The sequence below is a fragment of the Pantherophis guttatus genome, chromosome 6 (assembly GCF_059756535.1).
Source record: "Pantherophis guttatus breed Tessera chromosome 6, ASM5975653v1, whole genome shotgun sequence".
In the NCBI taxonomy this organism is placed as follows: domain Eukaryota; kingdom Metazoa; phylum Chordata; class Lepidosauria; order Squamata; family Colubridae; genus Pantherophis; species Pantherophis guttatus.
Window position 1 is genome coordinate 80,618,330 of NC_142068.1, and position 103,604 is coordinate 80,721,933.

At 40.7% G+C, this 103,604-nt stretch overlaps 1 protein-coding gene across 2 annotated transcripts; it reads right to left on the bottom strand.

Annotated features, from left to right (window-relative positions):
* Positions 1–218: 218 nt before the first annotated feature.
* Positions 219–100,267, bottom strand: TET1 (tet methylcytosine dioxygenase 1). Of its 2 annotated transcripts, XM_060682236.2 has the most exons (12): positions 99,763–100,267; positions 83,993–85,994; positions 67,066–67,116; positions 44,624–47,147; positions 43,196–43,286; positions 32,571–32,664; positions 15,438–15,646; positions 12,844–12,994; positions 7,318–7,407; positions 6,324–6,461; positions 2,265–2,586; positions 219–1,398 (listed from the first exon to the last, which is right to left on the bottom strand). In XM_060682236.2, exons 2-12 carry the CDS (start codon positions 85,877–85,879, stop codon positions 293–295), a joined length of 6,663 nt encoding a protein of 2,220 aa, XP_060538219.2. In that variant the 5' UTR covers positions 85,880–85,994; positions 99,763–100,267; the 3' UTR covers positions 219–292. The 2 variants fall into 2 exon arrangements, with proteins under 2 accessions (XP_060538219.2, XP_060538220.2); XM_060682237.2 differs by lacking the exon at positions 67,066–67,116 and having other exon boundaries at positions 99,763–100,264.
* Between the last annotated feature and the right edge of the window lie 3,337 nt (positions 100,268–103,604).

The window sequence follows — 103,604 nt, forward strand, 5'->3', positions numbered from 1 at the left end:
CCAAGTAATTCAATCAGTTAATAACCTAGCCAAATTTTCTTAAAAGATGTGTGTGCGTTCGTGTGCATGCGTGTGAATACACATGCACATATATATATACACACACACTTGAGAATCACCAGATGTTAAAATATATAAAGTCACAGTTTAAAAACAAAATAATTTTTACCTCAGCCTTCAAAATGGTTGAGATGAACAAAGAGTAAACCATACGAGACTTTGTTCTTTAACAGCACCTTTAGGATTGTGTAACACTGCTCCAAGGCAAAAGTTGTGTCGTTGCTATAAGAGCTTATGCCCAATGGTTGTAGGGCCCTGCAACTCGTGTGAGGGCATAAGTAGACACCGTTAGAATATTATCATGAGTTACTGTTAATGCTCTGCGAGATGGAATTTGGTTGAATTCATTTTCTTTGTAGAAAATTTCTTGGGTTGCATTGGTCTGATTTGCATTCTTGTCAGTGGCTGGCAAGCCGGTGGTTTCAGTTCCTGATTTTCTAGCTTCTTTCTCTTTTGCTCTCTCTGCCATTTTGGCCTCCCACAGGGCTATCCCATGTTTTGGCTCATTTAAGTTTTTGTGTTGGTAAAAGACTAGAGAGATCCGCGTGGGATGATTCCTGTTGGGCTTTTTAAGAGGCGTGGTGGCATGAAGTTCGCGCCGTGCACATTCAATTAAGATGGAACCATGGGATGGTGCTACAGCTACCCCACCAATGTCATTGTCTAAAAAGTTATGCTCGCTGTCAGACCACATTTCTTCTGCTTTTTCTTCAGAATCTGCGTGTTTTAAGAGCTGGCCACTGGACCCGTTTTCTACACAACTTGGGCTTTGCCGTAATCCACTCATTTGCATTGGGTGCTCTTGGGAAGAACCATTGGTAGAGACATCTTCTGGGGTGCCCAGTTGCAACATTGACTCACAAGAGCTAGCTACCTGGGACACAGAAGAGGACTTCAAGTTAACTTCACAATTTTGCTTGTTAACTAGTTTGTGTTCAGTGGTCAGGGGCAGATTCTCTCTGTTGACTGCTGACCTAGACGTAGTCAAGTCTTGAAGAAGCAGAGGCACACCATTTCTCTTCTCATCCATCACAATTCCAGTATAATCACGAGTGGACATGTCAAAGTTATTGTTACCTTGGGATGTCACGTGAGGTTTATTACTACTGCATTGTAAATACCCGTAGGGAGTAGAAACATCTTGGCTATTAGTTACTGGCATTAGACCACCACTTAATGGAGAGCAAGAGGATAAACTATCCAGTTTTAAAGGAGAGGATGGAGCATGTTGCTTCAACGGAGAACAATCGGTAGTAATGCCTAAATTAGGTTTTATGCTAGGAAAGTATTCAGCTGTCTCCATTTTTGTCTCAGGTTGCACTATATTCATTTTGGCCCCTAAGGAGAAAAAAAAAAGTAAGCTGATTTTAAATATAAAGTTCTGGTTTCCCCCCCCCCTCACAGATGTTTGATAAATACATACATGTTTCACCCATCCATTTTAATTCCTCCACAGTGCAGACATGTTGCAGTTTGGCGACACATTTGCCATCATATTTTCAAGTATATCTTTATCCAAGTTAGAAATTCTTTTCGAGAAAATGAAGATGCTTAAAACTTTGCCTGCCATCACATATTTAAACCAAATGGTATTTTTATGCTAGGTATAATACAGATAGTCCTCAACTAGGTACAGGTAATCCTTGACTTATAACAGTTCAGTTAGCGAATGTTCAAAATTATAACAGTACTCTTGCACTCTTTAATGACACAATACACTTAACAACTGTAGTGATTTGCTTCATAACTGTGGCAAAAAATATCATAAAATGGGGCCAAGCTCACTTAACAACTGCCTTGTTAAGCAACAGAAATTTTTGTGGTCATACGTCCAGGACTACCTGTATATATGTTTACGTTGTTCCATTTTTGATACTTTGCATTTTAGACACACAAATGCGTAAAATTCAAGGCCCGGGGGCATTAGACCCGGCACACGGGGTCTTAGATCTGGCCCACAGGGCCGCCCTGGAAACAGCGAAGGAACGGTCCATGATGACTCTGCCAGTGAAACCAGAGCCCTCCGAGCTCTGTTTTCGCTGGCAGAGGGTTGTAGGAGGCTATCGCAGCTGAAAATGGAGCCCAGGAGCCCAGCCCAGCCATGCCCACCCAAGGTCAAACAAAACCCTGATGCGGTCCTCAATGAAATCGAGTTTGACACCCCTGTTCTATAACATGCCCATATCTAGCTCTCTTGTACCTACCTGAACTTTGTGATGCTCTCTTGGTATTTTCTGGCAGTCCATTTTTCCCCCTTACAGCCGCAGAATGCTTTTTTTCAGCTAAACTTTGCTTTTTTGCATCTGGTTTTTTCTTGGTTGCCCTACGTGGTTCAGCTAACATCCTCACTTCTCGGGGGAAAGCAGTTAGCACCTGGATTGCCCCAGTTTTAATCTTGGCTTCCAGCCCCTCTTCTGTGCCAAATTCATCTGTTTGTGATATTTTATAAAGAGGCAACACATGAAGCTGCTCATCATTTGGTATCACACCTACTGTACGGTTGTCTTCTTTTGTTAAAGTACAAACCTAGTCAGAAAGGGAAAAAAGCAACTATTAATACATATATATTATACACACAGAAAAACACACTTAATCAACTTCAGTAAAAACTATAATAAGTGAATGTTTAAGTTAAAAGGTTGCAAAGACAATCTATTTCAACTTTCTTATCATGGTTTTATTTATGTTACACGTAAAACACAACTAAACTAGCACAGAGAAGGTTCTCGTCTTACAGTCATTCGTTTAGTGACCAAAGCTGCAACAGCACTGAAAAAAGTGACTTATGACCATTTTCAAATTTATAACTGCTGCAGCGTCCCATTGGTCAAGTGATCAAAATTTGGACGCTTGGCAACTGGCATGGATTTATGATGACTGCAGTTTCCTGGGCTCATTTTGCAATCTTCTGAGAAGCAAAGTCAACGGGGAAGCCAGATTCACTTAACAACCATGTTACTAACTTAACAACTGCAGTGATTCACTTAACAAGTGTGGCAAGAAAAGTCGTAAAATGGGGCAAAACAAAAACTGTCTTGATTGGCAACAGAAATTTTGGGCTCAATTGTGGTTGTGAACTATTTATATATAGTTAGTTTCTTATACATGAACAATAGGTATATAATTTATGCAGCATAACATTAAGAGTACAATCCAATAAAGATCTCATGAAAAATATATTTGCTAACTTTAGCAGAACATTTCTTCAACCTAAATTGAAGAGATGAGAAACAGAGTTCTGTTTTTTTAGGAAACAATACAAAGAGAGATTGGTTTGATCATAAAGAAGGAATATGCCTCAACAGGATCACCAAAAGCCAGCCATCCTTTACCTGGCACTCTTCAGATGCTGGGCTACAATTCCCCAAATCCTGTGCTGGGTGACAGTCCTGGTACACTACCTAACACAATTGAAGAGCTGGGGAAAGTTGCATTGTCTTAAACTAGCCCTATGATGGTGAACCTGTGGCATGCGTGCCGAGGCGGCACACAGAGCCATCTCTCTGAGCACGCCAGCCATCTCCCATTGCTCTTCCAGCTGGTCTTCGGATGTGCGTGAGTGCCGGAAACTAGAAGACCAGCTCCCTGAGCTTCCGGTTTCCGGCAAACGCACAGGCGGCGACCAGCTGGTCTTCGCACACACATGCATGCCAGATACCGGAAGCTCCTCTTCTGGTATCTGGCACTCCCGTGTGCATACCAGGGAGCTGCTCTTCCAGTTTTTCCGGCAGGCCTGGGGCCGTTGATCTCGCTCTTGTGATCTGGCGAGATCCGGCCATGAATGGCGTGAATGAGTTTTTAATGTTTTTAATTTTTAAATGCTTTTTATAATGATTTTTTAAAATGTATTGTGAGCCACCCTGAGTCTTCGGAGAGGGGCGGCATATAAATTGAATTAATTAAAATTAAATTAAATTAAATTAAATTTTGGTGCTCCCCTGCGCGCGTGCGCACTCCCATTTTGGCACTTGGTGCCGAAAAGGTTCACCAACACTGAACTAGCCTATACTGTGAAAGAGAAATTCCTTACCTACAGAAGCTCAGATAACAAAGGCCATTTAATGCAAGATTTCCTGCTGAATGGTGTGACTAAAAACACACATTTGTGAGAAAAATGGTGAGAGTTAACTGGTCCAACAGGCCTTGTCTTGACTGGGCTCCCTTATGCCGCTGAACTCAAAAGCAAATAATTGTGATGGCAATTCTGAAAAGGCAAAGGATTACAGTTCTACTTCTTAAAACTAAAGAATAATGCATCAAGCTGGTTTGGTAGCCCAATGGAAACCAAACTGACCAAACCTGGAGTCCCTGTATGGAATACAAGAATTTGGTGCATCCCAAGCTCCTCCTAGGCTGACAAGTCCTGAGTTCTGCCCCATAAACGGCAATTAAGGAGGCATTGGTGCTGCCTGGAGTAGCATAATTTTTATGGCCTGCCAGCAGAGCTGGCAGCAGACTCGGACAGTGAGGAGGTTGGGGAGAAACATGGGCCGGTCCTGGAGTCTGGGGAAGGCTCTGATGAGTGCTCTGTGTCAGAGGCAGAGATGGGCCCAGGGCCGTCCAACAGTTATCAGCTACCTTCTGAGTCAGAGATAAGTGGGGCAGAACAGCTGGAGCCTGTTCCCGATGTGTGCACGCGCAGAGCTGTCAGGAGAAGGGAACAATTAAGGAACAGGGGTCGACTCAGGAGTAAAGGCACAAGGGGATGCTGAATGGCCCCTCCCATAAGGAATAAAATAGGAGCAAAAGGGGAGTGGTGTTTGCAGGAGACAATTAGTTTAGTTTATTAGTGTGAATAATGAATAATAGTGACAATTAGTGAATTAGTGTGTATTTGCTTATCTGAGTTCGTGCCTCACAGAGACTCCTTGCCAAGTATTTCATTGTACAGCGTTGTGCCTGGAAGCTATTGGCCTGGCAACTATCCAAGGACTGATAAGGTCTGTGGTTGCAATTCACCCTTGAAAGACTGTTTGCCGGGACTTTGCTGGATGTGAATGCTAGGAATTCACATTAGCCGAATAAAAAGGGGTTTTTTCGGGAGAAAGAGTCTGTTTCGTGATTTGGTGAAGCCTAGATCAGAACAGTAATCCTTAAAGAGGAAATGATTCTAAGGGGAAAATGCAAAGGCAGCTTAGGGGAGGGATGAGGAAGTAGGCAAGACATCTGGGACTTGATCCCAGGCCAAATCTGTCCTTTACTATAATGGTAGACAAAAGGCTGGATGTGTCATTTCTTCCTCCCCAACATTCCTCCATTCTTCAAATCACAAGCCTGCTAAGTAGCTTATCTCACGAAGATCAGTCCAGGCTGCACAAAAGCTCAGGGAAGGACAAGAGATTCAAACATTCGAAGAGATTTCTTTTTAATGCACTCATTTATAACAGAGGGCTGGAGGGTCCTATCACAGTCCTCAAGACTCAGTATCCTGCCCCTAATTCCTGCATTAACGTTTTTCACTGAAGGCTGTTTGACTCTTGCTTCTATGACTGTGGCCTGCATTTCAGGTCTTGACCATAATGAGAGGAGAGACCCCTAAGAAATAGATTGATCAGCAAATGCTAACCATCCAGTTGGAGAAGGTAGGCAACATTCCTGTAGCTCAGGGCTGGGAGCTGAATGTCAAGGCTCACTGCTAAGACCTTGAGGAATTTCCTGGATACTTGACTTGGCACAGCTTGACTAAGCTCTAAGCTCTATCCAACCTAAGGACCTAAGAATTCATACAATAAATTAGGTAAGAAGGTTTATTGCCTGCTAGGAAGAAGCCGTAAAATAGTTGATTGCCTTCTGTCAACATGAAAGTGAAATTCCCTTTTTATTCCCATTAAATTCTGATCCAGGTGCTTCTTCTTTCTCCCACCCACCCATTTCCCTTGTTTAAATGATATTTCTGCCCTGTGCTTTTTGGCCTTGAAGCTCAGGAGACTGACATCTCTGCCCTGATAAATTATTTCCAACAACTTAAGGCAGTGTATCTAAAGATTTAGAAGTGAATTTTGTATGAGACTGCAAAAACTAACTCTCAAGAAATATTTAACCTCAGTAACCAAGAAAGTTATAATTTATTGTACATCCATTGCGCTTTATATCATTTATGGCAGGGGTCATGAAACTGTATTGGCTGAGGAATTCCACAAGTCTTAAAATTGCCAAGTTTGGGGACCCAAACTGAAAAAGAAAGGAAATCAAGTAAAAAGAAGGCATGCAACTATGATACAGCTACATGGCAAAGAGGAAACCTCATCCCAAATTTTACTTACCACAGTACTTCCATTGTGCATGTTGTGAGTATCCTTGTGTGCGTGGGCACAGAAATCAATGCAAGCTGTCACACCAGAGAAAGGCCGGCCTTTCTTGCTCCCAAGGCGACAGTCAGGACCCAGATGCTCATTCTCCACCTTAGAAAACAAGGCAACAGGGTCTTATTTCAGGAAAAGAGTAAAGCATGTTGTCAACTTCATTACAATTGATGAATTTATACATAATATTACACTAAGCTTGAAGCTGATACAACATTTGCAGAGAGGCATTACAAGCATGTGGGCAAGGCAAGGGAGGTTTGGGGCTGCTTTTTGTGTTTTAACTACAATATTTCATTTTGGGATTATCTGTTTTCCACCTCAATACCATGTTTCCCTGAAAATAAGACATCCCCTGATAATAAGCCCAATCGGGCTTTTGAGCGCATGCGCTAAAATAAGCTCTCTCCCCCCCCCTCCGAAAATATTTAAATGCATGCGCAGCGGGTCCCTGCCATTTCCTCTGGTTAGGGTTAGGGAGATAGAGCTGGAAATCAGGTAAAATGGCAAGAGGAGCCCCGTCTTGCAACATGTACCCCAAAATAATAAGACCTCCCCAAAAATAAGGCTTATTGTGGACCCTATTATAAGACCCTGTCTTATTTTTGGGAAAACACAGTAGGTACTGTTGGTTTTCAAGAAACATGGAAAGATAGAAATATGAGAGGGCGTATAAGAACAGCAAAAAAGAAATACGAGAGGACTTATAAGAGCAAAAAAGAAACAAAGATTTGGGACCATAACTTGTCCATTCCTACAAGAAGCCATAAATCATTTTTTATAAATCATAAAACAAGAATTCACAAAATGTAGTTGCTTAAAATCCAAGAAACAATACTGGGGCTTAGTGCGATCTGTGGACTCAGCTAGTAAGGAAATGCCTCTTGGGGACATGTCACTGATCTATCACATTAAAAGGACGTGATGAGACAACGTGAAATATTCATCAACCTACCTGGTTGTGGAAAGCATCAGGGGCAAGTTTTTGATATAATGGAGCTACATCAGTAGCTAAAGTCTGCAAATTGTTTTCCAGATTTTCTTCCTGGAAATAGAGAAAGCAATTACCCCATAATTGTATTGTTTATGAATAAAGCAATTAGTAAAAGCAACGTTAATTGCATCTTATATTTGATACTTAAGTTTCCTACTGTAATAGTAAAACTATCCATATATTTAAAAGTTGGTCAGACAAAGGGGAAAATATGTATTTCTCCTTTGTAAGGAAACCATTTCTTAGCCCAACAGCTATTAACAATGTTAGAAAGCCTATCAGGCTGGCAATGAAAGAGAAACTTTTCTTCTTTCAATATACTGAATGCAGGTAGTTCTTGGCTTGTGACAACAATTGAGACTGGATTTTCCATTGCTAAGTGATGTGGTCATAAAAGCATGACCATGTCACTTAGCAACAATTATCCCTGAAGTCCCAATTACCATTGTAAACTGAATCCCATGGTTGTTCTGTGAGACACCTTCCTACTGGGATCCTACAAATACAATTGATGAAGAAACTGGCAGGAAGTTGCAAATCCTGGGCCAGCAGGCATTTGAGTGATGACTTCTTGCTGGGTGGGGGAAGAGGGGTGCAGGGCAGGCTCGGTGATGTTTAGGGAGAGAGTGTGATGATACAAGAGGGTATGTGAAAGGCAGGCAGAGCAGGAAGGGTGCATGGAGGTATAGCATGGATCTGGGAATGTGCTTGAGACTATGGCATGGATCAGGAAAATGTGTAAGGGTGCAAATGTATGTGTGTGACATGTGGTATAGGAAGGTACAGAATGGATGCGGGAGAATGTATGAGGTTGTGAGGGGAGGTGCTAGAGGTGCAATGTGGCTTGGGAAGGCCGTGCAAGTGTGAAGGACAGGTGGGGGGAAGAAGTGCAAGGGGATATCTGAAAGCCACAGTATGGCTCGGGGCAAGTACACGAAGGCCAGGGACGGTGCACAAGGATTAGGCATGCGTCACGCAGAGTATGCAGGGGTGTGACACAATCTTCTGACGATGAGAGCAGTCAACCAATGGAACAGAAGTTGCCTTCAGAAGTTGTGGGAGTTTCATCGCTGGAAGCTTTCAAGAAGAGACTGGACTGGCATCTGTCAGAAATGGTATAGGGTCTCTTGCTTGGATGGTGGGGTTGGACTAGATGACCTACAAGGTCCCTTCCAACTCTGTTAATCTGTTAATTTCATGAAGGATGTGAGTATGTGTGTGAGAGGCACAGTAAGGCTTGGGAAGTGTGTGTAGGTGCAATGTGAATTCTGTGTATAGGCAGTATATGTGGGGCTAGTGCACGGGTATGAGGCATGGTGAAGATTAAGGTGAGTGTGTGATGGCTTGAGTGTTGTGTGAGAGGAACAGGTGAGGGAGGGTGTATGGGAGTGTAACATGGGTCAGGGAAGGTATTCAGGGTTGTGGTGCGACTCAAGGGTGTGCAAGGATGGCTGTGAGGTTTGGATAGGGTGCAGAAAGGCTGCAGGAGGCTGTGCAGATGAGGGAGATTTACCTCAGCGATGTGTGTGTCATCATGGGGTGCAGCAGCAAGTCAGAAATGCTCTGAGGATCAGTCACAACTATCATTCGTTCAGCACCATCATAACTTTGAATGGTCACTGAATGAATGGACACAGGTGAAGGACTATGTGTATCAAATTTTAAAATGTATTACATAACTGACAAACAGCTATTAAACTTACTCTCTTTTGTTCATTTTCATATGTTAAAAGTAATTATAACTACTCTGTCCTAAGATGATTATTTTATTATCCTCAGAGGAGAGGAGACATAAGATAAGCAACAGTTTCTTCAAAAATACCCTTTGAGTCTAAAAAAATGGGGACTCAGTAGATCAAACATCAAGCTCTTTCAAGAAAGAGGCAAAAAGAAAAAAAAAACACAAAACAAACAATAATTCAGGGGTGCCCAACCATGGCAACTTTAAGACTTGTGGACTTCAACTCCCAGCATAGCCAGCTGGGAAATTCTGGGAATTGAAATTCACAGGTCTTAAAATTGCCAAGGTTGGACACTGCAATAAATGCTTTAAATGTATTACTAAGTTAGGCTTCTGGTTAACAACAGAACAACATATAGGTGGCCCATTTTGTACTTGTTAAAGCTAATATATCAGTTTAGCAGACCAATATAATAGCCTTAGAAAGTATGAGATTCAGGCAATGCATACAGGTGCCCAGGTATAGCATGCTAATCTCACTAAGTAGAAATGGACTTGGCTAGTATTTGGACGGGAGAATATCAGGAAATCTTACCAGGGCTGTAAGATTGATTGGGAAATTGAAAACACATTATTAAAAGAAGGATAAACTGTTCCTCTACTATTCCCAAAAGAACTCTTGAAATGCACCCATAAATTCAACCGTGGAAGTGAATGACTCAACAAGAGTTTTACATCATAAATGTTTAGGTTTGGAAAATATCCCATTATTTAAAAACAGAGTAATATCCATTAATACTGCAATAAATAGACTCAAAACCCAAACTCCAATAAACTCCAAAACCCATTCAGACAACAAACGGCTACTATATTAAAAAAATAATAATGAGGTAATTTAAAAAAATGGCAGAACAATATCACAGGTTGATTTAGTCCTTAACCTATGCACAATGTTCAAAGGAGTCCTATTTCTCAAGCTGATATAACTTACTATTAGTTTTGGATGTAACCCTTGAACAATATGTTTTATTAGATGGTTATACTTTTACTATAAAAAAACAAATGAACAAAAACCTGAGAGCTTAGTTTGTTTCATCCAGATCCTGTACTGTGAATAATCGTAAATGTGGGTTGTTGAATCATACCAACCATAATCTGTAGTTTATAGGCTGATTTGATTCATTCATTCCATGAAATATCTCACCATAATCCTACAAAATGCTTTGAACCTGGCATGCTATAAGCAAGTCACAGTCAAGGTTAACTCACTTGTTATGCTAGAAAAGCAGAACAACTCATAATTAAGCAGAACAGAAATGAAAGAGCAGCTTTAAATTCTTCTTTGTACAGCAGGAAGAGGGCAAAGGCAAGAGGGCTAATTCTTATATCTCATTCTTGAGCACTATTGAGCAGAATAAGTAAATCACAATAGCACAAATCCATATGTGTGTTACCTGTCCAAAAATTCTTCTGGACTACTTTCTAGACAACATATTTTTCTAGTTTTATCTCTATACTACAAGCTATTCTTACCTAAAGAGCATAATTTTATACTTCTTTACATTTAACCTCATCTCACTCCGTCCAGCGGTTCAAATGATCCATATCTGTCTTTACTTTCAATCTATCTTCTTCTGCATTTGCATTCTATACCTCCTAGCTTTATGTCATCTGTAAAATGGATCAATATTTAATATTTAGCTAAAATAGAAGGTTCTAATAAAAACAATGACAAAAAGCACTTTCATTTGTTTGCTCTATGAACTTTTTGACCATCCGAAATAATTATACAACCAAGTGCCTGCTTCAGGAGTATGTAGTATGCTAGAAGTTAGCAAACCTGTGTACATGATGAGAACGGACACTTGTGAAACATTCCATATTTTTAAAATCTGGGAACATTTTATAAAATGGATTGCATGTATACATTACTGTGAATGTGTGCATTCAGTCTTAAAAAGAAAATAAAAACATACTCTAAATCAGGGGTGTCAAACTCAAGACCCGGGGGCCGGATTCGGCCCACGAGGTGCTTAGATCTAGCCTGTGGGGCTGCCCTGGAAACAGCGGACCGGCCTGCAGTGCCTCTGCCAGTGAAAACAGAGTTCAGGAAGGCTGTGGGTAGAGGGTTGTAGGAAACCCACACAACCTAAAACGGAGCCTGAGAGGGCTGTGGGTGGCCCTCCCAAGCTCCGTTTTCGCTGGCAGAGGGTTGCAGGAGGCTGTCGCAGCCGAAAACAGAGCTCGGGAGTTTGTTTTCTCTGGCAGAGCCATTGGGCCACCATAGGTGCCCCCGACACAAGTGACGTCGAGCTGGCCACACCCACCCTGGCCATGCCCACTCCGGCCCAAGATCAAACACAAATCTGATGCGGCCCTCAATGAAATTGAGTTTGACACTCCTGCTCTAAATTGATCCAGCTTACTGTACCTGCTCATACTTGTCAGTTTTTTTGACAGATAGGAAGCAACAGGTGAGGCTAAGGAAAATGACATGTAGTACCCAGGCAATGAGCACAGGCACGCCCTGAGGGCTAAGAGCTCTTTTCCTTGCTCTTTTCTCTCCATACCAATGACTGCACCTCAAGGGAACCCTCTGTTAAGTTCTGAAGTTTGCAGATGACACAACGGTCACTGGCCTCATTCGAGTTGGTTATGAGTCTGCAGTCTGCATATAGACAAGAAGTTGAATAACTGGCCCTGTGGTGCCGCTGTATCAATCTGGAGCTGAACATGCTTAAGGCTGTAGAGATGAGAGTGGATATTAGGAGGAGCCCTTCTATTCTACCACCTCTTACCATATTCAACAGCACCTTATCAGCAGTAGAGTCCTTCAAATTTTGGAGTTCTATAATCTCCTAGAACTTGAAATGGACCCTTAACATTAGAACCATCATTAAAAGGCACAACAAGGAATATTCTTCCTGTGTCAACTCAGGGAGTTCTGGAGCTGTTGATATAGTTTTAAAGAGGAATTATTGAGTCTGTCATTTCTAGTTTTCTGCTTTGGTGCAGCAACTAAACAGACAGGTACAGATTACAATGGATAATTAAGATTGCAGAAAGAACAACTGCAACCAGCCTGCCTTCCATAAAAGCCCTTTATATGTGTGGGTCAGGAGGAGGGCTGACAAGATATCTGCAGACCCCTCACATACTGGACATAAACTATTTCAACTTCTCTCCTCAGGCTTTGCAGGCCAAAACAACTAGACACAAGGACAGTTTTTTCCCTTGGGCCATCACTCTGCTGAATAACTAATTCTCACACTGCTGCCCAATGTCAGTATGTATTTACCCAAGTAGTATGGTTGCAGCATTATTATTATTATTTATACTTCTTATTATCCTTCATACTTCCCCCTCTTATTGGTATTCTTACTGATAATTTTATTATTATGATTATTATTAATCTGTTGCTTTGCATGTACACTGAGAGCTTCTGCACTGGAGACAAATTCCTTGTGTGTCTAATCACACTTGGCCAAATAAAGTATTCAATTCAATGCATATGAATTGGTAAATTATGGTGGATGGCTATGAGTTATCAGAGAAATGAAAGCATGGCATTTTGGAGGTGACAGGAAGTGAGATTTTATGTGCTCATTTATATGTAAGAGAAGTCAGTAAAAGTGATTTACTGTGTATGAATAGAACTTGCTCGTAGTAATGCTTAGCTTGCTCATCTAAGCCACATAGAAAGGATGTAATCTAATGTGATTCCACTAATTCTGAACAGCTTTAAACATTTATAATACCTGTGCACTTAAAACGGGCATTATGGAAGAAGGAAAGAAAATACTTACTTGGGCGTGATCATCTGTGAGAAGTCTAAATTTTCTGGGGATTTTGCTTCTGGCAAACTTACAGCCATTGTAATACATGCTCCAAGAACAGCCAAATGAAAAGGATGCCCCACATGTCTCTGGATCGAGACCTTGACAGGCACAAGTACGGCTAGAAAAATTAACCGAAAGGTAGGTAATCAGCTAGTTGGGCAAGATTCGCCTTCAGCAAATTGATGCCCCAAATCTCTGTCAATCTAACACATACATTGAAAGCTAACATCTGGGGAATTCTTAGCTTTAGATGATGCAGATATAATTTGTGTTATTCTGAATGGAATAGACTAGAGCAAGAAAAGCATGTAGACCATAGGCTGCTTCTGATTATGACCAGTGTAAGAATCAATCAGATCTGATGAATTTCATGCTGCAGGCTCAAAAGTGTTTATTTTTTTTCTTTCCATCACAGGGTAGGCAGTCACTAAACATGTAAGGCTCTAGGGCTTTGCCAAATACCATGTTGCTGTCACATCAGATTCCTCAGCCATAGCTCCCTAATCAATCATGGGTGGAAGCAACAACTTGTCTATAATCAATACATTTTTCTGTAGCTTGAATGTAATATTATAACCATTACACAAATAAAGGTAGTCCTTGATTTACAACTGCAATTGAGTCTCAAATTTCTGTTGCTAAGTGAGACAGTTGTTAAGGGACAGTTGTTTGCCCTATTTTATGACATTTCTTGCCATAGTTGTTAAGCGAATCTGGCTTCCCCGTTGACTTTCCTCATCAGGTCGCAAAAAGGATCACATGACCCTGGAACACTGCAATTGTCATCAATTTGAATCAGTTGCCAAGTGTTTGAATTTTGATCATGTGACTACAGGGCTGCTGCAACAGTTGTAAGTGTGAAAAATGGTCATAAGTCACTTTTTTCAGTGCCGATGTAACTTTGAAAGGTCACTAAATGAACTGTTGTAAGTGAAGGAGTACCTTCAGGCAGAGGCCTAAAGGTAAAGCTATCAGATTGCTTAGATACTGTTAACTGTCTTTATTAGAAATAAATAGTGCACTTCTTTGAGGCTGTGTATTTTTTTCATTTTGGATCATGTAAAAAAAAAATTGACTGTGTCAACACTGGGGCAGCTTCAAATTGCCTTCCATACTTAGCTGATAGTATTACTAAAGTATTACTAGTATTATAAACCTGGCTAGGTGGCTCAGTGGCTAAGACGCTGAGCTTGCCGATCAGAAAGGTCGGCAGTTCGGTGGTTCAAATCCCTAGTATAGGTCTCCTGCGTGAGCAGAGGGTTGGACTAGATGACCTCCAAGGTCCCTTCTAACTCTGTTCTTGTTATTATTATGGCAGACTCAAAAATGTCTAGGACAAAGCAAGTTTGTTTCTGTTGTAGAAGATTCAATTCCTGCAATCATCAAATTGGGGCATTCTAAGGGAACATCAAAAGGTTTCCTGACTAGAATGCAAAAATTTTGCACCAACCTTTCCAGGATTTAAGTCAGCACATGAATATATGCATTTATGTGAGTTATTTAGAATAACATCCACATCAGATAATTAGGTTTCTTCAGCTTGGTTTCCAACTCAAATCAGATTTGAGTGCCAAGAACAAAGTACTGAAGTTTTGTTAGGATAGGAATAAGATGCAAGCCTGATTTCGGGCATCATATTAAACAAGCCTGAAGGGGAATTTGTAAAGTTTAACTGCAGCAGCTATCAGTAAAAGGCAATTTGGAAACGATGAAGCAGTAGTACACCAGCACACTGTTTCTTCACATTAAGAAAGAGTTTCAACTATACTGAGTTTGTATTTTGCCATCTACAAAAATGTAGGGAAAAAAAATGTGCTTTATTCTATTACCTCCAGAAGATATCAAAAGCAAGATAGAAAGCTGTGGGTAATGAGGACATTCTTTAAAAATGGAAGAAAAAAAATCTATTTTCATATCATCTGTTTTTGCCAGCATGAAAAATGAGAAAATTCATTTTGGTCCTCTTAACACATCATATACTCAGAATGCTATCTTACACTCTACTAAAAAAAATTAGAAATTATTGTATGTAACTTTTTCAAGTGTAATGATCATAGTGCAGAAGAATGTCAATCAAGTAAGATTACTAGCAGGGTGGATAAAAATCAATGATTTTTTTTAAAAAATCAAAAAAATCGGATTTTTTTTATTTAAATCAGATTTTTTTTATTTTTATTGAATTTATTTTAATAAAAAACTTTTGGGGTAAAAATCTATCGTAAGATAGTTTTCTATTTAAGATACATAAATAATTTCGTTTATTCAGCATGAAATGGAGCTTAGTTATGTAGCACAAGGCTGTATATTCTGCAACACTGGGACTATCAGTGAGTCAACAGCGGGTCAAAGGAGTAGCAGAGATGACAGTTGCTCTTTAAAAATTATGATTTAAATCAAGTTGATTTAAATCAAGCCTTTTTACTAGTGATTTAAATCATGATTTAAATCATGATTTAAATCGACTCGATTTAAATCAAATCCACCCTGATTACTAGCCTCTCATACATCCTTTATATTTTGAAATACTCTCATACTTATAAAATATTTTAAAGCGTACTTACTCTTCATTTAATGCACATCTACGACTAGTTGGACAGCCATATTTTCTGAGACTCTGGGTCAGTTCCTTGTACAATGTGTCAGCAAGAAGGTGAGGAATCCCTTCCCAAGCCAAAATAAGTATCACAATCACAGCAGTTTGGCAGTGATGTCCTGCACGCTGACGAACTAAGCACAGCAATTTTTCTTCATCACTACTTCTCCGTATCACCTGGAAGACAAAAGAATGGTTTGCAGGTTAATCATGGAGCATCCCTGAATGGAAATCTAGCTATTATCTCTATAGTGCAGGGGTCAGCAACCTGCGGCTCTGGAGCCGCATGTGGCTCTTTCATCCCTCTACTGCGGCTCCCTGTCGCTCAAAACATGCGTCACAATCACCAATGTGCAACACCCGCTGGCAGGTGATTTATTGAGCTTTTCGACTCCTGGTAGGCCAACCATGGATAAATCCAAGAATAGAAAAGTTTCAGAAGAAAACAGAATGCTTAACTCAACTACATATGCTAGTTTTGTGGCCGCTCAGGAAATCGTCAGGCATAGGAAGGGTTTTGTGGCTCCCGGTGTTTTCTTTTGTTTGGGAGACGCGTCCAAATGGTTCTTTGAGTGTTTAAGGTTGCCGACCCCTGCTCTAAAGCTATTGGCTCTCTAGAAAGAGCTATGAGGATCAGCAAGTTCAAAATAGAGGATGAGAACACGAAGTGAGCACCAAGCCCCACAGTGCACATTGAAAGACAGGACTTTAATCATCTTGTCACACTTGCTACTTTCATGTTTCTGACACCCGCCTCCTCCACCCCAAGGACGGTCCAGATAAATTACTAGATTTATTATGCAGATAATATTATTGCTGTAATTGTCTATCACAAGTTTTTTTCCCCTCTTATGGATTTCACCACCCTTCCACGGGTTAATTAATAAGAAGACATCATAGCTTGAATCCCTTGAAGACAGTTCTTATTTCTGAAATTCCAATTACATAGTTTTTCCTAAACTAAAGTCAAAACACCCCAAGAAACAGAAAACTGCAATGTAACCTACACACTTAGCAAACCTCTTTTCTCTGTAGACAAAATTTATGTATCCGCTAATTTTTTTTTATCCTCAAGTATATTCAACCCCATCTGCATACTGCTGTATCTACTTGTTTATCAGAGAATAAACATTAAAACTTAAAAAGAGACATATTTTTAAAAAGATGTGAACCTGGAGAAAGGCTGCTTCAACTACACACATTTCATTTGTCTTTCAGAAAATCTTCTTACCATTCAACCGTTTGCAAAATGCTATCCATTAAACCAAGTCAGTAACAAAAGATCTGCAATTAAACCAGACAGGCCTGGGAGGATAAATCACATTTAAGACAAAGGTCACAGAGTATTCAGTGCTGCTGGATCACAATGAAAAGGGCTGGAATCCTTAGAAGTGCAACGAATCAAAGTGAGACTTGCCTAAAGTGATTGCAATTTCTTCAGACAGTTTTTCACCTTGACAGTATTTAGCAAGCATGTGGGAAGCTTTTCTCATTTTATATCTCTTTGGCAGGGTGGGACTTCTCAATAACAGGGGAGAGAGGCACCCCTGGATTCAATACCTCTCCTTCTAATACAATTTTTCCTTCTTAAAATACCTTACATTTCCCTTAACATCTAAAAGGAAGCACAGTTTTCCACTTTTTTTGCCATCCCTTTTGGAGAGAGACAGGTTATATAATCTTATTATTTCACCCATGCTTCATTTTTTTTTAAAAAAAAATCTATCATTGAAGATAAATATAGTATAAACAAAATTTAAAATTACATGATATATACAGGTAGCCCTGGACTTACAACAGTTCATTTAGTGATAATTCAAAGTTACAACAGCACTGAAAAAAGTCACTGTTTTTCGCACTTTTGACCATTGCAGCATTTCCATGGTCAGGTGATCAAAATTCACACACTTGACTCACCAAGAACCTTGGTGGTGCAGCAGGCTAAAGTGCTGTTAAGTAGCACCAGCTGCCTGCAATTACTGCAAGTTCAAATCTCATCAGGCTCAAGATTGACTCAGCCTTCCATCCTTTCGAGGTAGGTAAAATGAGGACCCGGTTTGTGGGGGCAATAAGCTGACTTCGTATAAAAAAGAACACTGCTTAAGGGGGGCCAAAAGCCCTACTAAGCAGGTATATACAAAAGTATGAAGGCTATTGCTTAACGCATTGTAAACTGCCCTGAGTCTCCGGAGAAGGGCAGCATATAAATCAAACCAATAAATAAATAAACAATAAATATTTTTGACGGTTACAGCATCCTGGGGTCATGTGATCATCTTTTGCCATTTTCTGATAAGCAAAAGTTAATGAGGAAGCCAGATTCACTTAACAACCGCGTGACTAATTTAACAACCGCAGTGATTCACTTAACAATTGTGGTAAGAAAGGTCATAAAATGGGGCAAAATTCACTTAACTGTCTTAGCAACAGAAATTTTAGGCTCAATTGTGGTCTTTTAAGTCAAGGACTACCTGTATTTCCCCATAATTTTATTTCAGAAGTGTCTAACTACATTTTCCATGCCTGTGCGTTACTATAATTTTAAAATAGATGTGTAGAATGATTATTATTACAGGTGTCCTCGATTTATGACAACTGAGCCCAAAATTTCTGTTGTTAAATGAAACATTTGTTAAGTTTGCCTCATTTTACGATCTTTCTCAACATAGTTATTAAATGAATTACCGCAGTCACTAAGTTAGTAACTCGGCTGTTAAGTGAATCTGGCTTCCCCATTGAGTTTGCTAGTCAGAAGGTCGCAAAAGGTGATCACATAACCCTTGGACACTGCAACGGTCATAAATATGAATCAGTTGCCTAGCATCTAAATTTGGATCACATGATCATGGGGATGCTGCAATGGTTGTAACTGTTAAAAACGGTCATGTCACTTTTTTCAGTGCCATTCACTAAATGAACTGTTTTTAAGTCCAGGACTACTTGTATTAGTAAATGATAGAAAACATTAAACTATCATTTTTCTCAACATTGCGAATGAACTTTTTTATGAACCATCAGTTTTCCTAGTAACCTAATATAGAAAGAAATTATGCAAACTGGGGGATCAATTCTGGGCTGCTCTCCTCATCTCTAACTTTGTATTTCTAACAGTACAGTACAGTTTTCCCGGTAATATAGCACCTGTTAATTTTCCAATAGGTGCAATTCAAAAGACCGTATTTTTCGGAGTATAAGACGCACCTTTTTCCCCGCTTAAAGAGGCTGAAAATTTGGGTGCGTCTTATACTCCGAATGTAGCTTTCTCCAAGCTTTTTTCCAGCCCTAACGAAGCGCTAATGAGGCACTAGCAAGTGATCTTCCACTTCCTGCTTTGCTCAGACTCTCAGCTGCTGTCCGCTGTTCTTTAGCTTTTCAGCTGTAACTAGGCGCTAGCCAAGTGAAGTGATCTCCCCTTGCTTTGCCTGCTTTTCTCATTGCTGCTTCCTCTCAGCTATGCCTTAGAAGCTGTTTTTTATCCCCAAACAGGGGATAAAAAACCAGCAAACTAATGTGCTGAAGCTGACCAGACTAAGGACGCTAGCCAGATGAATACCTAGTAGGCAGATTTCCCCCCTCCTATTTTCCTCCCCAAAAACTAAGCTGCATCTTATACTCCGAAAAAATATGGTATATCTACTTCAGATAACAATTATGCAGAGCAAAGAACGTTACAAGGAAGGCATATGAAATAATATATATCTCAGTGGATCCCTATACAGCACCACTAATCCACGCCTTAGATCTAAGAGTGCAGCGCTCAACGGGCACACTTCTACCCCAAAGCTGAATACAACATATTCCTTTTGGAACAAAAAGCAATTGCTGCCTTATCATCATTAACTTCTTGCAAACTTCTTGTATAAAAAAAATGTGTAGGCAGGGTAGCTGTAGGATGTTTATTCCTAACTCGCTCTTTGGGGAGGAAGGCTAATTACTTAATATTATCATTTGAAAAGTAGAAATACGGATTAGGTTACGGTACTGTGGGATTTTTTTTTTTCCTAAACTATAATTCTCACACATTCTTGCCACTGTAGCTGATGAAAATTAAAGTCCAAAATGACTAGAGGGCATCAGATAGTCAAACTCTGGGTCAGGTTACTTAAGAAAAAACCATTCTCAGCTCAGCTTTTCTTTCATAGCACTCAAGAGGCCCCAATGAAATTCACAGAAAGTCTCCCTTGTAATCAACAACCAATCCTGTTCTGCTTTTCTTCACTTTCCCTAGACATTTCACTCCCATATCGCACAAGGAGCTACAAGGCATGAATGGAATACATTTAATGCCCAAACATAAGCTTAGATAACCACGATATTTGAATGCATACTATCCTTGTTGTAAAAATTACTCAATTACTGGCCTTGTTGTAAAAATGTTTTTAATATACAAACGGAAATAAAAGACTAGACCAGTGTTTCCCAAAGTGTGGTACGCGTACCCCCAGGGGTACAGGAAGAGTTTGGTGGGGGTACGCGTTGCACCAGAGTTTGGTGGGGATCACGTGGGAATATCCACTGCACCGTGCTTAGCTGCGCCCACAGAACAAGGAAAGAAATAGGCGCGTATTGCAGTTTTTACACGGGAACTGGGGCCATTGTACATCGTATTGCAACTCATTATGGCGGGAACTTCTGCGCATCCTTCGCGCAGCTCGGGTTCGGCCATTTTTAAACTGCGGGAACATTAACAGTTGATGTTGAGCCGCGGAGCTGTTTAAACGCCGGAGAATTGCAATGTTAAATGTTCTTTATAATATAACTTTCGTTTATTTTGTGTATGTACCAAAAAAAGAAAAAATAAATATATTTTGATTTTTATTAAAGCGTATGTTTTTTATGAGGGGTACTCAGCGTTACGAAAATTATAGAAGGGGTACACATATGTCAAAAGTTTGGGAAACACTGGACTAGACTAACCTCTACCACCTATTTATACCTTCCAGTATTATGGTGTATTTGTACCTCTCTTTTCTGTTCAGCTAGATTAATATTTCATAATCATACTCATTCAACGTATTGCATAGTTAACACACAACCCCTTTTACCACAGGCTGGTATACTCACAGGCTGATTCAGATGTGTGTGTGGCATAGACTTTACTACAATCTGCCTGAGGGTGAGTAGAGACAAGGAGGAAAAAGAAATTACATATTTGTATGCGTCAGAAATTCATGAGGAAAGGCCTACTGAAGTATTTGCTGGCTTACAAAATGTTTCACGGACTACAGACTTACTTTGTTTCTAAGAGATCATGGGATCCCACAGGTACATCTGGAGCCTGAACCGACAGAGTCCACAAATAAAGGAATAATGTACTATTTATGTGTACCTCACTTGACCTTCTTTGGGTTACCACATTCCTGCTCCTGTGCTCTGATATACAGTATAGGGCAGTGACGGCAAACCTTTTCGGCACCGAGTGCCCAAACTGGAGCGCACTTACATGCACATGCGCATGCCAGCCAGTCGGTCTTCAGGTTTCCGGCCCACACATGCACACCGCCCAGCTGGTCTTTGCATGCACCGGAGCACTGGAAACCTGAAGACCAGCATGCCTGTTTTTTGGTTGGTTTTGGCCGTTTTTCCGGCAGTTTCAGGCCGTTTTCTGGCGCTCCTGTGCCCGTGAAGACCATGTGTGCCGGAAACCAGAAGAGCAGCTGGCGATGATCCGTGTGCCCACAGAGAGGGTTGTGCGGGCCACCTCTGGCACGCGTGCCATAGGTTCGCCATCACGGGTATAGGATAAGCCATTGGCCCAAATTTATCTTGAGGATAATGGCATTTGCATCATTCCTCTACCTTAAATTTCTTCCATTTGAAATGAGCAGGGAGAAGATTGTATTTAAAAAAAAAAAAAATCTTCCCAAGTTCAAATACCTTTGCACTGATTCAATTATGGCATTTGAATAAAAGAGAATATTCCAGAATATTTTTATGTTGTATAATCATGTAAGATGTACATATCCAATTCCTTTATATAGATAAAATCCTATGAAAATAATATTTTCCAATTATGCAAAAGAATGTAATCTAATCTCTAAAATGTTTTTTTTTTAAAGTTAGTGTCGTGGGCAACCATATTTCCTAGAGCAACTTAATTGCTTGGATTCTACTTACTTGAAATATTTCTCTTAGATTGGTGAAGCAACTGTCTCAACCCTTGGCAGGATCTCTGGAATAAGGAACAAGTTCTCTGTGAATAAAGATTACTTGAGGTAGATTGTCCCTTCAAAATTAACCAAACTAACTAGTATGCATGTTTTTGGATTAATATACTTAAAAATGCAGAAATGACCTCACACACTATAGTAGTAATTACGCTCAGGAATTAAATGAAAAATGAATTTCTCTTTAAATTTGTTTAAATTACAGCAAAACAGCAGAATGGAGACTTTAGATGACCACAATTGTCAGCCCAGATACAAGGCCAACTTGAGTTAATATTGCAGAAATTTACAACACAATGCAATGTGGAAGGAACCAGAAATTAAACCGGTAAAGAAAGCCTGCTCTGCAAAGCATCAAAAATAAATCAATGATGCAAATCAAACACCATATGCTATAAACTTGTTCCAACTGAAGTATATAATTGGAGTGATATATTTAGATGCTGAAATGCTGCTGGAAATTACAACTAACCTGCTTTTTTTTTTTTTTCAATTAACAAAGAAAAATACAATAACAAATATAATTTTACTCTATTTCTGGCTCAGCCACCACTGCACTCAACACCAGATGCTGATACAAATAATGTGAAGAGAATTCTCGTCTGCATTGTGCAAATCTGTATTGTTCTGTGTGTAGGTGTCATGGCCTATCCCCGTGATGGTGAACCTATGGCACGGGTGCCACAGGTGGCACGCGGAGCCATATTGGTGGGCACGCGAGTGTTGCCCTAGCTCAGCTCCAGCGCGCATGCGCGCACCAGCCAATTGATTTTCAGGCCTTCCAGTCCCACCGGAAGTCGGAAAACTGACTGTTTCTGGCCTCTGGAAGGCCTCCGGGGGGGATGGGGAAGGCTGTTTTTGCCCTCCCCAGGCTCCTAGAAAGCCTCTGGAGCCTGGGGAGGGGGAAAAACGGGCCTACCGGGCCCACCAGGCCATCGTGTGCCAAAAGCAGGGAGAAGTATGGAGGGGTCACGTGCACATGCGCGGGAGGGTGGGGCGCATTGAATTATGTATGTGGGCACACACGCACATGACCTCCCTGCGACCCCCGCTTTTGGCACGCAACGACAAAAAGGTTAGCCATCACTGGCCTATCCTAACCTTCCCTCCAGTAAACAATAGTAAACACTCTCTGGATTATTCCATTCAATTCAAATGACCAGTAATTGATAGAATATTTATAGCTCAGGGTTGAAATTTAGGGGGTCCTTGAGATTGGTGGTCTGAGCTTGGTCGTTTTCTTGCCAACCTTTCATTATCATACTACGTAATAACATCAGCTCAGATGATAATCAGAAATTTATTTATTTATTTATTTTATTAGATTTTTATACCGTCCTTCTTCTACTGGACAGAAATTGCCAAGCAATAAGTCTTAAATATGTAAGATCCTTTTTTTTTTTCTCATTCCTTTTGCTTGTTATACTGAAATGTGTATGAATGTAGAGGTGCCTCCTGGTGGTCACTGTAACTCAAAGCACCACAGAGGATATATGCACTGTGTAAAAATAAATCCCCCCTCTTTTAAGAAGAGATCATGTCAATCCCCAAACATGAGAGCATGGCACAATCTAAATCTGTACTGTGATCTCCCTGTGCTCTGGGAGCTTAAAAGAGGGTCTGCTGTTCTGCCAATCCTTTCTGATTGTTCTTTTAGAAGTGCACCCAAAAACCCATGATTTTCCCTTGTGAATGCACTTAATCATAAGGCTGAAAGATATTAAGGTATTTGCAGAGAAGTCAAGTAGTGGTTAGCATCATCCAGTTCAAGTCTTACAGTCAGACATTGAAGGACACAATTCTGATAGGATACACTTATTCTAGAAAACCTCCTGATAATGAAGAATCCAGCTATGATAAACTCAAAACAGTGTCTAAACAATTTATACCAGGGGTCACCAACCTTTCGCACCTGAGGGACCACTAAATTCATAATTTTAAATCCCGCGGACCACTAATATGATCTGCCTAATGACCAGCTGGGTGGGCGTGGCTAGGTGGTCATGTGGCTGGGTGGGTGTGGCCAACTCGATGTCACTCACATCGAGGGGCGCCTCGACGGCCTCTACTTGCCCCTCCCCTCCCAGCCACTCCTCGCCTGCCCACCCAGGCTACTTAGGGCCCCAACAGGAAGCAGTTGTTGGAGCTAAGCAGCCACCGTTGGCAAAACAGCTGGCTCAGTTCAAATTGGATCTGACCGAGGAGGCTCAGCAGAAGCACCTCACTGAGGACTACGAGCATAGGCTTTCCAAGCAGAGGGAAGACCTGCGGGAATGCAAGGCCAGGTACTGGCGCTTGGAGGCTCAGTGGGCTGAAATGATCAGCCAGTTCCAGGCCATGATGCAGTCCCACTGGAATGAGGCCCTCCGGCTCTTCGCCACCAGCGGCGCTTCCCTCCAGCCTTCGCGAAAGCCCCGCACCAGGAGGCCGAAGCAGACCCTAAGTCGGAATTTCTGGCCCCCTCCAACCCACACACAAAGATCCTGAAGGGGGAGACTCTCTGCAGCAACACAAACGTTCACTGCATGTATCCGGCCCAGAGGCTGAAGTTTGAGGACCCCTGATTTAGTGCAATATAAAAAATGCAAATAATTTTTCTGTGGACCACCAACATTTTTTCATGGGCCACCAGTTGGTGACCGCTGCTTTGTACAGCAATACCAATATCCAAATTCTATCACTTTTCCTTCAGCCCTTATATTATCACAGACTGAGAAGCACTTGTGACTTCCTTGCTCTACAAGCTAAAACATATGTCTGGCCTCCGGCTAGTTTCCTGGGGATCTCAAATATCTACCTTTTGGAGGAATAATCTGGTATCTATAATAATTCCTAATATACTAAACCTCATCCTTCAATTTCAGATGAAGGTTTTTTGGAATGATGCCTTTCCCCCCTGCAGGTTTCAAATGAATCATATAATCCAAATGAAGCAGCTCCAAATAATGCCCCTCAGTAGATTTAAGAATTGCAGCTTTGTCATTGCTCAGTGATCCTCTGATTTCAACACCTAGCTCTTTATTTCCATTCCCACGAACACATACATAGAGGACATCCTTGTCTTGAAATCCCCAAAACGTAGAACTCTCAATTTTCTATGCTAAATTTTCACGGAATTGCTGGCTGGGGAATTCTGAACTGAAATCTTAAATTTGGCAAGATTAAGAAAAGCTGCTTTAACTGTATCTTGTAGCAATTCAGCGCATTTTAATTCTTACAACCGAATACCTCTTTAAGGTCAGCTCTAGACTGCAGAAAGGAAAACATTTAACAAGGTTGGAATTACATAAGCAACAGACCCTTGCATTTTAAAAAGTTTATTAAATAAAGGTAAAGGTTCCCCTTGCACATATGTGCTAGTCGTTCCTGACTCTAGGGGGTGGTGCTCATCTCTGTTTCAAAGCTGAAGAGCCAGCGCTCTTCTTAAACGTCTCTATGGTCATGTGGCTGACACGACTAAATGCCAAAGGCACACGGAACGTGTTACCTTCCCACCAAAGGTGGTCCCTATTTTTCTACTTGCATTTTCTAAGTGCTTTCGAACTGCAAGGTTGGCAGAAGCTGGGACAAGTAACAGGAACTCACCCCGTTACATGGCACTAGGGATTTGAACCGCTGAACTGCCAATATTTCAATCGACAAACTCAGTGTCTTAGCCACTGAGTCACTGTGTCCCGGTGTATATGTAACCGTGACCCAATGTGTATGTAAAAAAATTAATCTTTTTAAAAGGTTAATAAATTATATTAAATTATACTATGCAGGGGTGAAATGCTCCCGGTTCGGACCGGCTCGGGCGAGTAGGTAGCGATGGCGGCGGGCAGTTTGGAGAATCGGTAGCAAAAATCCCTGCCCCCGCCCCCCATGCCCAGCTGAGCCGCGTGATCATCAGAGCTTTTTTTTTCTTTTAAATGGCTCTGACGATCCCAGCTCTGATGATCCCAGCTGAGTTGCCTGCCTTTTGAAAGCATTTTTACATGGTTTTACATGTAAAAAATGGTTTTAAAAGTAAAAAAAAAAGGCCATGCCCACCCAGACACATTACACCCCACCAAGCCACGCCCACAGAACCGGTAGTAACAAATTTTAGATTTCACCCCTGATACTATGTAACTCTACTGTGATACATAAAAGTGTTGCGTGTTATATCTCATGTTCATTTTCACAAGACAAAGAAAATGGGATTTTACAATGTCAAATATAGAATTCTGCAGTTTAACTTTCTGCTTTACCAGACAGCTGCTAGTTTCCAACGCAATAAGCTTTGCATAATATCTTTATTTTCAGAGTAACAACGTAACTACTGACATCCCAAGTACCTACCCTCCACCAATCTTGTTCCAGATTCCCCAACACAAATTATATGTTACAAATTACTCATCGCCATTTATTCTTGGAATTATCTCTTGGGCCCTGTTTTAACAGGGTTCCTCAGGATTTAGTATTTTTTCCACTCCTCATGTAACATCCACATGAAGCTGCCGATGAGATAATCCATTGCAAGGGTGAGGTATTAGCAGTCTTCCGATGATACCTAGCTTTCCATCTAGTGAACTAAGCAATGCTGTCAATATCCTGTCTCAGTCTGGAGACTGTGGGGCTTTGAAGGGGGAATCATAGGCTTCGGCTCAACCCTGGCAAGACTGAATGGCTTCTTGGCATCTGGTTCCATGGATTTACCATTGTTCTGTATGGGCTGGCATCAAATGGACCCTGCACAGAGGGGTCTTCCTGGACTCACAACTCTTGCTCAAAGGACATCTGCTGGTTGTGGGCAGGGAGGCCTTTGCACAGCTTCTTCTTTTGATTTGATTTTGATTTATATTTATATGCCGCCCTTCTCCGGAGACTCAGGGCGGCTTACAGTGCGTTAAGCAATAGCCTTCATACTTTTGTATATTTATACAAAGTCAGCTTATTGCCCCCACAAACTGGGTCCTCAATTTACCTACCTTAGAAAGGATGGAAGGCTGAGTCAACCTTGAGCCTGGCAAGATTCGAACTTACTTTAATTGCAGACAGCTTGTGCATCAATTGCACCCTTTCCTGGATTGGGACACTATGTTCTCAATTACTCATGCCCAGGTTAACAGTTGAATGGATTACTGTTAATAAGCTCTGCACAGGGCTGCCCTTGAAGAGCATCCAGAAGCCACAGCTGATGCAAAAGATAACGGTATAACATGTAGTATGATTCCAACGCAATATTGCAGGCTAACTCTGTCTACAACCAAGAGCTCGATCCTGACTGGCTCAAGGTTGACTCAGCCTTCCATCTTTCCGAGGTCGGTAAAATGAGGACCCAGATTGTTGGGGGCAAATATGATGACTCTGTAAACTGCTCTGAGTGTGCTGCAAAACGTTATGAGTGGTATATAAGTCTACGTGCTATTGCTATATAGTGGGAGTGCAGTGTAGTTATTTGCACTCCTTGAATAGCACACATTACACCGCTACTCTCTGAGCTGTATTGGCTTCCAGGTGCAATTCAAGGTGGTGATAATAACCTATAAAGTACTGAGATGTGACTGGGGTATTGAAGGAACACTTTCTCCAAGGTTATTCTACCCATCGTATCAGATATGGCAATACAGGCATGCTAAGGGTCCCATCTACTAAGGAATGTCATCTTGACAGGACCTAGAAAGACTGACTTTTCTGCTGTGGCACCTGCCATTGGGAACATTAGTACACCACCCCCAAAACTCAGACTGGCCCCTAACTTTTTGGCCTTTAGAAAGTGCCTGAAGATATGGTTGTGCCACTATGATGGGGGGGGGGAGTCCAGTGGTGGTGGAGAGCTTTTTCAGTGGTTATACTGACTAGGATGTATGGTTGCTGCTCAAGTTGTGTTTTGTATTTTAATAGTGGTTTTAATACCACTAAGAGCCTTGGTGGCGCAGCAGACTAAAGTGCTGTTAAGTAGCACCAGCTGCCTGAAATTACTGCAAGTTCAAATCTCACCAGGCTCAAGATTGACTCAACCTTCCATCCTTTCGAGGTAGGTAAAATGAGGACCCGGACTGTGGGGGCAATAAGCTGACTTTGTATAAAAAAGAAACACCGCTTGGGGGGGGGCGAAAGCCTTACTAAGCAGTATATACAAAAGTATAAAGGCTATTGCTTAACGCATTGTAAGCTGCTCTGAGTCTCCGGAGAAAGAGCGGCATATAAATCGAACCAATAAATACAGTTGTATATTTATTGATTTTATTCATATTTTTATTGTTTTATTGCTATTGTTTTTAATTAATTACAATTGTTTGTGAGGTGTTCAGAGTCACAAATGCAAGTTGGACCACTATACAAAATGAATGAATGAATGAATGAATGAATGAATGAATGAATGAATGAATGAGTGAGTGAGTGAGTGAGTGAGTGAGTGAGTGAGTGAATGAATGAATGAATGAATGAACAAACAAACAAACAAACAATCACTCTTGGGCATAAAAGTCATAGCCAAGCTCATACAGGAAACTCAGGATGACTTAACATCTCCTCCTTCATTTCCTTAATAGCTGTACTAAGCAGAATTTCTCCATCAACCATTATCCCAGCCTGGGATAGAAACCAATGTTGTATAAAATTCCCCATACATGTTAATGAACTTATTGGGAACACTAAACAGAATGAAGTTTCCCAGAGTATGTTCTGTTGCACAAACACACATAATAAAATCCCTATGCTACTCTATCACAGATGATTATGATTTCAGAAGCAATGAAACCACATGTTGGTATTCGTTCAAGACTAACCATGGCGCTCTGAGTCTGAGAGATGAGGAGGAAGAGTACCTGAAGGGCCAACCTCTCAATATAGTAAAAACTGGCTGCCTTCCTGTCTGAGGATGAAGTTCTTTCCTACCACATCTCTGTTTCGTTCAAGATTCTGTTGGATAAGGGCTAAAGCTAAGTCCAATGATCCCAAACCCAACCAAGAAAAGTCTCTACGTATCTGTGGCAGACCTCTTAATTTAAGAATAAACAGTTCTACGCTGGCACAGCAAGCACCAGTTATCTAGGCAAACCCAATGGAAACTGTACAACTCATGGAACAAGCCAACATTAACACACACTAAATCACACTCTGCAGAGCTGGCAATAAGAAACTCATAGGTAACTCTAAAAACAACACAGAAGCTGTGCCTGTTTTATTGAATATATTTAAAAACAAGTCAAATGTATTTAAAACTAAACTTTTCTTGAAGAATTGCCTTACACTTTTACTGAGAACAATGAGCATTGTTTATTTCAAGGACAAATCGGGCACCGCTACTTTTTCCAATATTAAATTAAATTTCCAGCACAATGACAGGATTCCATCCTTTTGCTCCAGCTTTGCTTCGCTAGATGCCAGTCTGCCATGAACTATGGGGGAAGGGAGCTGGAGTAAAGCAAAATTAAGCACTATGCCATCCCAAGGCATCGGCTCACCACTCCAAGACCACAGGTTGGGAAATGGAAAGTAACAGCTCACGATCCAGCCCATCTTTGCAGAGATAGTTACCAACACTTTCTTCAAATGTAACTGAACAATTGGGAGATAATAAGGGGGGAGGAATGAAAAGGGAAAAGTTAACTGGAAGATTTTCACATGCAAAACCTCAATTCTGGCTTTGCTTTACTGTAACCACTTGGCTTTTTAGTAAAATAATTCTTTTTGCTACACATGGAGTCGAAAGTATTTCTTTCCTACAAGACCAAACTGTAACAGGCCTGACACACAATTTTGAATTCCAGCATAAATCAGGAAACTGTAACCTTGGCATGAACTGCAGGAAATATTTCCTAAGAAATGAAACAGTATTGAGAATCCACCAGCCTATAGACATTGAGTTCTAATCCATCATTTTGCTGTCCTATTATAATTCTCCCCAAAAGAGGGAACAGCTAGCAAGAGATTGTTACTTCTATTACTGGTCCCCAGACAGTTCATAACAACATGAGTTACAATCAGCTGATCAATATATTTATGAAACAAGCTTAATTGCATCATAATCTTCCTTTCCAAAAAAAGAAACAGGGAAAGAACAACTAAGAAATTTATGAATATTTAGTATTACCCAATTTGGTATTCATCTATAATCAATTCAATACAGATAGTCCTTATTTAACAAGTGTCTTATACAGTGACCATTCACAGTTACAACAGTGGAAAAAAAGTAACTTTGTGCCCTTCACAGTTCTGTGGAGCAAAGGAAAGAGTGCAGTACACTCTGAAGTAAGAGTATAAGCACAGCATGGTTTCAGTTAGTGATCACTTCATTTAATGGCCAAGTTGCCAGTCCCAACTTGGTTGTTAAATGAGGACTAACTATATATGAATAAAATAAATATTCTACTGTACTCAATAGCCAGTTAAATGCTTTTAAAGGTCAAAAAGAAAAGCATGAAAACCACAACGTAATAGCTGACTCATATACATGTGTTTGCCATCATTGCCCAATTACATTATTGTTAAAAATAAACTGTCTGAACCAGATTTTAAAGTACACACAGATACAAAGTGTATTTTGCAGGTACAGCATTGTCAAGATTTGAAGATACAATCTACAAGTCAAGCAGGTCAGTTCCAAAATATTTCGGAAATAATTGTATTCTAAGACTTATCATACCATCCAAAGTACTTTTAATTTGTCAGGGTTCATTTCACCAAAATCCTTTGTGTAGATGTTTAGAGGGGAGAATAAGCAGTTGCCATGGAAATTAAGAAATGTGGTTTACTACCAAAATTCAACCACAATCTGCACCAATATTTTGGGATCAATAATATGGACGGTTCCAGTATAGGTAATTGGGTTATAACAAAAATTGGGACTGGAAATTACTATTGCCAAGGGATTATGTAGCTTCATGAAAGCAGTTCTGGCAGTCTTGGTTGCCACTGTTAAGTGAAGCTCATGTGGGTCATTAAACGAAGACCTCACCTGACCTGACTTCCTGCCAGTTTCTGCAATGACTTTGTTTGTGGGGATGCTGCGTTGGCTGAAACTCCAAGGACCCCTTGTAAGTCCCCTTCATACATCGCCATTACAAGTTGGAACTATTACTGAACGAGTGATTGTAACGTAAGCAGTGGTGGGCTGCTGCCGGTTTGGGCGAACCAGTAGTTCCGACCAGCGGCTGGACCCGCCCACCCCGCCTGGTGCTATCACGTCCTATATAATTGCCTGTTTTTCGATGCTGTGAGCATGCGCGGAAAGCACACGCTCACATTTTCAGTTCCGAGCGAACTGGTTGTTACAGTATGTGACGCCCACCTCTGAACGTAAGGACTAGTTGCATCAAACCCACAGAAAAGAGCTTCATGTGGCCTGCACCCACTTCTTTCTCTAGGAGTATCTATATTTCAAACAGCCTCCTCGGTGTCCATGCTGTTAAGCCCCCTTGACATAGGAGGGCCCTCCTTTGGCAGGGAGGTTTTCAAAATAATGTACCAGACTCCTTGCAGTCTAGACTGGAAATTGTTAAAAGATTTATGCAACTGCCTAGATCAATGGCATTGATTAGAAAGAAAGTTAAGGTTACAATCAGGAATTCGAGCGATAGCTTCTTTCAAATGAGATCCCCATTTAGCCAATTTAGAACAGCAAAAGCCGTGCCCACTTCCTTGCACTTTTTCATCCAGGGCTGGAAGCAAGCAGTCCTCATCTGTTTCCTGCTCTGATTATTGACAGCCTTCCTAATGATTTGACAAATAACTCTTGCTCACTGAGAGAAAGGTTGCGGAGTTCATTCTGATCTCTCTCCTGATACTGATGCCATTGTTGTTCTCTTTCTGAGAACTTTTCAGGTTTTGTTAGGTTGTAATGGATTTCTGTCTCTTGGTGTTCCATCAACACACTCTTGAATTCTCTTCCTGGTTTTCATTTTGTTGCCTATTCAATACTATGTATGTTAGTCCTCATTTAGCAATCACAAGTGGAACTGGCAATTCCATCACTATAAACGAAGGGATCACAAAGTGGAAAATCATGTGATCCAGGCTATGCTTCCTAGTTCAAAATTGACAAAACTAATCAGTTTCATACCTTCAGCTTTTGTTGGCCTCCTAACTATTCCCCCATCCTTTGGAATGCTCACTTGGGACAATTAAAAAAAAAAAGTTTGTATTCACATTTGTTGAGAGAGGAAGGGATTACAAGAAAGTAAGTAGGAACACAGTGAGGAATACACATCAAAATAATGTAGTGGCATTGGCGGCCGCGAATGTGCTATGCAAACAGCCCCATTGTGTGCCTGCTTACTCTTTTATTATCCCTTCATCTCCAAACTCTCCAGTCTCAAAAGTGTGGGGGGGAGGAATAAAAAATAAGCAATTTCTATGGCAATCTCTTCTGTGCTTAACTTGTTCTCCCTCTCTCACAGAGTAAGATTGGAGAGAAAGGGATTAAAAGAAAGTAAGAAGTCACACAATGGGGAATACACTGGGCTGTGTGCATAGTGCGCTTGCAGCTATTGGCACATTGCTTTCAATGTACAATATATTCCCCACTGTATGTCTGCTTACTCTCTTGTAATCCTTCCTTTAATCTCTCTCGTCTGCAAGGGGGGAAACAAGGACAAAGAGCAGGTTAACACATACTGACAGTATGGTAATCACAAGGCTGAAAGACACTGCTAAGGTCATAAATGCAGGTATTGCTTACAAAATTATTTTTTCAGCACTGTTGTAAGCTTGAACAGTCACTGAATGATGCCGTTGGTAAGTGAGGACTATCTGGACAGTAATTGTATTAATTTTAATACATATTGATCTTCCTGTTCATATACAACAGTGTTTTTTAGTTTAGCGTGGGATACATTAGTAAGATAAATGTCTTTGAGCAGCATGGAAAAATATTTTTATGAACATGAAGCATCATCAATATTATAGGAAAATACAGTAGAAGTAAACACAAATGTGTCTTACATTACTAAAAAATAAAAACTCACCCACTTGGCAATTGGACACCCCTGGGAACTTTTTCCTTCTCTGCCTGTATACACCACTACCTCTATTCTTACAGCACTTCCTTTTGCTCCATACCTGCACAAAGGGAAACAGAAAAATAATTCATTAATAGATGATCAAAGGACAGCAACAGTTACTGTGAGATCCATTCTGAATTTCTGAAGGCAATACTCAATACTCATCTAATCCCTACCAAAAGAGCATAACATAACAAAACAGATAGATTTTTTTAAACAACAAAGCATTAAACTTGAGGCATCACGTTACCACAAAGAGAAAGGCCTGACGTTGCTTCTAAAAATGAGATTCTCTGTTTCTGAAGATCCTCAAAAACCTTAAGATTTAAGGGCAGTCACCAACATGTCTTCCAGGGGTGGCATTCACTTCCTTTCTCTACCGGTTCGCAAATGTGAGCACGTGCACACACTCGCTTCGCTCGCTCGCACGCACCCAGTCCACGCATGCACCCGGCCTTCCATGTATGTGCTTTGCTTGCGTGTGCACCTTCTGCACAGGCGCCCGGCCTCAAAAATTTGGCTAAATAGAATGGCAAAGAGCCGGGGTGGGTGGGAGGTCCACCCGTGATTTCCGCTACCGGTTCGGGCAAAGTGGTCCGAACCGGCTGAATACCACCTTTGATATCTTCCCAGGGATACACAGTGCTCTAAGACAGCATGCTAGTGCACTTACAAACAGAAGGCTAAAATGAAAGGATAGAAATTTCAAGGAATTAAATTTCATCTATACATTTGAAGAAATTTCTTCAACCTCTTACCTTATCAGCTCTACTAGGTGAACTGTCGATCAGGAAAAGCAACTCCACAGGAAATATTTTATAGAGATTGGCTAGATTAACAAAATCTTGCAAGTCTGATTATTCTTTCCCCCTTTTTATACTGCAATGAAATAGGGAGGCGTCTGCCTGAGCCACTTCCAAATTCTATCTCATTGTGACTTAGTAAAGCTTCAACCCTTTTTTCCTAGGCAACAGATCGTGCATATCACCTTAATTACTCCTTAGGTGTAGCTCTCCAGCCTTGAAAATACTACCCAAGAGGCTGTAATTACTTTTTTTAATAGTATGAACAGGGTTATGGAACAGCTTTCCCCAACTTGGCTGGAAAATTATGATGAAGTCCACGCCATCTGGAAGGATGCCTAAATTGGACTAGGCCAAACTAGAGGATTTTCAAGATCCATTCCAACATATAGAAATGTCCTATGTTTTCCCTGTCTTGTTAGAAATCTTACTTTTACTGCAAGTAAGAGACAGTTTTGTCTACTGGTTAAGGCACCAGGCTAGAAAGCAGGAGACCCAGAGTTCAAGTTCCATTGCCTAGAGCAGGGGTATCAAACTAGATTTCTTCAAGGGAAGGATCAGCATTGTACTTCTCCACGAGCCCCGGGGGGGGGGGGGGCAAGACGGGACGGACACCTCCTGCAGCACCGTCAGTCAAAATGGGATGTGGGGGCTTCAAGCGGCCCCTCTGTGCCCCGTTTTGGCCAGCAGAGTGCTGCAGGAGACCATCCAGGCCAAAATTGGCATATGGGGGGCCTCACCCAGGCACCCTGCACTCCATTTTGGCTGCCAGAGGCAGCGTGGGCCAGTCCTTTGCTATTTCCTGGCCGGCCCTGCAGGCCAGATTTAAGCACCCCATGGGCCAGATCTGGCCTGCGGGCCTAGAGTTATTTGTAAAAAATAATAAGAGTGGGATACATATAAATCAAATACCATATTTTTCGGAGTATAAGACGCACCTTTTTCCCCCCAAAAAGAGAATGAAAATCTGGGTGCATCTTATACACCGAATGTAGCCCCGCCCACCCACTGGCCCTTACCCTTTGGCCTCTGCCTCCCAGCAATTTACCTCCTTGCAGCAAGAAGAAACAGCCCATTTCAGCTTCAGCACAGCCTAATTAGCACAAGTTGATTGTCCCTTGGATTGGCCTCCCGACTCTCAGCTGTTTCAGGCTGCAGGGATTTGCCATTGCCTATTGCTGTGCGGGCCTCTGCTGTTTGCTGCAAGGTGGTAAATTGCTGGGAGAAGATTTTTTTCTTTTCTTGTGCTAATCAAGCTATGCTGAAAACGAAAATGAAAGTAAAGCTGGGAGGCAGAGGCAGATTTCTTTTCCTTGTTTTCCTCACCAAAAAAGGTAGGAGTGTCTTATACTCCGAAAAATATGGTAAATAAGTATCCTGCAGTACTCAGATTGCTACTGTGGCATCTGAGGTTTGCAACAATACTCAAGAGGGTTTTTTGTTGTTGGTTTAAGAGATGGGGGGAGAACTAAACCCGTTCCACCCTGGACATCACTCTCTTTCACCCTTAAGAAGCTGACAATGGCAAACCATTTCTGCAATCTTGACAAGAAAGCTGCAGGAACTTCTCTAGACAGAACCAGGAGTCAGTACTGACTCAAAAGCGCTTCGCTCTCAAAAGTACACTGTGCCATGCAAATGCAATAATTTTCAAGTAAAAGTTGTCACCAAAGGTGTTGGTTACCACCTTTAAAGCGCTCTATGGCTTAGGACCTGGGTATGTACGAGATCGCCTTCTGCCTCCCACTGGCCAATACACTCCCACAGAGAGGGACTCCTCAGGGTGCCGTTGGCCAAACAATGCCGACTGGCGACACCCAGGGGGAGAGCCTTCTCTGTGGGGGCACCTGCCCTCTGGAATGACCTGCCCCTGGAGGTTCGTATGATCCCCGACCTTCGCACCTTTCGCCGTGCCCTTAAGACCCTGTTGTTCCAACAGGCCGGGCTGGCTTAGAATATGAATTTTAAATGAATTTTAATTAGGGTTGTTTGTTAATTTTTAACTTTGTGGGCCAAATTTAATATAGTCGTTTTAAATTGTTTTAAAATTTTGTGAGTTTATGTGTGTTTTAACATGGCTGTACACCGCGCTGAGTCCTTCGGGAGAAGGGCGGTATAGAAATTTAATAAACTAATTAACTAACTAACCATGAGGAGGCATTCCTGCTTTAAGAAAAGGACAGGACAACTTTTTTTAAGAGTTTGCCATTTACAATTCGTGCAAATACCTGTAACAATGTGTGTAAGAACTGCTGTCCAACTAACAATGTCCACTTTTAAGTCAATTAATAAAACTAATTGGTTAAAGCAATTAATTTATCAAAACAGTAGAGTTCCAATCAAAATGTTTCACGGACCCAGGCAATCTTCAGTTTTCAGATTTATTCTCTGTAATTAGGACTACAAGCACAGTCCTAATGGAGGGACATGGAGGGAACCGGACTTTAGCTGAAAATTAAAGAGAAACTGCCTTCCTTTAATCACCTCCTTTAAAAATATATATATATACAATATCTATGCTACTCAACTCTCTAATGGGCAGTATAGATAGATAGATAGATTTTATTAATTCAGATTCTTAATTAATTTATAGGGGGCTGACATTAAAAAGAAATGGGAAATGGGAAAACAAAGAAAAATACAAAACACAAAGAAATCACAAGCAGACCCAAAGATAAACCCAAAAACAAACCAGAAAAAGTGTCACAGAGCAAAGAACATAGACAAGATTACATCCAGGAACATTTTAAGTCTTTGATTATAACCAATTTAAGAAAAGAGAAAACTTCTTAACTGAATGATTCCAGCAGGGTGGATTTGATTTAAATCAAGCTGATTTAAATCACAATTTAAATCATGATTTAAATCACTAGTAAAAAGGCTTGATTTAAATCAACTCGATTTAAATCATAATTTTTAAAGAGCAACTGTCATCTCTGCTACTCCTTTGATCCACTGTTGACTCACCGATAGTCCTAATGTTGCAGAATATACAACCCCATGCTACGTAACTAAGCTCCATTTCATGCTGAATAAACGAAATTATTTATGTATCTTAAATAGAAAACTATTTTACCATTCGTTTAGCAAGCATTCAAAGTTACGATGGCACTGAGAAAAGTGACTTGTGAGCAGTCCTCACACTTACAACCATTGTAACATTCCTGGGGTCATCTGATCATCACTTGTGACCTTCTGAGCTGACTTACAATAAGCAACAGGGAAAGCTGGGTCCAATAGCCACCATGTGAGTCACTTAATGATGGGGTGATTTACCAAACAACCATGGCAAAATAATAATAATAATAATAATAATAATAATAATAATAATAATAATAATAATAATAATAATAATAATAATAATAATAATAATGGTAAAATCAGACATGACTTGCTTAACAATGGAAGTTCTGGTCCCAGTTGTGGTCTAGAGCTAACCACAGTGTTTGTAGTTACCTATGTTCTATGGCTTCTTTACACATTCATTCCTCATACCATAAATCAGTGTTTCTCAATCTTGGTAGCTTGAAGATGGGTGGACTTCAACTCCCAGAATCCCCCAGCCAGCAGTGCTGGCTGGGGGATTCTGGGAGTTGAAGTCCACCCATCTTCAAGCTACCAAGATTGAGAAACACTGCCATAAATTATGCTGAATCCTCTTTCTTCTTTCTCTGTATATTTAGTTTGATGCTACTATCAGAATTCCTGATGGTACCACTCGAAAATATGGGCAGCTGCTTTCAAACTAGGCTTCTGACTTAATGTTGCTGTTAGACCAGGGGTGTCAAACTCACGTCATCACGGCGCTATCATATGACGTACTGGAACTTTTTTCCCTTTCGCTAAACCAGGCGTGGCCAGCGAATTATTTATTTTATTATTATTATTATTATTATTATTATTATTATTATTATTATTATTATTATTATTATTATTATTATTATTATTATTATTATTTCAATTTGTATGCCGTCCCTCTCCGAAGACTCAGGGCGGCTCACAATGCATTTAAAATCATTATAAAAAACATTTAAGAATTAAAAACATTAAAAACATTAAAACTCATTCACACCATTCATGGCCGGATCGCAAAAGCGAGATCAATGGCCCCAGGCCTGCAGGAAAAGCCAGGTCTTCACCGCTTTTTGGAAGGCCAATAGGGTGGGGATGGTCTGGACCTCAGGAGGTAACTGGTTCGAGAGAGCTGGGGCAGCCACAGAGAAGCCCTCCCCCGCGGGCCTGCCAGCCGGCATTGTTTAGCTGACGGGACCTGGAGGAGACCAACTCTGTGGGATCTTCGGCCTGCATTCAGCCTGCAGGCCGGGAGTTTGATAGCCCCGTCTTAGACAAATCTTTTTTTACAAAAAAACAATACAAAGAATTGCATAACTTCCTCCATTTTAACCTTGGAACCCAAAGAAAAAGGTCTCTACCATCTTTGCAAGTAGTTACTAAAGCTGAAGAAATGAGAAAAAACAGTAAAAATCCTGCTAAGTAGGAACAGGGCAATGCCAAGTAAGAGGAAATATGCAATATGGATTTGAAAATGCAGGCATATATTTGCAAGGGTTGCAATTCTTTTCTCTTTTCAAGTTCACACAGAGTTATCATCTACTCCAGGGATGGTTACTCTTTTTGGTGTCGAGTGCCCAAAGCGCACACGTGCGTGCACGAACCCCCAAAATACAATGTGAGTGCCCCCATGCATGTGCCCTGCCCCACCCCGTGCATGTGCCCCGCCCCCCGATGCCCCATTTTGGCTTCTAGGTTGGTGTGGGCGGCAGAAATGGAGTAGAAAGGTAGGGAGCGCTGGGGGAACCTGTGGAGATCGAGGAAGGCCTCACCCCCCGCATATGCGTGGCAGAAACCCAAAGACCAGCTGGCCGGTGGAGGCGCACGCGCATGCACTATGGAGCTGGGCTAGGGCAATGGCTGGCATGCCCGCAGAGAGGGCTCTGCGTGCCACCTGTGACATGCGTGCTATAGGTTTGCCATCACGGATCTAGTCACTTGCTGCACTTAAATGTCCTGCTTCCCTTTTTCTTGCTCTCCTTTTGCACCCTGCTGTGTCCAATTTCTCCATCATTTCCCAGCTCCAGGTAAGCAACATGGTACTAAAGCAATCCTAAATGATGAGGAACATGCCATAACAGGTGTGCTGGACCCAGGCAAGGTGGCAAAAAAGAAGGGCATTGGTTCTACTATGCTGAAATAAATAAACACTGGAATTTTTTAACACAAGTTGCAAAGAAGCAAACAGAAGTTTTTTTGCGAGTAAAGTTTCATCACAGTCAAACTCCCCAAAATTACAGACGCTAAGCAATTGGAGGGAAGAAAAACAAATTGCAGGGAAAAACAAATCAGCAAGAAAATGAATGGGAAAATTGCAATGCAAATTGCCTTATGTGAAACAGATCTTTATGCAAGTCAAATGCATCTGATGTTAAGTATTGCTAAATATAGTTCATGATGTTGACAGCTTAAGTTACAGTTTTCATATCACTTGCTCTGTTCATATTAAGCGTATTAATTTGAGCACGTCCCACAAGAAAGTGTCTTGTAATAGTGCAATGTCAGTCAAATTATCTAACATTTCATCTTGCTTTGAGATTTCACCAGCTTCCAGAGGCCTCAGATTGGCTAATATGGTAACAAAATGCTGAACTAATCCAAGATGACTTTATCTATACTCTACTTACAAACTTTTGAGTTACAAACTTCGACCAATACCAACAAGCTTGTCAACAACTCCCAACTTAGAAGGTCCCAGAATCTAGGAAAAGGTTATTTTATCTGCACAAAATATGAACTTGCGAACAAAATAGACTTACAAACAGATGCTCAGCACATAACCTATTTGTAAGCAGAGCATTGTCTGTACACTACTAAATCCCTTTTGTCTGTTTGATTGTTTGTAACTTTCAATTGGATGAAACGGTGCATGCTAGGGCAACAATATTTGAATTAACCTACCTCAAAAGCCTCATTTACAGCAGGGGTCCCCAATCCCTGGGCTGTGGCCCACTACCAGGCCTTGAGCCTTTTGGAACCAGGCCGTGAAAGTGATGGGCAAGCGCAGATGTGTGTTTGCCAACCGCTCGTGTGGAACCATCCCCTACCCCTACCCCTGTCTGCAAAGTCAAAAAAGTTGGGGACTGAAATCTAGGAAAGTTGTGGCCACTTCAGTGTTGCCACGGTCACCCAGTCAAGTAATAAACATTTCCAATGCTTTCTGCCAGCTTTCTACAAGGAAAGTAAGTCTGTGGGAAAGCTGGTAGGAAGATAGAGATTGCTCCCACTCTCTCATGCTTTTCTGTCTGCTCCTGGTCATTCTGTTTTTCTGCTTGGGTATTAGGTATTCAAATATCTCTGAAATGGTGACCCAACGGTTCAATCAACTTTAAATCGATCTTTAAAGCAACTTTAAAGGTTAAATCAATCTCCCTCAATTGGTGCTCTTTGAATGTATTGGAATTATAGCAATTAACTCCTCTGTAAGGAACCAAATTGTTGAAGACAAGCTGAAGGTTTTTGGAATTTAGATAAAGGTCTATCTTTACAAAATATATCTAAAGCACAAAGGAAATATGGGATTGGTGAATGTCTCCCACCCAGTACACATTCCCAAAATTCATCAATTTGTGCTTGTTCATCACTTAATTGATTTAAAGTCATTTATCTCCAGAACAATTCTGAGTGGTATACACCTGCACGGATACAAATTTAAACAGTTTGTCATACAGAGGATTGATGTTACTGAATAATAATGGGTACAAGCATACAGTGCTTTACAGTCCTCTCGAAGTGTTTACAGAGTCAGCATATTGCCCCTAACAATAAGGGTCCTCATTTTACTGACCTTAAAAGGATGGAAGGCTGAGTCGACACTGAGCAGGTCAGGATCGAACTCCTGGCTATGGGCAGAGTCAGCCTGCAATACTGCATTCTAACATTGCGTCACCATGGCTTAACATATTTCAATATATTAAAGGATGGCAATGTGAATTTGGGGAAGGGGGCCGAGTGAGAGCTCTAGGCCAGTGATAGCGAACCTTTTCGGCACCGGAAAGGGAGAGCTTCGCATGCGCGCACTCATCAGCACCACAACCAGGAAGAGGAGCTGCCCAGTTTCTCTTCCAGTTTCCTGCGTGTGCATGCACGCTGGCCAGCAAGTCTTCCGATTACTGTTGCGCATGCTCACGCACCAATCAGCTGGTGGCCCACATGCTTCCAGCCCCAGAGGAGGAATCCGCAGTTCTGCATTGGGGAAAGGAAGTGTTTATCTTGAACTTTTGAGATGGGAGAGGCCAGAATGAGGGGCAGCATCAATGAGAATTCTCCCTGCTTGAGCGTCATCGGTCTCCGGGCAGAGTCCTTTGGGACTTCACCTGAAGGAGGAGAGACAGTTCTGCAGAGAGAGAGAAGCGGAGAAAGTGGCAGGGCGGAATCTTGGCCTGAATAACCAACTTGGGCTTCTTCTCTGCGCGGAACTCTCTCCTCCAGTGGGTGAAGTCAAGGGAGACTCTGCCCGGAGACCAATGACGCTGCAGTAGGGAGAATTCCAATTGGTCCTCCTTCTTTCTGGACACACCCAATTCTGAAGTTTGAGAAAGCCCCATTCCCAGGTCACAGAACAGCTCTTCCGATTTCCAGCACTGCTGCACACACAAAGGCCAGCTGATCGGTGTATGTGTGCCAAAAACCCAGAAGAGGAACGGGCAACACCGCGCGTGCCAGGCGACATGGCTCCATGTACCACTTTGGGCATGCGTGCCATAGGTTCGCCATCACGGCTATAGGCATTCCATACCTTCTCTCATGAGTGCAAAAGCAGAGAACTGAGTAGACAAAAAAATCAAAGGCTTATGATAGGAAACCGGGGGGGGGGGGGAGATTTTGGTAGCTAACATCTTGTAGGAATGTAAGCCTGTAGTTACATACCAGGCCTAGGTGCTCTGCTACAATTATAGCACTATGTGCAAAACGAAGGCTGAGTACCTAAATCCATGATGGTGAACCTATGGCACTCATGTTGGAAGTGGCACGCAGAGCCATCTCTCCGGGCACGCGGAGCCATCAGCCATTATTCTTCTGGCATGCCAGCCAGCTAGTCTTCACGCACGCGGGAGTGCCAGAAATCGAAAGAGCAGTCGGCTGGTGCACATGCTGTGAAGATGATCTTCCTGTTTCTGGTGTGTGCATGTGCGCTGGCCACCTGGTCTGGTTTCTGGCATGCATGCACGCACGAAGAACAGCTCACGTGCCCAAAGGCGCAGAGATGGGATCCTGGCGGTTGCTTCTTGGGGACGCAGAGCTGTCAGCCAGGACTGGCAGGCCGGGGCTTCCCTCCGTCCCTGCCCAAGCGGGCTTCTTGCATGGCCCTAGCCTTCCAGCTCATGATGGCGTGCGTCCGTGGTCCGGAGCGCCTGGCCGGCTCAGGACCCCAGAAGAACAGCAGCAGCAGCGCTGCTTGTTCTCGTTGGCAGGCAAAAGGCGGTGTGGTTCTCCTCCAGAATCCTGGCTGCAAGCGGCAGGGTAAGAACTGCTGCACAACCCCCAGCCCCAGAAGAGTAGCAGGGGCAGGGCTGCTTGTTCTTGGTGGCTGGTGAGGGGTTAGCGGCGGTTCTCCCCCAGAATCCTGGCCACAAGAGCCAGGGTGGGAACTGCTGTGCAGTCCCACAGCCCCAGAAGAGCTGCTTGTTGTCGATGGCGGGCGAGGGTGGGGGGTGGCGGTTCTCCTCCAGAATCCTGGCCTCAAGAGACAAGATGAGAACTGCTACACAGCCCCTGCTGCTCTTCTAGGCCCAAAACAAGCCACGTGGGAGGGCGGCGTGCATGCACAGGGCGCTGTGCATTCACAGAGGAGCATGGGCGTGTCACACACACGCGCAAGGGTCACGCATGCTTGCGTAGGGGGTGGGGGAGCATGGGGGGGTCATATGCTCAGGCACGCACAGGGGCAATTGCATTATGGGTGTGGGCAGGGGCCGCAACCCCCCCCCCGTGCTCCCCCCTCTTTTGGCACGTGACGGCAAAAAGTTTAGCCATTACTGACCTAGATTATAATTTGAACAGCTTGTTGCAGGAATCATATCTGAATTTCCCCCATGAAATTCTCCCATAGTTCAGTCTTCAATTACCCTTAGCAACTTGATTACACCGCTCAGAAATTAACATGAAAGAGATGGATTTCTCCACATCTCCATAAAGTGTGACTTTCTACCCAATGCTAACAACCACTTAAAGGCAAATGAGAATATTCAAACTCATTTTCTAAAACCGACTCATACTTGCTATGAGTAAATGTTCTAGTACCGTGATAACGAACCTACGGCACGCAAGACATCACCCCAATTCAGCTCCACTGCACCTGCGTACACCTCCTGCCAGCTAGCTGGTCTTTGGGTCTCTGCCGTCCATGCGTGGGGGGGCATGCACACGTGACTGGGGTGCATGCATGCACAGGGCAGGGCGCATGCAGGGAGCACGCACATGTGTGTGGGTGTGGCACATGCGCTGGACCGCGTGCTCCTTGCATCTTGGGGGTTTGGGTGTGCGCGCGCACACACACATGCGCAGATTTTGGGCACTCTGTCCAGAAAAAGTTATCCATCACTGTTCTAGTATATAGTATAGTTCATATGCAAGGATTATTTTTCAGATCCAACAAAACACAGCAAGCCCACCAAAACATAACAAGAACACACCAGATTTACTACAACTACTATCACCACCCATGCGTCAAACTGATTTTTATTTATTAGCATTAAACATTTATTTCCTCACCTGTCCTCCATTATTTCTCTGACTGCAGCAATATTTGGGCCCGTTCCAAGGTGTGTATAATATGGACCCTCATCCTTCTCTATAATTTGTTCTGCAAAAAAAAAAAAGTTTTAAATATCTGTTAAAAATATTGCATGGACATTCAGAAACACTACTTAAAATTCCTTAAATTAAACTGAGTCTCATTTGACTCAGCTTAACTATTCTATTAGCAATAAGCAAGTAGTCCTCGACTTATGACCATTTGTTTGGAATTACAATGATGCTGAAAAAAAGTGACTTATGATGGTCCTCAGATTTATGACTGCTGCAACGTCCCTACAGTCATGTAGTCAAAATTTAGGCACTTGGCAATATGCATGTATTTATGGCAGTTGCAGCATCCTGTGTTGTGACCTTGTGAGAGGGCTCCTGACAAGCCCAGTCAATGGGGGGAACCAAATTCACTTGATGCTGTGCAATTCGCTTAACAACTGTGTCAATTTCCTTAATAATGGCAGCAAAAAGGTCAAAAAATTGGATGTGACTCACTTAATGACCGCATCACTTAGCAACAGAAGTTCTATAGCCCAATTGTGGCCGTAAGTCAAGGACTACCTGTAAAACACTTCTATTACATAAAAACTCATCATTATATAATTTTGGCATTGAAATGCCGGAATGGGATTAGCAACTGAGTCACACTTCAACATGAACAAAGAGAGATTGTACTAACACTATCAACATTGGTTATTAATTTAAAATTGGTAATACTGCCATGTAAGTAAATGCTGCAGGTGGTTGAATTTGTTATTTATCAAAAATACAGTTTTGATTCTTCCTTTCACATTTAAAAAATAAAATAAAATTAGACATTACAGAGTATTATGTTGCCACTGGAATTCAATGTGTTGGCCAATAACATATAGTAAGAGACCCATGGATTAAGGTTTATCTTCAGCATTCATAAATGCTGTTAGTCACAATTTCTGCATAATTCTGAACAAAATAAAAACAATTCCTTTCCTTGTAAGCTGTGGGGGGAAAAAAAGAAAGATAGTTGGGAATTTTATCAGCTCTGATTTCACAAATTGATAAAAGCTCAACATTAACAGGCTTTAAATTTGAAGAAAATTCAAGAAATCCAGATAGTCAAGAAGGTATCTGCGCAGAATCTGGATAAATGTAGAGGATCTTCTTGTTATGGAATAAAACTCATGAATTTCAGCAAGTATAAATCTTTGCAAGTTTCTGGGGAATTCTGACCTGAGGAAAAGAAAGATTTTTAATAGAAGAGAATATCTGTAGCTCAAGGTTGAACTGTGGAATTCTTGGTGCTCTCTGAGCTTTTTTTCCTTACAGATGTTTTATTACCTGACATGATCCGTACAGAAAGACAGAAAAGATTTCAAAATTCAACCATGCAAAAATAAACCACAGGACACTTACCCACACAGTCACAGGTTGGAAAATTACTCTGTCCTTTCTTTGAAGGTGTATCAATTAAATTCTTTGTAGGGGTATCTAAGAATGTCATGGGAGATTCAAGAAAACTACTGAGTGTATTCTTTGTTGGAGAACATCTTAAGTTCCCAGTACCCTGTTGCTTTTCAGTCTCTAAAGTTCTTAATGTTGGAAATGTAGCTTCACTTACATGCTCCACATTTCTAAGAGTGTGCATGGTATCCCCTGGCAAGCCATCATCACCGTTACGGGGGATCAGTTGGAGATTTTGATCCTTTTGTTCCACAGCGTCCTGTGGTTTAGCTTGGCTTTCCTCGCAGATGTCGCCAGCTCTCTGACTGAAGATCTGAGGAAAAGGACGCAGCTGAGGGATATTCATGGTTTGTTGTACCTGAGAATTCTTGCCTTCTTCTGTAAACATCTGCCCGTTTTCACTTCCTTGTTTTATGCAAAAGTCTGTTTTTAACTGAGGAACAGTCAGCAGATTACTAGAAAGCGGGGCTCCACGTTGAAGAGCCCCTGTGACCCCACTCTGGCTGCTGGCGCCTTGTGCATCGCTAAAGCCGGTTGTTTTGAGGGGCTCTGGCACCATTTCACAGCCTAATGGCTTGTTTCTTATTTTGCCTTGTACTGAAGCCGGTAAAGGCCGATGGAATATTATCTGAGTTTTGGGAAGAAATAATACAGCTGGTTTTTGCTGGGATGACAAAGCACTCCGATTCCGCGCCTTCTGTCCTTTGGTTTTGGAAGATTTTTTCCCCAAGGCTGACAGCTTTGCATCTTGTGATGCGATGCGCCCAAGTCTGCGCAGTTTGGAAGGTTTTTTCTGTATGTCCTGCAATTCACTATACTGGCATTCTTGCTGTAGCTGACTTGGTTGGTCTGGTACTACTTGAGGTTTCTTCTTCAATCTTTTGGCCCTCGGTACCGATTTCTCATTCTTCCGAGGTGGCTGCCTTTGCTTGACTAACGAGGAGCTGTAATTGTTCCTCCCAAATACCGATTGTTTCTTCTGCAATAGGCACTGATCCTGCTTATTTTTTGATTGCATATCAGGTGGTAATCGACCGAGAAGGGTTGTTGTTGTCTTCGGATTGGGACTTGTTCTGCTTGATTCAATTATTGCTGCGAGTTGAGTTAACTGGGTGGCTACCTCTTCTTCATCTTGGCTGTGAACCACACCCTTAAATACAGAACCACTTTTAAAATTCAGGTTGTGAACAGCCTTTCCTTCCCATTTGCCAAGCGCCTCTCCTCTGTTCCACCACTGCCTGACGGTACTTGAGTTTTTGGAACATGGCCCGAGAGCAGTTTTATGATGAAGAGGACATTTCTTGGTAGCAATACCTGAATTTCCACCAGACGCTAAAGCAGAGAAAGGTCTGGTGTCTTTTGAGGTGCAATGCAATCTACGCAGTAAGTTAGATGGACCTGGAGATTTACTGGGGAACTCAGAAATAGCACCTTGAGCCTTGTAGAACAAACTCTTAGGGTGGATTCTCCTCTGTGAGGCAGGATGAGAAAAAAGCTGCTGATCTTTTTGCGGGCAAGTCCCTTTTATTACTTTCAGTGCAGATGATTTTAAGGGACAAGGGTTATCCTTTTTGTAACTGTTCAGCAAATGCGACGTCTGCTGCTCTAAACCTTCTGGTTTAGCTGGTGAAGAATGGCCTAAAGGGACCTCTGACAAGCGTGTTAATGCCTCGATAGCTACCACCTGTTCCACAGTTAAATTTCTATTTTTAATCAGAGATAAAAAAGTTGACTGAAGTTGCAAATCTTCAGGTTGGGAATCCTTACTAGGAATATTTGAAGCACCATCATCAAGACAAGCACCCCTTTCAAGCACAGGAGTACAGGGTGGCTTGTCCTGCAAATGTAAAAGTGAAATGGTTTGCAATAGTGAGTTTTCGGCTTCCTGAATGGTGTTTGGGTTTTCTGTCTGGTGGCCTACAACATAGTCCTTCTTTTCTGGAATAGCACCATATGTTCCAGTTGCCAAAGGGTAGATGCTGTTCAGCTGAGCCGCTTCACTCCAGGAGGCACTGGAGTTACTGTGATTGCAGCTGTTGGCCAGCTTTGCAGTAGTATTCACATCTGCTTTTTTCAATGTGCTCACATCTGATTTCAATGATGTGTCACATTCTGCTGGTGAATGCGGTAAGATTTTAATGCCATTTCTAGCTGTATGTGCAAATAACTTGGGGGCCTCATCTATTATGCTGGAAGAATAAACCAGTTTTGCATCCTTTTCAAAATGTGTTAAGTTCTCATCCCCGGTTCCAGCGTTACAGAGATCTCCATTCAAATGGATGTTAAGTGAAGGATTTTCATTGAGCACCCACTTCTCTGTTTCTAAGCCGGCCATACTTCCTTTTTCATTTGTCTGCACATCTTCCCAGGGCAGTGAGTAGTTTGCTTTCAACTTGTATTTTTCACCATGGGCATATGCAACATATTCCACAAGCTCTGCTCTGCAGCCATTTACTAGTTTGCTTTTTAGATCTCCCTGCAAAACAGTACAAATACATTTTAGCAAATGCTGTTCACCACAGGATTTCATAAACATTAGTAGTTCTCATGCACAATAAGTGCAGAAAAAGTGGCAATATCATATGGAAGTTTGCAATGACTACCTGACTAGACTGATCTCAAAGTTAAGTGCTACCCAAGATCAGACTCTAGAACAAGGTACCAACAGTTTCCTCATAAGTAATTTATACTAAAATCAATAGGCCATACAAAAGCAACCACAATATTGACTACCAAAGATTTGTTTGTTTTGTATTTAAAAAGAGACAATACAATAACAACAATTTCAAATAAAAGAAAGAGATGTTTGGTCTAGTAGTTAAATCACCAGGCTAGAAACTGGGAGACCGTGAATTCTAATCACTTTATTTATTTTAAAAATGTAAAAGTAGGATATGAATGAATGAATGAACGAACAAATGAATGAATATACGCTTATCCTTACTTTCTTTTCTCATGGAAAATGCTTAGCTAAATGTGTATCTTTAGGTTAGCCTGGTAGTCCACAATCTGAGGAAAACAATTATTCTGAGACACCAAGTCAGTACTCAGAAAATGCAAAAGAGACAGCATACTTGTACTCTGTACAAATAGAAAACATTGCAGAAATGTTTTCAGCAGCAAGAATAAATCTTTTGAATTGAACCAATGAGTTAGTAATTGGCAGTTTGAAGCTATGGGCTTTTATTTTTGTTTGCTACTTTTGCCAGTTATGGAAAGAAAAACCCTGAATGACGCTTCAAACAAACACAGAGTAATATTTGGCACACTGTATATTATCATGCTTCTATCTAAGTAAGGTGGCCACAGAACAAAACTATTTCTAAACAAACAATTGAGGCATTTACCCTGAATACATAACAAAATTATAGAATTACAGCTCCCCCAAATGAGCTGTTTGTGAGAATGAACTGCATGTATTATTCCCACGTTAAGTTGCAACTATAAGGAATACACACATGACTTGGAAAGAATGCCATTTCATAAACTGGCAATGACCTGGCAACATTAAAATATTGGTTTACAAAATGTTTCTTTTGGTTTTCTATTTTATGTGCCCTCAAAACCACAACAGGGAAAGGAAAGCCCAGCTTGACACTTTCTCCCTCCCTCCCTCCCTCCCCCCCCCCCCTCTCTCTCTCTCTCTCTCTCTCACACACACACACACACACACACGACCTAGGCTTCCTTTATCTTCTTTGACATGCTGCCAAAGACCTAACTGGCAATTATCTTGGCAAAGCCACATGGAAACAGAGTCAAAAACGGAGCTTCAAAGTACAAACCGACATCATCCACAACGTTGCTTCCTGCAAAGGCCCACATGACTTTGCTCTTCCTTTATGTCTTATGGGAGGGGCCAATCATCTCCAAGCCTTACTCCCAAGTCATCCCTTTTGTTTTAACTGTTCGTGCCTTCTGGCAGCTCTGTGCATGAGCACACTAGGAACAGGCTCCCCCTCTGTTCCTCTGCCTCTCTGATGTCCAACTCTGGAGACTCCAGAGTCCGCAAATAACTCCCAGATGGCCCTGGCCCCATCTCTGCCTCCGACGCAGAGCCCTCGTCCAAGCCTTCCCCAGACTCCAAACTGGCCCATGTTCCTCCCCAGCCTCCTCACTGTCCAACTGCTGCCAGCTCCGCAGGCTGCTGGCGGACCACAACAATATAGAAGGAAAACAGCACAAAGTTTCTGTATATTAAAATTTACTGTTTCCGCCCGAAAATAAGACCATCTTATATCTTTTTGAACCCCAAAATAAGTGCTTGGCATTATTTTCTTGGGGGGCTTCGGTCTTATTATTTTGGGGGGTGCTGAGGAAGATGGGGCTCCTCTTGCCATCTTCCCTGATTTCCAGCTCTGTGTTTAAATATTTTCGGGGAGGGTTTATTTTCAGGGGGAGGCTTATTTTAGCACATGCGCTCAAAAGCCCAATTAGGCTTATTATCAGGGGATGTCTTATTTTCAGGGAAACAGGATAATTCATAGGACTGTCTCACAGCAATTCAAGGTTTGTTTCTTATCATGGTCTTCTAGGAAAAAGAGGGTGTTGCGAGTGTATAATTTCTGCAGATTATTAAGAGTAGGTTACTTTGCAAGCACTCTGGGTTTGAGCGCCATCAACATAAATGTAACTGAAACTTCTGAGGCTAATTTGGGTCACAGCATGCCAACTCTATGAATGAAAGCCAACAAGATGACCAACAATTCAAACATGTGTATGTAAGCAGGAGAATCAACAGTCAAAACTATTGTGCAGATGGCCTTAGATTCAGCTCTAATTCCTAATGCAACTTAGGTTAATAATCATTGAAACCATACCGGTTCTTTCAAATAAGACTACGTATTTGGCCCCATCAAAGTACCCTTTCAGTCTTTAGTCTAGTCAGTGGTTGACTTCAATTTCTAGTAGACTTCTATCTGAGCATAACAACAATACTGTTAAGTGAGTCATTCAGTTCGAAAGTTGATATTCTCTCAGGTCTAACCTGAATAGCTTCTGCAAGTGAAACAGGATTTGCAAGAAAGAAGACCAAAAAAACAACAACATAATTCTACACAATCCTGGTTTCCTATTCTGTGAAAATTGGCCCAATGCAAACAGAGAAGGCTATAAGACAGAAGTCAGGTAAAAATTATAAGTATTCATTTTATATGCAACAGCTGCCTGCTCTGTATTACAAAAAGCATTGAGGGCTGTATTAGTGTCCTCTACGTGTGATGGATTTAATAATTCTCAAACAGCTTGGTCAATATATTTAGACAGATGGATTTAGAATAGCTAGCTAGAAAGCTTCATGTACAAATGTACAATTCAATCTCACTTTGATGATTAACAACTTTCAATATACAAATATTTGTATGCTTAGCAGCTTTTAGTTGCGTCTACTTTCTTCAGCAGATAAGTATCTTCTGAATTTCCAAATGAATACATATTGTCCATTCAGAGAAGGCAACAGAAAAGGTAGAGGTTTAACACAGATTTAGTTTTTAAAAAACTCTCCAAATACCTTCCAAATTATTTCTTATGCCCACCAGTGATATTAATGGTAATTAAAAGAGAGATGAGAACATTTCATCAGAACCTGTATCCAAACTCTGTAACAGCTATTGAGAGGTGAAGTCCAAACTAGAAAGCTAACTTTCTCAATCCAGGTAAATACCAGTAGAACTAGATAAAAGTGAATGCAAAATTATGTATGCCTGGAATTTTGCAGGAAACATCTGCAGTGGAATTTTATTTTTACTGGAATGGGATATGACAATTTCCCATTTTTTTCCAGCAAAATCGTTGCAAAAAGTGATCATGTGACTGCAGGATGCTACAAACGGCTGTAAATGCAGCCTCGCTGCTGAGTGCCCAAAGTACAGTCACATGACCATGAAGATGGGGACCATCGGAACTTTGAATCCATTTCGGGAGGTCCCGTTGTAACTTTGAAAGGTCGCTAAGCAACCAGCTGTAAATCGATGACTAACCATACGTAGAAAAACCAAACCTACTTCCCCTTTTAAAAGATTGTTGAAATTCTTCCTCCGAGTCCCGCAGTTAAAGCTCTGGCCCACAAGCATATCATTTCTAACACAGACTACTGTAAACTTCTCTCTTCTTCAGTTGTCATCTTGGTCCCCTTCTTATCAAACATCCCTTAAAAACCCTAAGCTAGCTTTCTGTCCACTCCTGGATTCAATACCTACCTCTGGTCTTACCATCAACCCTTCTCATGGTCTTGGAGAATGTTTATGTTTATGCCTTTGTCTTGCCAATATCTGTGTCCTTCTCTCTACCAACACCAAGTCCCTGCCCAGATCAGCTTTCTTCTCTCTTTTTACTGCTCTATATGTTTGGAATTCTCTCCCAGAATATCTGAAAAAAATTACCTCCTTATTTCTTACATTTTTAAAAAAATCCTGTTATGTGAGTCTTCCGCCACTTGTTCCCATATTCTATTGAAAGCAAGCTTTAGCATATACTCAATTTAAAGAAAGCATTCTTATTTTCACCCTTGAGAAACAGTTTGGTGTAATGGTTAAGGCACCAGAATAGAAACCAGGAGACTGAGTTCTAGTCCCACTTTCAGTATGACAACCAGCTGGGTGTCTTTGGGCCAGTCACTCTCTTTCAACCCATGATATAGGCTTGGGCAACAACCCTGTTGTTACAATCAATGCAACAATACTCAACTGATCTGAAAAAAGTGGACTCTGCACTTGTTGGAAAATGTAAGGAAGGGGAAAAAAATCTTAATTTTTATTTTATTTTTGCCCCTGCCAAGTACTCTCTTTCCCATAGATTAACTTTCACAAAAAGTATGTCCTGAATACAATTAGTATATTATTTGAATGTTCTCTTTCAGTTTATATATATGCATATCCCATACTTTAAAATACCATTAATAAAGAAGAAAATTAGAGTCAGAATATCCCAGCATTTATTTAAACAGTTCTGGGTGTTGCTTGTATATTGCTTGTATTTAAATATCTCAAAATAGGGCGTGCAAGGTTTTGCCCCCCAAATTTGTTTGGCAAGGAAAGAAACGGAGAATTAAATATAAATTATTGCAAAATGCTAAATAAAGAGGAAGGCAAGGATTACCATATTTGAAATTGTACTTTGCAGATTGTTGTTTAGTGTAGATGAAAGAATGAGTGACTTTGAAAAATAGGGGGTTATTAGAATTGGAAGGACACGCTTAAAATTTAGATGGCAATGTTATTTGTGGTATGAAAAAGTTAAGAATGTTAAAAATCATTTTATTACATGTGACATACTTAAAGAGTTTGAAATAGATATAAAACAAGATTTTTTTTCCCTAACATATTTTTATTGTTATCACCCCAGAAAGCATTTTTAGAAGAGAAATGATAGTTAAACATTATGTGGATGAATTGTCTTTCTCTGGAGACTTTTTAAGTTAAAAACAAGAGAACATCTGGAATCGGAAGGTTATATATGTCATCGGTTCTCCTACACCCAGCTAATAGAAAGATTAAAACTTGACAAGAACTATGATTTTCAAATTGGTAAGAATTTGATGTGAAACTGTGTACAAATGATGCTCATATTATTGCTAAGATCTATACATTTTTACTGAAAGTGGAAACAGGATGAATAAGTTAAAGTGTATAAGAAGATAAGAATCTTATTTTGGATATAACATCTTGTTGGATCAATGGGAAAATATATGGAAGGATTGAAATTTACTTTGAACTTTAATCTTAAAGATTGCTTGTATAAAATTATGTATTGCTGATATCTGACATCAGGTATTGTCAAAAATGTGTAATGGAATTTCAAATATTTATTGGAAATGTAACTAATCTGAAGATACATTATTTCACTTTTGGTGGACATGTAATAAAGCTAGAAAATGTTAGGACCAAATATGTATTTTGATTCAGAAAAAAATTAAAGATAAATCTACAATTGAAAACTAGAGGTGTTTCTTTTGGGGTTAATGAACAAGCAAACTGAGAAATCTTATGGAACTTAATAACAGCAGCAAGACTTTTATATGTGTAAAGGTGGTAGAATTTACAAATAAAGGTAATTCTTGATGTACAAGAGTTTGTTTAGTAACCATTTGAAATTACAACGGCACTGAAAAAGTGACATGTCTGTTTTTCACAATTACAACTGTTGCAGCATCCCTATGGCCATATGATTAAAATTCAGATGCATGGCAAATGACTCATATTTATGACAGTTGCAGTATCCTGGGGCCATGTAATCATCTTTTGCGATCTTCTCAGAAGCACAATCAATGGGGAAGTCAGATTCACCTAACAACCGTGTTACTAACAACTGTGGTGATTCACTTAACAACCTGTGGCCAGAAAGCTTGTAAAATGAGGCAAAACCCACTTGACAACTGTCCCATTTAGCAACAGAAATTTGGGGTTCAATTGTGGTCGTAAGTCGAGGACTACCTGTGGGAGAATGGGAGAATGGATAATTAAACTGATGGGAATGCTGGAGATGGCAAAATGGACAGTTTTGATTAAAAATAAAAATTTGACTAATTTTAATTCTACTTGGAAACTTGTTGTGGCCCATCAGCGGCCTGTGCAGCTAGTAGCTGATTCTGACAGCGAGCAGGCTGGTGTGGTGCTGCGCCAGCAGCCTGTGTAGCTGGCACTCGAGTCGGACAATGAGGAGGCTGGAGAAGATGTGGTGCCAGAGGCGGGGATTCAGCCAGGGCCTTCAGAACCTCCAGAAGCTCCCATAAGTGAAGAGGAAGAAGAGGAGGAGCCTCTTCTCGACGCACGGGCGCGCAGAGCTGCCAAAAGGCAGGAGTGGCTCCTCAGGAGGAGGTCTCCTCGAGAGTAAGGCTTGGGGCTAATTGGCCACTCCCTTAGCCTATTTAAGGAAGGACGACGACTGAGGCAATTTGCAGGGAACAACTTCGTTCACTCTCCTTCGTGTCTTGTTCTTAGTTCTCTGCAAATTGCTTCTGGGCTTTCTGCCAAACATAGTAAGATTACGATTATTTATTCTTTGGATTCTTGTAGGCTGTTAGAAAGTTAATTAATAGCCTTTGTTTGAAAAAGACTGATTTAATTTAGTAAATTAAAGACTGATTAAATTAAAAAAGACTGATTAAATTAAAAAAGACTGATTTAATTTAGTTTGTACAGACTTTGTGTGTGCTGTGTTCTTTGGAGTCCGTAGCTGGGGCAGAACAGACACTATTCTTTGATTTTTGTGAGAAATCTAGAGAAATGAAACGCTGCTTTGGGAACTTGATGATTAGAAATACATGGGTTGTAAAGTAACATTGTTACTTTATTGTTAATTTTAAAGTATTTTTATCTATATCTGTGTTAAAGAATGCTGAAAGCCATGCTTTCTTTCTTTCCTTTTTTCTGCATCTTTATCTTGCTTTTTGTCTGACCTTTTTTCCCATTTTCTTTTTCTCTGTAAGCTGCAAGATCAATTTAACACTATACTATGAAAGATAAACTATATATTTCCTTTATGGTCTTCTTTATCTCTACAGTTAAGCTTTGCAGCCCATTTTTTAAAATAACAACAGCAATTGAAAGATTGAGGGCAATATTAATTCATTCATTTTTATCATATTCTCAACCACTTGCTTTCCAGTTTGTTCCAAGAAATACATACTTTCAAGAACGAGTCCTCTCTATGTAGTCCTGTAATTTGATTTCTGCATTTCATTAGCTGTTTTATACAAGTCTGAAGAATTCCTTGAATGTGGGGAAACTCTCTTTCTCAAGCACACAAAACAGTCACATTATGCAAGAGAAAAGCAATTCAAACAATTATATTTAAGGTGGTGGTCATTAACTATCAAGTTTATTACCAATTTACACCACCTACTGATGATCTTCATAGTGGTGGATGATGCGACATCTAACTGCAGAAGCTGTATAATGCTCCATATATTTTATAATACAGGCCTATTAATTAATTCTGCAGGATTTAAAGATGCATAGTTGGTCATTTAGATACCTTTCCCAAAATCTTCACCAGGCCAGTATTTTCGTTTTATTGCAATTATTGTCCCATTTTATATTGTCCTATAATTAAATAGTTGTCAAGTAGTTGTTCTGCTTTGTGCACTGGTTGTCTAGTGAGGAAGAGCCTTGATAGTACAGTGGTTTAAAGCACCCTGTTATTAACACAGCTGCCTGCATTTACTGCTGGTTCGAATCTCTCCAAGGCTCAAGGTTGACTCAGCCTTCCATCCTTTCTAAGGTAGGTGAAATGAGGACCCAGTTTGTGGGGGCAATAAGCTGACTTTGTATAAATATACAAAAGTATGAAGGCTATTGCTTAACGCATTGTAAGCCGCCCTGAGTCTCCGGAGAAGGGCGGCATATAAATCAAATTAAAAAAAAAAAAAAAGATAACCACTGCAGAAATGGATAGATTTTGAAAAGTAAACAGAAAGAAGATGTGGAATATTACCGTGTTTCCCCGAAAATAAGACCCTGTCTTATATTTTTTGAACCCCAAAATAAGCGCTTGCCCTTATTTTCAGGGAGGTCTTATTATTTTGGGGCACATGGAGCAAGATGGGGCTCCTTTTGCCGTCTTACCTGATTTCCAGCTCTGTCTCCCTAACCCTAACCAGAGGAAATGGCGGGGACCGACTGTGCATGCGTTTAAATATTTTTGGGGAGGGTTTATTTTCGGGGGTGGGGCTTATTTTTAGCACATGCACTCAAAAGCCCAATTGGGCTTATTATCAGGGAATGTCTTATTTTCGGGGAAACATGGAATCTTATGTTACCAATGGTTGGAAAAGAATGTAAATTTGTATTGTTAAGCAAAATACCAGACAACACGATGTTTGTTAAGCACTAAGAAATGTATTTAACAGAAAATCAATTAAAAGAAAAAAAAATTAAGATACATCAACTTTTCAGAAATGCATTTAGTCACACTCAATCCTTTTCTCTTGTTTATTATTTAATAACTTACTAACTGCTCTGTTTTGGGGAACAAAAGAGAAAAGTATTGTGAAAAGAAAAAAATTCTCTTTGTATTTTTAAAAATCTTCACCCCTATATTGCCTACAAATAAATGATAATGGAACACTTTTTTTTTAAAAAAAAAAAGTGCGATTTTAAAATGTCTGAAGGATAGAGATGCAAACCAATGCCTCTTCACATTTTAAATTCATCTGAACAACTACTTTTCATTATAAAGGTGGCAGAAGAAATTGGGTAAAATAAGAGCTCATTTTATATTCATTCATTCAATCAATCAATCAATCAATCAATCATATTTATTTGGTCAAAGACCAGCAAAATTAAAAAAAAAAAAAAAAAAAGAAGCCAGGTTGAAGTAAATAAATATGATAATATACTAAGCTAGCCAAAAAAAAAATCATATTGATTGATCATCTTACATTCTGACCCTAATGTCAGGATAAACGCCATTTCATTTCAAATTTTTAATCCATTCAAACTTTTTAGAAAAACTTAACCATCATTTGAGATATTCAAGGGCATAACTGCAACTCTTGGGCAGTGGTGAAATCTAAAATTTGTTACTACCGGTTCTGTGGGCGTGGCTTGGTGGAGGGGGTTAATGTGACTGGGTGGGCGTGGCCTTTTTTCTTTTTTACTTTTAAGACCATTTTTTCTAACACCTCTTTGGCGAAGAGGCTGTAAAAAATGCTTTCAAAAGGCTCTGATGATCCCAGCTGAGTTGCCTGATCGGCAGAGGCTTTTTTAAAAAACCTCCGCCGATCAGGCAACTCAGTTTGGATCAGCAGAGGCATTTAAAAGAAAAAAGGATTTATTTCTTTTAAAAGCCTTTGACGATTCCAGCTAAGCTGCGCGATCATCAGAGGCTTTTTTGTTTTTTACTTTTAAAAGCATTTTTTTGGCCGAAGAGGTTGTAGAAAAAATGCTTTTAAAAGTAAAAAACAAAAAAGCCTCTGATGATTGTGCGGCTCATGGAGGGCGTGGGGGGGCAGGGATTTTTGCTACCAGTTCTCTGAACCACCCACCTCCATTGCTACCGGATTGGGTGATCTGGTCCGAACCGGGAGCATTTCACCCCTGCTCTTGGGAAACCTTTCTATATAAATACAAATAAGAATTTATTAGACTCATAGTTCTACTCAAGAGAATCTCGATTTATATCATATAAATTCTACTACTAGTCATAGGTAACGGTTCCCCTCGCGCATATGTGCTAGTCGTTCCCGACTCTAGGGGGTGCTGCTAATCTCCATTTCAAAGCTGATGAGCCAGCGCTGTCCAAAGACATCTCCGTGGTCATGTGGCCGGCATGACTAAATGCCAAAGGCGCACAGAACGCTGTTACCTTCCCACCAAAGGTGGTCCCTATTTTTCTACTTGCATTTTTTACGTGCTTTCAAACTGCTCAGTTGGCAGGAGCTGGGACAAGTAACGGGAGCTCACCCCGTTACGTGGCACTAGGGATTCGAACCGCTGAACTGCTGACCTTTCGATCCACAAGCTCTGCGTCTTAGCCACTGAGCCAACGTGTCCCTTTTACTTTTTTTTAAATCTTACTGCTATATTAATCCACATTTCTTTTTCTGTGTCCATTATATCTACGCAGATTTTTAAAATTATGCCTTTTATACATTAAAAAACCTTAAAATGATATCTATATCTTCAGAGAACATACCAATTTAATCTATACTTGCACTGAGATGTCAATGCCTGGGGAGCGAGAATAAAACACTCACAGGGGAAAAAAACATTCCAGGTCTTTCAATGCTGCATGATTTAAGAAAAAAACCCAGTTATTCCTATTTATATTTACTAAGTTATATATATATAACTTATATTTACTATTTATATAATAAGCTGTGTTTTTATCCTCCTGAGAAGTTCTGAGAATTTGGTGTTCTAGCCAAAAATGCATCCTGACATATACACAGGATGTTGCTATGCCTCTCCTTCTCCCCCCACTCTCTTCCTCTCCCTCCCGTGTACAAATTCAAGACTGTGTGCACCAAGCAATCAAAGCACAAGTCTTTTTTAATGTACATCACTACATTATCCTGATTGAAAATTCTCCAATGTAAACAAAAGGCTTTATAAACATAAACCGAATGTTTCTTTTGAATGCTATTGGCTAAGAAACTGAGATAAATAAAACACTGCCTTTCAGGTGTGTTTAAATTACTTCTACAGTCTTCACTGGATGCCTGTAATATCTTCATGTCAAAAATAAATTTGCTAGAAATACACCATTAATAGACGACAACATCATAGAGTAAGTATATTCAAAATAATCTATGATTTTAATGTTTTTGGGGAAATATAATCTGAAATATAGAAGATATTTCTGGCAAGTTAAATAACTAATCAGAATCTTTTTAAAAGAAATGAAAATTGGGTACGGTAGATATTGGGTTGAAGAAGTCCTGAAAAACCTAAGGCAAATCAGTCATAATGAGAAGCATTTTTAAAATAATAAAAATTAGGATAAATCTTAAAAATGCATTGAGAATTGAGTTCTTGCATTTCTAAAGCTGTATATCCAATCATAAGATCTGGACTCAAAGCATTATGCTCATCGTAACAAATTTCAGTGAAGGCTAATTTATTTATTTTTTTCATTTAAGAAAATTTATATGGCTGTCCCAACTTACTCTCAGTGACTCCAGGTGGCTTTACAAAGATAAAAACCCAGTAGAAAAACAATAAAAAACAATAACCCTCCACTCCTATTCCCTGGTGACAATCAAATGAGCCATTTGATGGGTTCCATCCCACTCTGGGTTCTCCAAGTCTGTTGGCAAAATTATGTCTTCAGTATCAAAGTGAGGACCAATTTTATCTCCATGGGGATGATGTTCCACAGGGAGGGAGTCACCATAGAGAAGGCACTTCTTGGTCCTGCTAGATGGGCCTCTTTAAGAGGGGGGACATGTAACATTCCCTGCCTGCCTCTAAGCTTAAGTCCTTCAAATAACCTGGTCCCAAGTCATGTAAGGGCTTTGAAGGTGACAAGGAACACCTTGAATTGGACCCGGAAGCAAATTGGCAGCCAATGAATACATTTAAAATAGTTCTCTTGTTAGGCTTAAAATTTGTAGGAATTTTTATTACTCTTTCCTAACCGGCTCAGAGACTTTTGATCAAAGAAATCTGGCACACATATGTTGACATTTCTCTATGTACAATTTTAAACAGTCTCTCTTGGAAAGGCAAACCAAAGAAATTACATTTCATTTGTCCACCAGGGGGCAAAGCCTTATTGACAGTATCTTGTGGTCAAACTGTTTCATTTTAAACATTTTTGAGATTATTCTTGCAATTTTATGAAGGAAACGACACATTCAAGTCAAGGTCAGTTTGGGGTGACTAATTCACACAGTTCTCTTGGCAGGTGAAGAAAATAGTTTGCCATTTATTTATTTTCTGGGATGCCTTTTCAACTTCCTAATTTAATTTACATTCCTGGGATTTCCTTGTGTATTATCCAAGGATTGACAAAATGCAAGTTTACTTAGCTTTTTAGATCAGCTAAGAGTGGCTAGGTATTGCCATCTAGCAAGGCTGGTAATTTATAATGGTGGCCAGGGATTGTAGGCTTCTGAGTGTATCACGCCTGGATCACTGAAGGGGACATCTGTACGCCATAAACTACTTGTATCTGGATTATTCTTCCAACAAATCCAATATTCCAATCTGTTCCTCCTGCATTCGAAATTCAAATTATATTCCTCCATAAATTGTCCAGAGACATGGTGGTTCAGTGGCTAAGATGCTGGGCTTGTCAATCGAAAGGTCAGCAGCGGTTCAAATCCCTAGTGCCATGTAACGAGGTGAGCTCCCATTACTTGACCCAGCTCCTGCCAACCTAGCAGTTTGAAAGCACGTAAAAGATGCAAGTAGAAAAATAGGGACCATCTTTGGTGAGAAGGTAACAGCATTCCATGTGCCTTTGGCATTTAGTCATGCCAGCCACATGACCACGGAGATGTCTTCAGACAGCGCTGGCTCTTCGGCTTTGAAACAGAGATGAGCACTGCCCCCTAGAGTTGGGAACAACTAGCACATATGTGCGAGGGGAACCTTTACCTTTACATTATAAATTGTCCTAACCTCTCACTAAGATGGGGTAGAACAAGGGCAACGGTATTCAAAGAACATGTTATAGAAAACTGAATGTACACTTCTGCATCCATTTAATACATTGGGGGTGGGGCATGAAATCATTTTAGAAAGAAAACTAACTATCGCCAGCACATCATCTAGGCTTTATTCTTAACACATAACAAAATCCAATGAAATTGTCCCAAATTGTGGGGATGAAACACACCAGCCAGCTTCACACTGAGAAGCCTGGCACAGTGACAAGTCTAGCAAAGGGAAGAAACATGGGCCTTGACATCAACTTTGTACTTCTCTGGTGTGTAAGGCCACACCAGAGAAGGTAATTTGTCATTTTAGATCCTCCAAAACTCAGCTGGCTGGCTGGCAGCTGTGGTCACTGAGCAGTTTTTTTCTCTCACAGAAGGAGGAACATAGATAGAGCCAGTGGTTGTGAGGCTGGGCAAAGAGAAGATAAGGGAATCCCTGTCAAATGACTCTGTCCCATGTTTCACTTAACAGTTAAATTAAGCTCCTTCCACAGCCTGTGTTAGCATTGGAAGACAAAAGGATGTTTTTGCACAGAGCACTTCATGTAGGGGTTCATCCAGATCACTACTCCAGCTTCAAGGCAGAAAGTGAAGGACATGTTTTTATTTTATGCTAGTTTTATCAAACAGCTGAAAGACTGTCATTCAAGTGGAAAATGAAGAACTATCAGAGAGAGGGAGGGAGGGAAAGAGAGAGAATAACAGCCACATAATTCTAATTTTACATTGTTTTCCCACCTGTGTACTTTATTGTACAGAAGCCAGCCATTTTGCAACAGGAGGGGATGGTTGGCACCTTACATTGCTACTGAAGCTGTCTGCTCTGATCTCCCTGCTGAGCTTAGTCCCTCCACCTTCCTAGCTCTCCCTATCAGACAGATGAAGGGATTATTAAAGCTGGATGGAGTGGTTGAGGTTAGCTCTCAAAAATACTAAAAATGGATGTAGGTGTCAAATTCTGGGCCATCCTAAACGAGGAGGGTTCTTCCTATTGCAGCTCCCTCTGTCATTAGACTAATAAATCTTATTCAATGGGAAATTTCTTTGGTCTTAGGAGACACCTAACTCACACTGCGCAACGAAGGTGGAACATTCACAGATTCCCAGCCTACTTATCCAGCAGAGAGGCCAGTGCTTGGTATAGTACAGGGATGGCAAACCTTTTAGACACAGAGTGCCCAAAATGTGTGCGCATGCCCAAACTGAACGGTGTGTGCGCATGCACAGACATGCATGAACATGCGAAGAAATGCACGAATGTGCACATGCGCAGCAGAGACCCGATGATCAGCTGGCCAGCAGGAGGCAGGGCATCCCAACACTGGCAGCGCGGCAAGCGGTAAGATTTTTTTCTTTCGTGAGCTTCTGTTTCGTCGTTTGCAGGGAAACAGAAGCTCACAAAAGAAACGCCATGGAGATCTGACGTGGGGCAACGGCGCACGTGCCAGCAGAGAGGGCTCTGCGTGCCACCTCTGGCACGCATGCTATAGGTTCGCCATCACAGGTATAGAACAACTGCTGATGTAGTGGCAACCACTGCTGAATCTTGGATCATGATAATTCAAGAGCTAGTGCTTGTAGCAGTTTCTGTCCCAACTGCTGGACAATCAAGTTTATTATTTTTGTTAACTGACCCAACTGGCTCACTGCTGACTTCTACTACTGAAACAAGGCACTGGTGACTCAATGCACTGACAAAGCAGTTGCAAGGGGATCTGTGGTCATTTACTCTTTGAGTCAGATACAGCTTACTTTATATAAGGTAAGTATCAGTAGATTACACAGTCACTGTAATGAAGTCCTCAGTCCAGAAACTGAATCAAACACTTAGATAGCTGACTAGAGATTTCAAGAACACATCATAGCTGGCTTTTATTGCAGACATGAAAGAAGTCACACAAATAACATCAGTTGGCAGGAATCAAGACATGTGTGCATGTATCTCGGTGTGGGGGTATGTGTGTCTTTGTGGGTGTATGTGTGTATGAAAGGGGAAGAGAGAGAGACCTACTGACTAACCTAGGGTTGAAATCCTAAATATTTTTCTCACCATTTTTCAAAACAATGAATTTTAGCCATACTGTTCAATGCCCTGAAAGTTCATATCTGCCGAGTCATTTGTTTAACTTTAACGTCTGTTCTGACAACTTTGGTTCTTCTTATTATAATATAAACTTTTGTAGATTGCAGCTGAAATTAGATATATCTTGTTTTTCCTGCACCAGAATACATAGCTACTTTCTTGGAAATTAAACTAAAATCACTAAGTTAAGAGTCTTACATAGTGGGGAAATAGTCTTAGAACACAACATCACAAACAACTTGCTTATTAATATGGAGGCAAGAGAGATTAACTGAAGGAGTAACTGAGCTCACATTAGGATTATTGAACAGAGAATTTGAGGTGGTAACATTATCTAAGCAAAAATGGATATAAACGCAGGAGGAATAAAAAGTCAATCAAAAGTAAAGAATATGGCCCTGAGGCTTTGAAGATATTGCTGATCTAAAAAGCAGACTCCATAAAACACACCCCATTTGGAAGTATTTTAATGATACTACTATGCTCATCAGTAAGATAACGAAACACCTGCTATGATCATGGTTCAATATTAAATGAAAATTAACCTGAAATAAACTTATTAAATAAGTATTATATATGGTATCAACTTCTTATTATAAAAGCTTTATCTTAGTACATAGGAATAGCTACATTGGTTACATAAGGCAGCAAGACACCATTTATTAGGAATTATGATATATTAAGTTTTCTTAGTTACTAATTTACATCACAATGCAAATAGGAATGTAGGTTATTTAAATAAAACCCACCCTGCTTACAAATTCAAAATTACTGTATCCTATAAAAGTACTTTACATCATGTAAACTTAAGTATTACTTCAATAACCTTTAACAAATTATTGCTTTTTTAAAATTTTATTTGCTGCTATTGCCATTAGTGGCTTTAGATAGTTAACATATACATATATTGTATAATTCATATACAATAGTAATTACCAAAACCTAAGTAACAAAACTATTTTTTAAAAAAAAAAACTTCATAAGAATTTTTTAAAACATAAAGTTTTAAGCCAATTGAGTGCTAGCTTCAAACTCCAGCACCAAACTCCACCCATGGGGGAAAAATAATTTTTAGCTGCTGCTGTTAAGCAGATGTGTAGTGCCCACTGAACATCTAAATGTTAGGACAGATCACACAGATGTAGACATTCTTGCAAAATAAGGCCCAAATTACAGAAGTCTTCCCACATCATAAGAAGTGAAAACTTGAACTGTGGCTGGAAACTATCAGTAACCAGTGCAACCAATCCAGGGATGTGACATCTTACAGAAGCACTATTCACCATTTAAACTATTACATTTTAATAGTACATTGGGTACTATCAGAATACTAATGGCACTTAACATGAAATCCATGCATGATTCTTCACATTTCCTAAATAATAATGCCCCTCACAGAATAATTCTCAAAGGGCCAAGCAAAACTTTCCATTATCCAAATCAACACTAAAAGCAGTGCCATGTCTATTTTCCTCAAGCAACTAGAAAAAATACTATAATAAATAGAATAAAAAACCATTTAAGAAATCTAAGATGACAACCAAGTCATACTTCCCTTAGATCTTTCTTAGTACGGATCATCCACCACACAATCAAGCTATTTAGAACAGAGTCTAAATCTAGACTGAATTTCTGGAGTTCCTGGAGAACAGAATTAGTGCTTTTTTCCACCAGCTTGGCTAAATAAGGATTACCAGATGTTTGCTTATGTTCATATTCTAGAATGGATTCTAAGAACTCAAGCCTTGGGCTAAGGTTATGGGTCAACTCAATTATTGCCCAATTATTAACATTTCTTTCCACCTGTCTATTGCAAGAACACTGGACTGCATTCTATCAGCCCCTATGCATAATAAGACTAACCTAACAATATCAACAGTGGGTTCATCCATTTATCCTATTGTTTGTTTGTTTGCCTGTATCCTGCCTTTGTTATTTTTACGAATAATTTAAGGCAACAAACATACCCAAAACATCTTCTTCCTCCTATTCTCCCTCAACAACAACCCTGTGAAGTGAGTTGGGCTAAGAGAGAACGACTGGCCTAAAGTCACCCAGCTGGCTTTCATGGCTAAGGTGGGACTAGAACTCATGGTCTCACGATTTCTAGCCTGGCGTCTTAACCACTAGACCAAATTTTAATTTTCAGGGGAATGTCAACCTAACAGAAGACATTCCATCAGACTGACATTTCTACTGGAGAAGCTGCTGTGTGTAGATCATGACCTGTGTTTGAGTACCTGCGTTTCCAATAGTTGCAAGCACTTACTCTTAAACGGAATGGAGTCAACAAGCAAAGTGGAGTCACTGCAATGTACTCACAGCTCCAATTACTATGTAACAAGGAAACCAAAGAGATTAATTTGTCTAATTATTCATAATGGTTGTCATGTACAAAACCTCAGTCTACTAATAAGATCGCGCAAGGCTCAACAGCCCATCAATCCCACAACTTGAGATCAAATATTGCAAACAATGCCCCACTAGCAAACAGATACAGGAAGCAAAAAGCATGGGAACCAGAAGCAGGAAACTGTTCTTAAGGGGCATGGGATTAATTTATTCATTGGGTTAGAAGGCCATCCAACTCCACAAGACTCTGAAATTACTACTCCCCCCCCCTTAAGAGTAGCAGCAACAGGTGAATATCATCACTTTCATATAAGGGCAACAATTTTACTAAGTTTGATCCAGGCAAACAATAAGAGGCACACTGCTAAAGTAGAAGAATTCATATCAACGGGGCTATAGGGATGATCTCTTGTTTCCTTACAATCTTATGAACCTCAGGGGTCACCTAGACCAGAAGTCTCCAACCTTGGCAACTTTAAGCCTGGAGGACTTCAACTCTCAGGATTCCCCAGCCAGCAAAGCAAAGCTGGCTAGGGAATTCTGGGAGTTGAAGTCCACCAGGCATAAAGTTGCCAAGGTTGGAGACCCCTGACCTAAACCAACCTCCTGCATTGTCTGTTCTACTGGTTGAAAGCTTATACTGTACATTCAGGAAACTCTTGCAGTGCTTAACCCACTGGTCCTGATCCTGCCCCCTCAAGGGACAGAGAATATCTACTTCCTCTTCTACATGAGAACTTTTCAGATATCCAGAGACTACTCTACACAAGCCCCCCTAAACTTCTCTGCTGCAGGCTAAATATACCTAGTCAGCTTGGTGTAGTGTTTAAGGTGCAGATCTAGAAATCAGGAGCTCATCCCCCACCTTAGGCATGAAAGCCAATTGGGTGACTTTGGGCAATTCATTCTCTCAGGCTAACCCACCTCACAGGGTTGTTGTTATAGGGAAAACAGGAGGAGAAAGAAGAAAATCAGGATAGGATAAAAATCTTATAAGATCATTTAATAATTTCTCATAAGGCTGGGTTACCAATTATCTCACCACCTTGGAACTCCTGTGAATTCACTCACTTCTCTCCTTTTTGGTGTTCAGAACTAGACACATTATTCCAAATGGTGTCTCACCAGGACAAAGGAAAGTTAATTCACTTAATTACTATTTAGTTTGCTCTTTCTTGGTAGCAAAGCAAACTGTTGAATGAGAACAAGGAATCTATTGTTTTCTCCCTTAAATTATTGTTTGTTGTTAATATCAGAATATCTAAATATATGTTTACTTGAAAACAAATCCACTGATTTTGATGAAACATCAATTTAGGAGTGGACTGTAAATCAATTTCTCAAATTAAAATAGGAACCAAGTAAAGGTCAAATCTGAATGCAGACGTACAAAGACTATCTTTTGGTTCATTAAATAAATCAATCAAAATCACAGCTCTAATAGAACAGGTAAATTGATCAAATTCAGAAAATAATTCAGTAAAAGCTACTGTACAACATGTTAGAAATTTACATGCATTATTTCCCAATTCTCATTGAAAATGGAACTCTGAAAATTTCACTAATTAACAATATAGTATAATACATATTTACTTATAAGTCCCAGTGCACTTATTATATGTTATGCCTAAATAAGTCTGCACAAACTGCAGCCATATCTGGAAATTTTAGTGAATGCATAAGCATTATCTTAAATTTTTAAAGAATATCTGCTTTACTTTTTTATCTGTATTATCTTTACAGGCTATTTTGCCCAACAAATTATTTTCACAATTTTTAAACAATGATTTGCAAGTGGCAAGGACAGAAAAATACTCATAACTACTGTATTCCACCACTTTAACATTACCACAAAGTATCATTACCACAAAGCAACTACTTTTTTAATAATCATTAGGATTTAAAGCCTTAAACTTAACGCAAGCTTCCAAGAAATCCATATGATGCTAGATACCCAGGCAAAACACCCCAATAAGAAAACGTACCAACAATTGGGCGCGATACATTTTTACCGTCAAAGCGCTACACGAAACACACTGGCCAAGAGTTAGAATTCTTTAAGGCTAGAATAACACGCAGCATGGGAGGGGCCCAAATTCTCTATTATGGGGTGGGGATTCCCCATCGTAAACAGGGATTTCCTCAGCACGTGTGCAGGAATTCCCTGAATCACTGAAAGAGAACAAGGTAGCCATTTATAGAGGTCAATTACATGCATGCAAAGAACATGGAACACGTCCTGGGGTTTTCCCACTTGCTAATTCTATGACTCCACAATATTTAAACATTTTCCGTTCGGCAGTCATTTATTGAAGAACATGCCTTTTAAGATTACTTACCAGTTTCAGACCGTAATTGTCTGAAAACATGTCAACTTTACGGAAAGGGGAGATTGATTTTACTGAACATAGTAAAATGAACATCAGCACAATTATTCAACATTTGGTATAAAATAGGTGCAAGCCTTGGAAAGAAGTTCATTTTTCAGGACAGAGGCATCATTTCCAGGGCTGCCCTTTGAGCATATTTACTCAGCAGTCATTCTGAATTAATTCAGCAGGGCTTACTCCATCATAATCATCTTTATCACCGCAGCCTTTATAGAACAAGAAGGAATATCACGATTTTTTTTTTAACTGGCAGTTTTGTGCATTTGGTGTCAGATCCCAGGGAAACAGGAGAAATGTGGTGAGCTTTTTTTTTACATTTAGCTAAAAATACCAACATCTGGGAAGTCATGCCCCTTTTTCTCATTCCATCCTAAGAGCCAGACCCGTTTCTCTAAAAATGCGATTAATAAAACAAGCAATAGGGGTTGGGGTTTTTTTGGGGGTTTTGGTTTTGTTTTTTTTTTACCTTTGGAACTCTTCGCTTCCTTCTCTGAGGCCTTTTGTTTTCAGTTAGCACCTAAAGAAAGACATCAAATGGCAAAAATAAACCCGGGTGAATTAAGCCAGTCAAGTAAACAAAACCAGTTTTTTTTTTCTCCCCCTTTTTTTTTTCCCCCTTCACGGGCACACCACACCACGCAGGACTTCTCTCTCCCGCGACTTAAAACGGGGACCGAGCAAGTCAGCCGCACCACCGCGGGGAAAAGAGGGTTAACCCAGGAAAGAGGGTTTGGGGGGGAGGGGAGGAAAAAAAAAACAACAACAAATAAAACAAACCACCTTTCCCTCAGCTCAAAAGTCGGGCTGAGGAAGGCTCGGCATTCTTCACAGCGAAAGCCACAGGGTAGCCATCTTGCTTCCTTCTGCAGAAAAGCCCTGTGCGGAGTGTGCACTTCTTCAGCGCGCTTTGGCGAAATTATGCTCATGGTGCTGCTTCGCAGCCACAGCGGCGGCGGCCGCTGCTCGGAGGAGCGCAGCAAAACCTGCCTGCCAACGCTAGGGACGTGCTAGGCATGCCTCGCGAATTATTATTACGCACACATACACACACACACACACGAGAGCGCGCGCGCGCGCGCACATACAGACCCACACACATGCACACGGATGAGGAGGGGGGGAAAGGGAGCGTGGGGGGGTGGGTGGGGGGTAGAAGAGAAAAAAAGGACCTCCAGAAAAGGCCGAGCCAATGACAAAAGCGAGGAAAAAAAGCCAGCCGTTGTCCAAAGCAAGCGCTCGCTCGGCTCTCCAAACAAAGGGGGCTCCCATTTAATGTTGGGCTTTGCGCGCAGCCACGGGAGGACGGGCAGGCGCAAGCAAAGACATGGACTCTTCCCCCCCCCGCCCCCCGTCCACCTCGCCCGCGGGGGTGGAGAGTGTGGGTGGGTGGGAAGCAAACGGGGCTCTCCGAAGCGAAGTGTTTGGGGTTTTTCCAGAATTGTGGCGAGGGACCAGAGAGGGAAGCCCCCGCCGTTTTGTTTTTTTTTTGGGGCTGCACCGGCGCGAGGCGAAAAGCGATGCTCCGGTGAGAGGCTCGCACTCGCCCCTTCCTTCCTCCTCCTCCTCCTCCTCCTCCTCCCCCGGGCGCGTTTTGCCTTTATAAGGCGAGGGCTGCACCGCCGTCCTTGTTTCCGGCGGAGGGTGAGGCGAGGACAGCACCGGGGGTTGCTTCTGGCTGGCTGGCAGCACCGGGGCTTCGAGGTTAACGAAGAGCGCGTCGCCTGAAGGAGAGCAGGCGGCCGCCTCAGGAGGGGCTCAACAGGTTCCCAACGGGTCTCGGCTGGATTTCTCGGGGACACGTTTACCTGCAGCTACCTGGATACGGGTTGAATGGACGGGCTCTACTTTGCTAGGCTGCCTCTCTCTCTCTCTCTTTCTTTCTTTCCCCGAGAGGGAAGGAGGGAAGCACGCCCGCCTGGGGTTGGCGTAACCGGCGAGGCTGAAGTGCCGCGGGCTACTTTGTGACTCACTTGTGTTGTTGTCACACAGCCCAGCCTGGGAACGCGACCCAAGACGGCGTGGTCGGCGATTTTTTTTTTTAAATTTGATTTATATGCCGCCCTTCTCCGGAGACTCAGGGCGGCTTACAATGCGTTAAGCAATAGCCTTCATCCTTTTTTGTATATTTATACAAAATCAGCTTATTGCCCCCACAAACTGGGTCCTCATTTCACCTACCTTTGAAAGGATGGAAGGCTGAGCCAACCTTGAGCCTTGGTGAGATTCGAACCTGCGGTAATTGCAGGCAGCTGGTCTTAATAACCAGCTTAATAACAGGGTGCCTTTAGACCACTGTCCTACCAAGGCTCTTTTAGGCAGCCTCGGGGAAGATCTCCAGAGATCCTCTTTGTTATTTACGTTGCTACGTTGAATGCTATATGCGCTACAATCTCATTTGCAACAATTCCCTCGCCTACGACAAACTCTTGCCAAGATATTTTTTAAAAAAAGTGAGACTTGGAATAAAGACTTAAAATACCGAACGTGGGATTTATTAGCCGAGCCCTAGAAAAGGGGTGAACGGGTTATCGGTTTAATTGACTTCCAAAATTTTTAGGATTTAAAAAACAAAATGTCCCATTAGATCCCTTTTTGCCATTGGGTTCCCCTTCAAAATAAGGCTGCTCTTTGCAATCCATTGCAACTGAATCTTATCACTCCCAAGGTCAGAAGGAGGCATTCGCATACAATCACAAATAGGCTATTTACATTTTAGCCTAACAGTGCTGGGCAGTCCAGACTAATCTGGTGGCTATATTTTGAATGTTTTGTGCAAACCAACTGCATAAATATTTATAGTCTATTATCTAAAGTGGCACTGATAAATAACTCATTTCAAGAATACATTCTGTAAGACAACTTCCATAAGTGCAGGTCCCCGAATCTGGTCTTTTCAAGCTCTGGTAAAGGTAAAGGTTCGCACATATGTGCTAGTCGTTCCCGACTCTAGGGGGTGGTGCTCATCTCGGTTTCAAAGCCGAAGAGCCAACGCTAATAGAGCCTGGCTCTATTCATATAGCACACTAAACTATAATCTGTGGTTTATGATACTATGATTGGGTTCATATTAACCACTGCTTTAAATCACGGAAGACTGCCTAGTGTGAGATCCAAGCCTTAACAGTAGGGTAAATCAAGACCACAGCACACCCCTCAATTATGGTTTCCATCCCTGGTTTGTTGTAAATTATCTTACCTGAACAATGGCTCTACGCATTATGCAAACCTCAATGGGGAGGTAAACATATGATTAACCTCTCCTTTGGGATTCTAAATAAAGAAACTGAAAAAAGGAGTTGGCTGCAAAACAGGGCTGCTGTATTGTTCTTACCTCGTTTTTTTCAACTCTTCTACACTTGCAAGAGATAAAACTGGCATGACAGTTGGGGTGGGGAGGCGATTCAGCCTTCCAACTGCTTGTAGAGTAGCACTACCTTCAATAACTAAAAATCATGTATAACAATACATGATTTTTAATGGCCAATTCCCATCCTCCCAAAAACCCCACTGCACAATCATGGCAAAGATTGCTAGTTAATGGCTGACACTGAAGGTGACTCAAGAACCATGACTAAATTTATGGTTGTCATTCTGCTGGGGCAGTGCAACCAAAGGTAAAACCTGCCAAGTCTAACAGGTCAGATTAAGATACCCGGTATCAGGTCGAAAGTGCCAAAACAGATAGCTGATACATACTTCAAAATAATATTTTTTGTTTATAGCAGTAGCTACAAACCGAGAATCAAATACTAATATTTATTCAGAAAGAATAAGGATGCGTACTCTTGACCGCATATTGCAAGATGTACTGCAGGCTACTTCAGCTGACTGCTAGCTGCAGTTCAGCAGCTCAAATCTCACCGGCTCAAGGTTGACTCAGCCTTCCATTCTTCTGAGGTGGGTAAAATGAGGACCCAGATTGTTGGGGGCAATATGCTAACTCTGTAAACGGCTTAGAGAGGGCTGTAAAAGCACTATGAAGTGGTATATAAATCTAATTGCTATTGCTATTATCTTATTCTGGGGAGAATGGACTAGGAGACATTTTAAATTAGCCTGCAGAAGGCTTGGCAGTTTGTGACATTTGGTGAATTGTTTGAACATTTTTTTATAAAGTAAAAAGGCATTTCATAAATTATGCTCTTCCTGAACCAAAAGCAATTTGCATGTTGGCAAGAAGCATGTACATAGAAATATGAAACAAGTGCTAAGTACATTTTGCTGCAAATAAAAATACATATGTCTCTCTCACACACATCCACACATACGCGCACACACACTGGTTATTAGGCTCATTAGTCCCCAATTACCAAAGCGACTTAACAGTTTACAATAAAAACACAGAACTGTAGCTAAATACTGGCATATGAAAACCCTCTTTCAAATGTTTTAAAGTATTTTTTTTCATAAGGTAGTAAAGAACCAATAGAAGAGCTAGCATTCACAGACCTGGAAGGCTACAGAGCAGGCTCCTCAAATTATCTTAATAAAATGTTGCTGTGTGTATGTAAGGACTATATTAATTAAACTTTTGGAATCAAGATATTTCAAATGGGTTAATTTACAGAATCCATCCGAAATCCATGATCCATGATTCTTGTGGAATTGAAATTTGACACTTTATGAAACATTTTATGACATAAAAATTATCATCAAAACATTTTATACAAAAATGTTATGAGACATTTCCTGTGGTCAACTCCTGATGTTTGCTATATAGTTGAACATGGGCTATTTTCAAAGCAGATATCACTCTGAATATGTCCTTGAATTTAAAAAAAACTTTTCCAGTGAAGAACACACACTGGATGCATTGTTGAAGACATTGAGGAATCTGGTAAGGAAATAACTTTGAAATAATGACCTGATGAGTCACAGGTTGTCTAGTATTATCTAAATTCAATCTCACTTTACAAAATTATCCTGCAGACAGACATTCAAGAGAGGCCCAGACTTAACTAACATTGAATTTATCATCACCCAGCTTCAGATCTTTTAATGATTTCCCAATTTTATGTAAGCACTATAAGCTCCTGGAGACAGAGTCGAGCCTTCAGGGATACCATTTTGAAGAACTGTCTCAAAATGACATCATTGGAAGTCTACCTTAAATTTCAAAACAGCACCTCCTATTCCCAAATCTCTCTGATGATCCACAAAGAATCTAGTATTGCTGGCATCAAAAATTGCTGATTCAGATTTACAACCTGAAATGTTGTAAATTGCTTGGCTGTTTTAGGATTTATGCCCCATCGTTTAAAAAAAAAAAGCTTTTGTAAAAAAAAAAGAAAAAAAGGCATAATATAGCATTTATTTATTCGTTTATTTTTGCTGTGACAAAATTGAAAATTTATGCAATCCAATCTTATGCATACTTTCTTAAATCATCAGGCCTTTCTTTAACAGAATTTGTTTTCAACCGTGGAAAGGATTACAGCTTTTAAGGGGGAAAGTCAATACTATTGATGGAATTTCATCTGACAGTGAACAAAAGCAGGATGATTATCTCCAAAGCCTTCAAATGCAGTTGGAGCCTATTTAGGAAACCGAAATATTTGTGGATGGAGAGAGAAGGGTAAAGGGTCATACTAGATGACTCCAATTCTCACCCTTGAATCGGCATGGGGAAAAAAATCCTAGAAAAACTTACATGGTAAAAAGCCTGGCTGAAGACAATGAAGCTTATATTCAAGTAAATGTGTCGGACTGCACGGTTAATCTAATTTGACAAATCACACTGGAAGCCTTGAGGTTTTGACACACGCTGTTCATTCAAGTGTAAAGTATCAACTAATGTGCAAATTAGTGCAGCCGAACGCAGCCTAAACCTTTCTGCACAGAGTTTCAGGCTGTCCCAGGTTGCAGTGGGAGTGTGACTTTCAAGGTTTTTTAAAAATGTATTTATAATTTTTAAGGACTGCTTCAGTCTACAAATTATCTAAGCCAAAATAATTCATAATCTCCCAGTTTCTAGCCTTATGCCTTATCGACTATACCAAACTGTAAACTCACAGTCATATGAAAATTAAATATTAACAATTTCATAACAACATGTGGCACATTCCCGACAGTGAGGATCCAGAGGTAAGTATTTTTATCCTGAATGGGCCTTTTCAGTTTATTTCAATGGCCTTATGAGCTATGCACGGGTAATAATTTTACCAACAGAATTAGACTGAACAAAGTGCATTCCTGATGCAATTAAAAGGAATGGAAACAGTATCAAACAGTACCGTATATTCAAGTTGCAAAATTCTTTTCTCCCTATCAAAATGCCCAAGGAAATAAATCTTGAAACAAAACAACAGAAAGAAGTTAAAAGAATAGGAAGCTGTTTATTAGAAGGAAAAGAAATAGTGTTTGAAGAAAAGGGTGAAGCAGCAAAACCTCACTCTATAATAAGATCAAGAGAAATCAAAGAAACCTGGAAAAAGACAGGCAGAAATGCTAAAATTCCTCCTTTTCTTGAACAGGATCCTGTTGGAGTCATTTTAATTCCTTCTTTTAATTGCTTTCCATTTTAAGCTCCCATCCTTCTTTTTTAGTGACTTGGGCAGAGATTTGTTAGTCAAAACCAAATAAGCAATAGCATTTAGACTTATAGATTTTATAGACTTTAATATAGATTTTATAGACATTATAGACTTTAGATTTACAGTGCTTTACAGCCTTCTGTAAGCGGTTTAGTGTCAAAATACTGCCCTCAACAGCCTGGGTCCTCATTTTACTGACCTCAGAAGGATGGAAGGCTGAGTCAACCTTGAGCTGGTGAGGATTGAACTGGCAGTGAGCTGAATTAGCTTGCAATACTGCATTCTAATGACTGCGCCACCACAGCTCATATAAGAACCGATAATACATGTAGTTGCAAATGTTTTATGGCAGTGTTACTCAACCTAAGCAAATTTAAATGGGTGGACTTCAGCTCTGATCTAGATATAAATATAGTGTACAAAGAACAATACATCTTTGAATGATGTGCTCAGGCTCATTTTTACGTGAAGGGTTCTAAAACATTCATCAAGGCCTCCAAATGGACAACCGTCAATCATATTCCTCAGCGATAAGGCAATTGAGAATGGAAGAGAATGACCCAGGTCTACAATGCACCAAGGTTATTGGGGAAGACAGAGTCCTAGTCTGCATTATCTGCAAATTCATTTACTATGGAGTTATTGTGCTTTCTGAGCAACTGATGTGTACTGATTAGTTGGGTAATAGCAATAGCACTTAGACTTCTATACCGCTTCACAGTGCTTTACAGCCCTCTCTAAGCGGTTTACAGAGTCAGCCTATTGTCCCCAACAGTTTGGGTCCTCATTTTACCCACCTCAGAAGGATGGAAGGCTGAGTCAACCTTGAGCCTGGTGAGATTTGAACTGCCAAATTGCAGGCAGCCGGCAGTCAACAGAAGTAGCCGGTAGTACTGCACTCTAACCGCTGGGCCACCGAGGTTCATAATGAAACATCTTCACGCAAATGGCCAAGCTCAAAGAGCACCAAGGACTTTTAGTTCAACCCCAAGCTACAGATGATTTCAGAGAAAGGCATCTGATTATAGCTGATACTCTTATTTTATAGCATCTAGTGGAAAAATATACTGCTTAAAGGTGGATCCATCTTATATGCCACTTTCAATGAATTTAAGTTTGCATTTGATTTTATCTCTAGATCAAGGATGTGGTGCAAACTTAAAAAATCCACGGAGATTGACGCATGTGATTGTTGATGAGTAAACTTATTAAAATTCTAGCTTAAAAGTTTGTCACAGTGTGCAGTGACTGCACACTAGAGAAATAGCTATGCAAAAATGATTTAGGTGGAACTGCATTATTTAATTTCTGTATTAATTCAGTAGTGACTAGCTTCACATATCACCCTCCAGCACTAGCAAATAAGCACACTGCAACACGTTTGTATGTGATTAATGCAGTACTGTTGTCTTATACATCCATTGGTTTAAAAGGAACTCTATGCATGTTTTTATTTTATTTTTTATTTTACTTCAAATTTATATACCGCCCTTCTTCCTGGGAACTCAGGGCGGTGTACAGCCAGATAAAAACACATAATATAAACATTAAGAACAGATTAAAAGGAAATATCTCAACTTGGCCAAAAATTTTAAAAAACATACAAATTTAAAATCATTTAAAAGGATTTGTTAGGCCAGCCCGGCTTGTTGGAAAGGGAAAGTTTTAAGGGCACAGCGGAAGGCACGGAGGTCTTGGATTCTCCTTATCTCTGGGGGCAGCTGATTCCAGAGGGTGGGTACCCCCACAGAGAAGGCCCTCCCCCTGGGGGTCACCAGCCTGCATTGCTTAGCTGACGGCACCCCGAGGAGGCCCTCTCTGTGGGAGCGCACGGGTCGATGGGAGGTCGTCGGTGGCAGAAGGCGGTCTCGGAGATAACTAGGTCCTATGCCATGGAGCGCTTTAAAGGTGGTAACCAACACCTTGAATGTTGGCTGAATGCGGTCAAGATGAAACATTGGAGATGAATTATTCCAAAATTGGATCCTTCTGTTTGCTTGGCAGCTCAAGGGACATCTGATAAGAGCAAGCTAAAATCTTAAATACTGGGTGATGGTATATAAGATAAGATCATCTTTATTGTTATTTTTTACTGTGAGCACACTGGTACACATTAAAAATGAAATTCTGTTGCCTGTTCTCAAAAGAGCAATCCAGTGGTAAGCATTGGGCCCATTCATAGTGTACTGTCCCAAATCAGGCATAGCTCTGTGATCTTGCTTTATTCTGGAGAGGCACTATTTATACCAGCGGTCCTTAAAAAGTTTTCTTGGCAGAGATTTAGTTGCACAGTTTTTATATGAGGGGTGTTTAGGATCATATACCATATCATGGCTTGGGACCAGGTTATCTGAGGGACCGTCTCTTGCCAGTCATATCTACCCGACTCATCAGAGCGGGGAGACAGGGAATGTTGCGGGTTCCATCCCGGAGGGAGATACACCAGGTGGGACCCAGAAGAAGGGCCTTCTCCATGGTGGCTCCCTCTCTCTGGAACATCATTCCCTCAGAGATTAGAATGGCCCCCACTCTAATACTCTTCCGGAAGGCGCTGAAGACCTGGTTCTGCCAGCGGGCCTGGGGAACCCAGAGCGGGATGGAGCCCATTAAATGGCTCATGTGATCTGCTGTCGCTGGGGCGGGGGTTGGGAGTAATTTTGTTATATTGTACTATATTAATTTATTTGATTCTTTTTGTTAGTTTTTATTATTTTAACTGGGGTTTTATATTCTGTAAGCCACTTTGAGTCATCATGGGCGAATAGGCAGCAATATAAATTCAATAAATAAATAAAAATATAGCTGTTTGTATCCCTCTCTTGAGAATACTAAAATTTTAGGCATTATTTTTCAAGTAGTGTGAAGTGTGTCGAAATATAATCCTTCACTTTGAGGCAACTAATATTACAGTGACCAGTATCTGGCTGTGGGTGTATGCTTTTATGTGGTTAATGTCAGTGGTGAAATCCAATTTTTTTTACTACCGGTTCTGTGGGCGTGGCTTGGTGGGTGTGGCAGGGGAAGGATACTACAAAATCTCCATTCCCATCCCACTCCAGGGGAAGGATACTGCAAAATCCCCATTCCCTCTCCACTCCTGGGGAAAGGATATTGCAAAATCTCCATTCCCACTTCACTCTGGGGCCAGCCAGAGATGGTATTTGCCGGTTCTCCAAACTGCTCAAAATTACGGCATCTCATGGGATACATTATTCATAATGGGTTACAAAAAGTTGGTGGATAATATAAACAAAAGGTGAAGGATATAGAAAAGCAAGATCAAACTCTATAATAATGAAAACAATAAGAGGGGAAGGAGATGATTTATTGTGCCCCTATCCTAGTTTGGGAGTTTTCAGAGAATCAAGAAATATGGCAAAAGTAGATTAGGGCCATCGGGTTCATGGCACTGTTTTAAACATATTGTTATAAGGATGCAATGCATATTTCTTCCCACTCCTATGTGGAGAAGGGATAATTTAATGCTTGTTAGGTGTGTTAAATCTGTCAAAGGAATAACACACCTATTTTCTTTCATCTTCCACCAAAATTTTGCAGAAAATCATATCATATCATAATCTGGCATCATCAAAAGTGGGCAATATAATTTTGGAAGCATCTACAGCACAAACAAGCGCCTCAGGAGGTATGTACTGAAGTAAAGCTATTCTGTCTCATTTTTTCCCTCTCTTTTCCCTCTCCTTCTCTCCCTCCAGCTCTCTCATCTCTCTCCGTCTCTCTCTCCCCCTACTCTCTCTCATGTTTCTCTCTCTTTTCCCTCTCTCTCGCTCTCTCCCTCCAGCTCTGTCTCATTTCTCTCTCCCTCTCCCCCTTATCTCTCTCTTTTGTTTTTCTTTTTCCTCTTTCTCTCTCTCCATCATTTTCTCATTTCTCTTTCTCTCTGTTTTTCTCCCCTTCTCTCTCTCTCTCTCTCTCTCCCCCCCTCCCCCCTCTGTCTGTCCATCCGTCTCTGTGTCTCTTCTCTCTCTCTCAGAAAGCCGATCAGGCAAGCTCTCCTTGGGGCTCTTCGCTACTCCTCCTTTTCTTTCTTCTTGGCAATTTTGGAAATCCAGCTGGCTAAGGAGTGAGCACGAGCTGCTGCGGCTTCACCGAAGACAACCCTCCTCCTCCTCCTCATGCGACCCCCTGGCCAGCTGTTGTGGGGCCAGGAGGGCGCGCATGAACCTCCTCAAGCGAGCGGAGTGATTCCACTGGCAGCGTTGATTGAAAAGCATCCTCCGGGTGGCTTTACACGGGGGGACTTTTGCCGCCCGGAGGATGCTTTTCAATCAATTCCACTGGAGGAGTAAAGCAGCTCAGGGCAGCGGGAAAAGGGGGCTGGCCCCACCGAACCTTGCACGCCCACCCTGGGGATCAGGCTCAGAGAAAGCCCTCGCCAAAGATGCTCGCCCATCAGCCAGTCAACCCGCCAGTTCTGCACGCATTGCTGCTCTTTGGCCGAACCCAGCCACTCGCTTGAGGGTATCCCCGCTTATGCACACCCTCCTGGTCCTGCAACAGTCAGCCAGAGGTTGCATGAGGAGGAGGATCATCTTCGGCAAAGCCGCTGCCATCGCGACTCGTGCTCGCTCCTCAGCTGCGGATCTGTCCCCCTTTCCATCGTATCCTCCTCTCAGATCCCATTCCTATCCCGCCAGCCCTTGTGTTAGCGAGGTTGGTGTCGGCCACGGCCAGATTGGGCCAGTATCTTGGGGCAGAGACTAGGTCAGGAGCCACAGGAAAGAGGTCAAAAAGCCGCATGCAGCTCAGGAGTGCGGGTTGCCAACACACATTCTAGCTTATTAACACATTTGATAAAACTATCTAATGCAGTGTTTCTTAACCTTGACAGCTTGAAGATGTGTGTACTTCAACTCCCAGAATTCCTTAGCCAACATGCTAGCTAGGGAATTTGGGGAGTTGAAGTCCATACATCTTCAAGTTTCCCAGCTTGAGAAAACACCAATCTAATGTGAGTGGGTATCCTATGTACTTAATATCCGACACTTGGATGCGAGGCAACATAAACTACATTTTCAGCACAATGTACTTGCCTGCACTTGATTCAGTTTTACTCTGCTGAAAACACTGCATTAATTTTTTGCATTTTATAATGTCTAAACTTATCTTATCAGATTTCAACCAGTAATAAAATAAGCATTAATTCTACACCAAGTTTTAAAGCATCTGAAATTACAGAGAACTGAATGTTCACATATGTGGCTATTTTCAAATTTGAGTAAAAATGCATGATATATCATTCCTGGCCTTTATACTGAATTAAGGAAAAAGGATTAACCAGTACACTGCTCATCATTTTACTCTCAAATCGTGAATCTTGATACATCTGTATTACAACTGTAATTTGACAACAGCTTGTTTATGACACTCAGGATATTAGGAAAGATAAGGGCAACCATTCACAAACTACTTCAAGGGACTGACATACAATTTCAGCAAGACTGAACCACAGAAAGTGTGAATGTCACTCTTATACTCTGGTTCTCCTATTGGCCAATCCTAAATTTGTATTATTTCATTCCCTTGGCTTCAATAAAATTTTGCACCTCAAGAAAATAGGATGTGAGTGAGCAACTACCGTGTTTCCCAGAAAATAAGACCCTGTCTTATATTTTTTTGAACCCTGAAATAAGCGCTTGGCCTTATTGCCATGCACTCAAAAGCCCGATTGGGCTTATTATCAGGGGATGGCTTATTTGGGGGGAAATAGGGTAGGCATACTGATGATATGGGCAAGATTTCTGGAAGATACAGAATTTATAAATCTTTAAGGTGCATCCTAGATTTATATCAGCTCATAAAATTAGTCTCTTTGAAAGAGGATAAGAATCCAAACCCCCTTCTAAAATTAAAGATATGTTCCTCATATATAAGGAAGTTTTACTTGAATTCAATTTTCATTAGGGACTGTAATAAGGCAACATATATCATTTGGACTCAAATCTCTTTCACAGTATGGTTTGAACACGGACCATATTTTTTTCTAGTTTGCCTAGTCAAATTGGCACCTTTTGCAGTGACCCCTGATGTCCCTCAAGGATATATTGTGTTTTTAAAAAACAGAGAGGGAGGGCTCTGCGTGCCATCATGGTTGTAGAGCTTTAAAATCTTATGTTAAGAGAATCCCAAATACTGGGTAGAACAGTGATGGGGAACCTTTTATCCACTGAGTGCCCAAACTGCATGCGTGCGCATGCCCAAACTGAAAAGTACGTGCTCATGCGTGGACATGCACACAAGCAGAGACATATGCGCATACGCAGCAGAGACCCGAAGACCAGCTGGCCGGCGGGAGACAGTGCATCCCAACACCAGCAGCGTGGCAAGAGGTAAGATATTTTTCTTTTGTGAGCTTGCTTCGTTGTTTGCAGGGAAACACAAGCTCACGAAAGACATGCCACAGAGATCTCACCTGGGGCGACGGTGCACGTGCCAGCAGAGAGGGCTCTGCATGCCACCTCTGGCATAGGTTCGCCATCACGGGACTAGACACCCCCAGTTCATGCAAGTGTTAATTGTATGTTTTCCCCTAATCATCTCTGCTGCTCTTCTCTGCACTCTTTCTGGTGGCGCAGCAGACTAAAGTGCTGTTAAGTAGCACCAGATGCCTGCAATTATTGCAAGTTCAAATCTCACCAGGCTCAAGGTTGACTCAGCCTTCCATCCTTTTGAGGTAGGTAAAATGAGGACCCGGATTGTGGGGGCAATAAGCTGACTTTGTATAAAGAAAGAACTCCGCTTAGGGGGGGCCGAAAGCCCTACTAAGCAGGTATATACAAAAGTATGAAGGCTATTGCTTAGCGCATTGTAAGCCACCCTGAGTGTCCGGAGAAGGGCGGCATATAAATCAAACCAATAAATGAATAATAAATAAACATCTTTTTTTCCTTTCGTCGTGACCAAAACTGGACATAATATTCCAGGTGTGGTCTTACCAAAGTAGTATAAAAAGTACTACCCTTCACATAATCTTGATACTATCCCTATTTTATTTTGTAGCGTTACTTATTTAAGAGGACGGGTTATATAAGTTATTTAAAGTAAACTAATATGTTGTTTTAAGGCGTACACCACTCTCAGTCATATGTTATGTGGGCGACAATGTAAACTGATTGAATGAAGGAAGGAATTTTGGTTTATCGTAACATCAAATGCACCCATGTAGTGGCATAACACTCCCATTCATGAATGATCCTAGAGCTGATCCACACTTTACAGGAAAGATTATTCTTTTCCGTCAACCATTACAATCACAGGGAATTCAATTTGACAGACCCCAGCCTTGCATTATCACAAGGGTTCCTTGACTACTGCCCAAGACACGAATAGCATCTACAACACAATGCTGAAGGAAACTCAAAATCGAATAAGTCTGCATTTCCCGTCAGCTAAAGAGCCTATTCAAGTGCAAGGAGGAAGAAATAAGTTTCCTCAGTTGAGACAAGGAAAGATTAATATCAATATAGGAGCATATTTTTCCACAAAAATACTTCAGATTGAATGTAAACGACATCAAAGTTCAGAGATGCTCTCAGTCTTTCAGGCTCCTAGATCTGCTGTAAAACTTCTTTTGATATACAAGATTGACCCCCAGGGAACAGAAAAATTCAAGGCTCTGTTTGGCAAAGGTAAAATAAACTAGAAAAGGAAACCAAAACCAGCTTCCCTTCTAACATTATTGTCTGGGCTAAATGCTTCCTGCTGGCCTAGCCAATTTGCTTATAGCTCCATCCTCTGGCTAAACTCAGAGGCAGCCTGGATTCTCTGCTTGACATCTCTGAGAAGTTCCAGGCTTGCCATATGCCACAGAATCACATCTGATTTCCTCTTAAAAGTAGCCCCAAAGTACATTCATTCCCTCTGTTTGAAGAGAGTTATTTTTACTGTGATAAACCACAACATTACACTGCTCTATTTCAGGAAAAAAAAAAAAGAAGATGAGAAATTACGTATATTTTCTCCTCTTTTCAGGATTATTAGTCTTTTATATATTTCACTGTTTTGAGTTAGTTATAAAAGCAACGAAGATGCAATAAAAACCAAATAAATACATTTGTTCTGGTTACCAATCATATGGTATTTTATTATTTTACTTTTTTTTTTAAATTTCTGGTGACTAAATTATCATGATGCCAGAGAACCAGGTTGTTAATTAACAGAAAAAATCAAGCATAGAGTAATATTCAAAGGTGGGAAACATCTGCCTTTCCATCTGGTGCTGATCTAACTCTGTGCATAGCCAATGGTGCAGTAAGTCGAAGCTGTAGTCCAGCAACATCTGGAAAATTCTAGATTTCCCACCCTTGAATTGGTTGTAGCAGTACAGTAGAAAGGTTGCATTTCTGGGCATAACAAAAAATTTAGACTAAGGCAAGGTAGGGAGCGGAAATACATACAAATAGTTGTTTTAGTAAATGTTCAAAGATACAAAGGCACTGAAAAAAAGTGATTTATGACCGTTATTCACACTTATGACCGTCATGATACCTATGGACAGATTATCAAAATTTGGACATTTGGCGTCTGTTTGTATTTATGACAGTTGCAGTGTCTGGGGTCACATAATCATCTTTTGCAACCTTCTGACAAACGAAGTCAATGAGGAAGCCAGATTCACTTAACAACCCTGTCACAAACCTAACAATTGCAGTGATTCACTTGCAACTATGACAAGAAAGGTCATAAAATGGGAGGAAAACTCAACTCAACTGTCTTGCTTAGCAACAGAAATTTTGGACTCAATTGTCCAAAGTTGTCGTTAAGATGAGGACTACCTGCAATTCCAACAGGATAGATCAGGGGTCCTCAAACTTTTTAAACAGGGGGCCGATTCACAGTCCCTCAAGCTGTTGGGTGGGTGGGGCGCAAACTGGGTGGGTGGGCGTGGCTAGATGGTCATATGACTGGGTGGGCGTGGCCAATTTAACAGTCCAAATTTTTTGCCTTTCTCCTTAAGCTCTGGTTTAAATTGTTTTCAAAGACTTTTAATTTAAAGCAGTACTTTACAAGCCCAGAGCTGCTTTTCAAGGCTGCACCGGCGAGATCACTCCTCAGCTGGCCCTCAGCTGGCATTCCAGCTGGCTCACTAGAAGATAAGGCCCACAGTGAGAGGCGGGGCTTAATCACACCACTCCACGGGCCGGATACTTTGCACTGGCAGGCCGTATCCGGCCCGCGGGCCACAGTTTAAGGATGCCTGGGATAGATGGTGAAAGGAAGCATAACAGAGCAATTCTTCCCGCTTACTCTGGAGCTACAGACTACTTGACAATGGAGCCCTGCTCTAAAAGACTACAAAACGACGGTTGTAAGACAAAATGTAAAAGGAAACAGAAGTTTTGAAATCAAGGCAGACAGTTTTTCTGAATGCACTCCATATTGGAAGTGCACTACCATCTTGAAATAAATCCAACCAGCAACATTCAATTATTAGAATAGAACAGGATTATTCTCCAGGCGGGCAGGACAAGAAACAATGGTCGGAAACTGATCAGAGAGAGAAGCAACCTGGAATTAAGGAGAAACTTCCCAACAGTGAGGACAATTAACCAGTGGAACAGCTTGCTTTCAGATGTTGTGGGTGCTCCATCGCTGGAGGTTTTTAAGAAGAGACTAGACAGTCACTTATCTGAAATAGTATAGGTTCTCCTGCTTGAGCAGGGGGCTGGACTAGAAGACCTCCAAGGTCCCTTCCAACTCATTCATTCTATTCTACTCTAGGACAGAATGGAGTCTTAGCCATCTCCTTACAAAACATTAACCACAATTAAATACCAAGATATATTTTGAATGGTATTTGCTAACAAGGGATTCACCACCTCTTTTGAAACTTCTGTTCTTAATTGCTCAAAAATTATGTGAAGTGCATTCTACTTAATACCAGCTGTGCAACAGAATTCACATGCGAAACTTTAAATCAGGGGCATCCAACCTTGGCCACGTGCTGGCTGGAGAATTCTGGGAGTTGAAGTCCACATACCTTAAAAGCAGGGGTGAAATGCTACCGGTTTGGGCCGGTTCGCCCGAACTGGTAGGAAAAAATGTAAAAAAAAAAAGTTCCAACGATCAGCTGAGCAACGTGCGATCGTTTTTTTTTTATTTTTTAAGCATTTTTTTACTATCGGTAGTTAAAAATGCTTTAAAAAGTTAAAAAAGAAAAAAGTTCCTACAATCACACATCGCTCAGCTGACTTGTCAGTTGTTTTTTTTTTTAACTTTTTAGGCATTTTCTTACTACTGGTTCAGGCGAATAGGTAGTAAAAAATACTTTAAAAAAGAAAAAAAAGGCAAGGCGTGTGATCGTCAGAGCTTTTTTTTTTTTTTTCTTTTTCTTTTTTAAAGCATTTTTTTACTACCTATTTGCTGGAACCGGTAGTAAAATATGCTTTTAAAAGGTTTTAAAAAAAGGTCAGACGATCGCACAGCACAGGTGTGATCGTCGGAGCCCTTTTCTTATTTTTAAAGCCTTTTTTACTACCTATTCGCCCGAACCATTAGTAAAAATGCCTTTAAAAAGTTTTTTAAAAGGTTCCGTGATCACGTGCCACAGCTGATCACCCCTTCACACAGCTGTTCTACTTACCTTCCCAAGTCTCCCTTTGGCGTGCACTGCACATGCGAATGCGCAGCTCATGTTTGGCGAACCGGTAGTAAACCAGTTCAGATTTCACTACTGCTTAAAAGTGGCCAAGGTTGGACATCCCTGCTTTAACTGGTTTGATTTCAGTGTATCTCACACCATTGGAAATCCAACCATTATTTCTCATTAAGGGCAAACAGATTTCAGACACTTAAATCAAATCCCAGTAATTCAAGCAATATTGAAACGAATCTGTTTACCTCTGCAGGCTGCTTTGAGGCTGGAATGGACAGTGGGGGCTTCTTCAGTTCTTCACATTTTCTCTTTTTACATATCCGGTGGCTAGTTTTGCGTTTCCTACAGCAGCTACACTCTTCACAGTTAGTTTTCCGCAGACAAGGTTCACAAACTCCACAACGCCTTCTTTTTTTCTTTTCCACCACAGGTTGCAAAGAGGCAAGGCACCCACCAATTGGAGGTTCAAAAGATAAGGGCTCGGATGCCACCCCTGTGTTGGTGTCACATTTCTTGGGATCCTGGGGACAGTTTGTGATTTTTCCATCTCTCCCCAGCTGCAACAAGGGATCTGATTGCCTTGAAACAGACTTGTTAGATGACAAGATGGTCTCTTTCCCCTCTCCTGCGCCCAAGGTCAACCTTGCATTAGGAGATTGTGGAAAACTTTCGTTAGACACTTCCCTGCTGACTGGGCTAGTGGTGTTTCTTTCCAGATTAAAGGGTGCAGAGGTTGGTCCTAAAGTGAATGTTTCTGCAGCAATCCGTTCAAGAGTCCGTTCAAGTTCATCCAAGGTGAAATTACTCAAAGAAATGCTAGAAATCTGTTCACAGACTGATTGTTCATTTGGTTGCTCACAGCTATAGTAGGGAGAAGAATCAAGTGTTTGGTTGCTTGGCACCAGGTCCAGATCCTCTGGTCTAGGGGTGTCTCCTATAAGGTCTGGTTCTTTTAAGCAACCTTCTGAGCCAGAGGCACACTGCAAATACTTTTCTTCTGCAATAGGAGGCTCAGCATCTGGTTTGTTCAGGGGTTCCGGTAGCACAGACGGGTCATCCAGATGCAATTTTGAGATCAGTTCAGAGGTAATCAAAACGGCAGCCTCGGATTCACAGGGATGTAGCACCATCTCATGTCCAGTTTTGGAATGAGATTCCAGAGACGTCTCTGGACTTTTATTATGCAACGCCAGGTCTTGTTCTGAGGAAAGGCTCAACATGGAAAAGGAATGTGAACAGAAATGTTCTGGGGGGACAGGAGGTAAATTCAGGTTACTCTTCGCATACGGTTCTACGGATGTCCCCAATTCATCTTCCTGTACCCTTAAAGTAGTGTCAAAGTCAAGGTGTAATTGGTGGAGAAGAGGCTCAGACAAAATTTCATTTGAGGTATTAGTAAACAAATCTTCCAGGGCCTGCTCACGGGAAACAAAATCTTCGCATCTGTGTCCTTCTTCTAGTATTCCTAAATTACAAGTATCTGTCACACCATTATTAGAAACAGAAATTTTGGAGGGGTGCATTACCCCTCTCTTTTTGGCTTGATTATCATCTACAGAGGACCAGCCTGATTCCTGAGAACATGGGGCCTTATCTCCTTTGGGAGAAGGTAATTCACTATTCAAGTTTAAATCTCGTGCAAAAGCTCTTGTCGTCTGTTCAACTTCTTTCCTTTCTAGTGCAGAGGAAATTCCTGATCTGGCTTTCTGTCTTTTTCTCGGGCCGCTCTTCTTAGCTTTTGTGATTGTCGATGCTTGAAACAGCCGATGGGAAAACGGTTTCCTGCGGAGAGTCATGGAAAACCCACCGTAGCTCAAAGGCGGCTGGTCGTGGAAGAGAACATTATCCGTTAATTCCAGGTTCATCCAAGATGTTCCAGAAAAGGCTTTGGTTACACTGCTCCGGAGAAATCGGCATGGCGAATTTATTGGAGGTTTAGTTCTTTGGGATTTTTTCTTGCCATCGTTCTGGTCTTCTATTAACTTTCTACAGCTTGTAGGACACTCTTTCTTTGAGGACTCTTTCTTGGCATCTTTTATTCCTTGGCAAGATTTCTTTTTAACAGGACTCGGTTTCTTTTTGCTTATCTCCTCTTTTTTAATTAATCGTGAAGATCTGGCATCCCGGGCCATTTCTATCAAACTGTAGATGTGACACTGGAATTAAGAGTTCATGGAGTCTTGCAAATGGTCTTCATTTCAAGAGAAGCCTGCACATTTGTCAGGACATTCTCTGTGTAGTACAGAGCTGAAATAGAAAGAAAGAACAATGAAGTATTGTGAAGAATTTTAGGTTTCACATAAAAGCTTTAGAACATTCATGTCACTTTTTATCATCTCTGTAGCATTAACATCAAATTTGCAAGATGCATCAAAAGCTGCACAGACTGAGAATTAAGAGGAAAAGTGATATAGCTAGCAGCTTGCCTAAGGCATGGGGGGGACAGGAATGGAGCAAGACACTCCTGTTCATAGTTCAATTTGTTTAGCTCTATGCTATGGAATAATATTATAAATGGCACATGTTTTTTGGCAGCAAAGTCTGGAGGAAGCTGATTTTCCTTCATCTGAAGGTGGCGCTTTATTTATTTTATTTTTTTTGTAATACTGTATATAATGCTTTACTTTTTGAAGGCTTGTATTTCCCCCAAATTTTAAGTATTGCTGGAGAACAAACAAAACAGAAGGTTGATCGGCACCCAATCCACTGAACACCAATATAAGTGGAAATGAAAAGCTTCCTCCCCCACTTTATTCAGTTTAAAGCACTGAATAATGAAACAAACAACATGAAGAGTTGTGACTTCCCCTTTCTCTTAAGATTTTCAAAGCAGTCTTGGCAAGTTTCAGAGATAAGAAATTGGAAGCCCCAAAACATTTTGAAATAGGAAGCACCACTAACTTCTACACCCAACAACTACACACCACATGCTTTGCTTAATGGCATACCCACTATTTATCTTCCCCTATTATGCCAAGAGGGCAATACAGAAGATCTGCAGAATTTACAGAAATGGATATCCAGAAGTAGCTCCTTGCCAAAGGAAATTTTCTGTCTCTTCCCTATCTGTTCCCCTCCTGGGCCCGGGGATAATACACAGTGCTTACTATCTGTTAGTAAATATCCATCTCTGTTTAGTGACCCTTGGCTTGTTCAAAATGTTCATTTCTGACAGATGGCAACAGCTATGGGAAAGAAATTACAAATTAACAATATCCACCGCATATAAAGAAAATTTAATAATTTAATAATAATTTAATAATTAAATAAGAGAATGATATAATAAAAATATTGTATTGAGAGAGGGATATTGTAAAAAAGGAAGAAAAGAGGAGTAGCAAGAGGAAGAAGAAGTCACTGAAGAAACACCGAGATGACACACGGAATGACTGATGTATGATGTGTTTGCTTGTGTATAAAACTGTTGCAATATTTTCAGGATCAGACTCAATAAAGATAATAGGAGTTAGAGCTTTAAATATATTTCTTTTTAATTATGATAGGCATTCTATATTCACTGAATATCAAGGTAGAAGCGACGAGAATGGTGAGGGTGGCTCCTTATATATACAAGGGGTGGAGCTAGGAATGGGAGTGGTAAGTTATGAATACATTAAAGTCCAAAGAATAAGTTAACCTCTGATGTTCCATATATACATTATTTACACATTGGAGAATAAGGCATTTACATCTGACAAATCCCCCTCTAAATGCCGGTTCGTTACACAACACCAATTACATTCTGATTCAGGACAATATAATACATATAATTTAGAAGTTAAATATTTGTGTTGTTTAGAAGGTAAGGGTTTTGTTAATATGTCAGCTAATTGTTCAGAAGTATCGCAATGTATTGCTTTAATGAATCCGTCTTGAGACAGTTGTCTCACATGCTTAAACTTTATATCAATATGCCTGGACCTTTGTCCAATTGCATCGGATCTGGATATTTCAATGGCCGCTTTATTGTCTTCATGCATAATAAATGGTAAGGTGGGTTTCTTCCAAACATCAGTGATCAGATCATTGAACCATACAAGGTTATTTGCAGCCTTGGACAAACAAACATATTCCGCTTCTGTAGTAGAAGTGGCTACTAGTTCTTGTTTACCAGTATACCAGTAAACTGGACAATCATTCAATAGAAAAACATAACCAGAAGTACTCTTTCTGCATGATGTATCACCAGCCCAATCTGCATCAGCATAACAAGTAATTTTTGGTTCTCTGTCATTATTGGGTTCCAACATTAAACAAAAATCTAATGTACCCTTCAGATATCTTAGAATTCTTTTGACAGCTTCCCAATGATACAAGGTTGGTTTACTAACATATCTTGACAATAGATTGAGAGGTAATGCAATATCTGGCCTAGTCCAATTAGATATATAAAGGAGTGAACCTATAACTGATCTGTAAAATGTGTTGTCTTTAAACTCAGGGGAAGATTCATCAGTGTTTCTAAGAAAATCAGTTTGCATAGGGGTGTCACAGGTTTTAGCATTATTTAAGTTACATTTGTTTAGGAGTTCGATGATTTTATCTTTCTGTGTAAGTTTGAATCCCCTTTTAGTTTTGTTAATTTGCACACCAAGGTATTTATTCACTTTACCCAGAGATTTCAGTGAGAAGTGTTCATTTAACTTATTTACAAAGATTTCCCTGCTCTCTTTATGCTTTCCAATGTATAAAATATCGTCCACGTAAATTAATACAAATTCAATATGATCATTACTCTTTTTTACAAAGAAACAGTTATCAGCAGTGGTGGCGTTGAAATCCATGGTCTTAAGTACTTTTACCAAGCAATCGTACCATCTTTTGCCGGATTGCTTTAATCCGTACAGACTCTTATTTAATAACCAAATTTCGTTCTTATTAGTGTATTGACTGTGTGGTGCTCTTACATATATTTCCTTATCTAATTTTGCATGTAAGTATGCGGTCTGTATGTCATATTGGAATACGTCCAGATTGAGTGCAGATGCTACTACAAGGGCTGTTTTGACACTCTCTGTTCTCACTGTGGGTGAATATGTATCAGTATAGTCTTCTGGATATTTTTGTGCATAGCCTTGTGCAACTAGTCTAGCCTTGTATAAGGTATTGCCTCCTTCTAAGTTCTTAATTTTATAAATCCACCTGGTACCTATAATTGTTTTATCCTTAGGTGCGATCGCAAGTGTGAATACATTTAATCCTTGTAAACTTTCCATCTCTTTTTCCATAGCTAGTTCCCATTTTTCTCTTTCTTCATGTGGAAGTTTCAATACTTCTTCATATGTATTAGGTGTTATTTGTTCTCCATTCATATGCATTATGTAATCTTTGTATTTATTTGGTATTTGGTTTCTATTGTTTCTAATAGTTCTTTCAGGCTTGCTATGGTTATCATGCAAATATCTAGCTTCCTTTTTTGTTAATGTGTCTGTCTTTATTTTATGCTGACTATTAGTCCAAGTTTTGGTTTTGTTCTTACTTTTGTTAATATTTTGATTTTCTGTTGTTCCTTCCTCGCAAGATATCGTATCTTTACATTTATTAGGAAATATTTCATTAAGGTGCAATTTTGACCAATTGGCCTGTTCATGGAACACAGCTGTTCTGGATACTATAAATTTGTTATTACTATCAATAAATCTGTACCCTTTGGTTCCAGTTTCGTATCCCATGAATCTTAATCTCCTGGATACGTTTTCTCCCTTTCTCCTCAATTGTTTAGGTATGTGTACGTCTGCAGTGACTCCAAATATGTGCATGTGTGATAATTTGGGTTTTCTATTGTACATCACCTCATATGGTGTCTTATTCACAATACTGGACCAGGTTCTATTTTGAGTGTAATTCGAATAATGTAATGCCTCTGACCAAAATTGTTTGCCTAAACCAGCATCCTCTAATGTGCACCTAATCATGGTTTGTAGTGTGGAATTTTTCCTCTCTGCAACTCCATTTTGAAATGCAGAAAAAGGATTGGACGTGAAATGTAACATTCCTCTATCCTTTAACCATTGGGAGAATTCTTTAGACATGAACTCACATCCCCTATCTGTCATAATTTGCTTTATTCTGATATTATGTTGTGTTTCTATACGTTTGTAGAATTCCTTAAATTTCTGAAATGTTTCATCCTTGTGCTTTAATGTGTAAACAAAACCATATCGGCTGTAGTCATCCACTATTGTTAGGAAGTAACGTTTTCTATAGGTAATTGAGGGACTTAATGGACCAACTAAGTCCATATGTACCAAATCAAAAATATTGTTAGTTGATCTGTTAGATTTTTTTGGTCTTGGACTGGTTTTTAGTTTGGTGGACTTACATACTGAGCATTCCAAATAATTTTCACAATTTTTTATTTTGACACCTTCTGCGTGTTCAGTCATTTTTTGTACTACAGGAAAGCTTGCATGTCCTAACTTCCTGTGTAAGATGTGAGCACACTCATCATGAATTGGTTTACCTATTTTTGGTTTCTTTTCCTTGTATGTATTTTTGTGATCATGAGTTATTCTACACTCATCATTGTCACTGTTACTGACATTTTCATCATCTGCTTCAATACAATCTTCCATATTTGAATCAATGTTATGTAAACATCTTTCTTTAGTTATCAGATAGGGTAGACCTCCTTTTATCATTACAGTACCTACATTTGTTTTGTTCTTTTCTATAGTTGCTTTCCCCTTTGAGAAAACTATATTGATATCAGATTCTCTGCTTAATTTTATGGCACTTAGTATGTTGTGAGGTATTTCTGGGATTAATAATACCCCCTCTATTTTCCCTAGACCAGGCAAGGTCACATTTCCTTTGCCTAGTACTTGAACCTTTTCTTGATTAGCTACCTTTATCACAAACTTATCTTCTATAAATGAAGATAATATACTTTTGTTGTTGGTGGTGTGATTTGTTGCACCAGAATCAATAAGCCAATTGTTATTCTCATCCTGCTGTGTTCTGGTGCTGTCTTGTTTATTTAGCCCATTCAGTGACCCAGATTTCCTCTCTTTTGAATTTTCTCTACCCCTTCTACCTTCTTTGTAATTTGGTGGACTTCTATATTTGTGTCTATCTGTGGAAGATTGTCTGTAATTATATTTGCTCCTATATTCTGGTCTATGTCTCTCTCTTGAGACTTTGGGGCAGTCTCTTCTACTATGTTCCCTGGATCCACAATTGTAGCATCTAAGGGCCTCATTATGTTTATCTTGAAAGACTACTTTCCTAAAAGGTTTGTGGTCTGTTTGGTTACTGGATCGATTTTTTCTTGAATTGTCTTCTGCTATCAATTTGTTAGATAGACTTTCTATGGATAAATATCCCAAATTAATGGTATCTAAGTGTGACATAAAGCTATCCCATGATGGATCAAGTGAATTGATAATAACACTTTTCATTGTTTGATCTGAAATCACTTCCCCCCTCAATTGTAGCTCAGCTCTTATTTTGTTTAGATTTATCAAATGCTCACTTATAGAAACCCCTGGTTTTACTCTAGAGGAAAAGAAATCCTTAGACATTCTTGTGGTTGTAGCTACGCTATCGCTGTGAAATAGATTAAACATGCATTGAATTATTTCTGATACAGTTAGGTTTGGTTTGATGCTATGATACATTGCAGGAGACACGCTAGATATTATTATGAAAAATGCTCTATGATGTAAACAATCTATTTTTAAAGTCCAAGGTCTTCTTGGAGGGCTAGTTATAAAGAATAGTAAATTTTCTTTCATGAAAATAACCTGAAGCTGTTGATACCACTCTTGTAAATTAATGCCATCAATTCTAAGTTTTGGGAAGTCACTGGGTAAGTTACCTACATTATTCTGTCCATTACTTACAACCTGGGGCAGTCCGTGATCTCTCAAGTGCAGGAAATTACAGAACGGCATTGGGATGCTTGCAATGAGTCTGCGCGGTTCTCTGGTCAGTTCAAGTCCTTCTGGGTCGTCTACGTAGTTTCGCACATGCGCGTTGCTCATTTCTTCTTTGGTGGCGTCGTGGAAGGTTCTCTCCCTTTCAGCTCTCTCGATCCGCTCCTCCTCAGATGAGTCGGTCTCTGGCTCGGTTTTTGGGGTTCTGGTGGTGGCGACGGTTCTTTTCTTCTTTTTGTGTGCGTTGGTATTCGATTTTGTCTGTGGTGTAGGGCGAAATCGGCATGGCTCTCTGGGCTCGGGCGTCGTCGCTTTCGAAGTCAGGATGGGAGCGTGCAGGTCTTGAGTCGCCGGTTTGATTTCTTGCTTCTTCGTAGATGTCTTGGTAATTTTCAGTCTTGGCCCAAAAGCAGCAAAAAGCGTTTTCATTGCTGATTTTACTTGAGATTTTGTTAAATCGTCTTCACTTTCTGATTTTGGATCATCTGAAGAGTTTGAGACTTCTTTCTCACTTTCTTCGTCTGATAGTGTTTTTCGCGCCAGAAATTTTGAACTGAGCGTTTTGATTGGCTCTGCTCCATTCTCTTTTGAAGTTCGTTGAAACCAAGATGGCTGCCATTCAAAATTTCGCGCGGGATCACATCTTTTCTTTTTAACAACTATTTTCTCAGTAGTCATCTCACTTACGGTTTTTTGATCTTTGGGTTTTTCTTTAATGACGTTTTTCTCTCTCGCTGCTCCGCTGTTCTTCAGCATCTCCTGGAGGTCCGCGATGAGACTTTCATCATTCTTTTGGCTTTTTAGTATCTTTAATATCTCTGACCTGAGTTCGTTATTTTCTATTTCGATTTCTTTCTGGTCATTATTTTCACTCATTAGTTCTTCTTCTTCAGTGGTGTATTCTTCGGATTCTCTCGAAATCGCATTGGTGGATTCGTTGATCATCTCTTGATCAGTTTCTATTTCTTTGCTGTAGGCCCTGGTGTTGGGCCTATCTTTCTTGGACATTTTTAATTACTTATTGAGTCAATTAACCATCCTCTGCTACCAGCTTGTTGCAATATTTTCAGGATCAGACTCAATAAAGATAATAGGAGTTAGAGCTTTAAATATATTTCTTTTTAATTATGATAGGCATTCTATATTCACTGAATATCAAGGTAGAAGCGACGAGAATGGTGAGGGTGGCTCCTTATATATACAAGGGGTGGAGCTAGGAATGGGAGTGGTAAGTTATGAATACATTAAAGTCCAAAGAATAAGTTAACCTCTGATGTTCCATATATACATTATTTACACATTGGAGAATAAGGCATTTACATCTGACAAAAACAATAAAAAACTTTTTACAAAAAAAAATGTTCATTTTCTTGCCAGGTGTGACCAGGACTGGCCTGAACCATTTAAATGCTTAAGGCAAAACATTTGGACTGTAGCTTTCAAGGTCATCAGACTTCTGCTTATCTCCATTTTAAGAATTTGCAGAGCAGAATTTCATTCATTTGCCCAGGACACTGAATCATGTGGATCAGATCTCTTGACTGGGATAGAGAAAACTAGTTGGTTGCCACCTCATCTGACTTTCAGATAAAGATGTCTCTGTGCCTGACTTTGAAAATCCCTTCATCAAGATAAGTTTTTCTTGATGGTACAACCACCAGTGGCTTTGAAGGGAAGGAGTGCAAAATAATGTGCTAATGGGGGAAAAAGATATATTCGGCAGCAGAGGGGTAAGCAAATTTATGACCAGTTAAAAAAAAAAAAACTGGAAGTATTGAGAGCATACCTTGGATACCTTTACAAAATGGTTGCTGGAGATAGCATTGCCTGCTCACAAAATGGCCACCATTATGAATGCAATCAACCACAAATCATCAATTAATCCTAAAGCAAAATATTGCAAAATTGTTCTCCTTGGATACTTTTTAATCCCACTTTTCTCTTTTTTTGAGCAATAAAATATAGAGTGCAATCGCATTTCCCGCCCCCCTACATTTTAGACTTCCTGTCATGTCTATGTGAGGTCATGAAGAATTCTTGAAAATAAATTTGGTGGTCTTTTGCTTTGCAGCTATCATATTGCTATATCATTATTTTGATCCTTTTTTAAAAAATGTCAGGTTGGGTCTCAGATGTGCAGCTGCCAAGGGGAATCCCTTTGCCTCTCTCTGCTCTAACCAAGAACACCAAAATACCAAAAGACTCTGTGTTTGAGTCAGTTAGCTCTGCTGTTCACCTCTAGAGTCATTGGATATGAGATGGACAGCAAATAAATTGCCTAAATAAATACATCCAGCGAAAGCTACCATCTTCAACACAGTGCCTATCAGATGGGTGTTTCCTTAACTCCCCTAAATTGGGATACAACAATTTCATGTTTCACAAATGAAGGCAAATATACACATACCAGGATAATGTTGCAGGATCCAGTCTGGGTCAGTCAAAGGTTGACAGAGGTTTAGCCTTCCGAGCTTTCAGCTCGTGCTGGAGCCCATCCTCAGGGAACTTCTCTCTAGCAGAGTGTGTTAGCACTTCTCTCTAGCACACAATCTGCTAGAGCAGGGGTCTCCAACCTTGGCAACTTTAAGACTTGTGGACTTCAACTCCCAGAGTTCCTCAGCCAGCTTTGCTTTGGAAGTTGAAGTCCACAAGTCTTAAAGTTGTAAAGGCTGGAGATCCCTATGCTAGAGAGAGGTTACCTGAGGATGGACTCCAGTACGTGTCCAAAAACTCTTATGACTAAACCTCTGGTCCCAACCCAGATTGGATCCTGCGATTTTGTATCTAGTAGCCCACAATGATCATCAAACTTCCAATTATTTTATATCTTTTACAGCTGTGAGACTGTGAGTTCTAGTCCTGCCTAAAGTATGAAAACAGAGGAAAATAAGAGGAGGAAAGAATATTTTTTCACAACCCTGAGCTATTTCTAAGAATAATAAAGGCAAAATAAAAAGTCTAAAATAAAAAATAAGTAATATCCAATTAATTCATGAGGCTTTCTCCCAAATATAACTCCCTCTTGCCTGCCTGCCTGCCTGCCTGCCTGCCTGCCTGCCTGCCTGCCTGCCTATGTATGTATGTATGTATCTATCTATCTATCTATCTATCTATCTATCTATCTATCTATCTATCTATCTATCTAATTTCAATTTTATTCATTCAGGAATTATCTATCCAATTATTTCATGTTTTACACTTTTCAGGCAAAAAGCTGAAAAATGCCTTTCATTTAAACTGTTTACAATATAACAGCAAGTAGAAGAGGGACAACATAGAGGCAATGGAAAAGAAAATTGGGTATTAAAAGACAACACCATTTTTTTCCTTGTAGGCCTTCAAAAATGCTTAAGGGGAAATGGTTTCTGCGTTGCACTAAGGTACTTAGAAAAATTAAACACAGCATGAATAGAAATAAAAATTGGATGCCAAAAGATATAGGTAACCCAAGAATGAGAGTTGAGTTTGAGAACAAGATGAAGAAATGATCAGTGTAACTATCACAACTACTCATGGTTTTTCTACTGGCCTGATCAATACCTGAACTGGGAACCATTTAGAGAACACTAAACAACAGCCCTGAAAAAGACAACAAATTTCTTTATCATTGTTCTCAAGAAATATGCATCCACATGCTCAAGGGGCCACCAAGAATCAACTTGACTTGGAGCTTTCAATTTATTTATTTTTTCAAAAATTCTGGAAAGATTTCCTTCGTGCTCAGTCCAGCCAAGACAAGTTGTTTATATATTTCAACACCTTGATGAGGCCTCCGCAAGTACTGTGTGGATTTCAAACTGGCATTAACCTCTGCTGGAAATCTTAAGTGTACATGAAGCCTAATAGATTGGACTACAGCCAGTAAAACCATTTTTGAGGAATCTCTCTGAGCTTGGCTGGGTATCCTGGCAGGGCAAGCTACTGCATATATACAGAGAGCAAAGCCCACCCACCCCACTACTCAGATAGTGGAATGACTGCAAACAAACAATAGGCTGAGAGAGCACCAGGAACTCCACAGTTCAACCGTAAGCTACAGTAGAGGCCAAAATTGTGGAAACCTTTTGGGAAAAGTGTATTTTTGAGGTTTGATGGCTAATAACATCACTTTTTTTGGAGTGTCAAGATAATCCTATTCCACTGCTGGAATGGCCTGGGAACAGCCCAGACCTTAACCCAATTGAAAATCTACAGAGCTGACTAAAGAAACTTGTTAGTCAGAAGCGACACAGCAATAAAACCCAGTTAATAGAAGCAATCATTCAATCTTGGTTTCACATTAGAACAGTTGCAGAACTAAAAGACTTGGTTCACTCCATGGGAAGACGTTGTAAGGCCGTAATTGATGTTAAAGGTTACCCAACTAAGTATTAACTGACATGATGATCATTTTTGTATATCTCGTTTTTTCTATGTGTTTCACTTTATTTCTTTATACTGTAACTGCTATTCTAATAGCAAATCCTTCATAAAAGTTATTGCATTACATTCTTGATTCAATTATCTTTCCATTGATATATAATTTTATGGTATTACTCCCAAAAAAAGTGGTGTTATTAGCTAGTTTTAGAAAATACACTTTTCCCAATTTTGGCCACTACTGTAAATATATCTTCTATTAAAACATTCTTTTCTGGGATATATGACAAATGCACCCTATGTTGTTTCAAGATTCAGGATGATACCCTCATGTTGCTTCCGAAGGGCTTTAGTTCAATCTTCTGTGAAAAGTCACAGAATCCCGCTCTATTGCTTATTAATGCTTTTGATGGAGGGAGATATTTATAACCAGAAGATGACTTTATCTGGATTTGTTCTAACGTTCCATGCACAAGGCAGCAAAGTTGTACAATAAAAATGCTATCTACAAACAGGCATATATTCTGTAAAGATTCTGAGGCAAGTTGCTGTTGCCACTAAATAAGTGTAAATACGCAACACACAAAGGCATTTTCATAAAAGTATGGGTACCTCAGCTACAACTTGCCGCTGATTCTTAAAGTCTCTAAATAGTATTTTAAGTCATGCCTATTCCACCTTTTGTTTGCTTTTACAGTTTGGCAATTGCACATCAGCATTCTTAGAAATGACTGGCAGATTCTTCGACAAATGTCTGTTACAGGTAGTCCTAGACTTACAACCACAATTGAGCCCAAAATTTCTATTGCTAAGCAAGGCAGTTGTTGAATTTTGTCCCATTTTACTACCTTTTTGGCCACAGTTAAGTGAATCACTGTTGTTAAGCGAATCATGCAATTGTTAACGAAATCTGACTTTCCCCCATTGACTTTGCTTGTCGGAAGCCGGATGGGAAGTTTACAAATGGTGATCATATGATCCTGGGGATAATGGAACTGTCATACATACATGCCAGATGCCAAGTGGCCGAATTTTTATCATGTGACCATGGGGACACTGCAACAGTCACAAGTATGAAAACTAGTCATCAGTCACTTTTTTCAGTCCTGTTGTAATTTCAAACAGTCACTAAACAAATTGCTGTAAATTGAGGGATACTTGTATTGGAAAAATCCACCTTCCACAATGGATTTGTTCCACAAGTCTTAAGAAAAACTTCACACGTCTAGACAAATACCAGCACTAACTGTGCTCACTGATAAAAAGGAGACCTTTCGAATTGGCCACTTTATTCAAATATTCAGTCTGAAGGGTAATCTCCAAAAATGCTATTGGCCATGCAGCCAGATGGCCCATTTCAACGTTCCAAGCAGCTGCAGGTCAGAAGCATTCAAAATATTTATGGCATTACTAAATTACAAGTTATTCCGGATTGGACACCTCTCATGTAATCCAGCCAAACAACAGCACATTGCATGCAGGAATGCCGGTGTGCACATTTTCACCACGGTGTAATAACCCTTAATGTTAAAGGAGGCAACAGTTTCTTGAGACTGTAATGCGCAAGAGGGAGCCATACGCTAGAGAAAACTGTGCTCAACCGCTTGTTCCTCTGCACTTTTGCTTGAGTGTGCTGAAAGAGACGTACATCCGTCACTCCTTTTGGGAATCTTTGCTGGCTGATGGAAGATGCCGTTGTGGTAGAATAATTGTGGCAATTAACGAAACACTTGTGCATCACAAGAAATGCACGTTTTGAAAAGTTTTGAAAAAGTTTTGAAAACCACCCCCTTTCGTTGGGTCTCAAAAAGTTAAGCCAACTTTCGGACTTTGAAGTACTCTCCCTCAACACTGCTGGCTGAAGAAATCAGGATGGCACGCGTCAGTCACCGTGCCATGCAGACTTGTATTTCGGCTGGATTCTTCCAAACCGATTCTCCCAAATCAATGGCTTGAAAGCTGCTTTGCCCCCATGCTCAGAGACTCAAGAAAGAGCCCTTTTGCCAGGCTTCAGAAAGTTCTCCACTCACTTCCTACCCTTTGCAGGAGTTTAAGGAAGCAAAATTACAGTAAAACCTTACGACTCCGGCAAGCCACATGGTCTGCAAGGGGCAGAGAAGGAAAGAGGGCCAAAGGGGTGCCGGGCGGGGGGGGGGGGGCAGGTCTCAAGGGAGGCAAGGCTGCCTATCCTTCCAAACTGCTGCCTAGAACGTGGGTGAAGATTCTTCTATCATCAAGGTAGAGTTGACTGGAAGTTGAGTCATGGCAACTGGGCTTCTTTTTATTTATTTATTTTTTTGGGATGGGGTGGGGGCTTTGATTGAAGGGTTGGTTTGAAGTAGCTCCTTCAGTCTCAGCAAGTGGGATCTTCTCCTAACCAAGCCTGAAGAAGTTACTTGGGAGAAGCAACAGCAATAAGACATTTTTAAAAAAAAGGGGGGGGGGGAAGCAAAAGAAATCCAGTTGCCTGTGACTCAACTTCCAAACTGCTGCCTAGAATGAGCCCTGCGGTTGAGCAACCGCACAGAGAGAGAGAGAAAGAGAGAGAGAGAGATACAGCCTCCTTCCTCCAGAAAGCAAGTTATCAGCAATTGGGGAGGGGGGAGGGAGGGGGTGAGAAGACCAATCCAGGCCTCGATTCTCATTTTCAAGCAGATGGCTCCCTGGAGGGAGGCAGGGAGGGACAGGGGGGTCGCTTCTCCAGGATTTAAGTAGCCCAAAAGTGGCCAAGAGTCACGTCCCCGTCCGAGAAGGGGCTGAATAAACAGCCAAGTCAACAAGTTGCATGCCATTTTCCTTCTTGACCATGCAAGACCATCAGCCATAATGGGGAGGGGGGGGTAAAAAAAAAAACCCCACTCCATGGACACATGAAGCGATTTCACCCAAATCCCCCCCCCACACACACACCCTTCCTTTCTCCCCCCCCCACATTTCTCTTTAAAGCAAAGTTTAGAAGACGCCGTTTAACTTTTGTTTTGTTGTCTTTTCCGCCCGCAAAAAAATCGAAAAGCTTAAGAAATTGAGGGGGGGGGAAAAAAAGAAAAGAGGCGGCGGGGGCTTGCCGAGCCGTCCTTTTAAATCGTCCTCTCTTTTGTATGGAGATTTAAAGCCACTTTTTGCCTGCCCGGCGGGGGTTTTTGTTTCTTTCCCCCACCACCATCCTCCTCGCCCCCCCCCCAAAGACTGGCTTTTAAAAGGCAAATGTGGCAGATTCTTGGATGCCTTTTTTTTAAAAAAAAAAACACGAATATTTTACATCGGGGCGTCGTTTTCCCGAAGCCACCAACGTCCCAATTGATCCGCCTTCCCTTTTCCCTTCCCCGATCCATCGGCCGAAAAGGTTTTTTTTTTTTTTTTGGCAGCGTGGGAGGTTTAGGGCCAACTTTTTTTATTATTTTTTCAATTTATACACTTTATTAAAACACATATAAAAACACATTTGCACAACAAACTATTAGGTTAAGACTAAGGGGAATAAGTACAACTGTACTAACTGGAGGACCAACGCGAAACAAACGCTGCCAAAGATTAATTTATTTAGATGTCGTTTGTTGGGTAGGGCCAACTTTTTAAAAGTTGCAAGGAAAGGCGATCCGATTTATGGGGGCGGGGGGGGCGGGGAGGAAAGGGTCTCTTTTAAGCGCCCCCAAAACTCGCTAGCAAGTTTCACGTGGGAAAAGGGCTTCGGCACCCCCACCTCCTCCTCCTCCTCCTCTTCCTTCTTCCCCGCAGGATCGGCTCCCCCCCCCCCCGGGGCTCGATCCGCTGATACGTACCAGTTTTGCTGCGTTTTCAGGAAGCGGCTACGAGGCATGGCTTTGCAATCCGCCACCGCAGCAAAGCAAGGGAACTTCTTCCATGGTTCATCCAACCGACTTGTATTTTTGGGGATAGGAGAGGAGAGGAGAGGGGCGGGGGGGAGGAAAAAAAAAAAGCCCTCCAAGGTAAAGACAAAACCCACCCACCCACCCGGGACCCCGAGCAAAGGGGGCAAAGAAAACGTGCTCTCTCTCTCCCCGCAGAGTTTGCAACTTCCCCGGCCAGACCCGCTGGGAGGGAGGCTACTCGGGCGCGCGGCGCTGCGCTCTCTCTCTCTCGCTTGTTCGCTCTCTCTCTCCGGCCGGCCGGAGCCCTGGAGCGGAAAGTAAAACGCGAGCTGGATCCCCAATTTGCGGAGCGGGATTGCTTATTTTCGCCCAGTCCTGTGTGGGTGGGGGAGGGGGAGGGGGGGTCAGTCGGTCAGCCAAGCTCAAAGCATGATTATTCCGAAATGGACTAAGCAGCGGATTTCGTCACGGAAAAGTCTGTCCCTTGTGACAGAATCGGGGATGTGTTGTCGGGGTGTGTTAATATTTTTTCAGCCCTCAGACTTGCACCCCACCTGAGCTTGGATTTCTGCCTGTGAATAGAATAGAATAGAATAGAATAGAATAGAATAGAATAGAATAGAATAGAATAGAATAGAATAGAATTCTTTATTGGCCAAGTGTGATTGGACGCACAAGGAATTTCTCTTTGGTGTATTTGCTCTCTGTGTAACTAAGGAAAATAAAATACATTCACCCACCTGAGCTTAGATTTCTGCCTGTGAATAGAATAGAATAGAATAGAATAGAATAGAATAGAATAGAATAGAATAGAATAGAATAGAATAGAATAGAATAGAATAGAATTCTTTATTGGCCAAGTGTGATTGGACGCACAAGGAATTTCTCTTTGGTGTATTTGCTCTCTGTGTAACTAAGGAAAATAAAATACATTCACCCACCTGAGCTTAGATTTCTGCCTGTGAATAGAATAGAATAGAATAGAATAGAATAGAATAGAATAGAATAGAATAGAATAGAATAGAATAGAATAGAATAGAATTCTTTATTGGCCAAGTGTGATTGGACGCACAAGGAATTTCTCTTTGGTGTATTTGCTGTCAGTGTAACTAAGAAAAATAAAATACATTCACACACCTGAGCTTGGATTTCTGCCTGTTAACAGAATAGAATAGAATAGAATAGAATAGAATAGAATAGAATAGAATAGAATAGAATAGAATAGAATAGAATAGAATTCTTTATTGGCCAAGTGTGATTGGAAACACAAGGAATTTCTCTTTGGTGTATATGCTCTCAGTGTACCTAAGGAAAATAAAATACATTCACCCACCTGAGCTTGGATTTCTGCCTGTTAATAGAACAGAACAGAACAGAACAGAACAACAGAACGGAACAGAATATAATAGAATTCTTTATTGGCCAAGTGTGATTGGACGCACAAGGAATTTCTCTTTGGTGTATATGCTCTCAGTGTACATAAGGAGAATAAAATACATTCATCGAGAATAGAAAGATACAACACTTAGTGATAGTCAAGGTTACTAATAAGCTATCAGATCATACTAAGAAACAAGTAAAAACAATATAAATGGAAAGATACAAGCAACATGGTTATAGTAATAAGTGGGAAGAGATAGATACTAGTAAAGAAGAGAATAATAATAGCAATATAGTCTTAGTAAATGATTTGACAGTGTTGTGGAAATTAGTTGTTAAGCAAAATGATGGCATTCGGGGGAAAAAAATGTCCTTGTGTCTAGTTGTTTTGGTGTGCAGTGTCCTATAGCATCTTTTTGAGGGTAGAAGTTGAAACAATTTATGTCCAGGATGTGAGGGGTCTGTAGATATGGAAACAGAAATCCTAAGGAAAAAGATTAATTTAATTTTGATTAAGGGTATGGTTGGTCTCTACCTTTTTGCACCCTGACCAATTCCAAGAGGCATTTGAATGATCTGTATAATGGACATTTGGTACACTCTAGTGTTCTTCATAAAAGAAACCGTTGGCTCAGTGTAACTGAATAGTATCTTAAGCTGCAAAAACATAGATTTTAATCGTTTAGAACAGTGTTTTTCAACTTTAGCCGTTTTAAGAGTTCAACTCCCAGAATTCACCAGGCAGCACATCTGAAGTTAAATCTTAACAATGACTAAGGTTGAGAAACATTGATTTAGAATAGTATTCCAAGAAATTCCCCAAGGAATTTCCCAAGAAATTCCGCAAGGAAAAGGAGATGCTAAAACATAACTGATAATAATCCCAACAAAGGAAAAAAAATTGAATGTAGCAGCAGCAGCTTTCTGACTACATAAAACCTCATTAAATTTTAAGGACACTCAACTTTAGATAGGATTGGACACATAGCAGGATGATGGAAAATGGAACTAGTCCTATTTTCTCCTTGATGGGATCATCAGTTGCATTACAAGTAGAGTTCTACCTAACTTTTTTACTGAGGCATATACTACAGTTCCTTCTCCTCTTCCTCCTCTTCTTCCTTTTCTCCACAATCCTGGAGGTAGGAAGAGCTAAGACTGCTGAAGAAGATTCCTGTTATATATTAGGCTGGTTTCTATTTTCTTTTAGATTTGTTTATCCTGCCTTTATTATTTTTATAAATAACTCCAAGCAGCGCTCATACCTAATATTCCTTCCTACTCCTACTTCTCCCACATTAACCAAACCTGCGAGGTGGGTTGGGCTGAGAGAAAGTGATTGGCCCAAAGTTATCCAGCTGAAGGTAGGACTAGAACTCCGTCTCCCGATTTCTAGCCTGGTGCCTTAACCATTAGATCCAACTATGTTATTGGCTTTCCTGAAGCTTTCAACAATAGAATTGTTTCAGAGAGTCTATAGAGGTACTGTATATATTATTTTACATTTTAAAAAATTTGTATTATGGACTTTTAATGCACGGTGTTACCTTGATACTTAACTGCTTTGAAACTCATTGAATTTGATACTTGACACATTTTGATATGAAAATTTTGTCTCGGTACTCGTTTGCTTGGTACTCAATACACAAGCTAGAACTTGTTGGTATCGGCTGCCTTGTGACTTACTACATTATTCCTTAGGGGAATTGTTTGATATTTATAATTGGTACTAATTACACCTCCTGGAACCAATTAACTATGAGTACCGAGATACCACTGTAGTTTGCTGCAATTTTACTATGCTATTATTGGCATATGGCTATCATAAACTACAAGGTTAACAATAAATCACTGCTGACTGCAGTGCAGAATAAATCATTTATTCTGAAAAATGGATATGTATTCACTAAGAATTCTAAAGAATTCCGTCGCGCGCTCAAGACTTTCCTATTTCATCAAGCTGGCATGACCTAAGTCTTTCCCCTTTTTAAATGGAAATTTTAAATTTGGTTTTAAATTATTGGGGTTTTAAATTCGTTCAGCCAAATTATTTAATTCGTTTTAGTTTATTTTAAATTTTGTATCTATATGTTTTATTCTATGACTGTTCACCGCCCTGAGTCCTTCGGGAGTAGGGCGGTATACAAATTCAATAAAATAAAAATAAATAAAATAAATAAAGTAGAAAAAAGAAGCAGGAATGAACTCTGACATGGGTACAAACATGGTGACCAGTGGTGGGTTGCTCCCAGTTCTGTCCAGTTCTATAGAACCGGTAGTAAAATTGGCGGGAGGCTCCGCCCACCTGCCCAGACATCATAAATGACAATCTGCACATGTGCAGAAGTTTCTGCTCATGCGCAGCACACACACGCGAGCGAAGCAAGCACGGCCTTGTTGCGAACCAGTAG

Bases quoted from the DNA above. Each gene is read 5' to 3' on its own strand.
- TET1 (XM_060682236.2), bottom strand. From the start codon at position 85,879: ATGGCCCGGGATGCCAGATCTTCACGATTAATTAAAAAAGAGGAGATA. The intron at 47,148-67,065 runs GTAAAAAAAAAA...ACTGTTTTGCAG, and splicing joins GGAAGCGAAGAGTTCCAAAG to GGAGATCTAAAAAGCAAACT. The intron at 1,399-2,264 runs GTAGGTACAAGA...TTTTCTCCTTAG, and splicing joins GAGAGCATCACAAAGTTCAG to GGGCCAAAATGAATATAGTG.